At 38.3% G+C, this 144,179-nt stretch overlaps 4 protein-coding genes, 4 long non-coding RNA genes and 3 other non-coding genes across 22 annotated transcripts; 6 read left to right on the forward strand and 5 right to left on the reverse strand.

The window, feature by feature from the left end:
* The first annotated feature begins 37,327 nt into the window (after positions 1–37,327).
* Positions 37,328–43,051, forward strand: LOC111196960 (GTPase IMAP family member 8-like). Its single transcript, XM_049475744.1, has 3 exons — positions 37,328–37,923; positions 39,109–39,665; positions 42,962–43,051. Exons 1-3 carry the CDS (start codon positions 37,488–37,490, stop codon positions 43,049–43,051), a joined length of 1,083 nt encoding a protein of 360 aa, XP_049331701.1. The 5' UTR covers positions 37,328–37,487.
* Positions 43,052–51,047: 7,996 nt separating this feature from the next.
* LOC103030004 (interferon-induced very large GTPase 1-like) lies at positions 51,048–60,864 on the forward strand. 2 transcript variants are annotated; one of them, XM_049475767.1, is made up of 5 exons: positions 51,048–51,158; positions 53,442–53,529; positions 53,627–54,253; positions 54,609–54,679; positions 55,598–60,864. In XM_049475767.1, the coding sequence occupies exons 2-5, from the start codon at positions 53,514–53,516 to the stop codon at positions 60,395–60,397; spliced, it is 5,514 nt and encodes a 1,837-aa protein (XP_049331724.1). In that variant the 5' UTR covers positions 51,048–51,158; positions 53,442–53,513; the 3' UTR covers positions 60,398–60,864. The 2 variants fall into 2 exon arrangements, with proteins under 2 accessions (XP_049331724.1, XP_049331725.1); XM_049475768.1 differs by lacking the exon at positions 51,048–51,158 and adding an exon at positions 53,155–53,244.
* A 7,574-nt stretch (positions 60,865–68,438) lies between these two features.
* On the reverse strand, positions 68,439–71,055 carry LOC111190058 (uncharacterized). The gene is made up of 3 exons (XR_002649003.2): positions 70,707–71,055; positions 68,624–68,683; positions 68,439–68,525 (listed from the first exon to the last, which is right to left on the reverse strand). It is a non-coding gene; the product is annotated as an uncharacterized LOC111190058 (long non-coding RNA).
* Positions 71,056–71,278: 223 nt separating this feature from the next.
* Positions 71,279–75,681, forward strand: LOC125799339 (uncharacterized). 10 transcript variants are annotated; one of them, XR_007438194.1, is made up of 4 exons: positions 71,279–74,395; positions 74,452–74,667; positions 74,752–74,897; positions 74,982–75,681. It is a non-coding gene; the product is annotated as an uncharacterized LOC125799339 (long non-coding RNA). The 10 variants fall into 10 exon arrangements; XR_007438190.1 differs by lacking the exon at positions 74,982–75,681 and having other exon boundaries at positions 71,279–74,242; positions 74,285–74,395; positions 74,752–74,975; XR_007438191.1 differs by lacking the exon at positions 74,982–75,681 and having other exon boundaries at positions 71,279–74,242; positions 74,306–74,382; positions 74,438–74,667; positions 74,752–74,975.
* A 4,493-nt stretch (positions 75,682–80,174) lies between these two features.
* Positions 80,175–85,932, reverse strand: LOC111196849 (uncharacterized). 2 transcript variants are annotated; one of them, XR_007438257.1, is made up of 6 exons: positions 85,734–85,932; positions 83,705–83,764; positions 83,514–83,606; positions 83,045–83,153; positions 81,048–81,120; positions 80,175–80,821 (listed from the first exon to the last, which is right to left on the reverse strand). It is a non-coding gene; the product is annotated as an uncharacterized LOC111196849 (long non-coding RNA). The 2 variants fall into 2 exon arrangements; XR_007438256.1 differs by having other exon boundaries at positions 80,175–81,120; positions 85,734–85,928.
* Positions 85,933–86,299: 367 nt separating this feature from the next.
* LOC125799326 (golgin subfamily A member 6-like protein 22) lies at positions 86,300–87,524 on the forward strand. Its single transcript, XM_049475826.1, has one exon. It carries the CDS (start codon positions 86,334–86,336, stop codon positions 87,522–87,524), a length of 1,191 nt encoding a protein of 396 aa, XP_049331783.1. The 5' UTR covers positions 86,300–86,333.
* A 718-nt stretch (positions 87,525–88,242) lies between these two features.
* On the forward strand, positions 88,243–88,314 carry trnal-uag (transfer RNA leucine (anticodon UAG)). The gene has a single exon. It is a non-coding gene; the product is annotated as a tRNA-Leu (tRNA).
* A 4,999-nt stretch (positions 88,315–93,313) lies between these two features.
* Positions 93,314–93,385, reverse strand: trnap-ugg (transfer RNA proline (anticodon UGG)). The gene has a single exon. It is a non-coding gene; the product is annotated as a tRNA-Pro (tRNA).
* Positions 93,386–94,498: 1,113 nt separating this feature from the next.
* On the forward strand, positions 94,499–94,570 carry trnap-agg (transfer RNA proline (anticodon AGG)). The gene has a single exon. It is a non-coding gene; the product is annotated as a tRNA-Pro (tRNA).
* A 6,808-nt stretch (positions 94,571–101,378) lies between these two features.
* On the reverse strand, positions 101,379–103,490 carry LOC103031890 (uncharacterized). The gene has a single exon (XM_022686242.2). The coding sequence runs from the start codon at positions 103,487–103,489 to the stop codon at positions 101,414–101,416; it is 2,076 nt and encodes a 691-aa protein (XP_022541963.2). The 5' UTR covers position 103,490; the 3' UTR covers positions 101,379–101,413.
* A 34,775-nt stretch (positions 103,491–138,265) lies between these two features.
* On the reverse strand, positions 138,266–139,519 carry LOC125799409 (uncharacterized). Its single transcript, XR_007438305.1, has 2 exons — positions 139,450–139,519; positions 138,266–138,714 (listed from the first exon to the last, which is right to left on the reverse strand). It is a non-coding gene; the product is annotated as an uncharacterized LOC125799409 (long non-coding RNA).
* Between the last annotated feature and the right edge of the window lie 4,660 nt (positions 139,520–144,179).

A 144,179-nucleotide genomic window follows, 5' to 3' on the forward strand; every position in this document is an offset into this window, starting at 1 on the left:
CCAGTGTGTCTGAATTAAACAATTCTGCAAAGAACAGTGGATAAAAATTCCTCCATAGAGATGTAAAAGACTCATTGTAAGTTATCGCCAATGCTTGAGTGCAGTTGTTTCTGTCAAGTGTGAGACAAACATTATTAGGTTTAATACTTTTTCACACAGGGCTGGTTTGGATAGATTTTCTCCCTTAATAAATAAACTATCATTTAAAAAAAAAAAATCTTATTTACTCAGGTTATATGTGTCTGATATTAAAGTTTTTTAGTTAATCTGAAAATTGTAAGTATAATAAAATAAAAGAAGTAGGGGCAAATAGTTTTTCACAGCATTGTATGTATATATATGTTTTCTTTTCCATGTGATTAAATACATTAAATATATATAATATATATATATATATATATATATATATATATATATATATATATATTTAACATGGTCAGATTGAACTAACTACTTCTTTGCATAGAGCCTTCTCAAAGTTATTAGTTGAAATGTATTTGCTTATGAGTGCTAAATAATGATATTAATGATTTGAAATTTTTGATCTTTTTCTGCTTGCAACTCTTGAAAAAAAAACTGTTTTGTCTGGCATATTCGTTGAATAAACTGGCAAAAGCTATTTGGATGATTGATGTATTTTTGAAGCATGTAAGGTACAAAGTCTTAGGCACTTTTTTTTTTTTTTTACAAGTTTACAAAATTATCAGGGGGGTGGGGGGGGGTTAAGTGGGGTGATTTGTGCCAGTGGGGAAGTTGTGCCATCTCCTGTTTTTAGGGAAAGTCAGACATTTTACTCATCCTGAGACTTGTTGCATGAAAGTTAGCACATTTAGGTTCAAAAAACAGTTTTTTGCCTTTCAAAGTAAAATTTCTATGATCAATGAGTTTTGATTGTTGTGTCTGAACAGTTCTAGACAAGTTTGAAAACATTTCACACATGTTTTAGTGCTTTGGTAAGCTACGCTATGAGTATATACAGCTAGCATGATGTTAGCCCAAGACTACTGGATGATGCATTTTTTTCAAAATAGTGGTGTTGAACAGATTTGTGCTAAAGGGCCTGGATTAACTCACTCCCACTTATCAACATATTTTATTTTTTTGTAATTGTACATGGTATTCTTACATTTTATCACTAAAACTATGTGACATTCTTAATTTTAGACCAAACATTTTGAGTATGCTTAAAGAAATTACATCGATATCCCTGCTAGCTGGATCAGAGAGAAAAAAGCAGGTTGGGTTAAATGTGCATTAATTAAGAAAAAGTAATAGGGAGCATTAATAATTATTTCCCCAGGAACTGCTCATTATCAGTTACCACAATGCAAATAGTTCACAGAGAAGCAAAATTGGGTAGTTATTTAAAGCATTCAGCTGCAACTTATGCAAATGTAAATGTAAACTGCAATGGCTCAATAAAGGAAAAAAATAAGAGATATGCTAATTATGCTAATAAACCTTTAATCTTTGCTAGAACGTGATTGGTTTGTTAGGCCTTGTTTAAGAAAATTGATCCTTTGGTGTGCTCGTGTGTGACCTTTTGGTGTGCTCAAATTGACCTTTGATGTTGTAAAGTAACTTTAAATAAACCTTAAATTAGTAATTTTGTATTGAATTTGTCTAGCTTTTATATAGCAATACAGTTCCTTAGATCAAAATCTACTGTTTTACTCCAGTAATCAGAGGTGGAAAAAGAACTGAAAAATTATAATTGAGTACAAAGTGTATTGAGTAAAAATCTACTTGAGTAAAAGTAAAAAAGTACTCAATTTAAAATGTACTTTGAGTAAAAGTTACATAGTTACTTTTAATTCATATAGGTTCCTATAAACCGTATTTTTATAGTTCATAATTATTTTTTTAACTTGCCATTGCTATGCTTTAACTACTATTTACATGTATTTTTTAACATTCAAGCAGATTGTTTAATGTTCCCAATAAAAACTTTTAAAAAATTATCATTAAAAACATGAAATCATACAAAAAAAATGTTGGCGCATGCGCAGTGTCGTAAAGAAGCACATGTTGATGGGTAGCATAACTCGACAGAACACCAGGCTACACAGCTGATTTACACAGCGCCTCTCCCGCTAACCGTAATAAACACTGCTAAGAAAAGTTTAGCTGCGCTGCCATGGAGAACAAAACTCAGCGCAAACTGTGTGTGATAAAATCACCGGAACATAAACACATGGAACATTGTGAGGCATTTCTCTCATCACCAAGACTTTCAGAAAGGTAAACTCATTTTATGGACACAGGTTAAGCATGTAACTTAGCGCAGCTCAGCTAACTTGTTAGCTAACCTAGGCAGTTTGATATGTCTCCAGTTTAGTTCAGTGTTGTTTAATGTCTAAAAGGGATTTTAAAGCTTTTTACACTAATATTAAATTTTTCAGAGAATTTTTATTTTATCAATTAATATTACAAAATTAACTGAAAACACCTAAAATATACAATTGAACATGTAATATTCAAAATATGGTTAAAATACAGGTGCTTTTCAGATTTTGTAATTTTTTATTTTAAAATGAAATATTCATACGTGTGTTTATATAAGTGTTTTAACAGTTCTTTATTTAGCTACAAGGTGTTTACATTCACCATGTAAAAGTATAAACTGCTCTCTTTCACTGGTTAGATATTATAGTGATTTGCTCCTGGGATATTCCTTTCTTTCCCCAAAGGACTGGAAACATTATAAGAACAAAAACTACTAATTTTATAACTTATTTTGCAGTAAAGAATGTGTTTCTGTATTCTTTATATCTGCTCAGTGTCGGGTTACAGACCGCTCCCCTGTGTCTGTCTCCACCTATTTATGATATTTTTCTGGCCCGTGGGTGGGCCAGGGCACATTAAGACGATAAAGTAGAAGCTTTTGTTTTGATGCCAGTGTTGTCTACTCTCAATGCTCTCTTAGCCAGTTTGAAACCTAGAATGGTTCTTAAAGAATGAGCCAAACTCACACGTAGCTAAAGGTGGGTAATCCAGGTCCAGAATTAAAAATCCATCCCAGGGATTAGGTTGAATTTAGTTAGCTCCAGAGCCAGCCAGGCAACGGAAGCGAAATCCTGGGATGGATTTTTACTTTTTGAACCTAGATTACCTCCCTCTACACCTAAACTCATAAAATTAAAAGCTCACACACGCTCTCCAAACGAACTTACAACCCTGAGTCATAACCTAGACCTAGAAAGAAAACCTCGGCATGTCTTGGTGTGTACCAAGCCATAGCAAACATTACAAATACACCATTAGTGCATCACTAGGTTACTACAATACCTTATCAACATATAACTGTAGGAAACAATTAGTTTACCTCAATATGCTTTTTCAAATTAGATGGTGAATGTTTGAACGCCATTAGCTCGTGCTGCTGAGCTGCATTGCATCTGAAAACAGTTGTTTTTGCATCCGACCATTCCGAAGCCCCTCGTTGCAGCCGGAGACGCATAATTGGGGTCTTCCTACCAATTTTCTCACTGGCTCACTTCTGGAGTTTGACGTGACGTGCAGGTCATGCATCAAATACAAACCAATAGAGGGTCTTAATGGTAAATGTTTATACTTGTTATCCAACCACAAACTTTTCGGATGGCGCGATTTATCTGTTTGTTTGTTTTATGTTGCCGGAATCAAATATGAGTAATGAGGCTATTTTATCCGTATTTTTTATTTTTTTTTTAGTTCAGACAGTTTTTTTTTTCCCAGCATTTTATTTTTAACTCAGTAATGGGGAGTTTTCTAGTGTAGCGATGTAAATTACTTGTGTCAAAATGTAGTTGAGTAAAAGTAAAATTACCTATTTTAAAAACTAATTACAAATTACTCATAAAATCTACGTGAGTAAATGTAATTCGTTACTGTACACCTCTGCATTTGTTTAAATGGGTTCTTTTTATCCACTTTTAGGATTTTTTATGCAGAAATATTGAAAATGAAAGGGGTTCACAAACTTTAAAGCACCACTGTATGATTTTTAGATACAAGTCTCAGAAATCACAAACATTTAAATCTTAGGACTTTATTTTACAGGAAGAAAACTGTGGAAAACTGGTGTCAGAAGAACAAGGAACTACATCGACCTCAAGGTTGCAACGTAGAACTAACAATAACTAGACTACGAATTGAAATGGAGGAAATCCGTGAGCAGCAGAAAGCATGTGGCCTCACTGAATTCATGAAGTTATTTATAGAAAAACTGAATAAACAAACTGCTGATGAGATGAGATATTTTCTTAAATGGATCACCATCTTTTTGGACAATCACAACTCAGTCTTCTGTCATCCCTCCAGAGGGATTATGATGACAAGTGGACGAAGATGGAAACTTGACTTTGATCAACATCTTTGGAGAAAACCCATCAGAAATGCAGGACATCCTTCAGATTGTTGTTCAGGCCTTCATGAGGATGAAGAAGGTCAAACTGAATCCCAGCGGTGTGTTTGTTCATCAGAATGTTACTGATGTTGCAGCTGGAGATAAAAACATGGAAGGAAGGAGACGTCTGCAGGAGAAACTGGATGAAATGACAAAACTTGCAGCTAAAGAAGAAGTTTGTAAGGCAGAATGTTTCAGTGATGTCATTGCATTTGAGGTACAGGAAGATGTGAGATATTTTGCACAGCTCTGGGAGGGCAGCCCACCAATGGCTCCACCAAACCCATCGTACAGTGAGTGTTTTGCTAGTATTAACCCACGCCCTGATGGAATATGATGGAAAGGGGGGGGGAGGGCGAACTCAGTGGATATTTTGGGCTAGAGTTCGGGGCAGCTACGCTAGGACGCGAGAAGCTGAAGCCCCCCCGCGATGAGAGGTAAAGAGGAAAAAGAAGGTGGAAGATGGGGAGGAGGTGGGTGCCAAGTTGTGCCACACGCAGGAGAGGAAGTGGGGGTTTAAATAGGGCTAGTGGGTGGAGTAATGGGCGTGGATTATCTCCCAAAATTTAGTTATAAATAACTCCACTTTGCTAGTATTAACCCACGCCCTGATGGAATATGATAGAAAGAGGGGGGGGGCGAACTCAGTGGATATTTTGGGCTAGAGTTCGGGGCAGCTACGCTAGGACGCGAGAAGCTGAAGCCCCAAAATTAGACAGGAAGGGAAGCCAGGCACTCGTGAGCAGCTAAAAGGTCGCTTGCGTGGGTTCTGATGTATCCATGGTAAGCTTGGGAGGTCCAGCGACCGAGGATTTTTACTGTGTGATCAGGTAAACCGCGGTGAGATGCTGTGGATGTGGCGCCGATTCTGAAAGAGTGGGCTGAAAAGAAGGAAGGGTTAAAACTGCTGAGTGAGAGAATCTGCTTAAGATGAAAATGAAACCAGTGGCGAGTGGCAGGTGATCCGGATTCAGTGACGAAAAGAGGGTCGTCTGGAGAAGCTTGGTGAGTGAGATGGTGGCTGAGGTACGCAGTGATGGGCTCATAGGGGCTGAGAGGAGAAGTGAGTTTGAAAAGATAGATAGGGGCAGAAATGCCGAGCTGGTCAGTTTTACTGCGTTTGATTCTGAAGGTCAGTGTTCTTTCGTCCAAAATAGATAAATCAGAAAGACAGGGGTGAAAAGCAGGATTATGGGAGGTAGTGGAAGTTGTGAATTCCGAGCAGCGGAGAAAGCCGAAGAAGGCGAGGAGAAACATAGATTCAAGCGTAGCGCAGATGGAGGGAGCAGTGTAACCGTGGCGGAGCGTAAAAAGACAGTAATGCAGTATATGAGAAGTGATGGGGAGGCGCCGATTGGGCGAACGCGGCTCTCGTCTTCTGATTCCTCTGATAAGTAGGGATATTTGGTGGTGTTTGGAAAAGGGATGAGGAGATCCTAATAGCAGAATAAGAAAGAAGTTGATAGCAGACAGATAGACTTTTAAAGTGGAGGAGCGGATCGAAAGATGAATGCTTGAGAAAGAGAGAAAGGAGGACAGAGTGTGAAGGTCTAAAGAAGGAAAAGGAAGGTTTTGGATGTGGTGGAAACGTTTAAAACACTGCCAACCGGTCCAGTAGGTGGACAAGGTGTTAGGGGATACGGAGTCAATGATGAGATCTTGAGAAGCGGTGGTGAGTTGGTTCATGCTGGATGTGGCTAGAGCGGGAAGATGGTATCGGAATAAGGTGGAGTCGGAGTGGGCTGAGGGTCCATATGTGGTGCCAAGGTCCTGAATTTCTGCAGGTTGGAACAAGAGAGAGCGTCAGCAGTGGGATTTGAAAGGCCAGGTATGTGTAGAGCTTGGAGAGAAAATTGGTGTGTGATGGATAACCAAGTCAGACCACGGAGATAAAGCATGATGGATAGATTATTGGATCTGGATTTATTGATAATGTGTACAACGGTGGAATTGTCGGAATGGATGGAGACGATGCTTCTGTTCCACAGATGACCCCAAAGCACAGCGGCTGCGACGACGGGATATAACTCCCGCAAGGCAGTGGAGTCGCCGTCTGTAGCCGACTGTTCGATGAGCTCCTGAGGCCAGGGAGAGAAAAACCAACGGGTGCCACAATAGCCTCCATATCCAAAGAAGGGGGCAGCGTCAGTGAAGAGAAAAAAGTCGGGGTGATCTGACGCTTCGGGAAGGCGAAAGAGAGAAATGCCATTCCAGTGGGAGAGTAGGAGGAGCCAGAAGTGCAATTCAGACAGGCAGGCTTGGTCCAGAGTGACTGTTTGGTTGAGAGAGGTGGTGGAAGAAGACAGCGTGAGAAGATGAGAAATGAAGGATCTGCCTTGGGGAATAATCCGCATGGCGAAATTTAAATGCCCCAAGAGAGAGAGAAGCTGCTGTTTGGAGCAGTGCTGACGTTCAAGGAATAGAGAGAGGGCATCCTTGATACGGACCAGCTTGTCACGGGGGAGGGAAGCCTGGAGAGAAACGGAATCCAGGGTTATGCCTAGAAATTCCAGAGATGTAGCAGGGCTGACAGTTTTGTCGGGAGAGAGAGGAATACCCAGACGGTCGAAAGCTGCAGACAGTTGGGTGATGCATCGGGCTGGAGGAGAGGTGGGGGCATCGAGGACAAGAAAATCATCCAGCAGATGGACGACGTACGGGATGCGATATACGTTGAGGAGGATCCAGGACAGCGATTCGGCTAGGGAGTCAAATATCTTAGGGCTGCTCTTACAGCCGAAGGTGAGGTGGACCGCGAAGTAATATAGCCCGTGCCAACGGACTCCGAAAAGGTGCCAGAAATCGGGATGCAAGGGGACGATTTTAAAAGCAGATACGATGTCTGCCTTGGCCAGCCAGGTACCCCGCCCGAGGAGGCGGATGAGGGAGATCGCGTTGTCCACGCAAGCATACGACATGGAAAAGTCGGCGCTGGGAATCAGGCTGTTGATGGAAGGTATAACAGAACCGTGAGGTGCGGAGAGGTCGATGACGATGCACTTCTTCCCCGAGTACTTGCGCGTGGCAATGCCTATGGGGCTAATGCGATAGGTGGAAAACGAGAGAGAAGAGAAAGGGCCAATCATAAAACCCTCCGCAACTTCTTTGCGCAGAAGCCGGGAAACAACCTCCGGCTCGGCCACAGCCGAAAGGAGGTTAGCGCAGGAGGAGGAAGGCAGGACAGCTAGACCAGGCGAGAACCCAAAGAGAAATCCATCCAGGAGATGAGAGAGGAAAACGGGGTCGGGATGGCCGGAGAGGCACGAAGCCAGCTCGGGCACGTTGACAGGTGTGGACAGAAAGCGGAGCAGTCAGCTTCCACCGTGCTTGGGTGGGCGGCGGGGACAGCCGGAGCGGGAGTGAGCCAGCCCGCAGTAGCAGCAGGCGTGCAGCAGCTTGCAAGACAAGGCGAAGCAGCCGCCCCCGTTGAAATTGTTGCACAGCATGCGATGGCCCAGGAAACTCAGGCGTCTGCCGCGGGCATCACGGGCAACGACGGAGACAACGCGCTGGGGGGAGGGAGCGCGGCCGGCCGGGGCATCCGCGGAGCATGCAGAAGATCTCGCGGCCGCGCGCGGGCCAGATGAGGGGTCCACGAGGGAACAGGCAGAGGCGGGGTGAGAGGGATGCCCGCACAGCCCACAGGAAATGGAAGCACGGCCCGCGAAGATCCTGCAGTACAATTCCATATCAAGAATGCCCCAGTACGTGGAGACATTCTGCTGCAAGAGGCGGGCTGCAGCCTGAGCAGAAAACAGGCGGTGGTATTCCATAAATCCCGAGCCACCAAAGCGCACGGCCAGGTCCATTATAACAGAAAGATAATCGTCAAGTTCCTGTCTTTGCTCTGGGAAGGATGAGCAGATGATGTCTCTGTACAAGGCGAAAGCCAAGGCGAACTCGGGGACCGTGAGAATCCCCGAGGCGCGAGGCGCCGCTGCGTGGAGTGTGAGGGAAAGATCTCCCACATCAACGGTGCGTGGAGCAGCAAGCTGGGAGGAGGGACGCAACAACAGCGAGAGATCCACATCCGCACCTTGCAGAATTCACTGGCGAAGCGCAGGCTGGACCAAGGGGGGGTTGAAGACCAGAGCGCCCGGAGGGGGCGGGGCTGGAGCGGCGGTGTAGAGTGAGTAGGAGGGGTCAGGAGCCAGAAGGCGGGGCCCAGGCAGCGCGAGGGAGAAGGCACCGACCAGGGAAGCAGCAGACATGAATTCAGAGGCTGGTGGGCGGGCCATCAAGGAGGGGATGGTGTGGGAAGATGAGGGGATGGCGTGGGAAGATGAGGGGATGGTGTGGGAAGACAAGGGGATGGCGTGGGAAGATGGGGGGATGGCGTGGGAAGATGGGGGGATAGCGTGGGAAGATGAGAGCGCGGCAAGGGAAGATATGGGCGCGGCGAGGGAAGATAGGGGCAAGGTGAGAGAAGGCGGGGGCATGGCGAGGGAAGACAGGGGCAAGGTGAGAGAAGGCGGGGGCATGGCGAGGGAAGACTGGGGAACAGCGTGGGAAGATGGTGGGACGGAGTGGGGAGGAGGAAACAGAGAAGAGGAGAAGGGGGGGAGAGGAAGCGAAGACTGGAGGCGGGCAGGAGCTGAAGGGAGGGAAAGGAGAGGACGGGGGGGATCACCCAGAAGCGAGGAAGAGGGAACCCCAGCGGGGAAGGAGGCCGGCGCCGGGCCAGGTGCGGGGACCGCAACGCTGGCAGGGGGCGCTGGAACGGGGACAGAGCGCCGGGAACGGCTGCAAGGAGGAAGCAACGCCGGGGAGGATTCGCCGCGGGCTGCAGCAGACTGGGCAGAGGAGCGCCTGGAGCCAGGGCTGGAAGCCTGAAAGAGGGAAAACAGGCAGCGCTTATAGGCCGACCGGGCGAAGGGAACGCCACGGGACCGGAGCGCTTTCTGCAAACCAGAGACAGTCCAATCGCCAATTGAAGAAGCCGCCTGAGGCCGCGAGGAAGCGGCACAGGCAGCCGGAGGACGGGAACCAATCCTAGGGGTCGAAGGCCGCCATCGAGGGGAAGGAGAAGCCGGCGAAGCCCGGCGGCGGTGCGAGGACCGCGCGGAGCAGCTTCGCGGGAGCGGCCAGACCGGGTCGAGGAGCCGGAGGAAGTGCCATGTTGAGTACAGAAGATAAACTGCTGAACAGAATAGCAAATGGAGATCTTCATGTGGGTGAAAAAGACATTGTAGAAAATATGAAGAAGACAAAAGAGGAAGTGACATTAGCAATTCATTGAGCAGAAGAAAACTAAAGAGACGCTGGAGAAAAGAAAAACAGAATATGAAAATAAACTTTTTAATCTGAGCATCTGGCTATGAGACAAAACAAGGAAAAGGCAGATAAACAAACACTCAAGAGAGAATTTGACAATGTATGGAGGAAATGGATCACTGACCTCGAGAAAGACACACCAAAGATTAAGGACATTGATTTTTGGGAGGATGTTACAAGAATCCTGTCTGAAAGTTATGAAATGTCCCTTGTGCATGATTGTCTTTCACACAAACTCTATAAAAACATCAACAGTCTGGGAAATTTCTGTGATTACATTGTTTTGAACAAGAATGACAATCTTTCTAACAAGAGTGAACAACCTCAGACTCGGACAAAGACAGGATGGCTTTTTAACCCTGTGCAGATTGTGAGTAATATTTTTAGGAAGAAAAAGGATGCTAATGCAGAAGAGCACATCTTAATAAGGGACCTAATCAATGACATTGTTGAGAAAACATCAAAGTTAATTAGGGTAATATGGCGTGCACAGTCTGGCTACAACAGTGGTCAGGTTCAGCAAATAATAGACTTTGTCAAAAACACTGTGAAGGAATATCAAACCAAAAAACAGAGATATGTGTTTACAAAAGAGTTCACAGTGGACCTGTGCTTGAATGTATGTGACCTTACAGAACCCACATTTCTGGAGTGCCATGAACAATTCACCAGAGAAAACGATCCAAAATATTACCTGGAGAATCAGAAAGAGCAGTACTATAATGTCTATAAGAACTTCTGCCAAGGTGCCACAACAACAGCAATATTTGGAGAACTTCTCTGCAGCAAACTTGAACCATCAATCCTGGAAGCAGTTTACAATCAAACTGCTATCAATGTGGAAGCATAAATGAGGGCTTCAATTCCTGCATTAAGGAGTAACAGATCAAACTTGGAGAAGCATATCCTGAAAACCCTTGCAGAGAAGGAGAAGTTTGAGGACTGCAGAGAGTACATTCACAGTCCCAAACAGTACTTCACAAGATTCATCATGAATCAGGCTGACAAGTACCTCAATAATGAGAAAAAAAAGATTCAGACCATTTTCAGAGAAAATTTGGAGAACAAAAAGCTCAAAATTAACAATGCAGTCTATGTTGCAACAGACGAGGTCTTAAAAAAACATGGAAATGCCGACATGTGGATGGGATGCTTCTCCAAACCTCTGAAAGAAGATCTGAAATTCAGTGAAATCTCAAATGTTGATTCCTTGGAAATTACAGATTTTGATTTTCTAAACAAAATTGTAACTGAAGGTCTTACAAAAATGGTGAAAAATCAGAAAGGAGCAGACATAAAACTGGAAATGCTCCAGAAGAGGTCAGAGGAGATTCTAACTGGTTATTTCTGTCAGTGTTGCTGGGCCCAGTGTCCTTTCTGTGAAGCCATCTGCATCGGCACAATGAAAGACCATGATGGAGAACACAGTGTTCCTTTCCATCGGGCATATGGAATTACTGGGGTGTCTTACAGAGGAACAGGGGATCTCGATTGTGATTTCTGTACATCTGCGGTTCAGAGTAATAAAGGATTTTTCCCCAGTGACGAATCGGAGGAATCAGTTCCATTCAAACAGTACAGAACAGCAGGAGGAGAGTACGCTACCTGGAACATCACCCCCGACTGCTCTGAGCTGCCGTACTGGAAGTGGTTTGTGTGCAGATTCCAGAAGGACCTGGAAAACCTTTACAGTAAAAAATTCCAGGGGTCAGGAAAAAATCCTGATGAATGGAAGAAGTACACCAAGGAGGATGCTTTAGAGAGTTTGGACAATTACATATAAAGACAAAGAGAGGTTAAATGAAATCATTCTCATATATAATGGATTATTGGGCTTACCAAATTAACTTCTTAATAAATTCTCAAGCAAATCCTTAATTTTAGAACAAAACATTTTGTCTTAATTTTAGTTTATATGTCTACACAATAAAATGGTCTAAAAATAAGATCTTGTTACATTGCCTTACGCTGAATTATTTGCTTCTTTCGCATCAGTTTCTTTTTTGCATAAATAGTAATAGTCTTTGATAATTCTACAACTCAAAATCCTTTTTAGAATCAGTGTAACAAAAATGTATTTTTCTTTGCCTTTCTAATAATGCTATCCATGTAAACTGATGTGAGCTCAAGTGGAAATCAAGTGTTAATTTTTCAATTTCTAATAGCAAAACTGCATTTTTATAGCATTACAGTTAATAAGGGATAAAGTAAACTGTTAACCCTTATATGATTCACTCTAACCAATATCACTCTTATATTGATCACCTTTTCTTCACTCACAACTGTGTGTGTGTGTGTTTGTGTATCTTACTCAACTTAAAATGTACTTCTTTATAACATGCATCTATATTCAACTCATGCTGTGTAAATGTTGTTCAGTAGAAAAGTAGGTGAAGCAAACTGTCCATTGTAATAAGTAACAGACAGTAATATTCAGGGTTTTTTTTTATTCAAAATGTGATTGTGCACAGCTGCATTTTTTACTTTCAGCTGTATAGGATTTCCTGTTTCACACTGGTGTTTAAAGTTCACGCTCATCCCTTTACCTGCATCTCTAGGCTTCTTTCTGCTTGTATTGCTCTTTTCTTAATAAACATATTTCTTATTGAAATGACTGGTGTCTCAGCTCTCTCAGCTAATCTGTGGTATATTCTTAGCCTTTACAGAAAAGACAATATTTTAATATAGAACACACACAAATAATATAGCTTATTAACTACAAATATACTTCAACTTAAAACACCACTTAAATTATATAATGTAGAGTTTTACTCTGCAAAGAATGCTGGGTTAATGCAAATTAAATCTTAAAGAGCTTAAATCAGGCCCAAAAAATCCAGCCCAACCTGGTCCGAGCCCACCCCATAAACTGTCTTTATGAGCCGGAGCCCAATTTTAACCAGACATTTTTTTAGTAAGTAGAGCATTAAAATTAGAGCTTTTTAAAAACATTTTCAGGCTGTTTAAATCAACAAAACCTTTTCAGAATGATGTTAATTAACATTGAACCACTGAAACAACATAGACCTTTTATTTACGAAACGTTTTTTAAGAACACCTACACACAGCAGTGGAAGTGAAGGAATAGATAACATACAGACACGTGGAGGAGCTCACGTGTGCGCCCCAGAGCTGCGTGATTATAACAATTTAACTTGTGCAACTTTTATTTAAAATACAGTTTGATTTGTTAATTAGCTATATAGTGATTATAACGCCATAGCTTTTATACTAAATAAAAAAAAGCATTAAAAACAGACGCCTATGTCACAGAATATTTTTTGGAGCCCGACCGGCCCGAGGAAAGTGATGGGAAATCTCGCCCCGACCTGGCCAGAGTTTGCGAGGTTTCTGCTGCATTTTAGTTTGGGTTTTGCGACCAAAAGAACATACAGTAAATTCCAGTCATGAATTAAGAAAGTAAATCTTTTACTGATGAAGGATGACTGTGTATTACTGCAGTAAGCATTTAGGGTTGAACCGTAATCCAAAACTAAATCAAGTTTGGCTTTTGGTTCATTTTTTTATTTCCCATTTTTGTTTGCATCATCAAATATAAAAAACTGAAAATCCATTATTTGTTTTTTGTATTATATTCAAAAACAAAATAATGAATTGTTTTTTTTTTCCCGATTTTGATTCTCAATTGAATATCAAATACACGAATGATACACGGATTTCTTTCTGTTTTTTCATTTTACTTTAAACATTCAATTCAAAGTATAAATAAATAATTGAGACAGATTCAAATATTACCACGCAATTCACAGCACTGCCCAGTGTGTTGAAAAATAACTAACATCTCTTCTTCAGAAACAAAAATAAAGCTGCGCTGATACGTATAAGAAATACTGGTTAGTCAGGATTATTAGAGGACCGTACTTCTCTTCATACATAAATAATTTATTATAAACGAATAAATAAAACAAATGTGGTTAATTGGCTAAAATAATGGAATTATAACAAAACATCTCTTTTTCCTTCACCTCAAACAGCCATTAAAACTAAAGATCATTCCACTCAAGGATGAAACCACCATATTTTAAAGGAGCTTATTTGGAAAAACAGATAAAGACATATTTAAATAATAGCACCTGTCTGTTTTAGCAAAGGAAGTCTAAATATTTCCCATTATTTATCATTTTATTCTTAATTTACACATCACCCTTGTGCATTTTTGTTAGTTTTTTTTAAAGCCCTGCATAATCCACTCGAAGAATCTTATCTGTGAATATATAATTAAACAAAGAAATAAATAAAGATATTATTATTATTTTTATTATTATTTTTATTATTAATCATTGTTTTTTTTTTTACCTTTATTAGGATTCACTGTTATCCTTTGCTGTTCAGCTGCAGTTATATCGCTTTAAACCGCCCCATAAGGTAACATGGGGTTGTTTGTTTTCAACTTTTTAACAATAATATTGGTTATCGCAATAATTCTTGATGATAATTGTGTGTCTGTATTTACATTATCGGCCATGCCTAGTGGCTAGTTTATATTAGCTTTATAGTCTCCTAAAAGAAATTCTCCCCGCCTCGTAAAATACTGGAACGTCCTTTATTTGGTAATTAAATGTCACATTTGCTATTGAACCAATATAAGACGTGATTTGTTACCACAGTTCCATAAATGTCCAAAACACGTCTGTCACACACACAGTCTTGTAAAGTAAACATTTTTAAATTAATGATCATTAAAGACTATTAAATAAAAATTACATAAAACAAAGCATAATAAAAAAATTAAACCTAAGCACAAAATAAAACATACCACTGCTGCGGATGCCCCGCCCCACAGAAGACGGGCTCGTGGTGGACGTCCTTTATTTTCATTTCTGAAAGGTGGAAACATTAAACCTGAATGAAATGGGATGCTATAATAAGGGACCCCAGGACACCAGACACAGAGACAGTGTTATTAGAACAATTCTTATTATAACCAATAACATTACTGTCTCTACACTTCTACAGGTTTATTTCTCCACACATCACTTCTATGAACTCAATCAGCAGAATGCATTTTACTGTTTAAACAAGTATCATTATGAACTCTGCTTCCAGTTTTATAGTGCTTTTAACAACCATTTTAATCAGTACTTAATCCCTTTTAAATTCAGTAATGAATTGTCTTTTAAACTAAATATGTAATGTTTTGCAGTCCATGAACTGAAGCAGAAGTAGGATGGTTAAGGATCTTTATTTAAGAGTGCATGGCACTTTCTTCATCCACATATACACACAGAACAAGGGAAGAGAGAACCTCTCAACTTCCTGTCTAGTAACTAAAATAACATTCTCTTGCATACAGTGCCCTCTAGTGGTATTAAGTATAACATCAGTTGTAGTGAACACAACATCATCCCTTTTCTTAACAATAATCCTTTAACTAGCACATTTAAATCTCTGAAGCAGAATCAAAATTAACCTTAGCATAACATCCATAATCTGACTAAGTATGCTTGCATAATCTGAAATCCAAAAAATTGAACAAGCTAGAGAAGCTAGAATGTTTACGACATGCTTTCACCCACTTGTCTCTTAATCTTGATTGGCGTAGAGAACTTCTGATTTCCCTTTGGAACGGAGTGGGTTAAGAGAGCGGGGTTCATCTAGTGAGTTTTTGAAGCTGTGCTTCAGCTCTGGTGTTCATCTAGCTATGAGGAACTGCAGCTTCCTTTGAGCGAGCAGTTTCACCAGTGATCCACAAACTGCACTGCTGAACTGCTTAACCCTAAACTCCTGAATCAGATCGGCTAAATGAGAGGATCTCGCATACCAATAGATAGCCGATTGATCTTCCCATCTCCACTTTATAGCATATATTTCTTCTACCTCCCATCTTAATGAAATGAACAGAAAACATTTTATACTTCCTCCAGTAAACAGAAAATAGATTGTGCAGCTTTAAACCTAAAATTGCTGTATGGACAATACAGACTTTAATACCAGCAGACTGGTACAGGTATAAGACCACGTGTGCTCCATAGCCTAGCATGAAGCTCAGTCTTATTTCACATTTAGCTTTAGCTTCTATTTCCTAACTTACAGACCTGAAACAGCTCTGCAGCCCATTACCTTGACCGCCTCAGACCACATGCCATTTTCACCACACAAGATTAGTCATTAATACTGTTAATTTTTACTTATATATAATTTACTAACCAGCTTACCTGCAAACACACAAAAGAGCAGGTTACAGAAAATTCTCGGCGATGATCTGCTAACTGCTCCACCAAGTACTGCCTGACTTCTTATCCCCATTCGCGTGCACTCGCGTCAAACATGTAAACATGTGGGCGCTAGAGGTTACACTCACGCTGTCGGTTATTTGTGTGTAGCTCTTTATCTTTATATTTCACTCAGAACACAGGAAGATATAAACTCAAAGACTCTTGCAGTGCTAGTTTAGTTGTATAGCAATCGATATTAGTAGAACACTTTAAACACAGCTTTAATCGTCATAGTCAATCGCTCCATAGTCCACAGTGAATGCAGTTTTCTACTTTTTTTTTTTCTTTTGTGATGGAACGCAAAATTTGCGCGGGAATGCAATTGTTTTGTGACGGAATGCAAATCATTTGCAAGGGAACTCAATGTCATTTTCTTTTTTTCTTCAACCCATGGCCCTTTAGTGGCTCTGTACATCTGAATACCTGATATTTGGCAGTGTAATTTTCACATCTGCCAAAATTATACTCCCCCTCTGATCTCAGCACCCAAAGCCAGACGCACTAAACAAAGAGACGTTGAAACAACGTTTTTTTTTAGGTAATTTTTGCACGTCCAATTTTGGTCCCCTGAAGGTGCAGACTGTGATGCCAGATATGTTTTTATGACGTCTTGTTCAATTTTGATTTTCTAGTTTTCTAGTTTGATTTTTGAAATTCTAGTCCAAATGAGGTCGATGTGGACATCCTTTCTATGTAAAATGTATACTTATTTTAGACATTGTTTTTATAGACCTACTACTTCTAGGCTTTGTGCATAACTGTAGTTCCATTACAGAAGGTGGCAACTGTTCTACTGTTCCAGCTTCACTTAATTGTCTGACAGTAAAACATACTTAACACCTTTACTTAGATTCTCAGTCCTTGGAGATGGCTGTGTCCTCCACGTCTTTGTGGTGCATGTTTCAAATGTTGTGAAGCACACATCTGTATAAATCCCTCAGTAGCTGTCCCTTCAAATTACACACTTCATCTTACATTACACCTTCTCTTAACAACTTTATATTACACCCTAATCCGTGTTTTAATCCATCATTTGTTTAATTGTTATTCAATTGAGAATCAAAATTGAAAAAAAAAAAAAAAAACGTTATATCATTTTTTATATAAAACCAAAAAACATATATTTTCTGTTTTTTATTTGATGATCCAAACTAAATCGGAAATAAAAAAAAGTTCCACCTTAAATACTTACTGCAGTAACACAGACAATTGCAGCAAGTTTGTTATAATTATGCGGCTTTGGCGCACCCATGAGCTCTTGCAAGACCTTGTCTCCTCCTAGATAGACTATTTTTTTTTTAAACAAGCTATTGTAATATGGGCTAATTTATATGATATTTAAGTTAAAGCTAAGCTAATGGTGGAGAAACATTGTGCTGTTTCAATCTTGCAAGACATTGTCTCACCCCTGGGCTATTTTAATTACATTTTCAGCAACTAACTATTTTAAAATTAGCTTATTTATATAATATTTACATACACCTAATTCTTCGTGCTAACGCTAAGCTTATGGTGGGAATAACTTACACATTTAACGCTGCGCCAGAAATATCCTGCTCTTTAATCTTGCTAAAACTTGCCTCACCTCTAGGCTATTTAAATACATTTTTTCTAACCACAAACCATTTTAAATTGGCATATTTATGTAATATTTACATATACTTAAAGCTCACCTTCCGTCGTTTTTTCTTTCATTTTAAAATGTCTAGTTGTGGTCTCTAGTATGAATGAATGACATGTGAGCCATTTTTGTAAAAAAAAAGTGCTCAGGTGTCTCTGTATAGCTCTTTTTTAATGGACTGTTTTAGGGGTGTGTACAAAATGACCGGATTCCAGCTTTGCTCATGAATATTCATACATGCAAACACCATGCAAATATCTCTCCTCTGATTGGCTAGGAGCACTGCGACGCCCCTCCACCGCTCTGCCGCTCACTGCCTCCCACCTCCTAAAGGTGCTTACACACTGCACGCGGTAGGTGCGGCGCGGTACGCTGACCCCCATAGGATTCAATAGTGTCTAGAGCGGTAGAGCGGTGCGTCGCTGCCGCGGAGCAGAGCGGAAAGCGGCGCGTTTCCCCGCCCATAACCACGCCTCCACCGCGCTACCGCTTACCGCGGGCAAAGTTCAACATGGTTCAACTTTGACCTCGCGGCAAGCGGTACCTCGGCAGAAAACGCATGACGTAAACTCACGCGACTAGAGAAACTGTAGTCCAAACAACAATAAACGTGCGCGAGAGACTAATAATAGCGATTAGTGAATCCCCTCAGCTGTACATCACTTCCCTACACTCATATAGAGATAACAAGAGGAAGAGAAGAATCAGAGCTTTGTTCTGAGGCTGAGAAACAGATACAGATCCACAGAGGCTGTAGAGACTCAAAACTACAAAACACCGCTCGCAGAGGTGATGGGTTTTAGAAAACTCCGCCTATTATCAGCAGGAGACGCTTGGCGTCAGCAGCAGCGCAACGCACCCGCAACTGACCAGCGTAGAGTAGAGCGGCAGCACAGCGGAATGCCGCGCGGCATACCGCGTTCAGTGTGTAAGCACCTTAACTAATGAGCGGTGATGTTGCGTCGCTTCAGCTCCGCCTCTGGGAGTTTCTCGAGCCAAGGTGGGCTGGTCTGTGAGTTTCTGCCTACATAGGCAGAAAGATAATTCAAAATTCACCCGTTTTTCGGAGGGGGGGAGGGGGGATTTCTTTGCTTAGCTCCTGCAGACAATGGGGGCTGCAAAACAGTTTAATGTGCAGGTGTACACATTCAACTCGGAGAGACCTACTGTATTCCACAAAAAACAAGAAAAATCGGATTTTCGCGGAAGGTGAGCTTTAATTCATCAAACTACTGCTAAGCTAACAGTGGAAATACACATTTAACACCTGACCAGAAATAAGTGTTTTTTAATCTTGCAAGACCTTGTCTCACACTTATGCTATGTTAATAAAATAAATTCAACAACAAACTATTTTAAATTGGCTTTTTTAACTTGTATAAAAGTTACAACTTGCCTTATTCTTCACACTAAGGCTAAGATAATGCTAAGCTAACGACGAGAATAAATGTAACACCTGAGGAGAAATATTGTTCTGTTTTAATTCTCTCACACTTCATCATTAGGATATTTTATCTAGATTTTTCCCACAACAAACAATTTTAAATTGGCTTATTTATAAGACAGATAACTGTTCTGTTTAATTATTATTATTATTATTATTATTTATTATTTTTTTAAGTAATTCCTATTACATTTTAACTATGGCTAATGTTTAGCTATGCTCATGTTGCCTCTCAGATCAGAGTGGAGTTTGGGATGCTGTGATGACCTGCGGTCTCAGCAAATCAGAGTGTAGCTGTCTGGTTAAAATCAACCTAACAATTTTCCACACAAACTGTATTTCTAAAAAAAAAAAACATAAATAAATAAATACTTAAATTTGTTAATTAATTAAGTAGATACAAACATAAAATGTACTCAAATAAATAATTAGTAATAAACAATGCTTCATTATAAATAATCTATATTCATATTGATTAACGATAATGATAACAAAAATGTTTTTTTATTATAATTATAAGGTTAATATATTATAAATTAAAAAATAAATATATATTTAATAAATAATATATATTTAATAATGTACATTTCCTGTCCCCAGCACGGCCAAAAAAGTTCAAATTTTTACCTGCATATTGACGTCCAAGTGGTGTCATAGTTAGACATCCAAAACGCGGACATTGTGCACAGTTTGCACATGGTGTAGAAGTGCAGAATTGGACCGACCGACACAATATAGATCTGCAGGTCCATAAACGTCTGATGTTTTGTGGGGAGATTAAAAGGGGGAAAACAATTTCGGCAGATGTAAAAATTACACTGACAAATATCAGGTATTCAGGCTTTATATCTTACTGTTCTGAGTAAAATATAAAGATAAAGCGTTATTTACACTCAAAAATAACTTACAGTACATATGTAACCTCTAGTGCCCATATGTTTACACATGATGCGCGTGCACGCAAAGGGGAGTCGGATTCTGCAAGGGAGTCAGATTTCAGCACAACACCTGTCAGAACATCAGCCGCTGGTGCATGTGGCACTGAGCGCCCTCTGCCTGCGAAACTTATATTCCACTGTTAAATAATAACAGGGACCTTAACAGCAGTTTATCAAATGAGAGTGACCTTACACCTAAAACTAAAATAGTTATGTCTTTATCTATTTTATAGTGCTACATTACAGTTAGATATTACAGTGTGCAGATTTTGCATCACTACCGGTAGCCTAGTCTACTGTGCACTTCAGCTTTGGCACTCCGGCTGCCAGTAAAAAAAATGTTGTTGAATGTAATTTCTTTAAATCCAGTTACAAAGAAAATAAAAGCTCAACAAGTAAACATGTTCAACACAAACATGCATAATCTGAGAGCCCCCACAGATGTCTTCAGTGTGTAAGACGGTCAAGACAGTAACACATTCAAATTAAACCTTTTAAACATGCTGTTTTCTGATTTATTATTGCAACTCAAAATCATAATGCAGACTAGATCAGAAACATACAAAAACATACAGTTTAATCACAGACACTTTGTTTGTGCATATTTTAGTGACACCGACAGGACCAAGGTCTTTAAGATTCACATTCACACTTCACAGAATAATGGAAACACAAATTGCACCTCATGTATTAACATATGCTGTTTTTATATCTGATAAAATAGACAATCTGTATAGGCTTCTCAAATCACAGTTTCTCATGTCACAAGTCTATTTTCTTCATTATGTGATCAATTTCTTGTTACATACATTCAAACATAGAGGATATCTGTATATCAGTATATATGATATCATGTATTATAAAAGTAATAATTATGTGTGGCCAGTTTGTAAAATTCACAGCCTTTGTGCATGATTTATATTTGTAATTCTTTACTTTCATAAAACTATGTGGTTGTTGTTTCAGTTATGAAACTTTTACTTGGTATGATATGTCCAGGAAATATACCCCTCTTAAATCGTGCTGCATTATTTATTAGAGCATGATATTTGTATAGGTATTATATATTGACCCCGAATGTCTACTATCAAAAGTATTTCATAGTTGGGTGTTTATAAATAAAGTTATAGGGGGGCTTTTTAAGTTTAATATCTGCTGGGAAATTTTGGGAATATTTGTATATCAAATATGTTCATTCAGTTAACACATATTGGCCCTATATTACTAAATAGTTTTGAGAAATTAATGAACACAACTTCACATTGTATAATAATTTGGACGTAATATGGTTTATATGACACACAGACAGTGTGACTTGAATTTTTGTATTTAAGTTCCTTTGGGTTGCAATAACTAAACTAAAGGCAGTAGGAAACTTTCACGAAACAGTGCCCGCACTCCTGCCATGGGAGGCATCTTACAGCGGAGGAGCCAAAGTGCAATGGTGGCTAGGCTACCGGTAACAACACCACCATGAATCTGCCACAAAATCTGCACACTGTATTATCTAACTGTAACAATAGAGCCTTTATAAGCAGCAGTTTAGAAATGTAACTAACTGATTTTAATCACAGCAGCCCTGTAACACATCATAAACGAAAAATGCTCCTTTCCCTCCATGCTTCTTAAACTGGCAGCCCAAGTAGTTAAAACTACATTTCCCTCAGAAAATACTACTTTATTCGCATAATATTGTGACTTTGTTCTCATAGAAAATAGTATTCTTGTAATATAAGAGCTTTATTCCCAAAGTCAATTGTTTTAATTTTTTTTAAAGAGGCCCTAAAATGCTGTTGTAAAAAAAAACAGCAAAAATGGGGCGAAAAAGATAGTCAAAGGATAACGTAAAAAAACGGGTCATACATAAAAATTTAGCCTTACAAATGTTTAAGGAAACTGAGCCTTGGACTATAACTAGTCTAGCTGTGAAAAGGCTATAAAATGAGACTCTGTTCATGAATTCGGTAACTTAGAATTTCTTTCTGCTTTATAGTATTAATTCCTTAACAATGTTCTAATATAATAACAGTAACACATCTACTAAGTTCTAATAGTTTCAGAACAAGTTTAAGTACTGTGTAAGTTAGAAAGATGTTTAGGAAACACTCATTTTAAAAATATAAAAGTACAAAAGTACAATGTAACAAAATACAGGTGCTGGTCAACGAATTAGAATAATTTGAAATAGTGCAATCATGAAATTCTTTGAATGCATTTTTTGTGCAGAAAGCAAATCAGGTGTTCACCGCACCTGTCCTACTCGTTAGACTAATCACAGAACTCGTTACCTGGAAAAAAATTTGCTCAGCTGAGCTTTCCAAAAGGCCCATTTAGGCCATTTAACTGTGACACTGTTGTTTTATTGAATTAGAATAATGGAGAAACCGTTTCATTGAATTAGAATAATTTTTATTATAATTACAATCATCACTTTCTCAGTATTTTGTGGCTGCCCCCTTGGCTTGTATGACTGCCTGAAGTCTCCGCGGCATCGATTTGACCAGCTTGTCGCAAGTTTCCGCACTCACAGCTTCCCAGGCAGTGGCGATGTTCTGCTTCAGTTGGTCCAGCGTAGTAGGCTTTCTGTCGCGAATTTTCCGCTTGACGATGGCCCAAAGGTTTTCAATGACATTGAGGTCAGGCGAGTTGGCCGGCCATGCCAAAACTTCAAGCTGTTTTTTAGTGAACCAATCTTTGGTCGACTTTGCCGCATGAGCCGGTGCAAGATCCTGTTGAAATATGAAGTCTTCTTCGCCGAACTGCTCCTCAACAGTCGGAATCAGGAAAGTTTCCAGAACATCTTGATATACGGCAGCATTGACAGTCTGCTTGAGGAAGCAGAGTTTCCCTACACCTCGAGCGGACATTCATCCCCATACCATAACGCTCTGGGGAAACTTGACTGATCTTTTCACGCACTCGTGGTTGTAGGTTTCGCCACCACGACGCCAGACACGAGGACCTTGGTCACCGAAGGAGATGCAGAAGCGTGATTCGTCACTGAAGACCACTTTCTGCCAGTCTTCAGCAGTCCACTCGCCGTGTTCTTTGGCCCACTTCAGCCGTTTCTCCATTTGTTTCTTGTTCAGCATCGGTTTTACTGCTGGAACGCGAGATTTGAAGCCGAGTTCGCGCAGACGACGGTAAGTGGTTGATCTGGAGACGTCAGCGCCGGTCTGCTTGTTCCACAAGTCGGTGAGCTCGGAAGTGGACTTGAACCGGTTGCTGACTGCGATCTTTCTCATCTGCTTGTTGTTGCGAGCAGAAGTTTTTCGGACGCCGGAACAGCTGGTGCGCTTGCTGCAGTTTTTCTTGAGAGCTTTGCAGACGGAAGACTGGCTGATGCCAAGCTGCTCAGCAATTTTAGTTTGGGTCAAGCCTTGTTGGCGAAGGGCTTGAATTTGAGCCATTATTGAGAGGTCGCGCTGCTTACCCATGATTGATTTTACAAATTAGAAATTCTACTCAACCCTGACTTTATACTGCACAGTGAACACTCTTCACAGAAAACAAAAATTCGAGCATTTATTCTAATTCAATGAAACGGTTTCTCCATTATTCTAATTCAATAAAACAACAGTGTCACAGTTAAATGGCCTAAATGGGCCTTTTGGAAAGCTCAGCTGAGCAAATTTTTTTCCAGGTAACGAGTTCTGTGATTAGTCTAGCGAGTAGGACAGGTGCGGTGAACACCTGATTTGCTTTCTGCACAAAAAATGCATTCAAAGAATTTCATGATTGCACTATTTCAAATTATTCTAATTCGTTGACCAGCACCTGTACATTCATTCAAACACTTTTTTCTGTGACTATTGAATCATCTCCAAAGCTCTCCACATGGAGTCTAACATTATTTATAGTTATCTTCACATCAACAGCTGGTTTGGTAAATCAGTGTGAGCTGCTGATAGGACTTAACAGAGTTTACTCACAATCAGATATATGTGCATCATTTATCTTTACCTGTGCACTAAACACAAACTCACAAGTGTTATTATACACTTTATTACCAAAAGTATCCACTAGCCTGCATTGCGTTTGGTGAACGTTGCTTGGCCATAGAAACCTATTCCACAAAGTTCTTCTTGAGCTAATCTGAAGCCCCATGAAGTTTGGAGGTATGTAGTGATTGATTCTGCAGAAAGTTGGTGATCTCTGTGTACTATGCTCCTCAGCATCTGCTCACCATGCTCAGTTTTGTATGCTACCATGGGGTGGCACAATCAAGTTATCAAGTTTAGGAGCAAACACTTTTTCACACAGGGGCAGGGTGGTTTGTATATTTTTTCCACTTAATAAATTAAATTATAATTTAAAAACTGCAATATATTTACTTAAGTTATATTAGTCTGATATTGAAGTTTGTTTGTTAATCTGTAAAATGTAAGTATGACAAAAAACAAAAACAAAAGAAATATGTAGGAGGGCAAATACTTTTTTGCAGCACTGTAGTATAAGCTATAATTACTTTTTTTAAATTAAGACTAAAGAGACAAAAAAGTGAATTTATTGTGATGGCACAAGCCAGTGGTTTTTTTATCATGTGAAATCATTTTGTTCATAAGATTTTTTGCAGAAGGATTTTTTTGGCCTGAACTAAAACAAAATATTACTTTTTCTTAAACTAAATTATGTTTTAGCATGTATTAATTATTGAATAAAACCTGCTACACAAAAAAGTTATAGTTAACATTTGTTAGTTGAATATATCAATGTCCAGTGTAGAGAAAACAGGAATTCCAGTTTGTGTTAGTATCACATTTATTATACCTGCATGCTTTAAATAATGTATTAAATGACTTATCCTAATGAAATGTTAGTTATTTGAATAACTTATTTTTCAATAGGCTAAATTAGTGAAATAATGAATATACAATATACAAATTCTGTTGTTTTTTTTTTCACATTTGACCTGTGCATTTAAATGACATTTTATAAGTAGACTAAATGAAACACATTAAATATTTCAGATAAAAACATTTCCCTTTTTGGAAGCTAAATATTTTGTATCTTACCAAGAACCATTTTACAGTGCAGGGAAAGTAGTGAAACACAAGTTACAAATATATTTGATATATTTGATATATTATATATATTTTTAGCACACTAGCAGTATTGTTAGTGTTAGCATATGCTTGTAAAAGTGAAAGTGACAGAGCCCTTAAACAGCTTATTTAAAAAAGGAAAGAATAGAGAAGGTGAGAAAGTGCACAAAATACTGGATCTCAGAAAGCTGTGGGAGAAGGGAGGAGGGCTATTCAACAAAGTTAAGTACTTTTTTATCACGTTTCAATACACCCAAAGTCTATTTCACACCGGAGTTCTCCTTTAACTACACCTCTAGCTGCTCTTTGATTTTTAATATTCTGACACAACAGGAATCACTGATTTACTTCTGATTCAGTTTAGATTGCTTTTTAGAACCTTTAAGCTACCATCACTCATGAGTTTTATTAATTTAATCTGAAAACTTTCATTCATCTCTTATTTCATTATTCACATGAAGAAATTAATAATGCTCTTATTGACTATTCTATAATTCTGATTGCTCTGGCTGTGTTTTTATATAGATAAACTAATTTTTGTATTCATTATCAAGATTTCCTCATATTCTCATCTCATAATTACAAAGCAAGAAGGTGCTTGATGAATGTTTCATTGTTAAGCAATAGAACACGAGAGGGAGTGTGTTATCGCGAAATAACATTACGGCTGTTATTTCGCGATAACACACGACCTCGAGTGTTCTATTGCTTTTATACAACAGTTTATTTTTTTACTAAATAAATCAAGAAAATAAATCAAAGAACTTTAAGAAATTCAGTTTGAATATGCTTTAATATGAACTGAGCCTTCCGCCAAAAAGTAGTTCCACCACAACTTAACTACATACAGTGTATGGTTCAGGCAGACTAACACCACGAAGGTTAGCTTGAAAGCAAACTTGGAAATAAGCGAAGATGGTAACGTTAGGAGGGTGAAATAACGCTAATACTCTCCTCTCCTGCTCTGTGGAGTTGTCTTCAGGTGAATGCTGCGCATTTTTTTCTGTTTGTTTTGCTGGGTGGTGTTGGTTAGCTTGCCGGTGTGGCTGGACTGTGGGTAGGTGACGGGAGTCAAGCTATCCGCGCTTCGAAAATTCCCAGTCAGCGTAGCTTGCTTTAGCTCAGCATTAACTTAGTTTAGCCTAGACTGGCTGGTTAAGTTATCGTTTTGGCTGTCAGACGGCATTAGCCAAGCGATTTTCCTTCCCTTTTTTCCACGAGTCAGCGCTGCGGGCAAGTGTGCCGCGGCTGAGCGCTAGCCTGTGCTAAGCTAACGCTGCTGTTGGTGCCGGTGGAGGTGATGATTCAAAACTGTACTGTGTATATACGCCGTTACTCGGCAAAGCGTCGGCAGAGTGATACACGTTTAGTGTGAGAAGGCCGTGATGTTATCACGAAATATCATCACAGCTACAACACTTCTCAACCAATCAGATTGTGAGGTCGGAACTAACTGTTGTATAATACCTGGTAACTACAGAGACAGGTATGACCTTTATAAAGTGAAAGTATGTGTGGAGGAGTTGTTGAGGGGTGTGTATGGTTGGGTGATTGACATTTCAACATCATAATTATGTCTTTTGTAAATACCTAATAACAATTATAACTGAAACTAAAAGCAGCAGAACAAAGAACACCTTGTACTCATTTATAAAAATCATCTTATCAAATAGTTCTTCAGATTATACAACAATGTAAATACGCAAGTAGAAATTAATTATTCACATCTGTTACATATTTAGTAACAGAACTTTTGATTTAACACACGTACTGGACTGATGCAGATGTGCTTCTCCTCCTGCAGAACTAAACTTGGCCTATTTGCAGCCATGCGTCTGACGTTGGTGTGTTGACAATTCAGCGGGTGGTTCATTCCAGGATAAGGATAAAATGAATGAACAGATTCATTTCGTCTCTATAGTAATTAGTGCTGCTATTGTGGTTTTTATACCAGCAGCAGCAACTTCAGGCACAGTACTCTAGGTTAGTTTAAATTCGCCAAACGAACGTGCTTGTCCTAAAGCACCTGTATCCACGGCTAATTTTTCCTGCTTTTCCAGTTATTTTTCTTCTTCTGCTGCCGTTGCTGAGAAACGCCTGCTCAGCTTCCTGTAATTGGTCCGAAAGTTCGAACCATCCAGAAAAGCGCTTTCACACTGCAGGAGAACCGGACCATGGTTCAGAAGATCCGGACCGAGACCACCTCTCTTGGTCGGACCAAAATCTGGTCCTTTGGTCCGGACCGTGGTTCGCGGCCTCTTTCACACCTGCTGCTTTGGTTCGGACCAAACTGAAAAGTCCAAAAGTCCGGACCAAACAAGGCAGGTGTGAAAGCAACCTTACTTACAAACAAGTTTAAAAATGATGTACGTGAAATGCTTGTTTCTGAGTAGTTAGCGTTACAAATGTTTAAGGGAATGACCCCCAGAGAAGTCTATGAAGTCACCAGTGACGTTATAGGATGTTCAACAAGTACCTGAGGTGATGCATATGAGCAGCAATGGATTTTCCTTTTCACTCAAGTCTGTTCTATGCCGAAGTAAAAACGAAGCTCACAGTTAATGATGAACAGACCACCTCTAAAAAAAGATAAAGGTACAAATTTTATTCATGTTTTAAACAATAAAGGTTGCGTGTGAACTCAAGTCTGTGACTCCATCTTTCAATCATCAGACACACCTGCAGCTAATTCCTGTCACTCACTGACTGCCTTATAAACTCTTTTGTTAGACTCTGCATTCATGAAATTTCTGTTGTTAACTGAGTTGTTAATTGAGGTGTCTTCTGGTTTGTCCTGTTTTGACCTTTTTAATCAAGAATTTGACTGGGCTGTTGCTGGCTGCTGGTGTTTTGACATCGGCTTGGAATCACTCACGTATTGGATTAGCTCCCTAACAAAAAAAAAGCAAATCTTTAAAAGAAAATGGTGAAAATATTTTAAACAATCCTTTCATAAGCAGAGGTGGGCTCACAGAGACCCCTATGAATTAAAACTCTTTTTTGCCATCTCTTAGCCTGTAAGAGTCAAGAGTCAAGTCAAGAGGCTTTTATTTCCATTGCATCTGAGTACAGGTACACAGTGTAACGAAATCATGTTCCTCCGGAGCCATGGTGAAACATGGATCAACCATACAATTGACAACATAAAACTGTAACATTACAATAAATACAATATATACAGACATGAGACAATTTAAAAGACAGGACAGTGCAGTACTGATGAGTATTATAAAGTGTGCATAGAGAGGATAAGGTGCAGAGATATGTAACATACTGTAACATATAGAACATATATGATAAGAGCAGTTACTGAGGTAGCGCTCCGTCACTGTGTGTTGAAAAGTGCTCATGGCAGAATAATAATTTATGAATTTATTTAAATTTGGTAGTATTACAAAATAAATATTTTTCTTTGTTTACTTTCTGTCTTTATTTATGATAACAATCTAGTTAATTTCCTCTTATTGTACCTGAAGTCCTGGCTTGTGGGTGTGGTGTGAGGATGCTGGGGCAGACAGCAGAGTTCACCTGATTGGTTCCTTCATGTTATCAGTTGTTTTTAATGTATAATAAAAAGACCTATCCAAATCTACTTTTAGTTTAGTGTGTGTGTGAGAATCCTTTGTCTACCAACCTGCACAACAACCTTTTAAATCATGGAGAAAGAAGGTCAGGAGCCTGGTGAGAAATTTCTTTACTACATATTTACTATACCTCTAAAGACACAACTTATATTGCATGTTAAACAAAGAAATTAAAAAGTTACTTCTAAAAAAAATAATGTGTATCAAGCTCTTTTTCAGGCTAAAACCAAACAAAATTATATTTTTTTCCTTATTATTATTATTATTATTTTTATTTTTTTATAGAATTTAACAGATCATTTATGAAGCTGAACAGTGATGCTGCTGTAATAATTCAATAACAATCATAAACTTGCTTTATTGGTTTAGATCAAACTATATAACTTAAAGGTTTAAATGTCTTAAGTGTTTAATTCATGTCATGTTTTGTTTCACCAGAAATAAAATGTATATTAATTCATCATCTGAAATGATTTAATGATTTTTCTATCCTAATCATGTCTGGGCCATTCTGCCCTACAAAGCAAAAAGGCAGTAACTGCACAGAGCACCAAACTGAGAAAAATGACCTTAAAGTTATCTTGTTGTCCAGCCCAAGTAGTTGTAGGTAGATTATTGGACATGAGGCAGTATTGTTACTCCATATAACCTTATTCTTTGCAGATATCAGTAATTTTAATATTTTTTTTATTTTACCCCTTTTTTACAGTTACTGTATTTTTGCTTTGTATTACTCCTACTTTCGAAAGTTCCATACCAAGTAAGAAGGCAGTAACTTAATATTCTTCAAAAACCTTTTTTGTCATAGCTAGGGCTTTGTTGTATTTGAGTTGTACTGATTGGAACCATTTGTATCCTGCAAGACAGTGTTGCCACAGCTAATGTAATTAAACCATTTAAGGTGTTAATAGTTCACTCAGATTTTTTTCTGGTGTTTATCACATCTAAAAAAATATAATATTTCCAAGCTGCATCAAGGGCCAAATGAGCAGCGTTCATATTTTTATATGGCCCTATTATGGGAGTGTACTTAGTGTGTATTCTTAGTTAATTTATGTTCATTAATCTCAAACACATCTGAATTATCTGCAATACATAATATACACTAGTTTTAACCTGGATGCACTGAAATACAAGTTCATCGTCAAAGTTGTTTTTCAAGTTGATTTAAAATGTCATAGCCTACACAAACATACTTTTTCACGGAACCCCCTGTCACCTCAGACTCCGGACCTTGAGAACCTAATACACAAAAGTGATTAATGAAGTGAATACTCAGGATAATTTGTATTATTATTATATATTAAGTTATTTTATTAAAAAGAACCTTCTGTACATTAATTCGGCCTATGACTAAAATATTGCTTTCATTAGGCCAACACAATAATAAATAAATACCTGTAATAAATAATAAATACATTTGCATCCTTTAAACATGCGTTTTAAATTAGATGAAACCAAACATAATATAAGTAATACACAAATCATTGTGAATATGTAGACTGATATATGTGATCAGGTGTAAATTATATGTCTAAAAAATGTTGTTTTTTATGTCACAAGAGGGCGAAAGAGCACACTAAAGGGCAAACGATGAAATACATACAGTAATCATTTTGATTTGGTCCATTATAACTTAAGGTAAGAGGCTATTTTTTTTCTTTTTTCATGTCTGAAATGGGATGGAAGAAAATGTGCACGACTTGGAGTTGCAGAAGTTAGATTGGGGTTACAGTCAGTGTTACAGAACTGTGTACAGAACCCCCCCCCCCCCCCCCCCCCTTCTTAACCCCTCCCAGCACAGATCTTTCTGGTGAGGGAGAAAACTCAGATATAAATATAAAGTTCAGCCGTGATATGTGAGGAGCCCAGCCGAGCACAGCACAGAGACCCGGCCACTCGGAGGGACAGTGCCGCTGTGCACACCGTGCTGCGGGCGCAGAAGGCTTGTTAGCCAGCTAGCTTCAGCACGGGTCCAGCACGGAGCCTCACTGTCACTAACACCGACTTACCGGATCTCCGCGCTCGCCGTGAACCTGATCCTAGAGTGAATTTGCGTGTATTGTACAGTAAGACGTTTTCTTAGAAACAGAACATATAATATAAAGTTAGGGAGGATAAACTAGTTTGTAGGGGCGGGGTGGAGAGTGGGAGGGGGCACGGAACGTCTCCTGACAGAAAACAGCTGATAGCGCTGACAGGAACTTTTGTGATACGTTTCTAATCAGTCATAATCATTCGCTGTTGTTACTTACCATACTCCGGATATTTTCTTTTTAATGCCAGTTCCACCATCTTTTTCCCTCTGGATTGGGCCATCGTAACAAGAAAGTGCAGTTTCACAGAGTAAAATTGCAGCGTCAAAAGAGTCCCGCGCGGTGTTCTCTATGGCAACAGTAACATCGCTGTGGCAACAGCGTAATTATTACGTGAAGTGATACAACAAAGAATGACAGTAACTGTCACGCTACAAGGCAAGAATACAGTAATGGCGTTTACTGCCTTTTTGCTTTGCTTTACTAGTAGTTTTTGTAGTTACTGTACAAACACCCACCAATTTTCTCCAAAACGACACACATTTGAGATGAGATATTTTGTTACATGACAAATAATGCTTTGAATGTTACAAAAAACACAATAACTCATTTTCGCCAAAAAATGCAGTTACTGCCTTTTTGCTTTGTAGGGCAGCATTGTTCTGATGAAATGTCCACTGCTTCAAGTACTACTTAAGATTACTTGTGGAAATATTAATATTAATGACATTTACACTCAGGGGTGGAATTAGAGATTTTGAGACATTGTCCAAAATGAAAACATAAGAATATTGAATACAATAATCTTTTTAATTATTACTTTAATGAGCCCTGAACACTGAATGCAATGTTTGTAGCAAAGTTGCCAATTTTCTGTAGAATTTAGTACATCTGCTTATTATAATGCATGCAGTTCCATTAACAGTTTACAGACCCGTCCCAAATCACACCCTGCACTTATCTTCAAACAACATGCAGAAACATTAGGCGAGAGACCTACAGGGTACGTGGTCTTAAACAGACACAGTTTTAGGGACACACCCCATTTCTTTAGCTACAGACCCCCGTGTTCTATTCACTGTCATCTTATTTTACTCTGTTATAATATTCTGTCTGCTGCATAAACACCACTGACAAAATAGAACACTGACTAAATAAGATAAAAAACAAAATAAAAGCCAGGGTCAGCTGAAGAACACAGTGCTGTTTCAGTCATGTTGGTAACAAGCTAGCAAATGTGTACATCAGTAAGATTTTCTTTGTTTATATAAAACTGAGGTTCATTGGATGCCTGAAATTTAAATTTACAAAAAAAAATGGAATAACTGAACTAATAATTGGACCTGTGTGGTGTTCCATAAAAATATGTAATAATACTATACAATTCTTTCCTGTGCGGTAAACTTCCCCAACAATAATCTATTTATTATTTAATGATAATCATATTAATGCTCTTGCAATAGCATTTTGCTATTGCAAGCGCCAATCAAAAACAACATTTTAAACTTTTTAGCATTATATTCAGAATCTGAATATTTTTGTTTCATTTTAAAGATTTTAAACAGGTATATTAGTAAAAGGTTTAAACACATATAGCACAAAATATTTTCCATGTTTTTGAGGCGACTAAAGAACATTTAAAGTGGCTATAGGCCCCCTAAAACAGGTCTAATGACCTCCATGGTAAATGTTATGCATTCATGACTGTTCTATGGAAAATTAGAGAATAAAGATTGCGTGTGAACTCAAACCTGTGAGTCCAGTCTATTTTTATGGGTAATAAGCCTGAGGGCAATTCCACACAAATGAGTATCATAGATTAAAGGAACTCAGCTTTGGAATTTTGCTCTCAGTGTTCTCTGGCACACCCACAATTACAATACAAAAAAATTCTCCCCTCACTAGATATCTTTTGTTCATTAGTTCTTTCTTTCTTAGTTTTTTTTTTCAAATAGAATTTGTCTTAGGAAAAAACAATAAAAAAAGGAATTTTCTTCCTTTCAGTGCAATTGAATTTTTTTTAAATAAATAGAGTGTAAAAAAATATCCCCCCCAAAAAAGTACTCAGGTGGTGTCTCTCTACATACCGGTTTGCTGTTTGGCCAGCCTTGATGCAAATTTGCTACCTTCAACAGAGATATGCTACAGAAGTATTTAACATTGTGAGATGATTGATTATGAAAAAAATATATAAAAATTCCAAGGACGCAAGGATTGCTTGATGCATGGACACATTTTCAGTGAAAATGTTTAAAAAGAATTTTACTACAGACTCCATAATGTGCAACAAGACCAAAACTGAGGTAAAAATTGAATAAAGCTATTTTGAAACAATTATCAATGGTGAATAAACAAAACATATTTAACACAGTTGTTTTTTAAAAATGTGTCGGAACCATTGTACTAAATATAGAACAACTTAGTAAATGTCAAAATATTACAGCATGTACGACATACTAGATTTCCTTAACAGTGCCCCCAGTGGCCAAATTGTTTTGAAACTTTGCACCCCACCTGAATGTAACACACAAGTTTCATCTTGATTCTCCAATGACAATGTACTTTTATAGCAAAATTTTAAAAGTTTTAAATTAGAAATCCTTACAGCCAAGCTGAGATGTAATAAAATGTTTCCTCTAGTCCTCTAGAAATTACTGCAAATGAGATTCATTGGTTTACTGCTCACAATTGGATGTAAAGGGGAAGGTCTCTGACAGTGTGACACACTGTCCACAGTTTTCATAGAAGTGTGGTTGACATGGAGTTTGTTTAAGTTGTTGTTTAAGTGTTCCCTTTATTTTTTTGAGCAGTGTATTTTTCATTGTACTATTATGCATTAATTTTCAATGGGCATATATGCAGCTGAAACAGGGAGCCTAGTGTATCCCAAATTGATCAATATTTTAATAGAACATTATAGTCTTTATGGCTTTTAGAAAAATGTGTTTTGGAGAGGGGGAAGTGCAGTATGGGATCCTGTGGTGCAGTCTAAGCTTTTGTCCTTTTATTTTTGAAACCAGTACTTTTATACTTTTACTTGAGTAAAAAGATTAAGTTGATAAAAATATAACGTATACAGAAGTATTATTAAATCCTAGTACTTCTACCTAAATAGTGAATGTGACAGGCACTCCTCTGAGATAAATTTAGGGTAAGTAGCTCAAACTGTTTTGACTAGTTACAGTGCTTGCATCTTAATACTTTCCGTCAGGCTAAACCTTTTCTCTCAGTCCCTTTCCTCAATCATGAGCCCTGTTGGCTCTAGATAGTGCTCTAGTTGTTCCTTCCCTGCAGACATAGGCAACACTCCTGAAAAGAGTTTCCATCTTTGGTAAAGACTAACCTTGTTTTGATGTCTTGTTTATTAATTCCTCGGCATTCATGCAGAGACGACATTCGCGTAGCTTCAGCGAACAATGTGACGCACTGGGGCTTTAGACAGGGCCAGTGGCAGTCATTTGGGTGCCCTATGCACACATTCAGTATGATAACAGTATTCTGACAACATTTTCGTAACCTGAAAAAGACATTCTGGGACTATATAGAAAAGCATGTTAATGTTATGGGAACTATAACTAAAATAAAAATTCTGAGAAGGTTAAGAACGCTGAAAAAGTAACGACGAGGGAACATTCCAGAAAATGTTCCCATAACTAAATATAACAGTAGGGGAACATTCTAAGAGCACATAAGGCTGTTTTAGCTGGAGTTTACTCGACTGGTCAACAGAACCAGCAGTGGCAGATTCTTCATTAGGGCAATTAGGCGATGCCCTACCATAGCGCGAGAACACAGAAAAGGTGTTAACCAGTGTTAAACTTGCTGTGACTGTTTTATATTCAAAATATCTTAGACCAATCAGTTGCGTTCCCCACAGTACAGCCTCTTTTTGGGCAATTTCTGAAGGTCTGGAATTCGCCCCAGATTGCTCTCATTCACTCCCACATAATCATGTTTTTTAGGAGGTTTAGGCCTCAGGATCTCAGTGAGTTGCAGGAGGGCTCACACCATTACACGCAACCTAGGCAAGGGGGTTTTCCACTACCGAGGGATAATTTTAGTTGCTATGGTTATAGGTACAGCGGAAGAGGAATTCTCTTGTAATAACTTTTGCTACTAACAGTTGATGCTGTTAAAAGGGCATACACACGCTGGCTACCAGCTGCTGCAATGATTGACCCACGACTGAATGCACTGGCCATGCTTTACCTGCAGAGGAGACCAATCACCTTTCTGCTGTAAAAGGCAGATGAGCCAAATTATAATAGTAAATAGAAATTAAAAATATGTTTTTAATTTTTTTTATTTTGTGTTTGCATTTATTATATATCCCTGACTGTCTAATTGTACAGATTTTTTTTAGCTCCTGCACCTAAAAAAATGCTGTCTGCTGAAGATTAGTGTTGTTAGTGTGAAGGCTTTATTTATTTCTAATTCATTTTAATTGATAGTAACGCTGGTAAAGTCTCTCTATGTTTAGAGTTATTTGTGAGGGTAAACTGACAGATTACATCATTAATTACCACAGTTGATTGTTTAGTCATTGTACAACCAAAATTACTTTATACAAGAATGCATTTACACTTAACTTTTGAATATAAAGCCAAATACAATACTACAAAAATATTTATATTGCTGTCTACACATGCTACATGAGGTGAACAGATCAGATCTAAATAATGTGCTAAATGCAAAGTGACAATGTCAAGTCAGCCAGCTTTAACTATTGCGTAGTTGAATGGCAGCAGGACCCTGATCCAAAACACACCAGCAATTCCTTCTCTGAATGGCTAAAGAAAAAAAAAGACTTTGGAGTGGCCTAGTCAAAGTCCTAACCTGAATCAGATTGAGATGCTGTGGCATGGCCTTAAAAACGTGGGAAAACCCTCCAATGTAGCAATCTAGCAGAATTATAACTATTCTGTAAAGAAAAGTTAAGCACTGTGAAAGGCTTGCTGCTATGGGTGGCCCAACCAGTAATTATGTTTACACATTATCACACAGGGCCATATATGCTTGGATTTTTTTCTCCCTTACTCATAAAAACCTTTTTTTTTCAGCTTACCAGACTCCATTTCCCAGAACACTTCTCACACTAATAACATGACACCTATCAGTGATAACATATCACTACCCTCAACACAGTAACCTGATTTCTTTTTTCCATCTGTTCTCTGTACTGTATACATCCAGTCATTATCATTTGAGGTTTTCCCAACAGACAAAGAATTTTCACTGTCATCATCAGTGTACTGTTTTTTCTTACCATATTTGTTTTTTGCCTTGTCCTCTGATACTCACCTGTCTGACTATTCCAGGTATGTTGCCTTTGTTGTGGTCTTGCCTTTTTTACCTTGCCTTCTGAAGTGTCCTGCCATTAAATTGCCACCTTTTAACCCTTATTGTTACGCTGCGTGAAGCAAGGAAGGACGAGGAGAACATTGGACTGGGCCATGGACGTAAAAGGAGACAGGGCACTAGACAGAGAGGGAGACTGGACACAAACACAGTAACAAGAAAGGGTACAGAAAAAACACCAAAGACAGGAACAAGAACATAGACAGACACGGGGACCAGGATAGGGAGAGACAAGGGTACAAACAAAGGGGGGTTCCCAGGACTGGCAAAAGTCTTTAAAGTCTGTGAGGCCAGCCTGGGCACAGTTCTGGGGTTGATTTCATGGGGTTTCGGCGCAGGCCTAGGAGGGCGAGACCTGGGGCTGAGGAAAGTCCTGGGTGCAGGAACGGGAGCAGGAGCAGCGGGTGCTGTGTATGCAGTTTCCGGGGCGGCGTCGGCCGCGAATGCAGGTTCCTGGGCAGCGTGAGCCGTGGAGATGGGGACTAAAAAATAAACACTTTTATTTTTTGTTGTTAAAACGTTTGCCCATTTGTACATTTGCCTTGCCCTTTTTTGCTGCTGTGTATGAGTATTACTTGCCCAGTATGTTCCCTTTGTTCTGCCTTTGCCTTCTGTTTCCAAGCTGGACTGTTTGTCACTACAGTGGACAGCTGTTTAAACATCAGTCATTTTCTCCTAAACACTGTCATTTTCTCCTAAATGCAGTGGTTTCTTTGTTGGAATTGCATATCAGTTTTCAGAATGCTCTCTATTGCCCTGCCCATTGAGGTTTATTCAGTGGTAAGTTGTAACTACAAGTGAATATCATTGGCTGGCAGACAGACACACTTGTTGAACACTTTTATTTTTTGTTGTTAAATTCAACATGGAACCTGCAGAGAAATGTTCGCAATTCACTTGCGTGCACTCAACCTAGCACATATGTCTGGAAAGTCCAAGACAATGACTTTGATAGAGACTTGCAACCTTTTCTAGTATAAAAAGACTGTGTGCTCATGGGTTTATGATAATAATAAGAATTGATTCATTTTTCCATTAAAGTTATACTGTATTATATTGGGTGATTAAGCGCACATAGTCCACTATTACTCCAAGAAGAATAAAATCAAAGCAAAAACTTGATTTAAGATTTCATAATTCATGAGGTTTAAAAAAGCCTTTTACAGGAATGCACACTTGTCTTTCCCCATGCCTGGTTGTGACAGCCCCAAACATAAATCTCTTGATCTCTATGCTAACTTAATAAATTCATTAAATAAGATAAATACATCGACAGATGTATTCAAAGAGAAATGCCAACCTAAAAAAATGGATATCTGTGAATGGGGCCTCAATGTGTGAACTGTATATTTCTCTTTCAGGGTCTGAGAGGCTGAACCTGGTTGTGTGTGGGGGTGATGGATCAGAAAAGTCCTTCATATCAGATTTGATACTGGGTCAGAGGGAGTTCAGTGCAGAATCCAGATCAGTGTGTGTGAAGAGTGAAGCAGAAGTATGTGGACGTCTCATCACTCTGGTGGAGCTTCCAGCTCTCTACAGCTCTCAGCTCTCAGAGGAGGAAGTGATGCGGGAGACTCTCCGCTGTGTCTCTCTCTGTGATCCTGGAGTTCATGCTTTTCTCCTCGTCCTGCCTGAGGGACGTCTCACTGATGAAGATAAAGGAGAACTGGAGAAGATCCAGATGATCTTTGGAACAAAATTCAGAAAGCACACTATAGTCCTGATCACTCAGTCCTCTCAGAACAAACCACTAGACCAGGACAGTGAGAGTTTGGTCAAAACCTACGGACAAACATATCATTCAATCAGCTCCAACACAGAAGCAGAAGAGGTGATTCAGAGTGTCAGAAATCTACTGAAAGAAAACAGAGGAAGTCTGTTCACAGCGGTCATGTATGCAGCTGCACAGATAGAAGCACATCTCAAATACAAGAGAAAAAATAAAGATGTGAAACAAGAAATCAGCGAACTCAAACTGAGCAGCAGCAATCAAATACAGGGTAAATTGTATTTGGTAACTGCTACTATTCTTTTATTAGATTTACATATTTTATTATTATTATAATTAGTAGAAGCAGTAATAACATAACTAGTTTTGTTATTATAGATATGATTGTTATTAGTAGTACAAATAATAATAATAGTACTGTTACTATTGTTTTTAGATTTTCAAAAAGTAGTAATCTACTTACTAGAAGTTGTATGTAATAGTGCAGGGTCCAATCATCAAATGCTCCTCACACACAGCTCTTTGTTAATTGGCCTAAGCTGATTCACAAAACTAACCAACCCTTTAGAGGAACAGAACACTGACAATATTCCTGTGCAGAGTGCTGTCAAGATTAGGACATAAGCTGATGTCAACATAATGGTGCTTAGCAATATAAGACTTTCAATAATTTATTTTAATTGTTCTCTTGTTTTGAACAATGACTATAATTACATCATACATATTTGATTAAACAAAAACAAGAATATGGTGCAATAAGGTTTATTTTTAGTTTAGAGTACAGTTGCAAATCAGTTTAATTACATGCATTAAAAATATAATAATCATTCAAATTAAACATACCATTAATAACAACTAGCAATCAGTATCAGTTGTAGTGTACAATACAAATGAATTCAATAACTACTACTAATATGTGAGATTATGGACATGTATATTGAAAAAAAATGAGTAGAACCTCAGCAGTAAATACGACTACTATTATCAGTTTTTCTAAACTTTATAAAAGAACCTAATCTAACCTAAGGAACTGAAGTGAAGAAATTTAGAGGAAGTGTGCAAACCTGCCTTCTGATTGATAGTCATTGCCATGCATTATTGTTCATTTGCATAAAGTTGAGCAGAACTAAACTAAGCACTTAATTTGCCCATTTCGCATTGCACAGACACATCGCTAAACATCGTAGGGTGTTGCTGTCTCTCACAAAAATTTCCTCACTTGTGGTGTGCATGCACAGTTAGGGAAATCAGCTCTCACCTACTGTCACTGTAAATTGCCACTATCTCTCATATTGCCACTGTAAATGGCACACCTAGTTACAGGAATAGTGTGGGGTCTGGTGGACTTTTCAAAGCTCTCCAGCAGCAGTGCTACAAATAAAAAAAAAATCTGAAATAAACATCTTTTCTTTTTTAATTTTTACATTTTTATTATTCTTTGTATACATTTACCAAGGTACAGAAGATCTAAGAATTGTTCTCCTGGGGAAGACTGGAGTGGGAAAGAGTGCTACAGGAAACACCATCCTGCAGAAAGAGTTTTTTAAAGAGTTAATTTACGATGAGTCAGTTACCAGCATCTGTCAGAAAGAATCAGCTGAGGTCCAAAAGAGACTGGTCACTGTGATCGACACTCCAGGACTGTTTGATACGAGTATTTCTAATGAAGAAATCATAAAGGAAATCGCTAAATGTATCACCATGGCTGCACCAGGTCCACACGTCTTTCTGCTGGTGCTGACAGTGGGACGCTTCACACCAGAAGACGAAGAAGTAGTGAAGATGATCCAAGATCTGTTTGGTGAAGAATCCAGAACATACACCATGGTGCTCTTCACCAGAGGAGATGATGTGAGGAGAATGAGCATTGAATATTATATTAAATGTTCCAGCCGCAGGTTACAAAACATCATTAACCAGTGTGGAAACAGATACCACATGTTCAACAACAGAAATCCTGCAGACCAAACCCAGGTCACTGATCTACTGGAGAAGATCGACTCCATGGTGGCAGTGAATGGAGGGAGCTGCTACACTAATGAGAAAACAGAGAAAGCTCTACGAGAAGAACAGGAGAGAATCCTGAAGGAGAAAAAGGAGGAGATAGAGAGAGAGAAAGAAGAACTGAGAGCCAAACATGAAGCTGAACTGGAAAAACTAAAGAAGATGATGAAGGAGAAACAAGAAGAAGAGAGGAAAATAAGAGAGAGGGAGTTTACAGAAAAAGAAGAGCAGATCAAAAGAGAGTCTGCAGAGAGAGAGCAAAAAGAAAGAGAATATTACATCAAAAGAAAAGAAGAGGATGAAAAAATTATGAAGGAGCAAATAGAACACATTAACAGAGAAAGAGAGGAAAACAGAAAACAGTGGGAGAAACAAAGAGAGGAAGATCAGAGACGGCGAGATCAGGAGGAAGAGGACAGAAGAACGAAAGAAGAAGAAGAATGGAGGAAGAAACAGCAAGAAGAGAAAGAGGAATTTGAGAAAGAGAAAGAGGAGATGATACAGAAAGAAAGAGCTAATCAGCAGAAGCTACAGAACGAGTATGAACAGAAGGCAGCAGAGGAGGAAAAGAGAAGAATAGCTCTAGAAGAGAAAATAAAACACTCGGAAGAAAATAGGAAGAAGGAGCTACAGGAGCTGCAGGCAGCGCAGCGAAGAGATTGGGAGAGAATGAAGCAGGAGGAGGATAAGAGGAGAGAAAAACAGGAGAAACAGTGGAGAAAAGAACTAGAGTCTAAAGAAGAACTGTGGGAGCTTCAGCAAAACCACAAACAACAGCTGTATGAACAGGAGAGACGAGTAGAGAGTGTAAGAAGAGCTGTAGAAGAGAAACAGAGGAAACAGAGAGAGGAAGAGGAGAAGAGAAGGATAGAAAATGAAGCAAATGAAAAGATTCGACGTATGCAAGAAGAAATGGCTTTTCAGAGAGAAAATGAAAGGAAAGAAAAAGAGGAAGAATTTAAAATAGAACTGGAAAATAAACTGAAAATACAGAGAGAAATTTTTCATAAATTACAAAAAGAAAGTGAAATAGATCATAGAGAACAAGAAAAGATTAAACTGGCTTACATTACAGAGAAGCATGAGGAAGAGAAGAAGACACTGATTCAGGCAGCAAGAAGCAAAACTCATGAAAAATTCAAAAGGGCAAAAGCAGATGGACACAACAAGGGTTACAGAGAAGGAGAGAAGGAAGGATATGATAAAGGGTTTAGGGACGGAGAGAAGGAGGGGCGTGATAAAGGGTTTAGGAAAGGAGAGAAGGAGGGACATGATAAAGGGTTTAAGGAAGGAAAGAAGGAGGGACATGATAAAGGGTTTAAGGAAGGAAAGAAGGAGGGACGTGATAAAGGGTTCAAAAAAGGAGTGGAGGAGGGAGAAAAGATGGGAGCTAAAGCAATAGAAGCACAGAGGACCATATTTGGTAGAATTACTGATGCAGCTGTTGCCTGGCTATTGAATCGTTTTTTTTCCTAAAGGACACAGAGCTGAGATAAAGGACCTGATTCCCAATTATTAAGAGAGTCCAGCAAAGAGAAGATGTGAATAACTGATGGTGGTGGAAAGAGCAGTAAATGTTTGATGTAAAAATGTAATGTACATTCATGAAGAGAATTGTCTGAGAACCAAATTTGTGGAAAAACATCGACAATCTCAAGGTCCAGGGTTAAGCAGCCCCAATCAAGTTCCAAAGAAATTCTAGCTGCCCTGAAGATTCAGGGAGCATCGCAAACTATCCTCCGACATTTGTGGAGAATTACATAATTGCTTAAAATTGCTGTTAGGAGAAGGCACCCTTTAAATATGAGAGACCTGAAGCAGTTTTCAGAAGACGAGTGGTCCAGAATTCCAGTTGAGAGGTGTAAAAAGCTTTTTGATGGTTATAAGAAGTGATTGATTTCTAGGGGTGGGAATCTCACGATTCGATTCTATTCCGATTTTGGGGGCCACGATTCAATTCAAAATCAATTTTTGATTCAAAACGATTTGATTTATAAAAAATTCTGCTTCTGGCTTATGAATCTTATTGAAAAAAAAGCCTCCATAATATACACTGGTCCTGGAGAAGGTAATGTGTTACAAAAACAATAAAATGTGCAGGAATGTGGGTCCTCAGTGACAGAGGAATCACTGGGATATCACAATGACGTTAATGAACAATAAATAAATAATAAATAACACTGCTTTATTACCAGGCTACTAGCGGTGGTGTGTAGGTGACCCTGCTGGGCTGATGTGATGATAGCATTGGAGCGCTAAAGTTCAGGAGCAGCTGCTGATTAACTAGTTAACTTTAGGCCGTTGTATTTCTTCAGAAAGGGGGCAGGAGGTGGAGAAATTAATTCATATTGTCCATTCCTTAATTCCTCTGTGATGGGGAGCTGAAATTAGCTCTGATTTTTCCGTTCCGCCTTAAATGCTGCAGCCCGCTGCCACCTGTTGCATTATTTAAGGTGGAACTGAAAAGTTAGCTAGTTAGCTAGCTAACAGTTACCGAAACGAACTACTAGCGATCTTTTTTATGCTTGTTATGAAGAATTCTGCCAAGGGAAGAAATGGGATTGGACCTTAGAATCGATTTTGGGACATTTTAAATTGATTCTGAATCGTAGTAAATGAGAATCAAGCTTCTTATGTGAATCGATTTTTTGGCACACCTCTATTGATTTCAGTTATTTTTTAAGGGTGAGCAACAAAAGTTGAGGGTGCAGTTATTCTGTCCACACAAAGGAACAATCCAGACTGTTTTCCTACTTAGTTCCCTGATAGTGAAACAAATGACCTACTGCTACCAGAGCAGCAACATCCCTCGGTACCTTCAAGAACCTCCTAAAGACCAAGCTCTTCAAGTGTTGATGACCAGGGTTATTAGGTGTGTTTAAGCAGAGAGTACACCAAACTGTGCTGATCCCTGACCTCTGTATTTTAACCTGGTGTGTGTGTGTGTATCTGTGGTCTTCCTCTGTGATCAAGAACATAATTAAGTGCACAGAGCATTGTTTTTAAGGTCGTGTGATCTTTCACCAAGAGTATGATTGTTTTGGATGAAAGTTTTTTAATGTAGTGGGACCTTTCCACTGAGTCCAACAATTTTTTTTTTTTACATTGTTTTGTAAACTGGGTTAGAACCCCCACGCTTTAATAAATCTCTAATAAATGTTTGTCTCTTTATTGTTAGCTTTCTACTCCTTTTTTCTGCTCTCTGTCATTACCTTCATTCACATTAGTGAGTAGGGTTGCCACCTTTCAGAAATGAAAATAAAGGCTGTCTTATTTATTTATGTATTTTTTAATCTTGTTTTCAGTGTTTGTGCACAGTCAGCACTGTTGTAGGTGCGGTTGTGTATGACTGTGTGGTAGGCTACACTTGTGTCACCTCAGCTGGTGTAAACTAGAGGGGAGGAGTCAGGTGATAAATTGTTTGTCTGCTGCCTGTCTTATGACTTCAGAGCAAGTCAGGTCATCCAAACACTTAAATAACACTAATAACAGACTTTATGTAATGATCAGTGAACACTGTGTTCCCCAAAAATTTAAACTTTTTGACACAAAAAAGACAGGAAGCTCAAAACACTTTTAATCTAGTGTCATAATTGAGCAGAATTTAGACACGCGCTGATACAAAAACAGTATTTATTGTATAAAGAGGCAAAACAAAGAGTGGTCAGAATAAGCAAGGAGTAGCAAGGGTTAACCATATCAGAGTAGAAGGACAGTGCAGGGTTCATACACAGCAAGGCGATATCAGAGGAGAGGCAAAAATCTGAATCCAAAACAATCCAGGTAATCCACAGAAATACAGTAGCAGAGGGCAGGCAATCAGAGTCGGTGAAAAACAGAGATCAAAACACAATAATCAGAAACATGTCGTAAAGTGGTGGTAAGCCAAACAATACTCAGCAAGGAGTGAGTGGATTGGAGGTGTATTTATACTGTATGAGACAGGTGTATTCAAAAACTGGGTGATTGGTTTCCGGGGAGTGTTGTGAGCAGTGTAATTTGGTTGCGAGAGGGAGCATTGTCAGAGTGTGGTGCGTTCTGGGTAGTGAACTGACATACATATTTTTTTTTCCTTTAACAAATGTATTTACTAACTGTTAATCAATTTATTTGTTCTTTAAATATCAATATATGATATTTATATAGGCAAACAATCAGTCAAACCAAGTCTACAAGAATTTAGATAAAGATTTAGAATGTGTGTGTGTGTGTGTGTGTGTCTGTGTGTATTGGTCCTTTATGGAAATACAGAACAAATTGGTTCAATACAGGATGCAAAATATAGTTGCCAAATAAAGGATGATTCCATATTTTACAGGATGGGTGGCAACCCTATTAGTGAAGGAAGCTATAGGTCACTTATTTGTAGATATGAACAGGCTATAATGCCATCGAGTATTTTGGGTCAGCTCTGTCATACATTTTGCCCTCTGCATTTTTATACTCAGCATGTTGATCAGAATATAAGCTACTCTGAACTTGAAGTTAAGATGTGCTGCTGAACCAAACCCTAATAATAAAATAACAAAATGTAGCTGAGATGTAAAAAAAAATCACTCTGGATTTTGCATTAGACTTTGCAAATCCTCTAATTTTCCCAAACATTATCTACACCATCTACATGGTGATCTTACAAACCAGACCAAAATAGAGTTAGATGGCATAATCCAGCAAAGAGAAGCATGTACAACTGTGGAAAAACAAAAATCACTGTATGAAGCAAAACTCTTTGAGAAGAGCAAAGAACTTGCTTTGTCCCTCAAAAACAATGACGTTGATGAGGGAGAGAAGAAAAGGCAGTTTGATTCAGTGTGGGAAAAATGGGTCTCTGTGTTGACTGCCAACACTCAACCAATGAAAGAAATTGACATTGTGCAAGACATTTTACAAATTCTATCTGAAGTTTATGAAGGGTCACTTGTATGTAGCAGAAGAAACAAAGGAGAGTATGTTGAAATCAACAAGTTGGGTGATTACACCAAGTATGTAAAACTGAAGAAACAGGGCTGGTTTGAGGGAAAACCCACATTAAATGCTGAAGACCAGAACTCAATACGAAATCTGATTCTAACTGTCATCAAGCAAACTAAAGACCTGGTTAAACTGAAATCCATTACACAGAACAGCTACAATCCAGGTTACATTCAAGAGATTGCTATGCTGGTCAAAACAGCTGTGACAGAACACAAGTCACCCAAATATGATTTCACCAAAGAGTTCTCATTGGATCTCTCACTGCATGTGTGTGAAAATGCGAAAAGGTCATTTCTGGAGCTGCACAAAAGATTCAGTAATGCCAATGATCCCATGGTCTACTTGAAGAACATGAAACCAGACTACTACAGTGTTTTTCAAAATTTCTGCAAAAGTACAACATCAGTGGCAGCATTCGGTGCACTACTTTGCAGAAAACTTGGAGAATCCATTAAGCAAAGTGTCTATAGCTGGGCAGCCAATGAGCTGGCAGAACAAATGAGGTCCGACCTCCCGGCATTTAATGGAAACAGGTCAAACCTGGAGAAACACATTCTTAAATCACTGGCAGAAGAGGAAGATTTTGAGAGGTTCAAAACTTACATTTTTAATCCTCGGGATCACTTTGAAGTCTTTATAACAGATGTGGTAAAAAATTACATGAAAAAGGACAATCCTAGAGCTCTTGCTGTGATAAAGAAGATTATTGCACACAAGAAGCAGTGTGTAATTAGTGCAGCAGAAACTGCATCAAAAATGGTAACAAAGAAAAAGGGAGATGCAAATATGTGGTTGGAGAAATTTTCAACCAGTCTCAAAGATGAGCTTGAATGTAATACGGATCACCTAAGTGGTAATAACTGTGAGGACATCACTGACTTTCAGCTGCTCACGGAAGTTGTGAAAAAAGAAATTGACCTTGTCCTTGATCTACCAAACAATGATTCTAAAATTGTATCTGCTTTTAAAATGGAACATTTTAGGAAGAGGCCTGATGAGATTCTGATTGATCATTTCTGTCAGTGTTGCTGGGTTCAATGCCCGTTCTGTAAAGCCATCTGCACCAACACACTGGAGGGTCATCCTGGAGATCACAGCATTCCGTTCCATCGTAGCATTGGAATAAATGGGTGGTTTTACAGAAGAACAGAGAATCTTTCCACTGATTTCTGCACAACCTGTGTGGCAAGTGATCGTTCCTTTGTCCCGTATTCTGACTCTGAACAAAGTGTGCCATGGAAAGAATACAGAACCGCTGGTCCTAAATATGCAAACTGGAGCATCACCCCTGATTTCTCTGAGCTGCCATACTGGAAGTGGTTTGTGTGCAGATTCCAAAAAGACCTAGAGAAACATTACCACAAAAAATATCAAGGAAGTGGTGAAATTCCTGATGAATGGAGGAAGTACACAAAGAAGGATGCCATTAAAAGTTTGTATAAATACATTTAAATATCATTACATATGATATGTACTGGACTGCAAACTCAACGGGTATACAATTAAAAGACAGAAAATCAACCTTTTATTAATTCCTGGAAATAACAATATCACTTGTTTGAATGTTTTAATTCATTTATAATAATCCAGAATTCTAAAACAATCAAAAGTCAGATTAAAAACTGTACTACATATATCTCTGTGTGAAATAAGATGATCTACATTGATCTACAAGTTAATACGCTATTGATATGCATCTCTAATTTGTTTTTTGTATTATTTTTTATCTACATTTTGGGCATTGATTCTGTATTTTCTATTACTGTCATTCTTTTATTCATCTTTTATCCAGCTTGTCCCTTTTCAGTTATCAGATTTGGTTAACATTGTGATTGCTATGCAGACTAAAGGAATACTTTTTGAAATTGTTTTTGCTGTCTGATTTCTAACGTTTGATGTGATATTAAACAATGATCAAAAACATTTGTGCAAAATCTCAACTTTCTTTCAAACATTTAAGCACTCATACCAAGTGAACTGTGTAGAAATCACAGTTTCTAACATTTACTTTGACTGCAGACAGTGTAAACCTAAGATAGTTCATGTTTTCCATGTTTTGTATTTATACAAATCCATTCCTGCATTTCAGGCCTGCAATACATTTTTAAAAAGTTGAGAATTTGCAATGCTGCCATTCCTTCTCACAACATTTAAACAATGTTCAGGCACCAAGGATACCAAACAATTACATGTTTCAGCTGTTATTTTGTCCCATTCTTGCTGCAAACACATCTTAAGATGTTATAATACGAGGTCATTATCACATTTCAAATTCTTCACACATGCTCTTTTGGAGACAAGTCAGGACTGCAGGGAGGCCAGTCAAGCACGACACCCAGTTCTTCCACAGCCATGTCTTTGTAGTGTTTGCAGCATGTGGTTTTGCATTGTCTTTTTGAAAAATTTATGTCCCTGGAAAAAGTTGTCATCCTGACGACAGCATTTATTAAGATAAAATCTGCAATGCCATAGGCTTGTGCCCTTACCCTTTACAAAGTGAAAAATCCTTGAGTAGTTAAATTTTATTTTATTAGCTGTAGAGGGAGAAATATGTAAATGCATTACTGTCATTCTTTGCAGATCATTGGCTTTTAAACATTTCAATTATTTTCTGATACATTACTTACATACAAGAAATCCTCTGCCTGTCTTCGCTGCTCAAAGACTGTGCCTTAAGTTAACATTTTAGTATTAATATTTTTTTTATTCATTACCATCCCTAAATTGCTCCCCGATTTTGGAATGTGATGCAAGGCTAAAATGCAGGAATAGATGTATTAACCAATGAAATGAAGTTGATTATGATGAAGTTACACTTAAATTAAGCCTTTCTAAATGCCTAAACACAATTCACGCTCAATCCTTTACACTCAGCACTCATCCAACACACATCGGCAAGAAGCAGCAGCCAATCACGCACAGCATACTCTTAACCAGAAACAACCATCCACCATCCCAATTCATGTATACAGTTCTGAGTATACAATCATACACAAACCCATCAGGATAATTTACAGTGCCCAATTCGACCTGATCTCTGTGTTTCTGGACTATGGGAGAAACCCCCCCCACACACACACGAGAAAAACATAGAAACTCCACACAGATAAGGACCCAGGAAACCAGCACTGGGAGGCAAACCTTGTAACCATTTACCCAGCAAAGCCACAGACAAAACTAAATATTGGGATTTCATAAGCATTTTCCATACTGTCTCATCTTTTTGGGAGTATAAATTAGTTTTATTTCACAATAATCTGGATATTGTTAGAAATATGCTTTAGAACTTTTACTATAATCAATACTTTCCTTTAATTAATACTAATCAAGCTAAGGAAGTATAATCAATTGCATTACTATAAGCCCAATAGTTATAAAGTTAATGAAGTATAATTAAATGCATTATAAATAAAGGTATGATACTATGGTAAGCAACATGACTTAACATAAAGCTTGCCCCAATCACCAACAGGCCAGCTAAAGGGAAGGTGTTGACATGTTACAAGCAGAACAGAGGACAGCAGCTGAGACAGTAGCAACAAACTGCTTCTCTGTTTTAACTGTCCTTAACTTGCAAAATCTGCCGGTTAGCTCCTGGTCGTTAAGACCAGCCAGTTGTTAGCCAAACTGTATGTGTAAGAGAAATGAATTAAGGGCGTTTTCACACCAGCAGCATTTGGTCCGGTTAAAACGAACTCTGGTCCGTTTGTAACTTTAGTGCGGTTCGATTGAGCAGGTGTGAAAACAGTAATCGCACTCGGGTGCGGATCAAAAGAACCGGACTGAGACCAGCTAGAGGAAGTGGTCTTGGTCCGGTACCAAACAAACTCTGGAGCGGTTCGCTTTGGTGAGAACGTGATCCGGTCTCCATCCGACCCAGCTATTAAATATAGTCCATTTATTTGCGCTAAACGGCTGATAAGACGCAGTGTAAACTGATGTATTAGCCAGATAACGCTAATTACCACAGCTAAGAACAAACGCTGTGTCCGTGCTCGCGCCGTCTGCTCTGCATTCACAGCTCACAGCCGCGTGACTCTGTTTATTATGTTTACATCTGCCCTGCACATATGTTTAAAAGCGCAACGTTTCAGCGCTCATATATGCGCTGGAACACAGAATCTTCTCGCTATATTTACTTTTTTTGTATATGTACAGACCACGCTCTGACCAATCAGAGGACACAGCCTGCTTGCGTGTTTATTTGTGCGCATTTTGGTGCGTTTACATTCATGCCTGTGTGAAACCAGACTAAACAGAGGGAGAAAACGCTCCAAGTAAACGAACTCATCAACTGATTCGGACCAGAGAAACGAACAACAGGTGTGAAAACGCCCTAAGAGACAAGGTCTGATCAAGACCAGCCAGAACCAGTTTTTTGGGGAACTCTCTAAGGTGCCTTCCTCTGTGACCTTGAGGTGTGGTTTGTCTATAAATGCGTGTGTCTGTGAAATACTCTTCGGACTATTTCTTTTTAACTCCTTGTGAGTGGAAGTGGTCTCCAGAGATCTCTGTACAAATAAATTGTGAGGTGCACCTCCTGGTATCCAGTCTAGTCATTACCTTTTCCCATTGCAAACGAACGCGTGAGTGACGCCAAGAGAGAGCATTTGTATATAACTTATATATTTAGAAGTAGCTGATGAAGCACAGTAGTGTCATGCAAAAAATGTTTGATTATATACTGTTAAATAAAATACCAAAAATGACCAACAGGACACAATGTAAAAACAGGTACAAGAAGACAACAGCAACAGAATGAGATGAAACAAAATATGAGAAAGCAACTATGAAATTAAATGTTTTAAAAGTTGAAATGTTTTGCAGGCCTTGCAGATTAGATACAAAAAATAAACTTTATAAGTGAAAATATCACTGCACTGTAAAAGTCAAAAGTCATGCTCATTTTCTTTAGAATTACAATACATGAAGAATTAAAAAGCATGAGTAACATTATAAAACACATAGCTGTGCACAAAACTAGTTCAGTTAAAGGTTTTTTGTCATCTGTTAAATAATGATGTCCTCTTACATAACATAACTTACTTTACAATTCCAGTTTATCTAAGTATAAAATACTTAATCCAGTAAAGTAAAATTAAATCTAGAATCACACTTTACTGTATTAACATTTGTATCACTACACAAAAAAGATGTTTTAAATGGTTTAAATAAAAAAAGTCTAGCCTACAAGTTAAAGAACTACAGTTGCTGCTACAATATAATAACTGTCTCACCTTGGCAGTGCTTATAGCCCATCTAGTCAACAATCTTACGATCTTTAAACTGTAAACTCTCAGAAGCCAATGCAAAATATAGACCCACTCATCACCATGTATGTACTTTAAAAGTAATGTATTTACAGGGTGCCACAGAAAACACATCCTTTATAAACCCGCAATTAAGTAAATCTATTTACCACAACACAAATCTGTAGATATTAATGGCTATTAATATTAACTAAAACTGTCAATCATACACAAGTCCCAACTTTTAAACTGCTGCTAAAAGAGACACAGACTCTGACAAAATCTATGTGTTCTCCTGTGACTGAAATACATGGCAGCAAAATAACCAATGAGGTACAAGAGTTTGGTGCTGCTGTTTTTATCACTGTTTACACTGATGCACAAAAGAAACAGGTAAAGCCAGTCCGGGTGAGGTCAAAAAATCAACAGACGTCACAATACTCACACTGTGCATATTATTCTAGAGTTTGGAGGAACTAGAATACAGCCCTTTATGTGGCATGCTTTTATTATTATTTATCTATTATTGTGGGACTATTTTGGTGAGTGGGTTGCTTAAAATAACAACCATAACTCCACACTTCAGCCACAAAGTGGTTTATTTTCCCTGTGTTACCCAGTACTGGAGATTACAGTATCCCCCCCCCCCCAAAAAATGATATCGTTTCGCTCAGATCAGCTGTACTAATAATGAGGAGACAGACCGGACGAATCACGGAGCCGGTTCAGGTATTAAGCCCCACCTCTCAGTAGAAACAGCCAACCAGCTTTGCTGGTTTTTATGTTATGTATATAATTCAGACATGGCATGCATCATTTTTTGTTAACTAATAATAAACAAAATACAGAGAAAATTTTTGATTATTTGTGATTAAAAGTAATTTCCACAAATGTTGTTCTAGGAATCTATACGCTGGGCTTGGGTTCATATTGGCAAATGTGTCCCCCCCAATATCAAGCCCGCTCCTACGCCCTTGACAGTATGAGACAATCTGTGCTTTTATAAGAGTTACTACTCAACAGTATAACAATATGATCAATACTAATGTTACAGTAATATTACTGATAATACAAACAATATTGTCGTTATTTAAATTCAGTAGTCATGCTGAGACAGGTTAGTGGGTCTGACATTCCTAAACAAGTCATGTGATTTCAAGGAAGTTTGCCTTGCAACCCAGTGTGAACACAGAAACCACTTTCATTTCCTGCAGGAGACAGATCACACCAGTCAGCAGCAAAACACAGCAAGAGGAGACGAAAACCTCCCCGTAACCAGGTAACATTTATTCATTTAATTCCCATTTTTAGCTCAGAAAGATTAAAATTTACTCTGAAATTTCTCGTGAAAAAAACTCCTAAGATTGCCACACAATGCTATTAGATTTCCCCTTTTAATTAAGTCCAGACCAAAATATCTGGTTAAAATGTTTTCTATTTGTTTTAAATGTATGTTTTTTTTAATCATTCAAATCCCCCATTAATTACTACTACTTATTTTTTTATTCATTATTATTACAGACTTAGAGATACTGACTTACAGAAACTAGAATTTATTGGGTGGGGTTTAAAATAGAAGGTTATTTATGAGGTTTTTGAGGCAAACATATTCTTTAAAAAATGCTGTAAAGAATGAGTATTAAAACAGCACTGCTGTGATTTTTAACATGCTGGAATTTATTTTTTACACTAGAAAATGTATAAATAATGGCACAGAATTATCTTTATTTCATAGCATTGCAGATCTTTACATTTGCAATTTGAAACACAAATCACTGTTTTAAATTACTGAGGTCAACTGTTTATCTGTGATTGAACTTTTTTTTATGTTTATGACAAATCAGTCAACCAGCATGTAGCTTGGTTTACAACAGAAACATTGTATGTAGCATAAACAGGGTTTAATGTCTCTGATCAGTGTCACAAGGCCACTCCCATTTACCCACACCGCAGGAACTAATTTCTTTAGTTAAAAGAGATTTAAAATGCACTGTACTGTGCTGGGAGGGGGATTGTGTAATAGTCTTTACAGATACTGAGCAGATTTAGAAATACATACGTATTTTACATACTTCTGCACAATGTCAAATTCATGTAATAAATGTAAAAAACAAAATTTGTAAAACTGTGCCAGTATTGGCTACACTAGGCTTGATCTAACTTTCACAGATCCCGCTGAGTTTTCTTTTGTTAAGGTCACAGAAGTTTTAATGACAGACAAGTTTTAATATTAACAGCCGGCAGCAGTGAGACACGTTTTCAGAAGCTAACAAAACAGTTTGAATGTGTTCAGGGTGAAACTATTTTACATTAGAAAATGAAAATGGCACAAAAGCCACTTCCCAATGTCAGTCTATACAGTGCCCACGGTGCCATAAAAAATCTGGACACACCTCATTCAGTGTTGTTTTTTCTACATTTTAAATGAATACTAAAGTCATCCAGACTATGAAGCAACATAAGAAATCATGTAGTAAAGAGAGAAGTGTTAAACAAACCAAAAGCATTTAGGTGCTCTTATCTGGAGTGATGTTATCTTGTGTTTTCTGAGGCTGGTAACTCTGATTAACTGATCCTGTGCAACACAGATAACTCTTGCTCTTGCTTTCCTGGGGCGGTCCTGATAAGAGCCTGATTTAGACTGATTGAATTAGAACATTACATAAATAGCATACTTACTGTATATCAACTCTTCCCCTTCACAACTGATGCTCTCAAACACATTAAAAGACAAGAAAGTAATTAACTCTTGATGAGTTCAGCACAGCTGTTAACTGAAAGCTATTCCAGGTGACTCTACCTCGTAAAGCTGACTGAGGAAATCCAGTAATTTAGGACCACATATGAAAGTGACTAAAATCTGCCATGTTGCCAAATTGCCATGTTTACACAGCCATGAAGAATTCAGATCTGAGCCATATTGAGCAAAAAATCAGATTTGCTCACTTCAGCCTGATAATGTAAATGTGGCTTACAGTATGTTTCAGATGCAATTTTATTTAAATAAACCAACTTTAGACTATTGCTTGGTTTGTACTCAATAAGCAGTGAAAGCATGTTCAAAACTAATAGTGATTTGAATAATAAAAGATATGCTCAAAGTTAATAGTGCAAAGCAAAATAAATCACAAATTTAAACAGTTGGATAACTGTTTCCTTATCAGACGCTGAAGTGAATATATCACTCTTCATGGGGGCTATACTCACATTCTGAATGAACAGATAATTGTCAGTCATCTTTAGTTTAAAGAAATAATAACTGGAATGATTGACAGCCTCTGTAAAACAAACCCCTTCGTTTAAATACTTTATTAAATTGTTTAATTGTAGACACAGTGGTTACACCTTGCCTCTCCTCAGGTAAGGTAAGGTGATATTTTGAGATTGCTTTTTACTGAAACACCAAAACCCATATGTATTCATGGAACTACTGAATAATAATCCTTAAAATGTAATAGTTTTAAAAAGTTGATTTAAATTATTGCACTGTTTACCTTAAAACATTTACAAGTAAACCAATGTATACTGTTAGATAGTCATTTGTTAAATGTTCATTCTTAAGGACAATGAAGAAACAAAGAGAAAAGCTCCCCCCCCCCAAGCTGACAAGCACTCAGAACTGACCTAAATCACCATGTCCAATAAAATGGGTAAGAATATATAATAATCTATACAAACAGGCATATCATACGTATGGCTCGTTAATTAAGTTCTGGATTTAAAATACTGTATGGGGTTTTATTCCAGATCAGAACACCCGTGATCTCACTGTGGTGCTGTTTGGGAACAGCTCTGCAGTGCACTTTGGAGATGAGAACATCCTGCTTGGGCAAGCCCCGGCAGGCAATGCTGATTTCTCACAGACTGTTCCAGAATCAAGGAAGATATCAGGACACAGAGTGAATGTAATCAACATACTGGACCTGCAGGAAAATGAACTTTACCTGGACTCGGTGGATCAGACCATTGACCGTTTGTTCAGTGAAAATGAAATCCATTCCTTCATCTTCGTACTGCAACTCGGGCAGTTAACAGACAGTGATAAGGGGGGAATAGAATGGCTTCAGAAATTGTTTGGTGAAGCTGTTCTACCATTCACCATGATCCTCTTCACCTACGAGAGAGAGGAGGACAGTGACACCATCGTAGATGAACTGAAGAAAAACCCTCGTCTAGAGCAGCTGGTGGAGAAATGTGGAGACAGATATTACACCTGCAGCAAGAGCATGAACAACCAATCGGAGATAAAAGCGCTGCTGGAGAAGATTGACCTTATGGTCTCTGAGAACAGCCAGCCCTGCTACACTGCTGAAATGTTCAACACAGCTTCAGACTTCAGAAAAAGCCTCCGATATACTCAGAGTCAAGAAAGTGGTAAGTTCCAATACCATAATGCTGAGCACCAATTAATTCCAATCTGACCCTAACATTGTGTTTTCATATAATACACATTTACAATTAATATTAAATTAATACTAACCTTTTATTCTGAACTGATATTATTCTACACATATCTACACATTATAATTTGACATACCTTACAAATCTTAGTTAAATACTTACTATCACTGTTCTTGATATCTGTATAGTGGTACGTGCTCTCAACTGATAGATTTTCTTTTCTGTGGAATATTTATGTAAAATATATTTAAAACACTGCTATTTGCTATATATAACAAATGTATCCACTTTTCAAAACACCTTCTTAATCTGCCTTATTAATTATCAGCCAACAATTCTCAGGAGCAACTGGAGGAGATGAACAATACACCCCACACACAAACAGCAGAAAAAACAAAGGTAAGTAGTTTCTTACTCGTTACTCATCACTCACATTACCATAAACTAAAGTGCTGATGTGTAAGGTCTTTATAACTGCAGTCTATTTTATACATAAATAAAGAAGTAAAAGATAACATAGAAGAATATATCCATAGGAAACTATAAGGTCATGCCCTCCAACAATCTGGCATTTATGGAAGAGTGGCAAAAAGAAAACCACTATAGAAAAAAAGACAGTTTTCAGTTTGCACAAACCACGTAGGGGACACAGCAAACATGTGGATAAAGGTGCTGTGGTCAGAAAAGGCAAAAGTTTAACTTTTGGCCTAAATCCAAAGAAATGTGTGGTGGAAAGTAACGCTACTCATCATCCTGAACACAGAATCCCCACTGTGAAACATGATGGTGGCAGCATTATATTGCGGGGAAAGTCCTGACCTAAATCCCATTGAGCATCTATGGTAAAACATGAAAATGGCTGTTCACAGATGCTTTCTATTCAACCTGAGCTGTTTTGTAAAGAAGAATGGGCAAAAATGATCTAGATACACAAAGCTGGTTGAGACATACCCCAAAAGACTAGCAGCTGTAATTGCAGTTAAAGGTGGCTATACAAAGTATTGATATGGGGAAACAAATACGTTTGCACGTCGAAGATTTTTATTCACCTAACTTTTTAAAAATTATTTTCGCTCCACTTCACAATTATGTGCTACTTTGTGTTGGTCTGTCATTTAAAATGTTAATAAAATACATTAAAATTTGTGGTTTTGGGTGACAAAATGTAAAAAAAGTTTTGCGGAAATACTTTAACAACCCTTTACTTTAACACTGTACATGATCAGCCTTCACCTGTTTGGATTTTTTAGTAACTTGTACATTGTGTTACATACATGGACAATTTTTAACACAGCAAAACAATTAAACTGTTTACAGGGGAAGGACACAGATAAGACAGATGACACTCAACAGTCCAATGAAGAAACAAAGAAACATTTAGACCAACTCTTTACAAAACTTCATCTTAAAGGACACCAGAAAGAAAAGCTGAAATCTGGAGATGTTCTTCAAGTAACTGCACAGCCATTAGTTTGGAAAGAATCCTGTACAGAGAAAGAACTGGTTCAGACTTTCTTACAAAGACTGCTGCTGATGGACTACAGAGCGAGAAAAATTACCAATAAAGAAACAGCCAGTGAGGCGGATCATGTTCAGTCAGGTTCAGGGGACAAATCAAAGAAGAAATCTGTGTCAGGTTTCATTAAAACAAAAAAAACAAAGCTGGAGAGAGCAATACACAATAATACTGTTCACCCCATGGATGTTCAGATGGCAGTGTTCCACTGCTCAGATAGTTTCCTAAAGCAGCTGATAGTGACGAAGCTTTCACAGTGTCAGTACGCTCTGCCTCTACTGGTGCCAGATCCCTTCACAGGAGAGATTGAGTTTCCACTGTGGACATTCAGACAAATTAGAAAGAGCTGGAAAACAAGTGACCCTACTGGAAACACAACCAGCAAAACTGAATCTATTTGTGAAGCAAAAACTCCAATGGTTGCCTTTTTTAGATTTGGTTCTATTTCCAAATCCAAGTCTAAACTGATAAATGATCTGATCAATGAAAGACACAGCACGTTCTTCCACAGGGAATATCAGAGCAGCAGCAGAAATCGTCTACTGATGGATGGTGTCGTGGAGATTGCCTGGTACTGCCCAGCTGGAAAAAGTACTGATCATTTCACTGATTGTGTGGCATTCTGTAATCTACACGGTGATGCAGAAACTCATGAGAAACAGCTGGAGATTCTGACTGAAATGTCCTCAGTGAATGTGGTAGTCTTAGGTGATCAAGATGAGGATATCCTAAATAAAGACATGCTACAGAAACTCTTTGATGGCCAAAAGCCACTAATTTTCATACTTTGTGAGGATGACTCTGATTTTAGTGAAGAAACAAACATGAATTACAAAATTGGTCTTAAAGACAGGAATATATCTAATTATTTAAAAAGAATAATCAAGGAATACACCTCAAAATCATCATCTACCTTTTGCCTTAATGAACTGGGCCAAATTAAAGAGCTGACCAAGGATGAAAATGATGAAGGATGTCAAAAAGGTAAAGACACTGCTAGGCAGATAATGACTCTGCTAGAAAGAACAGAACTCTCTGAATTGAAGGAATCTTCTCTCCCACATCAGGGAAAGCTCTGGAGGGAATGGTGCAAGAAAAAAAAGGAATTGCACCGACTTCAAGGACCTAACTTAGAGATGCAAAGGAGTGAAATACAAGCAGAAATGAAAAACCTTCGTGAAGAGCAGCATAAACTTGGACTCTCAAAACTGATGGACCTGTTTACTCACACACTGAAGACATCAGACAAAAATGAGAAAAGCTATTTTCTGAAATGGCTTGGGATCCTGCTAGATAACTTCACCACAGATGAGCTCTCTGGTTTCCATAGTGCACATGATAAAACATGGTCAAAGGTTTTGGACCTAAAAGGACAGGCTGATAAATCAGAAGACATGAAGAATGCAAACACACAACTATCAAAGAAATTGAGCGCTGCAGCATTCGGCATTGAACACATTTTTAGGGAGATGGGTCAGATATATGAGGCCTGCATGGCTGTACAAGCACGGAAAAATGACTTCTCTCTACCCAAACTTGCAGCTGAGTCCATGTTATCTGGGCATCCACTAGAACTGATGGACGGTGATACAGGCCATGTTCCTCTTGACTGGGTTTCTGCAGTTCTAGATGAACTAATCAATAAACTGGGAGACCAGAGAGTCTTTGTGTTGTCAGTTCTAGGAATTCAGAGCACAGGGAAATCCACCATGCTCAACACCATGTTTGGACTCCAGTTTGCAGTCAGTGCTGGAAGGTGCACCAAAGGAGCCTTCATGCAGCTGGTGAAAGTGTCTGATGAGATGAAGAAAGAACTGAACTTGGACTACATTTTTGTGGTTGATACTGAGGGATTACGCTCTCTGGAGCTTACTGGAATATCAACAAGACAACTAGACAATGGACTTGCAACATTTGTGGTAGGTCTTGGAAACATGACTTTAATTAATATTTTTGGAGAGAACCCTGCTGAGATGCAGGACATCCTTCAGATTGTTGTTCAGGCATTCATGAGGATGAAGAAAGTCAGTCTAAATCCGAGTTGTACGTTTGTTCATCAGAATGTTGATGAACTCACCGCTGCAGATAAAAACATGCAGGGACGTAAATGTTTCCTTGACATGCTGGATAAAATGACAACTTTAGCAGCTGAAGAAGAAGACTTTAACGCAAAATGTTTTAGTGATGTAATTACATTTGATGTGCGGAGTGATGTGTCATACTTTGCCCAACTTTGGGAGGGTAGCCCACCGATGGCACCACCAAACCCTTTGTACTGCGAAAACATTCAAGAGTTAAAGGGAAAAATAATCTCGACAATTTCACCAAACTCTGGTGTGACATTCTCACAATTCAAACAACGTTTAAGCAGTTTATGGAATGCACTTCTAGATGAAAATTTTGTGTTTAGCTTCAGGAACACTCTCGAGATTGCAGTGTACAGGAGACTGGAGCATGAGTACAGTAAATGGACATGGAGCCTCAGGAGTGCCATGCTGGCTACTGAGAACAAACTGCACAACAGAGTCACTAATGAAGATTCCATTAAGATTGATGAAGAGGACATTGCGGAAAGCATAAAAGAGACAAAGACAGATGTAGAGACATCAATTAAAAAGTTCTTTGATGAAGACAGAGACAAAGACATTTTGATTCAATGGAGAGAAAGATTTCAGGTGAAAATTTCAGAACTATGTAGTGAACTTGTACAAGGAACAAAAAGAAAACTAGATGAGGTCATTCAACTGAAAAAGGCAAGAAAGGAGGTAGACTCTAAAAAGAGAATGTATGAAAACAAGCTCTTTAAACTGAGTAAAGAGCTCGCCTTTAACTTAAAAAACAGAGACACTGATGAAGATGCACTCCAGAAAGAATTTGAAGACGTCTGGTCCACGTGGGTCAATGAGCTGACTTCTGACACACCACAATTTGCTGACATTAATATATGGAGTGATGTAACACAGATCCTTTCAGAAAGCTATGAACAAACCTTTGTCACTGAGCGACAGCACCAGGAAATTTACAAAAGAATTGATGCCTTAGGGAATTATTCAGACTATGTTATTCTTAAAAACCAGGAAGACCCTGGCCAGGAAGACCTGCAGTCCAGAAACGAATGTGTTGAGGAGGAGGAAGATAAGAATGCTTGTGCATCTGGCCACTTGAACCAAGGTGAGAAATGTGCTCCAGCTGAAGAGAGTTCCAGCACCACGACTGTTACAGGAGAGGATAACAATTCACTCAGTGTTCTCATTAGAGACACTGCTGAGGATATTAAGGCACAAATTCGGAGTAAATCAATTGCAGAACATGGATACAGTCGTAACTACATTCCAGAAATAATCAGCTTTGTAAAAGACAAAGTAACAAAACATGAATCCAACACCTCTAATTATACACTCAGAAAGGAATTCACAGTGGACCTATGTCTCAGTGTATGTGACTTTGCAGCAGACTACTTTGCAGAGCAGCATAAAGAATTTAAAGAAGCTTATGATGTACGACTTTACCTGGAGAGACAGAAGCCACAGTACTTTAATATCTTCAAGGACTACTGCAGTGGTGCAACTTCTACAGCTGTGTTTGGTCGTGTAATTGTGGAAACACTTAATCCATCAATAGTGCAAGCAGCATATGACCAAACTGCCATTGACCTGAGCGACAAAATGAAGTGTGATGTTCCTGCATTTAGCGGAAACAAATCAAATCAGGAAAAACACATTCTGACAACACTAGCAGAGGAGGAAAACTTTGAGAATTACATTGAGTACATTCAGAAACCCAAAGAATATTGTAGTCGTTTTATTAAGAAGAAAGTCGGTGAGTATCTTTACAAAGAAAATGAAAAAGTTCTGGAAATCATGAAAAGCAACATCAGTTCCAAAGTAAAGCGAGTGATGGATGCTGTGAATGAAGCAACAGAAGAAGTAAAACGCAACAATGGAGATGCTAACATGTGGCTGCAGCATTTATCCAGAAAGCTGCAAGATGAGCTTCAGCTGCAGGAAAAGTCATGTCCTGAGCAGAGCGAAGTTTCAGACTTTGATTTTCTTCGAGAGATTGTGATCGCAGGACTAACTAGCTCTAGGTCAGAGAACAACAACCGCTTTCAAGACATTTCTGACCTCAAGTGGGAAATGTTCAGGAAGAAACCGGAAGACATTCTGATGGAACAGCTCTGCCGATGTTGCTGGGCACAGTGCCCGTTCTGTAACGCCATCTGTACAAACACACTGGAAAACCATAGTGGAGATCACAATGTTCGTTTTCATCGCAACCCTGGAATAAACGGATGGTCTTTCAAGTTTACAGATAACCTCGGAATTGATTTCTGCACAACATTTATTTCAAGTAAAGTGCATTTTTGTGCAAATGGTAAAGTATTATCTTTTAAGGACTACAGAAAAGCAGGTGGAGAATATGCCAAATGGAACATCACCCCTGATAATTCAGAGATGCCATATTGGAAATGGTTTGTGTGCAGATTTCAGAAGGATCTAGAAAATCACTACAAGAAACAGTTCACAAAAAATGGAGAGATTCCCAATGGATGGTGGGATTACACTAAGGAACAAGCTATTGAAAGCTTAAAAGAGTTGTAGTGTATTTCTGAAAGGCTGAAAATCACTGATGCCCTGTTTTATTCTTTTTTTTTTTTTTTTTTTTTTAGTAAAACTTATTTTCAATGGGACTCAATACCCAGTCCCTATTGAGTATGATGAGTATCGTGAATGGATTTAAGTTGACTTAAATAATGAAATGAGCTGAATAAACTCTGATGTTTCATTAACATTTCTTCTCTCAGCCAGATAAATGAAATTATTGCATGCATTTAAAAGATTGTAAAGCTCTTTAAATGTTTGAATAACCATAAAAAGTACTAGCAGGTGATAAGTATAAATATAGGGTGGATGCTGTGTGAGAAGCAACAACGGTGGCCAACAGAAACAGATGTCAATATTTGGCTACATGTTTAAAGTCATCTGCATATTCAATTGCCTTTTCTCTTTTTTTCTATACATCTTTAATCATTAAATTAATTAAAACAATGGTCTTTTGATAGCTGTTTTGTAGAGGTAATTTACTGTCATTTTGAATTGTAATTTGCATGCAACAGGTGGGCATGTTCTGGCTGTATATTTAATACGTAATACAATCTTTAAGGATGTGTAATCAATGTAATATTATTATATATATTTGTGAACCAATATGAAATAACAGTAAAATATATATGTTCAACATCTTAACAGTCCAAAATGTGAACATGCTGGTTATTTTTTATAAATGTTATGCTGACTTAACACTTATGTATGTATATATATATATACATACATACATACATACATACACACCAAAAGTTTGGACAGAAGGTAAATCTATACATACAAAATGTAAATCTTCATACAGAGAAAAAACATTTATATATATATATATATATATATATATATAGAAAGTAAATGGAACTCTGACACCCATATGTTAATATGGTCCTGCAACCAGTAGCTCTATACACTCCAGTGCACTATTTCAACAGGACAATGCATTTACTGCATTCATTACACAATCGTCAAACATTTCAATTAAATAACATTGCAATTTGCATTATTTTTTTGATGATAAATACAAATTATTACAAAACCACACATCAGTTAGCTGGACAGATGTAAACCACACATCTGAAGGAGATTAAATCACAGTGATGATCATCATGTCAGAGAGTAATTAATTAAGTTTACCTGACTTACTGTATTAAATTTAAAGACTTCTTTCTTTGGTATATACTGTAAACCTTAATAAGTTAAGTCTACTCAAATCATTAGAGGTAATTTTTTGCTCCCAATGAATTAAGTTTTTAAAACTCAGCTTTTTGAGCAATTTATAAAAATGTATAGAGTTGAACCAAACGTTCATCTTTAAGTTTAACAGACAAACAAGTTCAAGTAATTATTGCACAATCGCTCAATCTTACTTGTTAAAGTTTACTGCAGTGATTACACAAACTGTTGTCACCGTAGTTTTTATATCCAAAAATCTAAATTAAAGGGGCACCACTAATGACATCAATGTGAAGTTAAGACTCCTAATGGGATGCAGCAAACGAAACAAGCTTGCTTTAGTAATCCTTTCTTTAAATCATTAATTTACATAAATTATCTGAGTATGAGTTACTGCAGCTCAGAAAATAATATATGATCTGCTGTACACGTTTACCTAAAGTAACCCGTGGGGAATCACTACACACTGATGGTGAGTGTCAGTCAGAAACTGGGGGACACACCCAGTACGATTGTGCTAGAAGCCAATGGAAAAGAAGCTGCTAATAGCACCAGACTAAATTTAACTTAAAATTATTATAAGCTGATTCAACTCACAAATCTGTTTGAATGTATTTGTGCCCACAATTGTTCAGAGAACTCTAAATAATTGAATAATGTTTAGAAATATACAATTTTATGTAGTCTGCATTAAAGACAGCATTCGTATATTTTCTTATATTGATATATTTTTTCCATCAGTGGAACATAATTCGGTTCTGAAAGGGTTAAGGCAGACAGAACATGAAAAGAAGTTACATACTGAAAAAATACTTTTTTACTAATTTTCCTAGATCTTCAAATTTTGAAACGGGTAAATTTGACCCAAACAAAACAGAAAGGTGAACCCGTTTTGATCCGTTTTAAAGATTAAAGATCTAAGAAAAATAGTTAACAGTATTCTTTCAGTATGAAACTTCTTCTGCTTTCCTTAAGTAAAATTAACATATAAAATGAAATGTTTCATCTCATATATTTGCAACCACCCTCTGTAAAAACTAAAACTAAAACAAAATTGTAATGTTATGTTTCAGTGTAATTTAAAACTATTGTGTTTTATACATGTTGGTCTTTCAAAAATAATAAAGTAGTGAAACATTAAAATATATATATATATATTAAAAACTATTAAATTATCCTAACTGAACCATTACCTGTTAGAAGTAAGAAACACTATTGCACTAAAAATTGATAGAATAATTAGTAATGGAGTTAGCAATGAAATATTTACACTGCTTTTTTATTTTTTGGGGGGTTTATGCATATTTTGGATAATTAAACAATTAAAAAATAAAGCATTGCTGTTCCTGAAAAATGAACATAACATGAGGGTTAAGCAATGGGCTTCCATATGGAGGGTAGAAACAAGTTCTATATTATTGGTGCCATTGGTGCTATCGCAAATTTTTATCTTTATCAACTTAAAAAAGTTAGTGTCCATGCTGCCTTAAAAATTAAGTAAAATCAGAAAGACCAGTTGTTAAAACGTTGCATAAAGGTTACAAAGATTAAATTAATTAGTTAAGTGAAACATTTTTTTTGTTGCTTGAAGGTAAATTCTTGAGTTTAGGTAACTAGTTGACAATGTAATTCAAACAGAACTGTATTGTTGTATGAACTAGACATCAAATCAGTTCTACTAAAATTACTTAGTTTAACCAGCTTTTTCACCTTTTAATACCAATTAAATTCCTTTATTCACTTAACATGATTTTTGACTTCTTTCAAATATAATTATGAAGTTAATGTAATGTGTCCACTATTCAGTTCTACTAAAATTACCTAGTTTAAGCAGCTTTATCATTTTTAATATCAATTGAATACCTTTGTGTACTTAACTTGAATATTTGACTCCATTTTAATTCAATTCTCTAGCACTAACTTTCCTTCATCTAAAAATAACATTCCTAATAGAAATAGCACATTTGTACAAGAAATACATTTATACAACATGTAAAGTTACTGGTAGGGAAAAAAGCAATTCAACTGTAACCATTTCAGAAGTTTCACAAGGAAAAACAGCCTGCTCAGTCCAATCAAAAATAATTATTACAAAAAGGTTGAACACAAAGTCCATAAAACACAAATTGTAAGCAAGTTACTAGTTAAGCTTAGCTAATATACAAGAAATAAAATATTTTTCTAGCAGTGCTAATGACTAACAGGGTCACATAACTAGTTATACAACAGTACAGAACTGCAGTTACTCAGCTGGGAAAAACAGCCTATAAAAGCTTTAAAAAAAGGATGGATTAAGCTTTTCACAAGCACGTGTAAGCTAACAACTTAGCTTAGCTGAGCAATATGACAATATTTCCTCAGTACTTAAAGAAAACCCTGACCAACTGCACATTTGATTACAGTTATAATTAGTGTTAAGTGCAGCACATTGTTCTGTGCATTGTTTAAGAATCTGCCACTACTATACATTTTTCGGAGGGAAAATAAATACCAGAAAAAAACTTGCATAGTATCCTGAATACAGACAGACACACCTTGCAGAATAAATCCTTACATTTTGGAACTTTTCAGGAAATATACTTTGTTAAAGAAAAGAAGTCAAGAGTGGACAAATGAGACTGAATAATACATCTAACACTTCAGATCTAACTAAATAAAAGATATTATAATAGGTATGGATAGCAAACAAAACTATGACCATTAAAACAATTGTGAGCCTGTAAATTTCTCTAAAATGAATCCCTTCAAACCACACTGAATAACCCATTTACACCTGATTAATTAAATTATACAGAACTTCGCATGTAGTCTTCTTATCCGTTTCTGAAAAAATTATTATGCTCAGTTTAAGCACATGTATGTTTCAGATAAACACAGCACACTCTTAGAATATCCACTGGCTGCTTTACCACCTACAGAGTTTTACACAAGAGTCAGTTTCTGAGTCTGTAAATCCCGGCAGAACACTGTTCACCTCCGATGTTCATAAGAACCTTCTGAATGACTCTGAAGGTGTAGCACAGTTCCTTGGGGTAATCAATATTAAGTGCGAAAAACAGACCAACAAGCATAGCTACCGCATTAGGTTAGTCAGGAATGCTATTCAGGATGATCTGCTCTTCCAGTACCACTGAAAAGTCAATGACATCCTCCTCTTCTCTTATCAGCAAGATATCAATATTTACTCCTCACTCTCTGTAGTCTACAAGTGAGAAAGTTAAGTGAGTTAACTACTAAAATATTAATGATGGACAATCTACCACACAATTTCACATCGCATTGTTTGTTTTTTTGCAATATATAATCGCGATATTACACAATGCAGGACCCGTGACGTCACCAGCCCCGCCCCCACCCGCGCGCCGTCTCACAACAGAGACCCGGACAGACCGAGAGAGGAGTCAAAGCTTTAGAGTCAGCTAAGCCCTCAAAACCCGAGGAAAACAGCAACGATAATTAACCATTTAAATTGCCTGGGATTAAATGCATGAATTCACAAAACTGAGGTGCACAGCTTTGGACGGGCTGTCTGAGGCGGTTACAGGGTTCATACACTTTTCATGTTTTCATTACTGTAAAGTCTTTAAAATATCAGTGCAGACAATAACAATAAAACTAAAAATCCTTGTCAAAACTGATTATAGTAGGCCTATATCTTACTTACAATGTTTTTAAATAATAAAAAAAAAACATTTCTTTCAGCAATGCTGAGAATCTTCAAAAATCAAATGTGTCTCAAATCCTCTAAGCTGATTCCATACACTGCTAAGCATTTCTAATGTTTAACCTGTAAACAGTGGTTCACACTTTCATCAAATAACATGATATAGACTATTTAGTTTGAAACTTTGAATAGATTTTTAATAATCTGGCTGTTGGCTGGGATTTCTAAACCTGCTTCCCAAAGAGAGAAAGAGATGGCCATAACAGCCTAGAAATGCCTTAAAACTTAACACAAATTAGTCACTCGGAAGAGATTCATTTTTTAGCTTTTAATATTGGCTCAAAAATAAAATATTAAAGCAGATTCTTTATTACTGAACTACTTAACATGTAATATGTTTAATGTGTAAATCACTTATCAATTAGTATAGTGAAGCAAAATAAATTAAATGTGTGTAGAAAAGATAGAAAACCTGCTTTTAGAGCCACTCTAAATATTAGTAAACAAAACTACACTGTTGCGTGGAGCTCTCAGGCTATGTTGTTGTTACAGAAACTAAAACAGAGCTAGTCATTTTCTTTCTAATTTTAACATTTATTTTAAATGTACACAATGGAAAATGTGGAAATGTATATAAACCGAACTACACTGAATACGTTTAACCCCCTCCTTCAAACACACATACACATACACAGTTAAATCCGGACAGTCTGTTTCACAGTTAAAAGGAACAGCGAGATTTCGGCACGTTTCTATCATTGAGTGAATTAGAGCTGATGAAGCTCCCTGAACCTCCCCCTCGGGCCCACACTACGACTCCCCCTCGATAAATTGTTCAGCCCTAGCACACACGCACACACACACCTTGTTTCTTATTGTCCATTAGTTCAGTTCCACTTATCTTAGCCATAGTCCACTTTTGACCCTGTTTTTCAGTGGTCAGAACCCCACAGGACCAAGACAGAGCATTTTAATTAATATTATTATTATTATTATTACTACTACTACTACTACTACTGTTACTATTGGGGTGGTGGCTCGTGATTGTCAGCACTGCTGTGATTAGCACTGATTAGCATGGTGATGGTGTATGAGGTGTTAGTTTGTGTTGTGCTGGTATGAGTAAAAATGCCAGCAGCACTGCTGTGTCTGATTCAAACACCTTAGTCACAAACTGTGCAGCAACAGATTTAGAGCTGGAGCAGCTACTATAGGTAGGAGCGGGTAACAGCGTGGAGGTCAGTGATCTGTATCTGATCCACACACTGTACCCGCACAACACACACTAACACCTCATACACCACCACCACGCTAATCACTGCAGTGTTAAGAATAACCATCCACCACCCCAAACACCAGCTGCTCTGTGGTGGTCACTCCCGTGGGGGTCCTGAGTATTGAAGCACAGGGTAAAAGGAGAAGGATTATAAAGTATGCAAACAAACAAACAGATGGACTACAATTGCATACAATTACATAAAACATGTAATAAATACAATGTACTTATATTTAATCAGTAGATCTAATAAGATAGAAACAATCTGACAAGAAGATTATTTTGACCACACTGCATACAAACGTGCCCCATTGGACAGCTGTAGGTGAACTGATCATGCATTGTTCACTAGACAGAATTTTTGGGAGTCGGAACATGGCCCAGGTGCCTGGTAGATTAAACAAGAGTCCAAAATACTCTCTACTGTAACTGTAGCAATGCGGCATTAAACACATGTTTAAAAAATACAGATGGGCCATTATGCATTTGACCACAAGACTTACAAGATGTATAAATGGCCACCAGTTTAGAGTGTATTAGATCAACTTACAAAATCCATAAATCCATATAATTTAAGCATAACTAATAGGGGTGTGACGAGATCTCGTGGCAACGGGCGATATTTCTTGTCAGGCTTAAACCTGTCTTGCAGGGCAAAAAAAAAGTGTGGAGTTTTTAAGAAAGATCTGGCAACCCAGTAGAGATAGTAATAGAGTATGATGGCTGAGCAGTGCGAGCAGCTCTCAGCAGAAGAGGAAAATTCGGGCATTTGCATAGAAGATGCTTCTGCTACTTTTAAGTTGTATATCTGGCTGCATTTTGGCTCCAGTGGAAACAATATACGGTAACAGAATGACCAACAAGACACAAACCATATATAAATACTGTAAGTAAATCCTACACGTGACTGTTTCATAGGCAGGTGTACTAATCCCTTAGCTCTGTACTGTATTTAAAAAATGTTCTGTCTCTGTTTGCACTTCAAACACAGGCTTAATAAGACTGGTCATGGTTATGCATAGTTAAATTACAAGAGATTTAGGAGAAAAAAACACAAACCATAGTCTTAATATGACTGGTTGTGGTTGGCACTTATTGTTTGCACTATATAAGACCTAGAAACATTTTATTTTTATATTTTATTCTTATTTCTATTTCTTATAGAATCAATGTGAGAGAAACCAGTCTGTTAAGTTTGCGTTATATGATTTTGTCAAATATAACTCTAGTTTTCAAGCCATTTTTCATTTTTGACGTTTTCTTTCAAATTTTATTTTTAAATCTTGTTTCGTCTCGTTCTCGTGAACCCAATATCGTGTCTCGTCTCGTGATATTAGTGTCTCATCACACCCCTAATAACTAACATTGTTACTAAGCATGCATTTTTAACTGCATAAAATATACTAAGATCAGAAAATGAAAAATAAAAACAAAACTTTCCAGTCAAGCTTACCTCAGCAATATTTAGAAGTTTGGATGAATCCTCCCTGAGAAAATGTGGAAGGCCTCTCAGAATGACTGCCCTTTTCATTTGAACTGAACTCTTTTGAAGACAGCACATTCTAAAGACAAAGCGACAGTGCACATTAGCTTTCACCACAAATAAAACAATTAACATTGGCTATGTCCGAATACATTCTGATGATAGAACCTTATGTATACAAACTAAATCTGATGAAAATTTCTATGTACATGCTACCAATAATCTAATCCAACAAGACCAAATGTATATCACTTAGTTTAACCTAAGTTCTCAGCTGGCATGGCTGTTCCTTTGTGTCCTGAGTTGTGAACAGACTGGCCCCTCACAGGGCAAAGCACACATAAGTCCACATTAAAAAAAGAGCTAAATAAGAAAGAATGTGTGGCAGGTGAGTGTGCATGGTGTGTTCTGGCCTATATATTTCTATACATGTACTCACATCATCATCAAGCAGAGACAGGAAGCTGCTAAGTGCTTGAATGCAGTGCCCTCTCCTCTTCCTGCACATTCTGCGTCTTGCCTTCAGGAACATCTGGAAGAAAGTTGACTTCAGACTTTTTAGCTTTCTTAAGCTTCTGTTTTGGACCTACATTTTTTGACGATTGTTTGTGAAGTAAGTGCAAAGCTTACATTTCCACTTGATGCACCAACAACTCCATCACCATCAGATCACAACCTAAAGGATAAAATCTTAGAAAGCAATTAGGGTTGCAACAGGAACAGATTTTAAGGTACAATAATCATCTAAGAAAAGTATTGCAATTACCCTAAAATATCAACAAAATAATTATAAAAATGAATACAAACTGCTACAACGATATTATGTTATAAAACTAAATCATGTTTATGTTGAGATGTTTATGTTGAGGAAGCGTTCAAAACTTTTCTATCAGTAAAAGTATTAATACAACACTGTAGATGTAACGCAATTGTAACTGTAAAAGTTACGGATGAAAGCTCTGCATTGTAAATGTTATACAAAATAAAAGTACTGAAAGCATTAAAAGTACTCAATAAACTAAATCACAGAATTATCATAATAATTGTATTCATTAAAGATTGTAGGATTTTAGAGTTGTAGTTCAAATTAGAATTGAACTCAGCAGGCATTACCTACAACTCTTACCATTTAATAAGATCTTAACATTAAAAATGTTTTTTTGAGAAACTGAGCCTAGGTAATTACATTTACTGTCAATCTGTTTTATCTGGGAAATAACTTGCTGTTGCAAATAAAGAGGACTATTTCTGACATGATTGGTATAGCAGAAGAAACTCTTTTATACCAGACATTCCAAGGCGGGCCATAGTTTTTGACGTGCATCGCCTGGCAACTGTAATTGGTTTACCTTAAGTATTATATGCCACCCTCTACTATGGCTTGGTAAAGATACTGCTATCTACGGTAATAAAAATTATTATTATATTTATTAATTAATAAACAATATTAAGAAAGGAAAGGTGCTTGCTTTGGTTAAGAAGAACAGTGCTGCCCATTCATTCAGAACCTTATCAGCCAGTCTATAACCTGGTTTCTTTTTTTTTTTAAGATTTTAAACCAAAGGCAAGATGAGTTAACATTCAGCTGCGGTAAAGCCTTACTTTTTGTATTTACAGTTTCATGCAATGACCCATAATTTGCACTTGATTCATGAAAATATTTTTGTTTTTTAAACAATATCTAGATTATCTATTAATCTAGCCACAATTATATTCTGTAAATTATAAGTTACATATTCTGTACTCGAGGTATAACTGCTGCCGCATTTACGGCGTTGAACTTTGCTAAAGTCGAGTGAGATTATAAATGTACTAATTAGCTAGTGTAGCAGTCTTTAGTAACCTGTAGAAAGGAGGAAAAGTACAGTAAACTAGCTTTTCTTATCGGCAGCATTTGTTGAAACTGCTGGTCTAGGTTAGAGCTGCAGCTAGCCCTCTAGCTCTGCATTTGTAAGGCTAAATTCAAGAACGTTCCTCGATTTATAATCTGACTTTTGAACAAATACACTGTTGAACCCACCGGGACCCTTGATTTCATTAAAGTAGTCGAAAAAGCAACACGAAAAAAATGTCAATGGTCGCCTACCTTAACATGTTTTTCTGAAGCTCTGCATTTTATCTGACTAACCTCAGCAGACCCTGAGTTTAAAAATTTAAAAACGTTCCTATCCCAATTAAAAAGTGTTTATATTAAACTATCCATCATATCTTCAGGGTAAATACTAGCGTGTTGCACTTTTGTGAAGGTGAAATTGACGTATTTTTGCCAGCCTCTCATTTAAGTAAGTTAACGTTACTCTCTGTTCCACCTTAAATAAAGTGCGGCGCCAGAAATGAATCACCATTTAAGGTGGAACGGCTCAGCACAGCTGTACTTACTTAATGCAAGGATAATTATACCCTATCTTCAAACATATCTAGGTTAGCCAACATTTGTCTAGATATTTGATAGTTACTTTTATCTAGAGTTATGCCTCTCAAACAGAAGTACAAACAGCCTAACCGTGTAGCTAACTGGCTAGCTAGCATCTAACCTTGTTATTAGCAGGTAAACTGAGCTAGCTAGCTACCGAAGGCCAGAAAACAATTATTTTAGCTACATCTAGCCAACTAGCTACGTGCCTTACATATTATCAGCCACCTTAGAAGAACTGTAAGAACATTCTACCGGCTCAAAAACATTATAAAAGTCTGAAGAGATTAAAAAACTTACCTCAAAAGATAAAATGCCCGCCAGATTTGAACTCTCACCAGAATGAAATGATGGACTTCAGGGACGCTCTGTATCCTACAGACACGCCCCCTGCGTTGACATACCGCACGTTGAAAAAAGACCTTCAGGCGCTTACGTGGGTTAAATTACTCTGGTGATTTCAGATGACTTGAAAATCTGAATTTATTTTTTAAGAAACAAACATGAAATAATAAGTTATCTTAACAAACTCCACAATTTGTAGTCATATTGACAATACATTTTGCATTTTTACAATACAAGTGCAAGATACATATATTTTTTTAACATATAATAAATTCATAATATTTAAGTTACAATACACGTTTTTGTTGTGTGCCCGCATGCGCTTGTATCCCAGCAGGCAATCCTGACCCGTATTCTAGCAACGCTGACAGCACTCCTGATTGGTCAAGAAAACAGCGTGGCCCGGCAGCTGTGACCGCGCATTAAGGCGCGTGACATCATACCACTAGAACGAATATGACGTCATAGATATGTAAATAAATAAATAGTCCCCGCATTCGCTCGCGTGACACTACTGAGCTCACTGCACAGCGTGTAGCCTCGCAATGGCGTTTAAGTGGTTGAAAAAACTGATCTTAAGAAAACAGTCCCGCAGAAAGCAGGAGATACAGCGAATACGGGAGGAGCTGCAGCGGACAGAGGAGGACTTACAGCAGATACAGGAGGAGATTTTTCAGAACCGGGAGAAACCAGAGGAAATGCAGCGGAAAAAGAAGGAGATGCAGCAAAAAAAGATAGATAGGCTTGTGAAACAGCAGGTGTTGCAGATTCTGGAATATAAAGCGATGGTGCCATGTAAGACGTGCAGCAGAAAGAGAAGTAGATGGAGCTGCAGAAAGTGAAGGAGATGCAGCTGCAGAAAGAGAGGGATATGCAGCAGAAAGAGAAGAAGATGGAGCAGACAGAGAAGGAAATACAGCAGAAAGTGAAGGAGATGCAGCAGAAAATTAAGGAGATGCAGCAGAAAGAGAGGAAGATGCAGAAGAAAGAGAAGGAGATGGAGCTTTAGAAAGAGAAGGAGATGGAGCTTTAGAAAGAGAAGGAGATGGAGCTTTAGAAAGAGAAGGAGATGGAGCTTTAGAAAGAGAAGGAGATGCAGCTGCAGAAAGAGAGAATGGAGCTGTTCCATTTGTTCATAAATTGACAATTGCAGACAGGGAGGGAAGATATGTGATTGTTCAGGGGGAGTTGTACAAATTACCAAATTCCAAATGTGGACTTCTTTTTTAAGCATGTCCTCAATCAGATCCCAGATATTTCACAGTCCAATTTAATTATTGGGGGTGATTTAAATACTGTGTTAACATACATCTGTATCGTTCATCATCCAGTAAAATTACACCATCAAGCTCAAGTTTACTTCTAAAAGAATTTATGAAAAACTCTAATTTGGTTGATGTTTGGAGAGTTTTTAACCCTTCCACTGCAGCGTTCATAATGTATATTCTCAAATTGATTATTCCCACTAAACATTAGACGTCTTATGGACGTGCAGATCATGTCTATATTGCGTTGGTCGGTCCAAGACCAATTCTGTACGTCTACACGACGTACAAACTAGGTCCACTATTTGGACGTCTAACTATGACCCCACTTGGACGTCAATATGCAGTTAAACATTTGAACGTCGGACTAGGTCACTTTTTTGGAGGTCATGGGGACGTCTAATACAGGTGCAGGAAATTAACGTTATTTAAGAATATATTTATTTTTAAATGTATGTCAACATTGTTAATCACTATGAATATAGATTATTTATGATTAAGCATAATTTATTTCTAATTATTTATTTTAGTATTATATTTTTTATCTATTTAATTAATTAACGAATGTAGGTATTTATTTACGTATGTTCTTATTTTTATTTGGAAATGCAATTTATGTGGAAAATTGTTAAGTTGATTTCAACCAGTCAATGCCACTCTGATTTGCTGAGACCGCACGTCATCATAAACTCCACTCTGATATGCCGAGGCAAAACACGCTCAACATTTTTTGGCTGCTGCAGTAGCTCAGCTCAGCTCAGCTCAGTTCAGTTCAGCTCGCTCAGCTCAGCTCCGCTCCGGACCGGACTCAGCTGCCACTAAGCTATAAGGTAAGACGATATGTATAAGTTAATGTATTTGTAGTGTTAGTTGTTTTAGCTCTGTGGTCTTAAATCATCTGAACCTGCTGGTGTTGCCTCTCTTCCCAGGCAGTTAGCTAACTAGCTAGCTAGCTAACGATAGCTAAACAGTGGCCATAGTTAAAATGGAATTGGAATTACTTTTGAGAACGACCGTATTGCCAATAATATTTACTGTAACCGAAGCTAGAAGCATTGTCCGGTCATTAAGTCAATGCACTAACCAGAGCTAGGCTGATAAGCCAATCTAAGCTAAATCAAAGAACCTTCTTTGGCTAAATTCGCTAAGCTAGCGTTAAGTTATATAAGTTTGTGGCGCCCACAATTAACCTAGGCAACTGGGGGCAATATCAAGTGCATTTTGAATAGCGTGAAGAAGTAAGTTTATGTTAATATTACATAAATAAGGCAATTTAAAATAGTTTGTTGTGGGGAAAAAATTATTAAAATAGCTTAATATGATGTGTGAGAATTAAAACTGCGATAATTCTCGTCAGGTGTTAAATGTGTATTCCCGCCTTTAGCTTAACGTTAGCTTAGCGTTAGCTTAGTGTTAGCTAAGCCATAGCATGAAGAAGTAAGTTTATGTTAATATTACATAAATAAGGCAATTTAAAATAGTTTGTTGTGGGACAAAAATAAATTAAATAGCTTAATATGATGTGTGAGAATTAAAACGGCAGGATAATTCTCGTCAGGTGTTAAATGTGTATTCCCGCCGTTAGCTTAGCGTTAGCTAAGCCATAGTGTGAAGAAGTAAGTTTATGTGAATATTACATAAATAAGGCAATTTAAAATATAGTTTGTTGTGGGACAAAAATAAATTAAAATAGCTTAATATGATGTGTGAGAATTAAAACGGCGATAATTCTCGTCAGGTGTTAAATGTGTATTCCCGCCGTTAGCTTAGCGTTAGCTAAGCCATAGTGTGAAGAAGTAAGTTTATGTGAATATTACATAAATAAGGCAATTTAAAATATAGTTTGTTGTGGGACAAAAATAAATTAAAATAGCTTAATATGATGTGTGAGAATTAAAACGGCGATAATTCTCGTCAGGTGTTAAATGTGTATTCCCGCCGTTAGCTTAGCGTTAGCTAGCTTAGCTGAGATTTCTAATTTGCCTGTGATGGGACAGCCACCGAGGACTTCATACAGATGTGTACTTCGGAGCATTTCAAACATGCACCACAAAGACGTGGAGGACACACCGCTGTCTCTCAGGACCTAGAATCTTAATGAAAGTATAATGATGTTAAGGGAAGGTGTAATGGAAAGGTGTAATGTAAAGTTGTAATGGTGTTAAGGGAAGGTGTAGTGGAAAGGTGTGATAGTGTTGAGGGAAGGTGTAATAGTGTTGAGGGAAGGTGTAATAGTGTTGAGGGAATGTGTAATAGTGTTGAGGGAAGGGGTAATAGTGTTGAGGGAAGGTGTAATAGTGTTGAGGGAAGGGGTAATGTTAAAGGTGTAATAGTGTTAAGGGAAGGTATAATATTGTTAAGGGAAGGTGTAATGTAAAGGTGTAATAGTGTTAAGGGAAGGCATAATATTGTTAAGGGAAGGTGTAATCTTAAAGGTGTAATAGTTTTGAGGGAAGGTGTAATAGTGTTGAGGGAAGGTATAATGTAAAGGTGTAATAGTTTAAAGGGAAGGTATAATATTGTTAAGGGAAGGTGTAATGTTAAAGGTGTAATAGTGTTGATGGAAGGTATAATGTAAAGGTGTAATAGTTTAAAGGGAAGGTATAATATTGTTAAGGGAAGGTGTAATGGTGTAATAGTTTTGAGGGAAGGTGTAATGGTGTAATAGTGTTGAGGGAAGGTGTAATGTAAAGGTGTAATAGTGTTAAGGGAAGGTATAATATTGTTGAGGGAAGGTGTAATGTTAAAGGTGTAATAGTTTTGAGGGAAGGTGTAATAGTGTTGATGGAAGGTATAATGTAAAGGTGTAATAGTTTAAAGGGAAGGTATAATATTGTTAAGGGAAGGTGTAATGTTAAAGGTGTAATAGTGTTGATGGAAGGTATAATGTAAAGGTGTAATAGTTTAAAGGGAAGGTATAATATTGTTAAGGGAAGGTGTAATGGTGAAATAGTTTTGAGGGAAGGTGTAATGTTAAAGGTGTAATAGTGTTGAGGGAAGGTATAATATTGTTAAGGGAAGGTGTAATGTAAAGCTGTAATAGTTTTAAGGGAAGGTAAATGTTTAGTGAAATTGTTATGGTGTGAATCTAAGGTGTATGTTATGTTGATGTAAAATAAAGGCATAAACCCCAAATGAGATTTACTCATTATTTTTATTATTATATTAATGTTTCCCCAAACAGAAAGGGTCAATTTAAAATCAACAGTGGTAAGATGGGGGTAATTAATTTATTCCTTGCTTTTACTAGTTCTTTGCAGGTTGGCATGTTTTGGAAAAAGTGAGAGGGTTGAAATGCAATTTATTTGTAAAGCATATTGTGTATAACTAACGTGCATAACTAGTTCCAGAAGGTTGTGAACCTTATTGTTTGGCTTAGCTTTGTATGCGTTTCCAGTTATCTGCTGAAGCTGGAACAATGGAACAGTTGCCACCGTCTGAAATGGCACTACAGTTATGCAGGGAGCCTCAAAGTAGTTGGTCTATAAAACGTATACATGTAAATTTCACGTAGAAAAGACGTCCACAACGACTTAATTTAAACTAGAATTAGCCCTTATCCGGAGGTCTCGGGGACGTCAATACTGGACGTGCAGAAGACGTCAGAAAAAAGACGTCGTCTGGCGTCACAGTCTGCACCTTCAGGAGACCAAAATTGGACGTGCAAAAATGTTTCAACGTCTCTTTGTTTAGTGGGTTTTATAGTGGATTATTGTGAATTATTATTTTTATAGTGAAATCAGGGGCCTCATGTACTAAAGGTGCATACGCACAAAAACATTGCGTACGCCATATTTCAGGCTCACGGTCAGATGTCCTAAATTTGACTTGAACGTGCCCCCACGGCACTTTCGTTTCGGGTGTACGCATGTTTATTTGTACGTCTGTATTGTGTTTTTTTGTCATTTGTCATTTTGGCGACAGTTAGTGGCAATGCATTGAAATTACAACTATTAAGATATTCTTTATGCACACATTGTAGTAAGTAATTATTGGGTAAAATAAAGTAAATTAATCAGACAATTTGATTGGCTTACTGAAATAATCATTTAACGTGTTTCCACTTAGCCTAGATTATATAAACATGCATAAAATGTTGCGCTGGAGTTGTTGGAGATGGCAAAGTTGGCATTATTGGAAAATATTGCTAATGGCCGAATTCATTGAGAGATGTTTTTTTGGCCCATGATGATGACTGGCTTATAAACTGTTTTAGATTTCCAAGAGCATAAGAGGATAGATAAGAAAACAAGCTGAGTGTGTGACGGGTGGCTTCTTGGTAAGCAACTCATTTAAAGCATTTAAATGAAAGCATTTATTATCCATAGAATAAATACATTAAGGCATGGGTAAATATTAGTTATTACGCTACGCGTCTTGTGACACTTTTTCTTCTTGACTTGCATATTGTACTCTAGTATATTATTATTGTTATTATTATTATTACACACATTATATACTCTGCGTAATTGAGGGAGGAGACATGGCAGGTGTGATGTTTTCCTGCACTTGCGCTCTATTTCAAGTTGATTGTGATGTACTAAGAGAAAGTACTTGGGATTCTGCCTACGCACGGTTTGATAAATCCGGATTTTTTTGTGTGTACGGAACTTTTCAGTAGGAAGTCCACGCAAGTCTTAGTACATGAGGCCCCTGGTGATTTGTTAACAGCTCACATCGATATTAATCAAAGATTTACACAATTTTATGAATCTCTTTACTCAGCAAAATTTATTAAAGCGCTAAACAAAAGGTAAAGCCCCAGGCCCAGATGGCTAAATTTAAATTGGGCGATGAATTTGAATCCTGGATAGGAATCCTGTATCATAACACATCGACTAGAATAATCACAAATACAAAATTGTCTTCCCTAATTTATCTACACAGAGGCGCGAGACAGGAGTGTGCTCTCTCATCCATGTTGTTTTCTTTGGCCCTAGAACCTCTAGCCCAGGCCATTCGTTGTAATACTGATATTCAGGGTTATGGTACGGGAGATACAATAAGTAAGATATCACTCTTCGCAGATGATATCCTTCTCTTTGTAAGCAATCCACAGTCTTCAATCCCAGTTGTTCTCGAACTAATTTCAAATTTTGGTCAGTTTTCTGGCTATAGAATAAATTGGTCTAAAAGTGAACTAATGCCAATCAGATTAAACGATATCTCAGATGTTCAACGTTTCCCTTTTAAGATAACATTGAATAGATTTACATATTTGGGAAAAGTCTTCACGAAACACTATAAATCTCTATTTTTAAAGCTAACTTTCTCCCTCTCTTGGTCAAATTGCAAGGCAACATTCAATATTGGAAATCCCTTCCTATCTCCATGGTTGGTAGAGTCAACACTATAAAGATGATCTTCTTGCCACAAATACTCTATTTATTTCAGAATATTCCCATCTTCTCCCAAAGGCCTTTTTTAAGCGTTTGGACTCAATTATCCTTCCATTCATATGGGATTATAAAGTTCATCGTATTAACAAAAAAATCAAAGATTCAGGGTGAGTTGGCCCTCCCCAATTTCATGTTTTGTTACTGGGCTTGCGTTCTTCGAATTATCAGTATATGGTTAGATCACACATTTGTACACCCTAAGTGGATCGCAATGGAGAGACAAGATTGCTTCCCCTATAACATCAGTGCAATAATTCTATCCCAAACTGCCTTGGATAAATCTATTTATAATGGTAATATATTGATCCATACAACAATTGGTATTTGGCGACAGATAAAATCTTAATTTAAGGAAGAAACATTGTCTCATTATGTACCCCATCCATTTTAGATGCTACCTTTACACAGTGGACGTGTTTAGGTCTCCACACAGTTGGGGACCTCTACATGGGGGGACAATTTTGCTTCATTTGAACAACTTCGGAGTCGATATGACCTACCCTCTAGTCACTTTTTTAGATACCTGCAGGTCAGAGACTGTGTGACTGGGCAAATCATGCTATATCAGGGTTTTATGATATGCTATTGAGTCATAAGGTTAATTAGTGTGTTTATTGTTTGTGAGTTACTGTATTAGTTTACTATTTGTGTTATTTAAAATTTGGGAAGATACATTGTACTATTTGTAAATGTTGAATACATATATACTCCTGTTTAATAAACAAATGTTAAAAGAAAAGGATTATTAATAAAAGTTAACTTTGGCATAACAAAAATGTGAATACCATTTTATTTACAACTTGTTTATGTTGGATTTTTGGATTTTGTGCTCTGTATATAAAGAAAACTATGGAGAGGAATTGGTGCAAAATTGAAAAGCAAACACTAAGGTGGAAAAATGTAAAAACAGTCCACAAAATGCATTGCTTTTCCTCACTAACATGCAGAATAAGTGCCAAAATAATATGCAAAACTACTATTACATTACATTACATTGCACATTAATAAAATACACATTGAAATGTAATCAAGGCACAGCTGTATTGCTTTTCACCATAAGGTACTTTAAACATGAACTCCTCTTTTAAATGTAATTCTCACGAGAATGCTTTTAAACACAGATGTGAGGAAAATGTGCCACAATGAAAAGTAATATGTCCAGTGCACTGCTTTAATATCACCCAATCTCTGAACAGAAAATCTGTGTGTGTGGATTTGTATTTAAAGAAAGAAAGGCTGAATTTGTGTCAGAATTGCACTTAAAATGTCAACCTTACCATGATTCTTGACCATGGAACTGGCTTGCATAGTAAGCTAGTGAATGTCTCTGAGCTAGCTGAACCTCTGGGATCTAAATGCTGCAGTACTTTTCTGGGATACTATGCTGCACCAGTGCTCTCAAGGGCAAGGGAAAAGTAGCTCCCTTGAAGAAGCTGCAGCAAAACATACGATTCCAGGTGGCTTTAAGCCAGCTTTGTACATTGTGGCAGGTCAGCAATGAGCTCCAACAGAAGATATCCATGGTCAACTGATCTCCATTAATGCTGTGAGAACCAAGATGCTGCAAAGGATGGTGGGTGTTAACAGAGCCCTGGATGCAAGTTTTAAAGTACACAGCATAAACTACAGGGTAGCCTGCTAAAAAATGACAGATCAGCCAAAATCTGAAAGGCCAAACTCTTACGGTCAGGGCATGGGTTGGAAGAGGGGGTGTTGGAGACGGTCTGGTCAGTTTGCCCCATCTTCCCTCCTTGTTGACATTTTTGCAAGAGCAGAAGAGACAGAATTGATTGGAGAGGGGACAGAAATACTTTGATGATCTCTTCAATGGTGATAATGATGATTAAAATTATAAGTACCCCACTATACTAGTGGTTTATTTTTAGTACATTGTTGAATTTTAACATCAACTAGTTCTGCAGCTAATAACATTTTTCATCCTGGTACCTGTCAGGATCTAAAAGTAGACTTTTCATAATGTGAATATAATGTATAATGTGAAAACATGCAGGCGACCATAACATTTTATGCTAATCTTTTTGTCCCAGAATTAAGTCAAAATGTGTCAAAAACTTAAAAATAACCATTCTATTGCAATTCAATAGAATGGTTATTTTTAAGTTTTTGACACATTTTGACACAATGTCCCATAATTGTATGGAAAAGTGTGCTCATTTGTCTGTATAGGTTTTTAACTGAAGGAGCTATGCCAATTTCTTCATCTTTTTTTAGGTTCGGAATTGGGATAGATGTAGTAAAAAGTTAAAAATAAGCCCCACAGGACATTTTTTGTCCTATTACCTGTCATAATCTTAAAGTAGATTCAGAAACATCTCAAGATGTTTTATCCAGTGCACAGGATTTTAGTATAATGTGGAAACATACAGGCAAACTTAACATTTTCTGCAAATTTTTGATATTTTTGTCCCAGAATTAAGTCAAAATGTGTCAAGAACTTTAAAATAACTATTCTGTTAAATTCCTTAGCCCAGAATTTAATGGAAAAGTGTGCTCGTTTGTCTGTATAGGTTGTTAACTCAAGGAGCTAAGCCATTTTCTTCATAATTTTTTTCGGTGCATTAAAGGGTTAAAAATAAATGTCATGGGACATTATTTCATCCTGTTACCTGTCAGAATCATAAAATAGAAACTTCAAAGTTTAAGAAAAAACAGGCGGGGAAAAAAAATCCACTATGTGCTCGTGGACCCCTGTTTCCATCTAGACTATTAAGAGTTCTACTATTCGACTCCGGAAGAAATGTTGTTAGTTGAATAATTTAATGTTTCAACATTTTTTGCAAAACAAAGATAAATATTATAAAGAGGATATAAAGAACAGTCTCTTCTAGTAGAGTCTTTGGCGTAGGCCCAGTCATCGGCCCAGGACTTGATACATCTGGGCTCTGCAGACCCTGTCGTCCGTTGGAGACAGGGGTGGAGCCAACCCCCGGGCAACCAAACGGGACCAACCTGGTGGCGGTGGGGAAGGAGGAGAGTAAGAACGACCATCAGCGTCTGAAATGCAGCAAAGGTACTGAATGAGTGATCTTATTTAAAGGCAGAAGGGAACAGCTGATTGGATAGGTAATTAGGTGACGTAGCATTGGAGTCTTTAGTAGAACTTACGCTGCACTTTCATTTCTACTATTCGACTCCGGAAGAAATGTTGTTAGTTGAACAATTTAATGTTTTAACATTTTTAGCAAAACAAAGATACATATTATAAAGAGGATATAAAGAACAGTCTCTTCTAGTAGAGTCTTTGGCGTAGGCCCTGTCATCGGCCCAGGACTTGATACATCTGGGCTCTGCAGGTCCTACATTGGAGACAGGGGCGGAGCCAACCCCAAAAGTGAAAGACATAATATATATACCCACCGGCAGATCTTAACTTTATTTCTACATCCTGTAATAAAAGAAATGTTCTGTTAATAATAAGCATAATAATAAACGAAACACATACTTTTAAACATTAGCTCTTAAGCATTGGTGACTGTGGACAGTGAAGTATTTCCGTATTTCAGTAGTTCCTTGGGGTAATCAATATTAAGTGTGAATAGCAGACCAACAAGCATAGCTACCGCATTAGGAAAGTCAGGAATGCCATTTAGGATGATTTGCTCTTCCGGTACCTCTGAAAATCAATGACGTCCTCCTCTTCTCTTATCAGCAAGATACCAATATTTACTCCTCACTCTCTGTAGTCTGAAGTGAGAAAGAGTAATATACTGAGTTAACTAATCTACCACACACACACACACACACACACACACACCTTGTTTCTTATTGTCCATTAGTTCAGTTCCACTTATCTTAGCCATAGTCCACTTTTGACCCTGTTTTTCAGTGGTCAGAACCCCACAGGACCAAGACAGAGCATTTTAATTAATATTATTATTACTACTACTACTACTACTACTACTACTGTTACTATTGGGGTGGTGGCTCGTGATTGTCAGCACTGCTGTGATTAGCACTGATTAGCATGGTGATGGTGTATGAGGTGTTAGTTTGTGTTGTGCTGGTATGAGTAAAAATGCCAGCAGCACTGCTGTGTCTGATTCAAACACCTTAGTCACAAACTGTGCAGCAACAGATTTAGAGCTGGAGCAGCTACAATAGGTAGGAGCGGGTAACAGCGTGGAGGTCAGTGATCTGTATCTGATCCACACACTGTACCCGCACAACACACACTAACACCTCATACACCACCACCACGCTAATCACTGCAGTGCTAAGAATAACCATCCACCACCCCAAACACCAGCTGCTCTGTGGTGGTCACTCCCGTGGGGGTCCTGAGTATTGAAGCACAGGGTAAAAGGAGAAGGATTATAAAGTATGCAAACAAACAAACAGATGGACTACAATTGCATACAATTACATAAAGCATGTAATAAATACAATGTACTTATATTTAATCAGTAGATCTAATACGATAGAAACAATCTGACAAGAAGATTATTTTGACCACACTGCATACAATCGTGCCCCATTGGACAGCTGTAGGTGAACTGATCATGCATTGTTCACTAGACAGAATTTTTGGGAGTCGGAACATGGCCCAGGTGCCTCGTAGATTAAACAAGAGTCCAAAATACTCTCTACTGTAACTGTAGCAATGCGGCATTAAACACGTTTAAAAAATACAGATGGGCCATTATGCATTTGACCACAAGACTTACAATATGTATAAATGGCCACCAGTTTAGAGTGCATTAGAAGAACATACAAAATCCATATAATTTAAGCATAACTAATAGGGGTGTGACGAGATCTCGTGGCACGAGATCTCGCGAGATTAAAACGGACGATATTTCTCGTCAGGCTTAAACCTGTCTTGCAGGGCAAAAAAAGTGTGGAGTTTTTAAGAGAGATCTGGCAACCCAGTAGCGATGGTGATAGTATGATGGCTGAGCAGTGCGAGCAGCTCTCAGCAGAAGAGGAAAATTCGGGCATTTGCATAGAAGATGCTTCTGCTACTTTTAAGTTGTATATCTGGCTGCATTTTGGCTCCAGTGGAAACAATATATGGTAACAGAATGACCAACAAGACACAAACCATATGTAAATATTGTAAGTAAATCCTACACGTGACAGTTTCATAGGCAGGTGTACTAATCCCTTAGCTCTGTACTGTATTTAAAAAATGTTCTGTCTCTGTTTGCACTTCAAACACAGGCTTAATAAGACTGGTCATGGTTATGCATAGTTAAATTACAAGAGATTTAGGAGAAAAAAACACAAACCATAGTCTTAATATGACTGGTTGTGGTTGGCACTTATTGTTTGCACTATATAAGACCTAGAAACATTTTATTTTTATATTTTATTCTTATTTCTATTTCTTATAGAATCAATGTGAGAGAAACCAGTCTGTTAAGTTTGCGTTATATGATTGTCATAACTCAAGCCATTTTTCATTTTTGACGTTTTCTTTCAAATTTTATTTTTAAATCTCGTTTCGTCTCGTTCTCGTGAACCCAATATCATGTCTCATCTCGTGATATTAGTGTTTCATCACACCCTTAATAACTAACATTGTTACTAAGCATGCATTTTTGACTGCATAAAATATACTAAGATCAGAAAATGAAAAATAAAAACAAAACTTTCCAGTCAAGCTTACCTCAGCAATATTTAGAAGTTTGGATGAATCCTCCCTGAGAAAATGTGGAAGGCCTCTCAGAATGACTGCCCTTTTCTTTTGAACTGAACTCTTTTGAAGACAGCACATTCTTAAGACAAAGCGACAGTGCACATTAGCTTTCACCACAAATAAAACAATTAACATTGGCTATGTCCGAATACATTCTGATGATAGAACCGTATGTATACAAACTAAATCTGATGAAAATTTCTATGTACATGCTACCAATAATCTAATCCAACAAGACCAAATGTATATCACTTAGTTTAACCTAAGTTTTCAGCTGGCATGGCTGTTCCTTTGTGTCCTGAGTTGTGAACAGACTGGCCCCTCACAGGGCAAAGCACACATAAGTCCACATTAAAAAAAGAGCTAAATAAGAAAGAATGTGTGGCAGGTGAGTGTGCATGGCGTGTTCTGGCCTATATATTTCTATACATGTACTCACATCATCATCAAGCAGAGACAGGAGGCTGCTAAGTGCTTGAATGCAGTGCCCTCTCCTCTTCCTGCACATTCTGCGTCTTGCCTTCAGGAACATCTGGAAGAAAGTTGACTTAAGACTTTTTAGCTTTCTTAAGCTTCTGTTTTGGACCTACATTTTTTGACGATTGTTTGTGAAGTAAGTGCAAAGCTTACATTTCCACTTGATGCACCAACAACTCCATCACCATCAGATCACAACCTAAAGGATAAAATCTTAGAAAGCAATTAGGGTTGCAACAGGAAGAGATTTTAAGGTACAATAATCATCTAAGAAAAGTATTGCAATTACCCTAAAATATCAACAAAATAATTATAAAAATGAATACAAACTGCTACAACGATATCATGTTATAAAACTAAATCATGTTTATGTTGAGATGTTTATGTTGAGGAAGCATTCAAAACTTTTCTATCAGTAAAAGTATTAATACCACACTGTAGATGTAACGCAATTGTAACTGTAAAAGTTACGGATGAAAGCTCTGCATTGTAAATGTTATACAAAATAAAAGTACTGAAAGCATTAAAAGTACTCAATAAACTAAATCACAGAATTATCATAATCATTGTATTCATTAAAGATTGTAGGATTTTAGAGTTGTAGTTCAAATTAGAATTGAACTCAGCAGGCATTACCTACAACTCTTACCATTTAATAAGATCTTAACATTAAAAATGTTTTTTTGAGAAACTGAGGCTAGGTAATTACATTTACTGTCAATCTGTTTTATCTGGGAAATAACTTGCTGTTGCAAATAAAGAGGACTATTTCTGACATGATTGGTATAGCAGAAGATACTCTTTTATACCAGACATTCCAAGGTGGGCCATAGTGTTTGACGTGCACCGCCTGGCAACTGTAATTGGTTTACCTTAAGTATTATATGCCACCCTCTACTATGGCTTGGTAAAGATACTGCTATCTACGGTAATAAAAATTATTATTATATTTATTAATTAATAAACAATATTAAGAAAGGAAAGGTGCTTGCTTTGGTTAAGAGGAACAGTGCTGCCCATTCATTCAGAACCTTATCAGCCAGTCTATAACCTGGTTTCTTTTTTTTTTTTAAGATTTTAAACCAAAGGCAAGATGAGTTAACATTCAGCTGCGGTAAAGCCTTGCTTTTTGTATTCATGCAAAGACCCATAATTTGCACTTGATTCATGAAAATATTTTTGTTTTTTAGACAATATCTAGATTATCTATTAATCTAGCCACAATAATATTCTGTAAATTATTGAACTTTGCTAAAGTCGAATGAGATTATAAATGTACTAATTAGCTAGTGTAGCAGTCTTTAGTAACCTGTAGAAAGGAGGAAAAGTACAGTAAACTAGCTTTTCTTATCGGCAGCATTTGTTGAAACTGCTGGTCTAGGTTAGAGCTGCAGCTAGCCCTCTAGCTCTGCATTTGTAAGGCTAAATTCAAGAACGTTCCTCGATTTATAATCTGACTTTTGAACAAATACACTGTTGAACCCACCGGGACCCTTGATTTCATTAAAGTAGTCGAAAAAGCAACACGAAAAAAATGTCAATGGTCGCCTACCTTAACATGTTTTTCTGAAGCTCTGCATTTTATCTGACTAACCTCAGCAGACCCTGAGTTTAAAAATTTAAAAACGTTCCTATCCCAATTAAAAAGTGTTTATATTAAACTATCCATCATATCTTCAGGGTAAATACTAGCGTGTTGCACTTTTGTGAAGGTGAAATTGACGTATTTCTGCCAGCCTCTCATTTAAGTAACGTTACTCTCTGTTCCACCTTAAATAAAGTGCGGCGCCAGAAATGAATCACATTTTAAGGTGGAACGGCTAAACAACTCAGCACAGCTGTACTTACTTAACGCAAGGATAATTATACCCTATCTTCAAACATATCTAGGTTAGCCAACATTTGTCCAAATATTTGATAGTTACTTTTATCTAGAGTTATGCCTCTCAAACATAAGTACAAACAGCCTAGCTGTGTAGCTAACTGGCTAGCTAGCATCTAACCTTGCTATTAGCAGATAAACTGAGCTAGCTAGCTACCGAAGGCCAGAAAACAATTATTTTAGCTACATCTAGCCAGCTAGCTACGTGCCTTACATATTATCAGCCACCTTAGAAGAACTGTAAGAACATTCTACCGGCTCAAAAACATTATAAAAGTCTGAAGAGATTAAAAAACTTACCTCAAAAGATAAAATGCCCGCCAGATTTGAACTCTCACCAGAATGAAATGATGGACTTCAGGGACGCTCTGTATCCTACAGACACGCCCCCTGCGCTGACATACCGCACGTTGAAAAAAGACCTTCAGGCGCTTACGTGGGTTAAATTACTCTGGTGATTTCAGATGACTTGAAAATCTGAATTTATTTTTTAAGAAACAAACATGAAATAATAAGTTATCTTAACAAACTCCACAATTTGTAGTCATATTGACAATACATTTTAAGTTCAGATAACTAAAGTGCAATATATATATATATATATTATATTTACATATAATAAATTCATAATATTTAAGTTACAATACACGTTTTTGTTGTGCGCCCGCATGCGCTTATATCCCAGCAGGCAATCCTGACCCGTATTCTAGCAACGCTGACAGCACTCCTGATTGGTCAAGAGAACAGCGTGGCCCGGCAGCTGTGAATAGACCCGCGCATTAAGGCGCGTGACATCATAACACTAGAACGAATATGACGTCATAGCCCCGGGACTATAAATAGTCCCCGCATTCGCTCGCGTTACACTACTGAGCTCACTGCACAGCGTGTACTCTCGAAATGGAGTTTAAGTGGTTGAAAAAACTGATCCCAGGAAAACAGTCCCGCAGGAAGGAGAAGATGCAGCGAAAACGGGAGGAGCTGCAGCGGAAAGAGGAGGACTTAAAGCAGATAGAGGCGGAGTTTAGTCAGAAAGAGGGGGAGTTTCAGGAGAAACAAGAGGAAATGCAGCGGAAAGAGAAGGAGATGCAGCAGAAAGAGAAGGAGATGCAGCTGCAGAAAGAGGAGATTCTGCAGAAAGAAGAGGAGGTTCTGCAAAAAGAGAAGGAGGTTCTGCAAAAAGACAAGGAGGTGCAGCAGAAAGAGAAGGAGATGCAGCAGAAAAAGAAGAAGATGGAGCAGACAGAGAAGGAAATACAGCAGAAAGTGAAGGAAATGCAGCAGAAAATTAAGGAGATGCAGCAGAAAGAGAGGAAGATGCAGAAGAAAGAGAAGGAGATGCAGAAGAAAGAAAAGGAGATGGAGCTGCAGAAAGTGAAGGAGATGCAGCTGCAGAAAGAGAGGGGGATGCAGCAGAAAGAGGAGATGCAGCTGCAGAAAGAGGAGATGCTGCAAAAAGAGAAGGAGGTGCAGGAAAAAGAGAAGGAGATGCAGCAGAAAGAAAAGAAGATAGAGCAGACAGAGAAGGAAATACAGCAGAAAGTGAAGGAGATGCAGCAGAAAATTAAGGAGATGCAGCAGAAAGAGAGGAATATGCAGAAGAAAGAGAAGAAGATGAAGCTCCAGAAAGAGAAGGAGATGGAGCTGCAGAAAGAGAAGGAGATGGAGCTGCAGAAAGAGAAGGAGATGCAGCTGCAGAAAGACAGAAGATTGGAGCTGCAGAAAGAGAAAATTCTGCAGAAAGTGAAGGAGATGATGCTGCAGAAAGAGAAGGAGATGGAGCAGACAGACAAGGAAATACAGCAGAAAGTGAAGGAGATGCATCAGAAAATTAAGGAGATGCGGCAGAAAGAGAGGGAGATGCAGAAGAAAGAGAAGAAGATGAAGCTCCAGAAAGAGAAGGAGATGGAACTGCAGAAAGAGAAGGATATGCAGCTGCAGAAAGAGAGAAGATTGGAGCTGCATAAAGAGAAAATTGTGCAGAAAGTGAAGGAGATGATGCTGCAGAAAGAGGAGATGGAGCAGACAGACAAGGAAATACAGCAGAAAGAGAAGGAGATGCAGCTGCAGAAAGAGAGAAGATTGGAGTGAAGTGAAGGAGATAATGCTGCAGAAAGAGAAGGAGATGGAGCAGACAGACAAGAAAATACAGCAGAAATTGAAGGAGATGCATTAGAAAATTAAAGAGATGCAGCAGAAAGAGAAGGAGATGAAGTTGCAGAAAGAGAAGGAGGTGAAGCTGCAGAAAGAGAAGGAGATGGAGCTGCAGGAAGAGAAGATTCTGCAGAAAGTGAAGGAGATTGTGCAGGAAAGGAAGGAGATGCAGCAGAAAGAGAAGGAGATGAAGCTGCAGAAAGAGAAGGAGGTGAAGCTGCAGAAAGAGAAGGAGATGAAGCTGCAGAAAGAGAAGGAGATGGAGCTGCAGGAAGAGAAGATTCTGCAGAAAGTGAAGGAGATTGTGCAGAAAAAGAAGAGGATGCAGCAGAAAGAGAAGGAGATGCTGCAGACAGCAGAAACAGATGCTGCAGCTATAGAATTGACAGTCCTCTTTGAGAGAATGATGGGAGGGATGCAGAAGCAAATAGTGTGATGAGTGCTGAGAGCACAGCAGCAGGATGATGGATAGCTTGTTGAGCTCCAGCAGAAAAAAAACAAAGAAACCAGCACAAATATATATATATATATATATATATATAAAGTGCCGAGAGAACAGCAGCAGCTTGCTGAGCTCCAGCAAGAACAGCGAAAACTTTACATATGAAGTTTTTTTTATATATAAAGTGGGGGGGGTGTTTGGTGGGGGGGGTCTGGCTCGTTGGTCTAGGGGTATGATTCTCGCTTTAGGAGCGAGAGGTCCCGGGTTCGAATCCCGGATGAGCCCTGCCTTCACACCCAAACCACCCCCCCCCCCACACACACACACCCCAATCATCAATTAGCCCATCAAACAATGTAGATCATCTACCTGTTGAGTCCAGCAGTACTGTGCTCTTCGTTTTGTCCTGTACATGCTCTGATCATATGAGGGGTTTTTTCAGAACATCATCTGAACACCTTACTGGGCTTTAGGGGAGGATGCAGAACTGATCCTGGATCAGTTACAGATATAATCTACAAAAAACATTAAAAAGACTAAATGAAATTCTCAGTAATCAATATTAAAAGTTGTTCAAATGTTAATATTATGTTCAGTAACTGTCACGGCTCAGAAAATACACATACATAAAGGTCTCTACAATCCTTATATTAACCTTGGAAATACTAGATAAAATACACTACTTAGTAAGATGTGAGAATGAGATAATTAGATGATAGTCTTAGCCACAATTTAAAAAGATGTAATTTTCAAAATGTGACCAGATCATGGCAATTACTTAATCAACTCATTCACACACCTTACTAAGTGGTAAAGCATGTCTGTCCTAATAGATAATCTGACATCATACACTGTCTGAAAAAAATGTTACAGCCTGGTAATAAGTAAATAGGTAAAAGCCTCCCATTGGATAATTATTGCATTAATAAGTATGTGTGTGTGGAATGGATGATGACTACTTCTTAAATCTCTGTAATGAAATTATCATCTGATTTTACAAACATTTTAGCACTAATTTCAGAAATATAAATTTAGTTGCAAAACTCTTTGATGTTTTTACTGCAGTAAAGATAACTTATTAAGAAGAAAATGTATTTGAATTAAGATGATGCAGGACGTGGATACTTAAAAAAAAGTGTCCACTAATGCTCATGCTGGAGAGACTGTAGTAGTACATATTTTGGCAATTTTGTTTTAAAAAATAATAGAATGGTGATTTTATGTGACAAAGAACCTCAAAAATCTGTCTGGATACAAGTTAGAAAATTCTGATTTACCCTTATTTAAAACTATTTCTTTTAGGAACATTATACATTATAAATAGTGATAAACTAATGATTAACAGTAATTCCTAAAATAATCGTGTTCAATAATGTGTGTAATAAAGCGTCTGATGCTTTGCACTTTTTAGTACTTACCCATAGATGGCGCATATGTTACAGAAATCCGTGTGGAACATATTTATTCCACATATTGATGTAATAGGCTCCCATATTGAGTGCATTACGGTAGGGGAGCTACTGCGTCTATTACGGTAGCTGATGGCTGTAGAGTAGAGTAGATTTTCTGTTAAAGGTAAATAGACTCTAAAACTAGGCTTCATCCCAATCTGGGAAACTGATCCTACCTAACCCACCGGCTAAATCACCCACCATATCCGTCAAGATCAGAGTGATAGATGAGGAGAAAAAAATACATAGACGCTCAAATATCATCAGGAGAAACATAAACAACTTCACACCGGGAACACCCCACAATACCTGTCTAATATTCTGGAGATATTCTGACCCAGTTATTGTCTGGAACATTACAGATTGATTCTTGTTGAAGTGTCTCATATTCGTTCACTTGTCTATTATTCCTGCTTCAACACTAAACTTAATCTTCAAGATTAACTGACTGTTCATTCGCTGCCTAACACTGTATATACCACCCTGTTACAGGAGACCCTGAAGATGTGGTAATCCTTGAAAACACCTGTGAAAAACTGCACATCTGTTCTGCACATCTGGCTCGTTGCTCTAGGGGTATGATTTTCGCTTCAGGGTCCAAATCCCTTGCGAGCCTACAGCATAAAAGACAATAAAATCAGAAGCAAACCTTTAGAAACAAGTAGATAAAAACAACAAAATTACCACCTCATGCCTTTGTCTGTGGCATGAAATTTACACTGTGGAAATTGGAACAGTTTCAGGTGTGAGCTAAAATCAGTAAAAACTCATGCATATCTAATATCACTTCTTGCAGAATGGAATATGTTAAACATGATCTACAATTGTGCAATATCTAGATCTAGATAAAGATATTTCTAATGCAGTTGATGTAAATAGTCTTCTAATTTTCTATTTGGGATTCTTTAATATTTATTAGGGATTTTAATGTTAATACTTGTAAGTGTGACCACTGTCGTCTTGTTTGAGTATTTTATCTAATCTACAGGGTTAATTGACATATAGATACAAGTATATAAACGCAGGGCTCGTCCGGGATTTGAACCCAGGACCTCTCGCACCCTAAGTGAGAATTATAGCCCTTGAGACAAAACAGATGACATGGTAAGATCAAGGTTTTCCACTCTTTTAATGTTCTTTTCCATGCGGCTGGTGTTGGTTCTTACCTGCTCACTGATATATGTTCGGTGTGTTCCTAGTTTCACACGTTTTTAAAAGCAGGGCTCATGTGGGATTTGAATCCAGGACCTCTTGCACCCAAAGCAAGAATCATACCCCTAGACCAACGAGCCAGATGTGCTTTTTTTCACAGGTGTTTTACATCTTCATCACACTATTCTATCCATGCATTAAATGAATAATACACACCTGTTCTCACCTGTAGAACTCAGACATTTACTAAGATTTATTACAAAGATTGCTTGAAAAACGTCATTACCTAGCAAGACCTAGCATCACATACTGTGTATTATTGAGGCAGATCATCTCTAGTCCTGAATCTGATCCTGAGTCAGCACTATACTTACTAAAGATCAGAACATCCACAGTAAAAGCAGGGGTCGTCCGGCGCCATCTATCTGTGATTTGGTAAACCCAGGAGTTCTTAATATCTAATATCACTTCTTACAGAATTTAATATGTTAAACATTATGTACAATATCTAGATCTAGATCTAATGCAGTTGATGTAAATAGTCTTCTAAGATTTTGGATTCTTTAACATTTATTAGTGATTTTAATGTTAATATTTGTATGTGTGAACACTATCTTCTTGTTTGTGTATTTTATCTAATCTACAGGGTTGATTGTTATATAGATGCAAGTATATAAAAGCAGGGCTCGTCCGGGATTTGAACTCGGGACCTCTCGCATCCTACGCGAGAATCATACGCCTAGACCAACGAGTCAGACGTTAAAAAATTAATTTTGTGGTGCTCTCCAGATGTTTTACAGAGTTGCCACGTCTCAGAGTGAAGATCCTTCAGTCTGATTCCTGTAGTTAGAGCGCCATCTATCGGTTCTAAACATCTGATTTATGAACTGGTAGCTTAAAAAAAGGTATCCCTCTTCTGGTTTTTATGTTATCCTGGGTGGTTGCTATGCTGTTGCTAGGTGATGACCTTTTTCCAGCGTCTTTGTAATAATTCTTAGTAAATGTGTGAGTTATACAGGTAAGAACAGGTGTGAATTCTTCAGGTAGAGCATCTCAATCCGTGTATCATTCGTTCATTTGATATTCAATTGAGAATCAAAATCGGAAAATTAAAAAACCAATTCGTTTTTTCGTTTTTTCGTTTTTGAATATAATACCAAAAAACGAATAACGGCTTGTATTTTAATCCGTGTATCATTCGTTCATTTGATATTCAATTGAGAATCAAAATCGGAAAATTAAAAAACCAATTCGTTTTTTCGTTTTTTCGTTTTTGAATATAATACCAAAAAACGAATAACGGCTTGTATTTTGTATTTTTATTTGGTTATCCAAACAAAAATTGGAAATTTAAAAAACGGACCAGGAGCCGAATTTGATTTTGATTTTGAACTTGACCCATTTGTGTGCCCCGGAAGTTACTGATTTGTTTATTCTTGGTGGGTTTCTGTTGCTTATCTGTTATCTACACAGTCTGTATTGCTGTAGGCAGCATGGCCGGACTGGAACCACATTCTGGCCTAATTAAAGATCTTTTTGAAGGTGGTAAGACGCATGAAGAGATTTCGTGCACGTTGCAGCAAATGGGGATCCAGCGATGTTCTGCAATGAGTGTTAGAAGGTTCTGTGTTCAACACGACCTTAAGCGAAAAAGACATGTATTTTCTGTTGTCATATCGTCTTCTTTCACTGCAACGCGTTTAGTTCCTCTGAACAAGATAAAACTCTCCATCCTCAACTCCATCCAAAGCCTACAGCAATACAGACTGTGTAGATAACACTGCAGTGAACTCCCGCGCAACAGAAACCCACCAAGAATAAACAAATCAGTAACTTCCGGGGCACACAAATGGGTCAAGTTCAAAATCAAAATCAAATTCGGCTCCTGGTCCGTTTTTTAAATTTCCAATTTTTGTTTGGATAACCAAATAAAAATACAAAATACAAGCCGTTATTCGTTTTTTGGTATTATATTCAAAAACGAAAAAACGAAAAAACGAATTGGTTTTTTAATTTTCCGATTTTGATTCTCAATTGAATATCAAATGAACGAATGATACACGGATTCAGGAGCCGAATTTGATTTTGATTTTGAACTTGACCCATTTGTGTGCCCCGGAAGTTACTGATTTGTTTATTCTTGGTGGGTTTCTGTTGCGCGGGAGTTCATTTAGCTACGGAACGTTAGACAAACACCTGAAAGATCCTGCCGATTTTTTCTGTTGTCATATCGTCTTCTTTCACTGCAACTCGTTTAGTTCCTCTGAACAAGATAAAACTCTCCATCCTCAACTCCATCCAAAGCCTACAGCAATACAGACTGTGTAGATAACACTGCAGTGAACTCCCGCGCAACAGAAACCCACCAAGAATAAACAAATCAGTAACTTCCGGGGCACACAAATGGGTCAAGTTCAAAATCAAAATCAAATTCGGCTCCTGGTCCGTTTTTTAAATTTCCAATTTTTGTTTGGATAACCAAATAAAAATACAAAATACAAGCCGTTATTCGTTTTTTGGTATTATATTCAAAAACGAAAAAACGAAAAAACGAATTGGTTTTTTAATTTTCCGATTTTGATTCTCAATTGAATATCAAATGAACGAATGATACACGGATTCATCTCTACTCCTGGATTTGATTCTGTCAAAGCACTACATTTACTTTCAAAGTAAAAGCAGGGCTCGTCCGGGATTTGAACCCGGGACCTCTCGCACCCAAAGCGAGAATCATACCCCTAGACCAACGAGCCACACGGTACACTCCAATACCATCTAAACTGCTCACAACCATCACATCCCATGTTTTGCTGTCGTCACCCCAACAATCATTTAGAGAGAGAGAGAAAGAGAGCTTACATTTTAGCAGAACCAAATGGGGGGAACTGTATTATATGGTATAGGGAAAAATACATTGTTGTCAAATGTACAAAGTAATAAAAAAAAAATCCATAGTTAAACTAATCTATTTGTCTATAAGGTATGACTGAGTAGGATGAAAAACTGCACTTATTTTTGCACACATCCGGCTCGTTGGTCTAGGGGTATGATTCTCGCCCTGGTTTTAAAAATGGGTGAAACTAACACCCCAAAATATGTCAATACTAACCTGGGGGAGTTGTGAGGGTTAAGAACCAACACCAGCAGCATGGAATCTGTTCCATAGTATGGATGTCATGGTATATGAAATGACATCCTACTATGGAAAGAGAAATAGCTTAAGGTGTGAGCTAGATCAGTTAAAATATGCTGAACCTGTCATTCCCATCACCGGGTGTTTAAAACATGCAGAGGTTTGAAATATCTCTGACATCTTGCTGAATTTACTGAACCTATAGCTTAAAATAAAAGCAAGAAAACAAAGGTATTCCTTGGTTAATATGTTCTACCTTCTACCAATACAAATACCAAGAATATTTTAGCTAAGTATATGTATATCCCAAGGAGTACCACTCAATATTAACTTTCAAGGTAAGAATAACAGGTACTGTTTATGGGTAATTAATCACTTTGTCTTCATCACACTTTTCTATATATGCATGAAATAAATAATCCACACTGTGCGGTTTCTCACCTGTAGATTTATGCAAATAATGTTTGAAAATAGTCATCACCTAGCAACACTGTAGCAACCACCCAGGATAACATAATAACCAGAATGATTTCTTGCTTTTATTTTAAGCTACAGGTTGAGTAAAATCAGTAAGAAGTGAGAGATGTTTAGAACCGATAGATGGCGCTCTAACTACAGGAATCAGACTGAAGGATTTTCACTCTGAGACGTGGCAACTCTGTAAAACATCTGGAGAGCACCAGAAACTGTAGTTACACATCTGGGGAGAACTAGACAGTACATCTCTCTATTTGGCTCGTTGGTCTAGGGGTATGATTCTCGCTTAGGGTGCGAGAGGTCCCGGGTTCAAATCCCGGACGAGCCCTGCTTTTATATGCTTGTATCTATATCTCAATCAACACTGTAGATTAGATAAAATACACAAACAAAAAATCTTAGAAACATATTCACATCACCTGCATTAGAAACACCTTTATCTAGATATTGCACAATTGCACAGCATTTTTAACATAGTCAATTCTGTAAGAAGTGATATTAGATTAAGAACTCCTGGATTTATCAGGTCAAGTTTTAGCAGATTGGAGTTTTTACTGATTTTAGTAAAACTGACTTGATCCCTCACTGCTCCCCGGTTTTAGCTGCTCACCCATCATTACTATGGAGAGAGAACCACATTGAAAACCTCTGGAAGATGGATGATCACAAGCCATCAAACCAAGCTGAACTGGTTTGTAAGTGTGTAAGACTGGTGGAGGAGGTTGTTATATTACTTGATTAAATTCGTTATTTTACCAGCTTAAAGTCGTTATATTACCCGATTAAAGTCGTGCTGATTTCGCCGAATTCAGCACCGCCGCCATGAAAAACACTTTATCTTGGGAGCGCGCTGTAGTGATATGCAGTAATTGTATTGTTCGTCCACTAGATGGCAGTAGTAAGTCACAGGTGTTCAGCCTACTTCATGTGGAAGCCTGAAGAAGTAGCCAGAAGAAGAATGTAGCTAGCCCCCACAACAACCTGTTGAGAGTAGAGTTTCAATAATCAGAATATTTTGATCAATAGTGTTTCCTAATTCAAATAAGAAACATAACACGCGTATGCACTGTCTTCTTGATAAAGGTACCTCCTCTTATATCTGCTACATTACGGTTACATAATAATAATAATAATAATAATAATAATAATAATAATAATAATAATAATAATAATAATAATAACTTTACTTATATAACACCATTCATACATAAAAGTGCAGTACAATGCTTCAAAATAAGCCTTAATAAAAAGTTTAAACAATAAGTAAAATAAAGCAAATAAAACCAACTAAAAAGTAAATATTTTATTTTCAAATATTTTTATTTTTAAAAGTAAATAAAATAATATTAAATAGATTAAGTATACATCAACTATTAAAATATAATATATATTAAAATAAACATGATAAAAATAAGATCAAAATAAAAGTAAATTGTAATATAATAATAAAAAAATACATGACACTTGCACGTGTTTTATGATTGTGATTTAAAGAATTCTTATATTACAAGTCCTTTACCTATGATGGCGTTTTTTTGGTCATTCTTAAAAAATGTGTCTGTCCGCCACATACTCATTTCTGCCACATTTCTGCCACCTATTTGGATAGGTCGTTATATCACACATCTGTTTTCATGAAAACTTCCTAATCAAAAAAATATTAGATTTTGTTTCTACTTTTTCCTCCACAAAGAGTGGTACTGCTGTTAAACATGGCAAAGTTCATCTAAAGAATATAGTTGCTAAAGCTTATTCTTTAAATATAAAAATATATATATTTTTAGCTGTTATAGCTGTTTAAAGGAGGAGAACCTTTACCCTGAATCATTAGAACAGAGCTGTTATGTCAGAGAAAATACATATTAGAGATGATTTCAATAAAAAGGATAAAAAATCTTTTGAACTAAACAGAGCACAAAAAAATGGTGGAGTTTATTAAACTATTAAACTATTGCTGGGTGGTATTACCAAAAATGCATATCACTTTTTTTTAAGATTCTCAAGCTTTCACAGTATATCACAGTTCTACATACATCTACGACTGATGCTTCTAACTTGGACACATCATTAGTGTTGTATCCCGACTTCACCGGGTGTTTCAGGTCTTTAAACAGACACCCTCTGCCAGGTGACCCAACCAGAGTTGATCAAGCCCTGGCCTGTGTCCAAGTGGCTCCCTGCGGCCCCCACCTATCCCCTCTTTTTAACCAGAGCCATCTCGATGCCTTCTCTGCTGCTTGGATGTTGATCTTGATAGCTCTTCTCCTGCTTTGGCCTGTGATGCCCAGGGCTCCATAGGCCTTGCTTAGAGAATAACCTACAAAGCCCCTACAACCAACCTCCACTGACAAACATTTGGTCCTCCAACCATTCCTACAACACTCCTCTACCAGCTGATAAGGATATGCCCAAGTGTGCCTGTCCCTGAACAAAGGGGGCAGGCAGGTTTCTAATCTTTACCCCAAACAAACAGGTTGGATGGCCTGGGGAGAACATCATATACCCACTGGATCAGAAACTTTATCCGCTGGGGGTTCCACTTCCAGATGTCTTCCCAGGTAACACTCCGCTCCATCGCCTGCTCCCACTTCATCCAGGCCCCATGCTGCCGCATTGCCACGGCACTGGTTTGCCGTTCTTCCTCTACAGCAGCCCGCACCTCCTCCTGAATCAGTCTTTGCCTCCCCTTTCTGAAAACGTTGTTGATTCGCATTACTGGCACACTCCCAAGCCCCGCTGTGCCCCTTGCCACCCTTCTTAGGAGGGTCTTATGTTAAAGACCTTTCTAAGGCTCTTTACTGGCTGTTCTGTGACAGATGGAATCAGATCTCCTCCTAGCCTGAAACGATATCGGTCTGTGACCTTTCTTCAGAACCAGCGACCGGGATTTGGAAGGTTTAAAGCTCATGCGTGCTCATCACAGTATTTTTATTATTTATTTATATATTTTTGCATGACTGGGCTTTTATATAGGTCTGTGGCTTACTGTCATTACATTTGTAATAGTCAGTATGATGTACTCAGAGTATTTGGGGTGCAGTTCGGGCACCTTCACTGGAAAGAGTGCAGCCGAAGCCCCCCACGCAAAGAGAAACATGAGGAGAAAATAAAGAAGGAGGAAGATAAGAGAGGAGGTGGGTGCAAGTTTGTTCAACGAGCAGGTAGAGAGGAAGTTGTGGTTTAAATAGGGAAGAAAGTGGGAGGAGTGAGGGCGTGGATCAAACTCCCAAAACTATGTTATAATACATAACTCCACTTTACTAGTATTAACCCACGCCCTTAACAGGGCAGAGAAGAAGAATGATCTAAACCATTCCACTGTGGCTCTGGCTGTATATTTAGGGTAATTGTCCTGCTGAAAGGTAATTCTCCTTCCCAGTCTTTTGCTGCCTCCAACAGGTTTACTTTCAGGATCGCCTTGTATTTATGCCATCCATCTTCCCATCAACTCTGCCCAACTTCCCTGTCCCTGCTGTGTTCAGGATGATGAGCTGTAATACACATTGCCACACATAGCACTTTGCTTTTAGGCCAAAAGGTTGAGCTTTGGTCTCATGTGATCACAGCATCTTCTTCCACATGTTTGCTGTGTCCCCTATATGGCTTGTGACAAACTGGTACTTCTTATGTCCTTCTTTAAACAATGGTTTTCTTCTTGCCACTCTTCCAGGACAAATCTCTTGTTATATTATTCTAAATATTAGGTGATAACTGATCAGTTTTTTGTCATATGTGTTTTTGTTATGTATATAATTCAGACATTGCATGCGTCATTTTTCTAAAAACACTTAATGTAAAGTGAAGTAACATGTTTATGTTTGGTTGGATTTAACTAATAACAAACAGAAGTACATAAAAAAACTATTTTGTTTTTTTGTGATTAACTGTAATTCCGCAAATGATGTTCTTGGTCACTAAAGGTGGGCTTTGATTCATTTTAGCATGAATATATAACTATCTTTGCAAGTCAGTGTAAATAAATTTGTCTTTTCTGTTAAATATTTCATTTAAGGCCTATTGTTGACACTATTATATGTAAACCAGTAGGTCATTGTTCAAAAGGCACTGTGTGATAATGGGAAAATGTATTTTGGGATTGTTGATTGTGTTTTCGGTCATTATTCAGATATGATGTGCTGCCATCTTGTGGATCTTTCGAAGGCTACTGTTTGATATTTGTTCAGTAGTACAGTAAAATAAAATAAATGAATTTATTAAGATAATTCACACTTATTTTCTGGTAATGAGCAGATTTTTTGGTTCCATCGATTACAAGTTGTCCAGGTCCTGAAGCAACAAAGCAGCCCCAGACACACTACCACCATCATGTTCTTTTTCTGAAATTGTGAGAGAACCACTTTTGTCTGCTCACAGAATATTTTCTGAAGTCCTGTGGATCATCAAGATGGTCTCATGTAAATATGAGATGGGTCTTTGTGTTCTTTTTCGTCAGCAGTGGTTTTCACCTTCAAACCCTCCCATGGAGACCATTTCAACCACTATCTTTCTTATTTTTAAATAATTAACACTGACCTTAACTGAGGTAGGTGTGGCCTGCAGTTCTTTAGATCATGCTGATCGCATGTGTTTTTTAATTTCTTCTATTAAAAAACATGTTTTTTTATTTAAGTGATTTCTTCATTCTACAGGTCTGGTAGTAATCAGGTCTGGTTGTGGATAGCAGTGAAACTGAAGTAACTTAACAAATTAAATCATCATTTAAATACTGCTCGTGTTTTCTTTGTATGATATTAAAGTTTGTTTGATAATTGGTGAAATGTAAGTATGACAAAAAGCAACAACAAAAAGAAAATCTCTATTATTTTTTTTTACACCTGAATGGTGTAAAGTAATTTACCTCAGCATGCATGTACATGAACCAAATGGACAAAAATAAGCAGAAGGCAAGTTTCAAATTTGGAATTTAAATTTATTGAAGAAAATCCATTTAGCCTTACAAACACGGAATTAATAAAAAAAAAAGAAAATAAAGAAAAATAAGAGAAGCATTACAGGCAAAATGTTAATGGTTGAAAGTGAAGTAATCTAATCTCAAAGGCTGCAAGAACTAGTCTAACTTTACTGTTTTTGCATTAACGATTATACTCAAATGTACATTTCATGTAAATCAACTTCAGTGGAATACACAAGTTATAATTGGCTACATTAAAATCAGTGACATGGCTGTCCCTATGATTATTCATTATTCAAAATGTATCAAATTATACAACAGTTAGTTCCGACCTCACAATCTGATTGGTTGAGAAGTGTTCTAGCCGTGCTGATATTTGTGATAACATCACAGCCTTCTTACACTAAACCTGTATCACTCCGCCGACGTGTTGCAGAGTAACGGCGTATATACACAGCACAGTTTTGAATCATCGCCTCCAGCGGCACCAGCAGCATTAGCTTACCACAGGCTAGCGCTGGCTCGTCTTTCGTGGAAAAAAGGGAAAGAAAATCACTCGTCTAATGCTGTCTGACAGCCAGAGCGTGAATCAACCAGGCTAGGCTAAGCTAAGTTAATGCTGGGCTAAAGCAAGCTACACTAACCTAACCACAGTCCAGCTGGCTAGCTAAAACCAACACGACCCGGCAAAACAATTTTGATTTCAAGCTAACTTTCGTGATGTTTGTATAAAGTCTGTATAAACCATACACCGTTTTGTAGTTAAGTTTCAGTTCTGTGTTGTTGTGGAACTACTTTTTGGCGGAAGGCACAGTCCATATTAAAGCATATTCATTCTGAATTTCTTAAAGTTCTTTGATTTATTTTCTTTATTCATTTTGTAAAAAAAAAAAGTTGTATAAAAGCACGGCATATAGAACGTGACGGCAAAAGCAATAGCAACGGCACGAGCTAAAAATCACAGCCGTGATTAAACATAGCTCTACTGATTAAACATTAAATCACTAAATATATACTATAAAGGACTACATAAAAAGCTACACTCACAGAATTTGAAGGCTCTGGACAGATGCGTAGAACAGGTGTGTGTAGACTATCTAAGGATAGATTACAAGCAAAATCACTCAGATAGTCTCGTTCCTTTATCTTCCATGTACTGATTATTACAAGTGATTTTGATTATTAATTATAAAAAAAGATATAGTCGTCCTAAAAGGGTGGGTAAGGGCCTCCCAAATCACATTTAAGGGATTAAATAGACACCCTTATCCCTTAAACAGTGCTTTGTTGTTACTTCAAAATATCCATAGCTAGTTTATAGACTAGGATCAAGATACACGGAGCTTGATCATGTTTAGAATCCTATGAGAATTATTTTCTTTATTATTATTTTTTTTATGATTAGTTTAGGAACTCTTTTAAAAGATGAGTCTGAAGACAGTTGAAGACTCTGAGTGACTCTGCTGTTCTGACACCCAGTGTCACCACCTTGATTCTAGATAGATAGATAGATAGATAGATAGATAGATAGATAGATAGATAGATAGATAGATAGATAGATAGATAGATAGATACTTTATTGATCCCCGGAGCTGGTCTGTTTTTGGCTTTGTAAGCCAGAGTCAGGGTTTTGAATTTGATGAGGGCAGCAACAGGAAGCCAGAGGAAGGAACGTAGTAAAGGAGTCACATGACTGAACTTCGGAAGATTGAAGATGAGTCATGCTGCTGATTCTAAACTAGTTGCAGGGGTTTGGTGGCTCGCAGAGGAAGACCAGCCAGTAGAGAGTTACAGTAGTCAAGTCTTGAGATGACAAGAGACTGCACAAGCACCTGATGGCTTCCTGAGACAGAAACGGTCGAATTCTTTGGATTTTGTACAGGAGAAATCTGCATGACCGAGTCAGATTTGCAACATGGCTCCTTCAATATGTTTTTACACAGGAATTATTTTCATTGATGACAATATCAGTAATAAACATGCCATTACATTACATTACATTTAGCAGATGCTTTTGTAGAAAGTGATTAACAGATTACGATTTACAGAGTACATGCCCTACACCACATATTTTTAACAATAACAAATCTCAAAAATAATCAATTATGAAAAACGAAAAACAATTATATGAAAACTATGGTAAAAATCAGCAAAGAAATCCTTTAAGCCAAATTAATGTGTGAAACATCAAAGCAACAAAGCTGTTATCAGCTTCAACATGGTATTGGAGTTAAATGGAGAAGCCTTCTGCTGATTAACTCAGATATAAGCTCCTTCTTCTTCCTCTGTGAATCCACTCTCAACAGCTGCTTTAATACTCTTCACAACTTCTGGATCGGCTTCAGGAAGAATAGCCAGCAGCTCTTTATCGATCTTCTCCAGTCTTGCGTTGGTCTTCCTTTCAAACTCATCCTTATTCTTACGGACGAGACGCAAAATGCCTTTTTGGGCTTCATCGCAGGAGTTCTGAAGCTGCAGGCGTTCCTGTTCAAACTCTGGCTTTTCCTTATCCATGGCCATAAGTTTCCCCAGTGAGCTGACCCGATCCATCAGGTACTTCTCAGAGACGTCAGTGTAGGTTGCAGAGATCATGTGGACGAGGCTGGCGATGTTAGTGGCCTGAAAGGCTTGATTGTAGAGCAGATCTTTGGAAAAGAGCTTTGAGTTGTAGGAGAGAGATTGAGTCTTCTCAGCTGTGGAGACAAAATTTTTGAGAGTTCTGGTCAGACTGGTTTTCACGATGTTAGACACCATCTGAAAGAAACGCACCATCTTCTCCCACTGCTCCTTCACCCTCCCCATCGCATCCATCCCTTTAACCAGCATCTGTATGGTGGTGTTGAAGTCTATCTCTTTGACTTCACAGTTTCTCAGGCTGATCAGGATTTCAGTCAGTTCTTTTTGGTTCTTCTCCATGTTCTCTACACTCTTCTCATAGGATCCTCTGGTGTTGTTGAGTTGAGCCCGGCTCTGCTCTATGCGGAACCTGGCGTTCTCGGTTGCCCTTAGTGAAGCACTTTTCTTCTCAGATTGACTTTCTTCTTTAAACATCATTGGTGGTTTTGGAGCCAGAGAAGGGGATTTTGTAACATCTTTGCTCTTGGAGTCAAAGGCTTGAGCTGATTCAGTCAGGTTTCTGATTTTCTGGATCAGCTGCTTTGTTTTAGCTTCTTCACATTTTCCCTCTGGTGCATATGTTGCCATTTCATCACAGATGGCAATGGCCTCTTTACATATCTCTTGGGCACGCTTCTTTGCATTGCAGGTTGGGTTTTTTTGTAAACTGCTGTTGATTCTTATAAACTGTTTTTTCAGAAATGTTGTATTGGCAGTTTTCTTCTTCTGATCATACAGATTTTTCCAGTCAATGTCATTCTGCTGCACAAACTGCTGAATCCTCTCTGCCCATTTCAGGATTTCTGCAGACTTGCTGTAGATGTTTATTTTATCAACTCCATCTGCATCTGAGTCTTTACATTTTTTCACATCTTTGAATGACACTAGATTTGTAAGTTTTAAAGTGTTACGCATTAGGTTCACTGGACAAGCAATTACAGACGTCATTCCTGTAACGATATTTGAGATGCTTTCAGTCATGGCTTCAGCAATATCCATACCAATCATGTCCCATCCACTGGGTAGGGAATCCATTGCTGCTTTGTAGCCTTCTTGTGCTTCATCCAGTGCCTTTTCCATGGCTTTTAATGCCTTTTCAGAGCGTTTAACAGCTTCGTCTGATGTCTGTTTTCTCATTTTGTTCTCCTCTAGTTTTTTCTTGATTTCTTCCAGCTCTTCTCCATAAAAGTGCTGTGCATTTATACACGCTTCCAGCAGCTCCTGGATAATATTGATGACATCAGTGAAACGCTGCTCTGTTGATCCGGCCAGAGCAAGACACTCATCTGCAATGACACGAATGTTCTCCAGCTGGTCAGGAAGATGGGCTTGAACAACTTCATCATTTCCCTGGAACAGAATCTTCACAGCGCTCTTCATGTGGTCTGGGACCGTCATGGTGTGGAGCCGAATCTGATCCATGTTCTTGTGAGCTTCATTAAAAGCCCACCAGCCAGAGTTGCACACTTGCATGAGACAGGCGCGAAATGAATCTGGATACTTGATGTGCTTGTAGCCGCTTTTGGGTGGGTTTTTGTTTATAGAGAAATCGGTTTGGGAGGAGATGAAGACCAGCTCTCCCAGTATGGCTATAGAGAGCGGTGCAGGAGTGAGGTATTCCTCCCAGTTGGCGTAGGGCTGCATTACAAGCTTGGTTTGGTTTCTCATGTCTTCAGCAGTGGTGAGACTTTGAGTAGTCTTAACAATTTGGGAAGCCATTTTCTTCCTGTTGAGACAAACATGCATAAAGAGGAAAATGTTATCTAAGACATTAAAATCATTAATTCAAGATTTTATATCAAATTTTGTTAAGTGTATAAAAGGAAGCATCATGATAGGATTTTGTAAAAAAGCACATTGGAGCCCTGCTATAATTATTAAAATGACTAGTACATGCTTTTGTACAGGACACATAATAACTAGTCCAATACATATTCATGGTCATGACACTTTGGGCCCTGTCATCACCCTGCACAAGATGCATTGCAATGTTCATTCAATGATGCACCGTCAACAGTCTATTTCACACCTTGTGCCCATGCAATTTAAATTGTGTCAGAGTAGCAATAAATTTACAATGATGGGCATGGTGGTCTGGAAGTGAGGTCTGTTCAGGTAATTTTTACGTTTTTTTTGCGGCAGAAAACACAGGTGCGCTATTGATTGAAATGAACCTAGAGTCTATCCTGCTCATTAAACACACACAAGCAAACCTGACTTTTAACTAAAAAATAAACAGAAAAAAAGAAGAAAATTACATAGCTGTTCCTAGAGCTGGGCGATATGGGAAAAAATCTTATCACGATATAGTTTTCCATATCAGTCGATATCGATATGTATCACGATATAAATCAAATCACTTTGTGTCACACTTAAAGGTTTGTTTTTATTAGTGAGAGAATAAGGGAGTGATGGAAGTTTTATCACAATATTTTTTTCTGTATCTCCATAATTATTAGGGCTGGCCCGAATAGCATTTTTTGAGCTCCGGATATTTGGCAGTAATTGGTAGCGAATATTCCAATATTAGTTTTTAAAAAAAACAAATTAATCATGAACGCGAGCCAGAACCCGAGCTTGAACGTCAGCCTGACTCAGGCGCTGCATGAACTCGGGCTTTTTTCCAATTTTTTCCAATTTTCCATGACTGAAAAAAAAACTTGGGCTATAAGCTCAATATTAAATATTTCGTTTGTTTAGAAATTATTTTATATTCTTAAACCATGTTAAATTATATTAGATTAGTAGGGCTGGCCCGAATAGCGTTTTTTGAGCTCAGAATATTGGGCACTGATTGGCAGCCAATATTGGAATATTTGTTTTTAAAAAGACGGATTAAAAACTGATTAAAGTAAAACAAAAATTGCAACTCGGCCCCTTTAATTCACCACAAAGTTTTCCAAGACCCAGCCGGAAAAAAAAAGATTTCCCACCTTTTCCTCAGCTGGGTCGGGCTCAAAAAATGATTTGTGATAGGCTGTTTTTTGGTTTGTTTGTTTAAGCACTTAGGCTTTTGTACTGCTGCAGTGCAATATTTAGATTTTATATTCTGAAATTCGTTAGGTTTTATTTCTTTTAGCATTTTGAACTTTTTTTCCTATTTCAAATTTATTTTTTTCTGTTCGTTATGTTCTATCGGTCCTTGCGTTTTTTGTAGTTGAAGTTGAATTTAATATTGAAGTTCAATATTTCTAATTTATATTTTGAAATTCGTTAGATTATATTTATTATTGTATTTTGAGCTCACTTTAGTTGGTTATTTTCCAAATTCATATCTATTTTTCTGTTATTATTAAATGTTATTAGCTTATTAGCTTAGCTTGTCATTTAGCATACAGAACTTCTCACGGATTTTTAATGAATGTTGATTTATTAATTTAAAAGCTGTACCTTATTAAAAGTATTTTAAGCCAGACAGACACTGTGTGATTTTTTAATGAGTTTATCTGCACTTTTAAATGGTTTGTCCTGTAGGAAACGCACACGATTTGTATGCTGACACTGTTGTCTGACTGAGGAGCTGCTTTCCGTCAAATGCAGCCTGTAGGCAGGAAAAAATCCAGCCAGAACCGACCATATCATGAGCCAGTTTTAAAGCCAGTAATTTAGTAGAGCATTAAACTACAAATCTGAGATGTACCTGCTGTACTTCTTAATCTCTGCCCCCAAAACGGTCCATTAACTTGCTTGACAGACGCGTCAAATCCCCCGCGAGCACGCGCGGCGCACAGCGCACCGATTAATTCATGCGTTGAGCTTTAAACGCGCAGCTGAGCTGTAATTGGGGAAATATCACAAAAATCACAGTGTGATTTGTTACATTAAAAAAAAGACCATTTTCTTCCGCCTAATCTGAGAGGAAAGCGGTGTTCTCGACCGGCCCGAGTTCATGCAGCGCCTGAGTCAGGCTGGCGTTCAAGCTCGGGTTCGGGCTCGCGTTCAGGCAGATAATCTAAATGATAAATGATTTTGTGTTTTTGCACTTGGGCCATAAGCTCAATATTAAAAAGTTCGTTTGTTTAGAAATTATTTTATATCCTTAAACCATGTTAAATTATATTAGATTAGAGGAAAGTCATTTAGACATCATTCTTAAGGTGTTTTTGTCCTGTTACCGCTCCGCAAAAAAACCTCTTCCTTTAATCCGCGCCCCACATACACATTTTTGCAGCACCTGCCCCGAGGTCCTAATATAAATTGAATTAATTACATTTAGTGCTTAAAATTTACTTAAAATTTATTTAAAACGTGCTGAACAGTGCGGCCGTTTATTCCCAAAGTACAAACACTATGGTTGTTTGCGTGTGTCGGGCCATACTCCACTATTCTTTAGGGTTTTTTGTTGCATGCATGAGAATAACTATTACAATTTTCTTAACTATTTATTAATTTGCTCCAGCGTCTTCTGGATTGATTACACGTTGTGTTTTCGTTGTTTGCCGCGCCACTTAGACGGAAATGGAAATGAATGTTTATCGAATTCTATTGCACAGGCTTATCATCGTCATCGAGGGAAAAATTATCGCGAAACAAATCGATATCGTTATATCGCCCAGCACTAGCTGTTCCCTTAAATGAGCAGCTGGTAGGGTTGGGCGGTATTGAAGTTTTTCATACCGTCATCAGATTATATGCCAGTATACGGTATTACGATATTTTATGTATATTATTTAATTTTTTTACCTGTGTGTAAAATAATTCGTTTTGATATTTTAGAATTTGTTAGATTATAGTTCCTTTAGCATTTTGAGCTAAGTTTAGTTATTTTCCTATTTCATATCTATTTTTCTGTTTTTATTAAATGCTGTTATTAGCTTATTAGCTTCTAGCTTGTTGCTGCCTTCTATGTTATTTAGCATACAGAAATACTCACTGGTCTTTTTCAGTGAATGTTGATTTATTCATTTAAAAGCTGTATCTAACTATTTTAAGTCAGACAGGCACTGTGTGATTTTTTTTTTTATCGGGTGCAGAGAGCTCATCCGCATGTTTGAGTAGTTTGTCCTGTAGGAAATGGCATGCGATTTATATGCTGACACTGTAGTCTGACTGGCAAGCTGAGAGACTGCACATCGTGCAGCCCATAAGCAGAAAGTTCTCCTTGACTGAAACTAATTAAAACGGTAATTAAAAGAAAAAAATAAAACAAACTGAAATTACAGATTGAATACCCTAATTTTTGTGTTTGTTAATTTACTACAGCAGTTTAACAGCAGGTGGTGTTGTGCTGTTTCTGGAGGATAAACTGATAAATCTGATCATTTCAGTGGTTGGTTGGTTGTTGGGGTTTTATTGCCACTCCAGCACAAATGTGGCTATTTGTGGCGATAATTTTGGTGAAAATTAGTGAAACCTGTAGAGTTTATTGAGTTTTTGCTGTATGATCTCCTCAGTGAGAATCCCCACCCCATAACCAATCAGTGAGCTCCGACTGCTTGCCCCTCATACTGCTCTTTCATTGTGGATGCACAGAATGTCTTAAACGTCCCGTTTTACAAAGTACAGATTTGGCAAGTCACGTGGTTAATATACCGTCACTATTTTATAATACGTCACCATATTTAAATACCATGGTATACCGAAATACCGTCATACCGCTCGACCCTAGCTGCTGGTGTACCTTCACAGTGTGAACACACAGGTCAGTATCCTCTTCTCAAATTCACAAAGCGCTGTGCTGTTAAGATACCAATAACATTTCATGTTAAGCCCAAAAAACACATATGATTAATTAGGAGAATTAGTACATGTTTTTTGCCTGTTTCATGCCGTACAAGGCGTGTTTTGTGCACCCTCACGATACAAGACATATCGACATGCCCTAAATCAATGTGTGCAATCCACAATGGACCAGTGTGAGAATTATATACATTATATACAATCATATGAAAAGGTTTGGGCACCCCTATTAATCTTAATCATTTTTAGTTCTAAATATTTGGGTGTTTGCAATCCACAGACCACCTCCAAAGAGCTGCAGCATCATCTTGCTGCAGATGGTGTCACTGTGCACCGGTCAACAATACAGCACACTTTGCACAAGGAGAAGCTGTATGGGAGAGAGATGCGACAGAAGCCATTTCTGCAAAAATTATAAATCATAACCTCCCTACCTTGATCATTCAGGTCTTCAGTGGAGGTGTAGAAGAGGTTCTCTAAGCTCTGCTGGTCTGAAAGATGAAGAATGCAGAAAGGAAGGTCTGTCTCTCCATATTTATTGTCTGTAGGAGGAGCAGGTCCAGCCCCCAGCCGAGCTCTGCTGTTATACTTAAACAAGAAACTCAATCAGTCTCATAAGAGCGGATCATCTTAAGAGATCAATAAAAAAAATCAAGCTGAAGAAGGACTAACTGCAGGTAGGGTGTTCTTATGCTATTTCTGATATTCATTCTTAGATTTTCTTAAGTGGTTTAATCTCAAGATGATTTAAAATACAAAATCAGTATCATTATCTAAAATTACATTGTTTATGAATAATTATATCCACTCTCCAGCCTGAAAACAGATATTGTAAATATATTGGAAGGTTAATAACATAAGTATATTTTTCTGTAGGTTATTTCTGTCAGTTATCAGCTTTAACAGTGTTCTCATGAAATCTTTGAGGGTCTTGAATCTTTACTGAAAGAACATAGGATCGTTGCAGAGAGGAAGGTTTAGTGGTCTTTGTATGTAACAGATGAACAATTTTCCTTTTGTAATCAGAAAACAAAAACAAACAAACAAAAAAAAACACACACACAAAACTGTCCATTGTTTGATTTTGCATTTTGGCAATTTCATGAAAAACGTGAAATAAGACCCTTTTTAAAGCCACACTGCTAACTAAAAGCTCTTTAAAAGTAAAGTGAAAACAGTAGCAGGTCTTTTATTAGATGTGTTTTATTATATATTGTATGTTTGGCAAATATGTCATATTTATCTTTGAAAAATAAAATTAATGTTTACACAGCTGATAGTTAGCAGGATTGCTTTTGAATCATACTCTGCAGTAATTTTACACATGGAAATTAGCTGTCTGTCCTGCACTTGCATCTAGAGGTGTCATAGGCCATAGAGGAGGTTACTATGTATGTTCTGAAGTGACTTACAAGCATACAAATCCAAATATTAAATATAAGTACAAAAATACAATATGCAAGTAAAAGGGGATGAACCATGAACCATGACCCTATTTCAGGGGTGGGTTTCCCGAAAGCTTTGTAAGACTAAAAACTTCGTTAACTGGTACTTAAGATTGATCGGTAATTAAAGAGTGTTTCCCAAACCCGTGCGTAACTAAAGTACTACATAAACTCGCTCACAGATTAATGAGTAACCCGAGTAACTTTAAAGTTAAAGTATTACTTAAAGGGCATTTTGCATGCAGTTCACCACCTTAAACACCAGGGACCGCCAATTTTGAGGTAGAAAAAATATTATTCATGTTGTTGAATCTATATTATATTATATTATATCATACAATTATATTTAAAAATTATATTATACAATTATTATAAAGTTACTGTGCCATACACACACCTATACACAGGCTGGGAATCACAGCACAACAAAATATATTTCCATGCTATTGGGAAAATCCCTGGTATTGTAGGCCCAGTGCAGGGGACGCCTGCGGTGTCTTTAATCACACCTACACGTATTGTAAAGTGGACTCTGAGGTGAATGTGCAGGTAATATTTAATAATATTTAATTATCAGGTGCTTCTAACCAAAATTGTTGCCGTTCATCTGGGCAAACTCTGGGGTGTGTCAGCTCATAAATATATAACTACCAGTCAAAACTTCAATGTTCAATGTTTTAATTTTTATGTAATTTATTTTCTACATTGTAGATTAATAGTAAAACCATGAGAACTATTAATTGACGTTAATTTACATATATATATAAAGGAACATACGCAGTAACACATATGACTAAATTAATAATCAAAATTAACTATATTAATGCTACAATCTATTTTAAAACAAACAATTTATTTAAAAAGTTTAATGTTTGAAATAGATTACATTTTTGATTATTTATTTAGTCATATGTGTTTTTAGGAGTATTTTATTAATGCCAAAGTACATCCTTTTGTAATTTAAATATTTAAATATGTATAATATTGTTGATTACAACACAGTTCTACGTTTTTAGGGTGTAATAGTAAATAAATACTGCATATTGGCAGTGTTGAATCGATATTTGTGGATCGATCTAGCGCGCTGTTTCGGGGGAGCAGTCAGCCAACACATTCTTTACCCCCGTTCGTTAATTTTCACTTTGCGAAGCTCTTTGGGAAACACTTGCAGAACTGGCTCGTTCTTTACTTGCTTCAATTCTTTAGTTTCGTTATTCGCTAAGATTGATTGTTTTCGGGAAACCCACCCCAGACCAATTACAGGATGCTGAGACAGCCTTTAACCAAACCAGAGGAAAAAGTTCTTTAATCCAGTCATTAAACTGCAGTGTGAAACAAAAAACTATCTGAACCAAATAAATACAATGTAAGAAAGAAGTACACCTTGGTGCGCTGTCATGTCTGGTGCTGAAAGCACGTCTGTGTCTCCCACATCCAGCTCTATCTGCGATTCTCACAGTAACAACTACAATACCCAGAACGCACCACTCCATGACACAACACACACTCCCGATCACATGACACGTCACATGACGCCACCAGGAAGTCCCGAGTACTGATTACTCAGTGTATTTAAGGGCCATGCTCACACTCACACCTCGCCGAGTATCTGTTTGGTAAATCCTACAATACAAAGCGTTTCTCTTGCCCTTGCTATTCTCCGTGTATGATCTTGTTTTTGTTTTCTATCGACTTTGATTTTTGCCTGCTCCCTTGTGTTGGATTACCGTGTATGACCTGGACTGTTTATTGTACTCTGGATTTTTGCCTACCCTGTGATACTGCCTACCCGTGTATGAACTCTGGACTGTTCCCCGGTTATGGTATGGTTTCTCTACACTGTGCATTTTTGGTACTGACCCTGTTTCTGTTGACTACCCCTGTCTACTCTATAACTTTAATAAAAGTTATTTTATTGTATCTGCACCAGTCTCATTCCTGTCTGGCCCTGACTAGATACTCGGCCGTTATGACAGAGACTGCGGATACAGAGTCTATTAAGTCTGGTTTGGCTAACCAGGGTCGGCTTTTAGGTCAGCACCAGCAAACGCTCGCTGGTGTGACCCAAGCTGTTGACGAGCTAGCACGCCACCAGGTTAACCAACAGCAGCAGCTAGCCGAGATTATGAGTCACCTCCGGGGTTTGTCCACCCAGAACCCTAGCCCAGTGGTTAGTCCTGTAGCCAGCCCTAACAAAACCACTACTCCCTTTTTCGCTGTGTGTAAACCCGAAGTCTATGACGGAAACACTGAGAAATGTAATGGGTTTCTGCTCCAGTGCTCCGTGTTTTTTAGCAACTCACCTCCTGCTTCTGATAAAGCTAAAATCGGGTTTATAATTTCTCGACTGTCTGGCAAGGCTTTGGACTGGGCTACAGCTATTTGGGAGAACATTTCTGAATCCAGCTACGACACTTTTTTGTCTATTTTTCGCAGCGTTTTTGATCATACACGCTATGGGCAATCTAGTGGAGAGCTTCTGATTACCTTGAAGCAAGGTAAACTATCTGTGGCAGCCTTTGCTCTGGAGTTCCGTACGTTAGCTGCTAGCAGCGGTTGGAACGACCCTGCTCTCATCTCCATGTTTCGACACGGACTTAACCCTGAGATTCAAAGAGAACTTGCATGCAAGGACGACTCACTCACCCTGGATCAGCTGATCGCTCTGTCTATCCGTCTGGATCAGCTCCTTTCCCGTAAGCCCAAAGCTGTTGGCCACACTCCTGCGGTTCGCCCTGCACTACTCCAGTCCGGGAATCCAGTTCCGGAATTTGCGCCTGCACCCAGCCCTGAGCCCATGGACATCACACGATCCAGACTATCCGTCGCTGAGAGGCAGCGTCGCATACGCCTTCACCTGTGCCTCTATTGTGGTGGTCCAGATCATCTAAGGGCTAACTGTGAACTCCGGCCCAATTCTGCTCAAGCGTCTGCTCTGGGACAGCGCGTGGAGAGTACTCCACGCGCTAACGTGGTATGTACCCCTGTTTCTAAACTTAAAGAAAAATGTTTCGTGTTGCCTGTTATTATTACCACTCCAACGGATGTTTTTTGTGTCTCAGCGCTTGTAGATTCTGGGTCGGAGGGGAACTTTATCAGCCTGGATTTGGTGGAGGAGCACGCCATACCCACGAAAGTTCTCCCCAAGTCGATCTCCATCCATGCCATCGATGGAGAGACTGTACGCTCCAAACCTGTGACCCTGCAGACTCTTCCTCTCACCCTTCAAGCCAGCGCTCTACATGTGGAACAGCTCTCTCTCTATGTGCTCCCACGCACAGAACATCCACTGGTTTTGGGAGCGCCATGGCTAAAGACACACGACCCCGTCATTTCATGGAGCCTGGGAGACATCACTGCCTGGTCTCCTTTCTGTCGTGAGAACTGTTTATCTTTAATTTCACTCTCTTTGCAATCTACCTCTGTCGAAAGCCCTAATTCTGTAGATACCCCTGCTATTCCCTCCGAGTACTATGATTTTTCTGATGTGTTTAGTAAAGCTAAAGCTACCGAGTTACCTCCGCATCGCCCCTATGATTGCTCTATTGATTTGATAGAGGGTTCTGTACTGCCCAAAGCTCGTGTATACCCATTGTCTCGTGATGAGGAGAAGGCTATGGAAGAGTATGTTAGTGAAGCTCTTGCGCAGGGTTTCATTCGCCCATCCAAATCCCCAGTTGGTTCAGGATTCTTCTTCGTGAAGAAGAAGGATGGGGGTTTGAGACCCTGCATAGATTACAGAGGCTTAAACGACATTACGAAAAAATTCGCTTACCCGCTCCCGTTAATCCCAGCAGCACTCGAACAGTTACGTAATGCTGTGTACTTCACCAAACTCGATCTCCGTAGCGCTTATAATCTCATTCGCATCAGGGAAGGTGACGAATGGAAAACGGCGTTTTCCACCACCAACGGCCACTATGAATACCTGGTCATGAGCTACGGTCTCGCTAACGCCCCAGCCATATTCCAGTCATTTATGAACGACATATTTCGCGATCTTATTAATCACTCTGTTGTCCTTTTTATAGACGACATCCTTGTCTATTCCCCAGATCTCCCCACACACATACAGCATGTTCGCCAAGTTCTCCAACGCCTGAGAGAACATAGCCTGTTTGCCAAAGCCGAGAAATGTGAGTTCCACACGCAAAGGGTCACATTTCTCGGCTACGTTATTAGTTCCTCCGGTGTCCTTATGGACGATGAGAAAGTAACTGCCGTTACTAATTGGCCAGTGCCCCAGACCATTAAAGAACTCCAGCGATTCCTTGGCTTCGCTAATTTTTATAGGCGGTTCATCCGTAACTTTAGCTCCATTGCTGCGCCCCTGACTGCTCTCACTAAGGGGGCTGCTAAAACCCTGAAGTGGTCACCCGAAGCGGATCGCGCTTTCTGTGAGCTGAAAGCTGCGTTCACTTCAGCCCCTGTACTTAGGCACCCTAATCCCGAGTTTCCCTTCGTAGTGGAAGTGGACGCTTCCGAATCGGGTGTTGGCGCGGTTCTCTCTCAGCGTAGTGGGTCGCCACCCAAATTGTTTCCTGTAGCCTTCTTCTCACGCAAGCTTTCCCCTGCGGAGCGTAACTATGGGATAGGGGATAGGGAACTTCTTGCTGTGAAGTTAGCTCTAGAAGAATGGCGTCACTGGCTGGAGGGGTCCGTTCATCCGTTTACTGTGTATACTGATCACAAGAATTTGGAATACCTCCGCACGGCTAAACGACTTAATCCGAGACAAGCACGTTGGTCTCTTTTTTTCTCTAGATTTAACTTCTCGATCTCGTTCCGTCCGGGAAGCCGTAATACTAAAGCTGATGCGCTGTCCAGGGTTTACAGCACTGTGGATAGCGCATCCCAGCCCCAGGAGGCTGAACGCATTCTTCCTCCCTCTGTTCAGATCGCAGCCATTCAATGGGAGTTAGACGATCAGATTCGCCAAAGTAACGCTAATCACCCCAATTCTGAGGACTGTCCTCAGGGTAAAACGTTCGTACCCGTCCAGTTTCGAGACAGGCTCATCACCTGGGCTCATTCCGCTTTAACCTCTGGTCATCCTGGTGTCACACGCACGTTACAATTACTCTCTGCCCGTTACTGGTGGGATTCTATGCGTGCTGATGTTCACTCATTCGTTACCTCCTGCTCTGTCTGTGCGCAATGTAAAACGCCTAAAACCCTTCCAGCCGGTAAGCTACTACCTCTCCCTGTACCTGAGAGACCTTGGTCGCATATTGCTGTTGATTTTATTACTGATCTGCCTGTATCTGAGGGTTATACTACAGTTCTCACTGTTGTTGATCGTTTCTCTAGAGGGGTTAAATTTATTCCATTCCCAGCTCTGCCTACTGCCTTCCAAACTGCTCAAGCTATTTATATGCATGTATTTAGACACTTTGGTATCCCCGAAGATATTTTGTCTGACCGTGGTCCTCAATTTACCTCTCGTGTGTGGAAGGCATTTTTTGAACATCTCGGTGTACATGTCAGTCTCACTTCTGGGTTCCACCCTACATGTAATGGTCAATGTGAGAGGGTTAATCAGGAACTCGGGAAATTCCTCCGCACATACTGCTTCAAACATCCCACTGATTGGTCACAATACCTCGTTTGGGCTGAAATTGCTCAAAACTCCCTTGTTAACACTACCTCTGGCCTCACCCCCTTTCAGTGTGTTCTGGGTTTTCAGCCTCCTCTAGCTCCTTGGACAGCGGTGTCCACTGATGTGCCGGCTGTGGATGAATGGATGAAGCGCAGTGAGCAGGTGTGGGAAGACACGCATCGTAAAGTCTCTGAGGTACTGCGCGTGTACAAGGAGCGTGCGGACAAGCACCGTGGTGACAGCCCAGACTACCAACCAGGAGATCGGGTGTGGCTTTCTACCCGGGACTTTAGGTTTGAGGGTAGTTGTAGAAAACTCCTGCCTAAGTTTATTGGTCCTCTTAAGATTTTGTCACGTATTAATGAAGTTACTTACAAGGTGGAGTTACCCCCTCAGTATCGTATTAATAATTCTTTTCATGTATCTCTCCTCAAGCCTATGGTCCCGGGTCCGCTCGCTGACGCTGCACCGGCTGATGTTCCACCCGCGGCTGTGGAGGGGGAGGGGTCGTCCACGTATGCTGTCCGGGAGGTGCTGGATTCACGCAGACGTGGGGGTGTACTCCAATACCTTATCGATTGGGAGGGGTATGGTCCGGAGGAGCGTTGTTGGGTGGCTGCCAAAGACGTGCTGGACCCTGCCTTGCTCGTGGAGTTTCATGCTCGTTTTCCTGGTAAGCCTGCTCCTAGGCCCCGTGGACGTCCCAAGCGTCCTCCGACCTCCTCTGCTCCAACTCGTCGGGTTTCTCGCTCTGGTGAGCCCCGTCTGTCTGGCACCTCCGCTCCGACACCTGCACCTCCCGCCGGTACTCCCTGTCCGCCGGGTGGTCGTCGCCGGGGTCGGCCCCGTTCTGCCTCCGCTCCGGTCCCTCAGGGGGAGGGTACTGTCATGTCTGGTGCTGAAAGCACGTCTGTGTCTCCCACATCCAGCTCTATCTGCGATTCTCACAGTAACAACTACAATACCCAGAACGCACCACTCCATGACACAACACACACTCCCGATCACATGACACGTCACATGACGCCACCAGGAAGTCCCGAGTACTGATTACTCAGTGTATTTAAGGGCCATGCTCACACTCACACCTCGCCGAGTATCTGTTTGGTAAATCCTACAATACAAAGCGTTTCTCTTGCCCTTGCTATTCTCCGTGTATGATCTTGTTTTTGTTTTCTATCGACTTTGATTTTTGCCTGCTCCCTTGTGTTGGATTACCGTGTATGACCTGGACTGTTTATTGTACTCTGGATTTTTGCCTACCCTGTGATACTGCCTACCCGTGTATGAACTCTGGACTGTTCCCCGGTTATGGTATGGTTTCTCTACACTGTGCATTTTTGGTACTGACCCTGTTTCTGTTGACTACCCCTGTCTACTCTATAACTTTAATAAAAGTTATTTTATTGTATCTGCACCAGTCTCATTCCTGTCTGGCCCTGACATGCGCACTCTGCTCCAGACTTTCCGGTGTGAAAATACTTTTAGATAACTGTTCTCTGCATTTAACTCTATTTGTATTTGATTTTAATAAATTACAACAAACGACAAATGTAACAATTTAAGCAGAAGTGCCAACTTTTGCCCATTAATTACATTTTTTAATGAGTCTTCCAGATACAGCACTTTAAAATTGAAAGCATCAGTGTTTCCGAATGGAGAGAGGGCAATTATTGCAATGAGTGCATTGTTAAACCAGAGAAACACAGAATTAGAACTGAAGAGAGCTGGTGAGCAAAGAAAGAGCACAACAGAATCCAGGCTAAAATCATCCAACTTTTAGAGAATGCACCACAATGCATGTTTTAAAAATTATTCTTTGGCACATTTTCACAATTCTCACCAAAAACCTATGGACTACCACTTTAACATTCCTTTTCTCTTTTTTTTTGTTTGCCAGATTAAGATGGGCCAGATCTGTTCTTCAGAGTAAGTTGCACAATATGCGTAAGAGGCTCTTAAAGGGACAGTGCACACATTACTCAATACTGTCCAATACATATACATATTTATATTACATATTTGACCCAGGGCACTTAAATGGTCATCCCCCATTATGAAACTGTGTGCAATACCAAGCTTTTATATACTCAGCAAATTATATATACTATTTCAAAAATAACCAAATTCAAAATTATCTCTTTGTCCCACATGGCTTTATCTCCCCTAACACATACATATATGTACAGTGGTATGAAAAGTTTTTCATAGGCTTGAGAATTTTGGGCTGGAGTTCTGAATTGCTTAGCCGTTATATATCCCTAAAAGTAATATTGAGTTGAATATTGAATATTGAGTGGGTTAAGTGGAATGTAGTTTCTGAATATGGAGGTACTACAGTCGGGTTGCAGTCAGCATGGGCTGCCAGGAATTACAATTCTGGAAATGGAAACAAGACAGAGAATCAGCAATAGCATTGGATAGACTTGGGATGGGAATTTTTTTATGATAAATTGGTGCTTTATGGAGTGCCAAGTGAGGCAACGGTCAAATGGCATGATAGTTAGGGATTTGGAACGGCTTTTATTGATAATATGGACTGCGGCGAGATTGTCTGAATGAAGTAAAATGGATTTTCCTGACCATTCATTTCGCCAAAGAGAGCAGCGACGACAATTGCAGAGGAACACACAGGCTCGAGGTGGAGTAGACAAACTGCTAGCTGGAGGTGAGAGATAAAAAAACAACTCTCGGGAATGATTTGGGTGGCGTAATTGAAGTGGCCAAGGAGAGAAAGAAGTTGTTGTTTGATACAGGTGGAGAAATTGAGAAAACTGAAGATGATGGAGGTCATGTGGTCGAGCTTGTCTCTGGAAAGTGAGGCTTGAAAGTAAGTGGAGTTCAGGGTGATTACAAGGAACTCTAATGAAGTGACAGGACCATTTTTTTCTCTGATAGTGGGACTTTGATGGGCGACGGAAAATGCTAGTTATTGCTGTAAGACCTTGTGTGGGGGTGACGAAGAAGGGTCTATGACAAGAAAGTCATCCAGGAGATGGAGTATGAAATGGAATAGTAGGGAGGAGCGATCCACATCTGAACCTTGGAAAGTGCGGTTTCATAGAGAAGAGGAGACCAGAGGGGGGGTTGAACATGTATCCATTGGCTGAAGGGGCTCCTAGAGGTGCTGTATACGGGGTGGATGGTGGGCTGGTTTCTGTGGTTTGAGGTGGGGCAAGCAACATGGTTCGAGGAGGACCTGTAAGAGAAAAGGTAGGGAAAGTCTGAATGGTTTCGTAGCAGGAAAAATTGATTGGTTGGTTGGAAGGGATCATTTGAGAAACAGTAATTTTGGAAAGGAAGACAATTGGAGGGGCTGGACGATTGAGCGTCTGCTTGGGAAAATTGGGGGAGGATGGGGGAGTGAGAAAGGTGAGAAAACGCATTTGGAATGGGTAAAGGGCAAGGAGAAATTGTGGCAGTTGAGCTGAGGTTGGTTTCAGGTGTGAGGTTTGGATGAACTTGTTTTGAAGCAACAGCGGGTGGCAGTTTTGAGTGCAGGAGCTTCTGCAGCGTTGCATCGAGCAAGTGACATCATTGTTGTGAACCGATTGTGTTGCTCTTGCACGTTGTTTAGCTCCCAGCAAGGCAAGGTAAAGGGAAAAAGTTCTGGCTGAAATACACCACACTTTACATTTTATTAGAAGAGCAAAAAATATACATAAATATACACTGAAATTCTATGCATTTTAAAGAATCTGAATATAGAGTTCACTTCTTTTACACTGTTGTTTCTTTCTCTTAGATGTTTTGTGAAGAACTCAAATAAGACCTCAAATAAGAAAGTCGTAAATTCTCTGAAGGATGGACTCAGCTCCATCAACAGAGTATATGAGGCTCTTACTGATGGAGATGTAGATCCAGTTAGAGGACAGTGTAGAAACTATGACTGCACCAGAGAGCAGATTGTTCGGGCGGAGCAGAGTCTGGACCAGTCAGACAAAGCAGCAAGTAAAGGGCTGAAGGGTTTGGATAAAGACATCGAGATCCTCACGCGCGATGAGGGAAGACTTGAGCAAAAGTTGAAAGAAACAAAAGACACCTTAAAGGACCTGAAAACAAAGCAGGAGTCAAATGAAGCCTTACTGAGGCAGTCTGAAGAATCTCTGGAGGAGGTAACAAGACATCTTAACTCAGCAAGAGACACAATTCAGGAACTAGAAGAAAGGAAACGGAATGCTGAGATTGTGTGGGGTGTGGGAGCAGGACTGCTTGCTATACCAGTAGTTGGATGGATTGCTGGTGAGATTCACATGATTCATAATGATACAGCATACGTGTACTGCTTCACTTAAACTTGGGATTACCTAACACAACATATTTTCTCCTTACAGGTCCTATCATGATGAGTAGTGGAGCAGCAGAACTGGATCAAGCTTTAGAAGCTCTAAAAGTGGCTGAAGATGAGATGGGTAACTCTGCATATCAAGTGGAGAAGTACAGAAGTAAAGTCTCTAAATACAAGATTTCCCAGACTGAGCGCAAAATTAGCAAGAAACATGATAAGATAGAGCAGATCCATAAAAAGATCCCAGAGTTAAACAGGGAGAGAGTTGCTGTGGCTGATTTACAGAGCAATCTGAGAAAAGCTGTTCACATCCTGAGCACTCTGAGTGGGAAAGCTAACGTTGTCGAGTGTCAGACTCGCAGCTTTGTCCTCCTGGAGCCAGTAATGAAGGTGATGGAGGATGTGATGAAGTCAGCAGGAGATATTGCCGAGAGTCAGTTCCTCTCTGATGAAGGAATACTAAGTCTCCTTGATACGATGAGGGAGAAACATAATGTGGCAGTTAGTATGATAAAGGAAAAGCAAAGCCTGGAGGCCAGTAGTGACTCCTGTGAATTGTATGTTTGAAATTTAGTCACACTGAGATGAGCTTGAATGCAAATAATACTGTAGATAAAAGCATTTGTACATACCAATGGCATATAACATTGCTAACAATATTACTAATAATAATTACTAATAAAGAAATAATTACAAATAATAATTATTATGTCTAAAATAAAAAAATCTATATAAAATATTAAGATCACCAGAATTTATCAGCCATCTGTAAAAGAAATTAAACAATAAACCCCCTTTAAAGCAATTAATTCAATTTAACATTCTTTTGTAAGATATACAGTGCCTTGCGAAAGTATTCACCCCCCTTTACATTTTTCACATTTTGTTACCTCACAACCTGGAATTCAAAGGGAATATTTGAGGGTCTGCATCATTTAATTTACAGACCATGCATACAACTTTCAACATTTAACTTTTTTTTTTATTGTGAAGCAAACAACAAATAGGACAAAATAACTGAAAACATCAGTGTGCATAACTTTTCACCCCCATAAGTCAGTACTTTGTAGAGCCACCTTTTGCAGCAATTATAGCTGCAAGTCGCTTTGGATAAGTCTCTATGAGCTTGCCACATCTTGCCACTGGAATTTTTGCCCATTCCTCATGGCAAAACTGCTCCAGCTCCTTCAAGTTAGATGGTTTCCGTTGGTGAACAGCAATCTTCAAGTCTGACCACAGATTCTCAATTGGATTAAGGTCTGGGCTTTGACTAGGCCATTCCAATATGTTTACACGTTTCCTCTTGAACCACTCAAGTGTTGCTTTAGCAGTATTCTTTGGGTCATTGTCCTGTTGGAAGGTAAATCTCCGCCCTAGTCTCAAATCACTGACAGACGTAAACAGGTTTTGCTCAAGAATATCCCTGTATTTAGCACCATCCATCTTCCCCTCGACTCAGACCAGTTTTCCAGTCCCTGCTGCTGAAAAACATCCCCACAGCATGATGCTTCCACCACCATGTTTCACTGTGGGGATGGTTTTCTTGGGGTGATGAGATGTTTTGGGTTTGCGCCAGACATAGCGAACAAAAAGTTCAATTTTGGTCTCATCTGACCACAGTACCTTCCTCCATACAGTTTGGGAGTCTCCCACATGCCTTTTTGCAAACTCGAAACGAGCCTTCCTATTTTTGCCTGTAAGTAAAGTTTTTTTCTGGCCACTCTTCCATAAAGCCCAACTCTATGGAGTGTACGGCTTATTGTGGTCATGTGAACAGATACTCCAGTCTCTGCTTGGGAACTCTGCAGCTCCTTCAGGGTTACCTTTGGTCTCTGTGCTGCCTCTCTGATTAATGCCCTCCTTGACCGGGCTGAGAGTTTTGGTGGGCGGCCCTCTCTTGGCAGGTTTGTTGTGGTACCATGTTCTTTCCATTTGATGATGATGGATTTGATGGTGCTCCGGGGGATCATCAGAGATTTGGATATTTTTTTATAACCCAACCCTGACTTATACTTCTCTACAACTTTATCCCTGACTTGCTTGGAGAGCTCCTTGGTCTTCATGGTGTTGTTTGGTTAGCTTAATGGTGTTGCAGCCTCTGGGGCCTTTCAGAAAAGGTGTGTATATACTGACAGATCATGTGACACTTAGATTGCACACAGGTGGCCTTCATTTCACTAAGCATGTGACTTCTGAAGGTAATTGGTTGCACCAGAACTTTTTAGGGGCTTCATAACAAAGGGGGTGAATACATATGCACATGCCAATTTTCAGTTTTTTATTTTCATATTTTCTTTATATGCATATTTTTTTTTCTCATTTCACTTCTAAAACGTAGACTATTTTGTGCAGATGCATCACATTCAATTCAGATAAAAATACATACAGGTTGTAATGTAGTAAAATAGGGAAATAATCCAAGGGGATGAATACTTTTGCAAGACTTTTGTAGGGCCCTAACTTACAACCTGCCAACAGTCTATTTCCACAGCTTCTGTCTGAATCATTTAAATAGCACATATTTACATTAGAACATATCTTTTTTGATGGGCATTGTGGGCTTAAAGTGAGGTGTGTTCAGTTAGATTTCTGGGTTTTGTTATTTTGGAACAGTTCTCAACAATCAGATGTTCATTGCTATCTTGGTAACACAGGCATGTCCTACACCCGCGCTTGTTACATACACACAGGGAAAACCCAACTTTTACCTCATCAACAAAAAGAATACTAAATAAAATAACATTACTGTTCCTGTAAATGGCCTGCTCACACACCTTCACAGCATGAACAAGCTGGGCATTTTCCTCAGCTGAGAAGTGCAGAAGCACTGCTCTATTAAAATACCAATCCACCAAAGTCAGAGCACACCTGCAATGTCTAGAGACACACTGATTTATTTCCCGCTGTTATGATAGCAAAGACTCAATCTGCATTGTGTGCGGTTGACAGCTCACCTATAGACCACTAAAATAGGGCCCTAATGTAACTGTGTTCTGACGTGAGGTTCTTAAATGCTTCTTCTAGTTTGCACCATCCTGCGTAATTGCAAATTGCACTGTTCAATTATATATTTTAATCAAACTTTCTTCTAATGCTTGCCTAAAGTTTCACTTCTTCTTTGCAAAGAAAAGATAGGACAAATTCTAAAAACTGCAATTGAAGATCATCTCATCTTTGGCCATTTGTTGTATGAATAAGCAGTCCTCACATTTCATGTATGCCTCTTGTCTTTGTCCTTCCAATAAACTTGTTTCTTATTACAATGATGTGCATGACTTGTGTAATTTCCTCCACACACCTCAAATTTGGAAAAATTTGGGCTTAAATGCCATGCCATGCTTAAGGGCATCTCAGTGTGAAAGGCCAAGAAGGATAAAGTGCTGTTAAATAAAGAATGCTTCCAATAAACCTGTATACATTAAGTGATCATTAAAATGTTTAAATTTTAAAACATGCCATAACCTTGGATTTCCAACTCTAACCCCCATGTGTGCTTCACCTCTGGGATTTTTGGTGGATTCCTGTTCTTACTGTGAATTACCTGCTTGTGCACCTTCACAGCATGAAAGCAAAAGTAAACACTGATTGGTTTATTTCACATCCAAAACACACATTAATTATTTGAATTGATTAATTAGTTGAATTACTACATGCTTTTGTAGATTTTAAGCTATGTTAGGCACATTTCTCCCATTGTTACTATAGCACAGTGTGTGGGGGTGTTGGGGTTTGTCTACATTACCACAAGAGCTTTCAAGTATAGAGAACACACTGTATCTTCCCACTGAGGTTATGTTAGGAGGGAATGAAGAACTGATTCTTGGTACAAAAGAAGGCTACATCAGTGAGCATCAGAAACAAACGGTAACACTTTATAATACTGTTCCATAGTTAATAGGTATCTAAGCAGGAACTAAGCAGTAACTAAGTAATAGTGCTGCATTAACACCTAAATCTCTTCTATTAACTACCAGGAAGTACTGAGTAATTACTCAGTAGATAGTACTGAACTAATGATTATAGTAGTTCACTATTAACATTAATACGGAGACTTACATATCTCCTGGAGAACTACTTACTAAGTATGTCTCCTTTATAGTAACTATTCATTAATTATTGGTCAAATCAACATTAACTACTCAGCTGAAAACCCTTACATGCCACCTGGGAACTATAAACTTGAACACTTTTTTGCATTATTCGATGGTGAAATTAAAGGTATATTTGAATGAAGCAAGTGACACCATTTGTAGTAGTAGTAACCTTAATTACTTTATTAACCTCACTATCTTCCAAATATAAGCAACCTATAGTTAAATACTAGAGTGTGTATTAGTCTGCTTAACCCCCATTTTCAGAAGAAAAAACATTATTATGTAACATTAATACGTAGGAGTCATTAAATAATGTTCTTCAGAAAGGATTTAAGACTCTAGAATGACTGTAAAAATGTAATTTTTTTTTCATTATCACTGCTTTAATATTAAGCATCAACCTTATAAAGTTTGTCTTCAGCCTCACAGAGAGATTTTTTGCGCACTATTAGGGTAATTATGGTAATTTTATATCAGAGGCAGCTCTCCTGGTTCTCAGTGTAAATTCTCTGCTGTGCTGCTGCTGCTGGAGGAGGATTAGGAGAAACTCTGTGTAAGGGCTGGTGGCCGACGGGGGCGTCCTCCGGGGCATCGGAGGGTGCGCCAGGCCAGCGCCGAGGGTTGATTGGCTAATTACCAACACCTGCTTTGAGCTCTTTAAAAGCAACGCCAACCAACCACTCGGCGCTGGATCTTTGAAGCTCGTGAGAGCGAATCTATGCCCGTTTTTCGAGCGAGCCTCGGCTCTTTTTTCTCTTTTCTTCCCTGCTATCCCTTTGGAGAGAGTATTGTTCAGCACACGCTGGCATACTCCTCCCGCATAAGTATCTTCCTCTATCCCTTTCCTCTCCCTCTCGAGTCTGCTGGAGATAGAGCTGTGTGCTCTCTCCTGTGTGTGTGTGTGTAGCAGCCACGAGGCGCGGATTGCTCACCTCTCTTTTCCCCCCCGCTGTTCCTCCCCTCTCTGGTGGAACAGCATATAATCCACAAACTCCTTAGTTAAGTTTCGTTTCCTTTGGAAGCTCTTTTGTTGTTCACCTCGTCTTATAAGAGGTAGCCGTTAGCTTCTGCGGCGAGTCTTGTTTACATTCTCCCCCTCTCTTTCACTCACGCTAGGCGTGACTTTGTTTTGCACCCGTTTTCGACCTCCGGCCCGTTTTCGTTGCTCCGCCCCTTTTGGCGGAGGCTCTTAAGGGCGATTAAAGCGGCCGCGTCCCAATCCACTCGCTGGTGTAGTGGTTAGGGCATTGGGCCGCGACTGCTACAGCCTGGGTTCGATCCCCGCGTGAAGCGGGGTTTAATAATAATTATATATACATAATATAATTATATAATATAATATAATATAATATAATAATTATATAATATTATTATATATCCTATTGATATATATATATGTCAATGTATATATATATATATATATATATATATATATATATATATATATATATATATATATATATATATGTATGTATATATATAGATATTGACAATTATATATTTATTATTATTATTTTCCTTTTTTTCTTGGGTTTACCTGCTTTGAGATCTACTGCTCTGCACTTGGATTCTACAACCTTCTGGGCTGGAGAGCTACTGCTCCCCAACCCATTACACTCTGCTGCTTTCATATTTCATTCTTTCATGAACACAGGGCACACTGATGAGTGTTCAAAGCAGCATAACTTTAGTATGAACTCTTTTCCTTTTTCTCTATATATTTTCTTTTCTTTATATATATTGCCGTCTTGAGTTGGACCTCTAGTGGTAAGTAATCGCATGGTAACAAGAGATTCCGGTGTAGGATTCTGCTTCCGCTTCCTAGCTCCGGAACAACTTCATAGATGGGAATATCTTTATTTACTTGATGTACAACTTTGTGAATTTGTTCCTCCCAATGATTTCGAAGTTTGCCTGTCCCACCTCGGGGTGTCATGTTTCTCACAAGAACACGATCGCCTTCTTACAACACAGAACTCCTGATTTTCTTATTGTAATTCCGGTTTCCTCTTTCGGCAGACTTCTTGGCGTTCTCTCTTGCAATCTCATATGCCTCCTGCATTCCAGATTTCCATTGCTTTACATATTCCTGAAGATCACTTGTTCCACTCTCTGGAGTTAGGCGGAACAAAAGATCAACTGGCAGTCTCGGAGGTCGTCCATAAAGAAGATAAAAGGGAGAAAACCCCAGTGACTTCACTGCGAGTGCAGTTGTAAGCATAAATGAGCTTGTTTAGGGAATCCTTCCAATTGGATTTTTCTCTCTCTGTCAGTGTCTTCAACATCTGGAGGAGAGTTCTATTAAAACGCTCCACCTGACCATTCCCTTGGGGGTGGTACGGTGTACTTCTAGAGCCAATAACACCACAGTTTTTCTTCAGCTGTGCGAAAAGTTGGTTTTCGAATTCACCTCCCTGGTCATGATGTATCCTCATGGGAAATCCGAACTTCAATGCATAGTCACCGAATATCTTGTCAGCTACAGTTTTAGCAGATATTGATGTTGTAGCATATGCCTGAACAAAACGTGTGAAATGGTCAATTACTACCAGGATATACTCGTATCCACCTGAGCTTCTGTCTACATGAAGAAAATCTATTGTGACGTAACAATGTTTGCGAGAGGAGCTCTAGTTTCTCGACTTGGTTTCTTCTGTGTCAAACACACACAAGAATAGGAAACATAGTGCTCAACATCCTTCTGCAGGTTAGGCCAGACCCATTCCATCATGCAATTCTCTCAGGACCATCTCTTTGTATTTCTCTGGTAAGATCAACTGTTTTCTTGTGGCTGTCTTTCGGTATAAAAGGCCATTTTCATCAAAGATCAATCGATCCCATTCACGGAGCAGACGTTTGCTTTTTGTACCCAGCTTTTCCAACTGGTGACCAGTAGGGCTAAAAGCATCATCTCTTTGGGCTTGGCATATTTCTTGGACTGACATTGGTTCTTGCCCCGTTTCATACTCCGTACACTGAGCAGATATAGCCATGGACCAGGCAGCATTTGGGACCTCTATGGACGTGGTTGCTGCTTGAACTGCATGAGGGGAGAGTTCTTCAGTACACTCTCTCATCATAGTCTCCACATCTACTGGCATCCGGGACAAGCTGTCTGCATCAGCGTTCTCTCGACCTGGGCAATACTTAATGACTAAATGAAAATCAGCTAGTTCCGCAACCCACCGGTGACCTGCTCCATTCAACTTGGCTGTTGACAACACGTAGGTAAGTGGATTGTTGTCTGTGTACACTGTGCAGAAGGATCCAATCAGATAATCACGAAATCTCTCACACACTGCCCACTTTTGAGCCAAAAATTCTAGCTTCCCTGAATGAAGATGGTAGTTTTTCTCTGATTCTGTGAGTGTCCGAGAAGCATACGCGATCACACAGAGTTTCCCTTCCTGTTCTTTGTACAATATGGCACCCAGGCCCTGATTGGAGGCATCAATGTGGAGGATAAATCCTAGAACAGGTGGCTGAGTTAGACAATCAATCAGTTTCTCCAGTACCTCTTGGTGTGCAGCTGTCCAGATGATAGACTGATGAGAGTGTGCTGCTTTTCTTTTCCCTTCTTGCCTTTTGGTCTTGCAACAATGTTTCCCTTCTCTCTTGACCTCAGGGGTGACTTTCAGAAGACTGTAGAGAGGCCCAGCAATGCGAGAAAAGTCAAGTCCATGATATACTGTCGGTAATACCCTAACAGGCCCATTATTGCTCGCAGTTCTCCCACTGTTTGAGGCTTTTTCTCCTTTAGAGCTCTTACTGCAATGGTATCAACTGGATCTATTTTGCTGCCCTCGGCTAACACAATACGTCCTAAATAACGGACCTCTTGTTTGAAGAGCTCACATTTGCTTGGCTTCAGCTTGATTCCATATTGTCTGAGTCGCTGCAACACTAACCTCAAATCGTGAACATGATCTGAAAAAGACTTGCTGAATACAAGGGTGTCGTTAAGATATGGGATACATATTTCATCTCTCAGCCCCTCCAGACATTCCTCCATGCACCGCTGAAAGGCAGCAGGTGCATTCATGAGACCAAATAGAATTCTGATCCACTCATATAGCCCCCAAGGGGTGACAAACGCAGTCATTGGCCGGCTTTCTCTGTCCATGAAACCTTGGTGGTAGGCCTTCCCCTGGTCTAATAAGGAGAACCATGAGTTACCTCCAAGGTCATCCATGATGTCTTGCACCCTAGGGATGGGCTGGCAGTCAGCAATGGTCTTCCTGTTCAGTTCTCTGTAGTCAATGCACAAGCGTAGTGTTCCATCTTTCTTTCGGACACAGACTACAGGAGATGCATAAGGGGAATTTGACTTAGTCACCCAGCCTTGTGCAATGAGGTCATGTAAATGGTCTTTCATCTCCTTATATAGTGACTTGGGCACACTCAATAGGCTTTTGCAACAGGTTCTGTGTCTTTTAGCGAAATGCTAAGTTGTAGTTTATCAACGCATCCAATGTCATTGTCTGATTTTGCAAATGAACTGGATTCAATTCTCAGCATCTTGCGCACCACTTCTGTTTCTGGCTCGTCAAGATGACTTAAGTTAACTGGTGGATCCCACTCATCACCAGTTATTTGGCCTTCTTCTACTCCTACATGGCTTACTGTGGTGCGAACTGGTGGACAACAACCTTCTAAAACAGTGGCTGTATAAACTGCTTGAATGGGTTGCACAGTTCCAACAACAATCGCTCCTGTCAGCATGATGTCATGATCGGTGGGGTTATGCACATCAACTGTGATGAATGGCTTTGCATTCTTTTTTAGTTCTACCAGCGTCTCTGAAAATTCAAGTCCATGAGGCCATTCTGGATTGATGCTTGGTTCAAACAGCAATGTAGTATCTTCCTGCAGTGGTTTTGCTTTTACATGACACTCAACCTGAAGAGATGTGCGTTTTGGTACACTGACTACTTCTTTTGTGGTCTTGACATTATACTCTGTCATTCGTTCAGCGCTCACCTGTTCCACCAAGGCTTGTACGTTGTGCATGTGGAGTCCTGGAAAAGCTGTAGAAGAGTGTCTTCTCCATCCAGAATCTGAGAAAGGGGTTTTAATCTGACATCTGGCAAATGTGCAGCTTTCCATTGCTCGTCCATTATTGTTACTTGGGATCCTGAATCCCACAGTGCTCTTACCATTTGATCCTGTATATAGCAGTCTACCAGGTATTTAGTGCCGATTAATGGGGCTGTTTTAACTTGTTTCTTTCTCTTCTGAACATTTGGGTGAGTGGTCATGCAAGAAGGTATTGCACATTGTTGCTTATGGACATCCCAGTGATTAGCTTGGCATGACTTGGAACAGTATAACACACTCTTTCACTGTGCACATTGTCTCAGCTTCACTGTTTGTCCCTTCCTTCCACAACTTACAAACATTTGGGGCATTGCCATGTGGTGGGCCACTCCCCACCCCGTGGAAGGGACCCTTCCTTGTTTAAAGTTGGATGTCTGAGTTGTCTTTGCCCCTTAGCCATGCAGCCAGCCATAAAATGTTCATCACTACCACATCTAAAACAGTGCATCTGCGGTTCTGTCGTGGTCGTGAGACAAAATACTGTGGAGGGTATGAGTGCTGCATGACTGCCCTTGAATGATGCTGACCATGTTCTTCTGGCCGTTCTGAACGAGCCGGTGTATAGTATGCTTGTGGTGAGTTTTGTTGTTTCTGACCTGACCCTCTGACTTGAGTTGGGCACAGCTGAAGAGGGTAATGGGGTTGTTGCATAGACTCCTTGATCTGGGACACCTCTGCCCTTAGCTCTTTCAGCACGGCCATTCCTAACTTTACTTCCTTCAGCTCAGAATGTACTTCTGGATGTACTTTACATGGTTTTGATTGGCTCAACTTCTCTTTGTTTTCCACAGGGGTCACCTCGGTGTGTGTAGAGTGTACAGCAACAGGTCCCTGTGATGCTATCGTCTTTCTTTTGGTTTGCCTTTCTGTTTCGTAGGCACATGCAGTGTTTAACTTCTCTAGCAGTAGCTCATCAGAAATATCCCACTGTTCTAGGTAGGGCGTGAGGTCACGTTAAATATTGCGCAGCTGCATGCCAGGAGCAATGGCTCTGATCACAGCATCTACAATCTCCATTTCAGGAAAACCTTTTTCTTAAACCATGTTCGATTTGGCGAGCTGAACTTGAAAATGTTAGTCGATCCTGTTGTCCTGGCTCTCCAATTTGACCTGATATTTTAAACTCCTTGGGCCAAAGAGAAAGTGCTGTAGTCTGGACAGTGTTTTGAGGTGACATACTAGTATTGGTGTTTCTTTGGAGCCCCTTGTTTTCACCCACCATCTCTGTTTGTTTCTGTATAGATGAGAGCTGAAACTACATTTCTTCAATCTGCTTAATGAGCTTGCTATGCTCTGGAGCCTGCCTATAATTTTGTCTTTCAGACTTAGCAGACTGGATATTCCTCTGTCTTCTAGCTCATCTCTGTGCAAGTGGTTATTAATTAATGTCACAAGGGACATTCTGCTCTTGCCTGCCACATGTTCAAAATTTGGTCCTGCAATGGCCAAAAAGTCACACAATTCCACCAAATTCTGTCTGGACAACTGACATAAGTCTCCTAATATCTCCAGCTGTAGTATCTCTGACTCTGAAGAATCCATTTTACTGGCTGCAGTTCACACAGCAATGAAATGTACTGGTAGCCCCTTGTAATAGAACAGTAGCTATGATCCTCGTGTTACCTAGTGTTAGCTCAGATGACCAGCCTTCTGTCTCCAAACTCTGAACTCCACTATGTCTTTCTTTCCTGTCTGCACACACGCTCCTAGGTAAGTTGAGGGGCAGAATGACGGCTGAGTTCAACAATCCTCCCTGGATTGCTGATCCCTGTCGCACTCATCCCAGCGGTGCCTCCAAAATGTTACGCCCCTGAGAGAGAGGATAGTAGAAAATACCAAATTTAATAAACACAGGACACACTGATGAGTGTTCAAAGCAGCATAACTTTAGTATGATGCAATCTCAGCATGTGCTCTCTGTTTCCCTCACTCAGTCCAAACTAGACACGCCTCTAGCACAGGCTCAACCAACTGGTGTACACATATATATATATATATATATATATATATATATACACATTTTTATTTGTATATACATTTTATTACATATAATAACTTATTTAATTGCAACTTTCTCTCACGGAAGAAAAAATAGTAAGCCTGGACCTTTCATACTGTTTCACAGTGCTTCTCAATTTAAAACACACAAAACGACTGTGTAAAATTAAACAAAACAGACAGTTCTTTAATGTGCTTTTAAAAGGGTATGGCTTTCCTGCATGTTCTCTAACAACACAGAGCAACAACACAACTCCTGCACAACTCCAAACACCACATTAAAGTGCTTTTTTCCAGTAGAATAATATACTGAACCACATATGTACTGGATAAGGCTACGTGTATTACAGAGTGTGGTAAACGCTAGTTAGTTCAGCTGCTGTTACTTTACCTACGTTTGAATCTTGTTTGGGTTTAACAGCAACGTATACATGGACTGGGAAACCTCCTTTTCAGCAACACGCTTTTTGAGAGTCTCGCACTGTCTGTGTCGTTTCACGTCGTTTTCACCTCCGTGTGAAACGGGAAAATGACTCAAGCAAATTTCACACAAAACTTTAGCAGACTCGCCTTGCACTGGTTTCACCCAGGGGTAGATAGTTTCCCAGTCTTTGTTGTAGCTGCATTTTTGCTTTTTAGCTGTGCGCGTCGCGCATACCTCCCTTTGCTCCATATCTCGTGCTGCACGCCGGTGCTGTTCTAACCTGATTTGCATTGGTTTATGTTGGTGGGCGTGCCCTTAACCCGTGTCCGTGTTCCCGTTTGATTGACATGATGAAACAGCCCGCCCCGCCCCCTGCTGACAGCCTTCACTGCTGTCCCCACACAGCCATTTAATAAATGCCAGATTACAAAACACGCATTTTAAAACTGATTGTCACTATTGCGGGACAGCATCTCAATTTGCGGGACGCGTGAAAAGTAATGAAATTGCGTGACTGTCCCGCACAAAGCGGGACATCTGGTCACCCTACACATGCCACATTCTAGCTGTTAAATGTACGCTAAACGTACATTATATAGGTTAATAAACATTTCTACTAACAGCAGCAATACTGCAAGTGTGCGAACCCTGCCCTTGCACAGGTGGACCAATTTTAGTTAAATTCCACAACAATAAGCTATTTGCTTGATTTTGTACACAGAAAAACACAGTATTGTGGTATTGTTTTGGTTGTAATTTAATTGAAAATAATAAAATCCTGCCCAGCTCACCGATCACATCTAAAGTTTTTGTTTTAATATATACAAACTTTACTCTATTTCGGGGTTAATATACTACTATTTCTGTCTTTTGTTATTCATGCATAATGATAAATGAAAAATAACCCTTTTTAACAAAAGTCTTTTTTTCAGGTTTTTGTCATGGAGATAAAACACCATATGTGGTCAGCTTGTGGTGCCAAAATCAAACCTTATGGTGAGAATTGACCTTTATACTGTAGGTCTTTATGTGCCTTCACTGCTGTACTGCAGATAAAGGAAGCTCAGTTCTATTCCATTCCATCCGTTCCAACAATTCACTTGCTTTAAAAAACGAAGTAGTTGAAGTAGTTCTGAGAATTTCTAGACAAAATGTTAAAATGTAAGTTATGAAATTGTTGTTGTGTCAGTTGTGTTACATCGGGATTAACACCCTTAAAATATTTATTCATGTGGTCACAATAAGAAACAAAACATTAATGAGCTGCTCCCTGAATGTATCTGATTTAATTTCGAACTTGTCATCATTATAATTTGATTGTTTTATTCTCATATAAAGAATAACTAATAAAAAAATAAGCAGCTAACTCATTGATGTTTAATACTTAAATTACTTGGTGCATTGGGACTTACTTTTTACATGCAACTTAGTGGCTTGGCTAGGATTTGGTTTTCCATTAACTGCTATGAAATTAAGTATATTACTATTTCTACACTGGTCTAGAGTGATTACCTATGCCTTACCACAAGTTTCTAAATACATGACTGCCATATCATGCAAGTGATAAGGAGAAGGTAAACCTACAAACTTAAAAATACTGAATAATATTTTATAAAACGTATAGTAATGCATCACATTCAGGTTAAGAAGACTACAGTGACTAAACTATATGGCATGCATTATATATCCTATCTCAATGTCACATAACTAGGGAGAGAGAGAAAGAGGAAGTTTCTACGACTGAGACTGAAAAATAGGAACGTAACTATGGAGTTAAATCAGTGTCACCAGAACCTGACACAAAAAACATGATTCTTGAAAATAAAGGGTGTGTAATCTGGTGTTTTTGAAAAAATTACCTTCAAATATTCAGGTATTGAAATTTCAGTTTACAACAGTTTTAAAATTATGGAAAGCCAGCTAAATAAAATAATGCAGGTACAAAAAAAATGTAGCAAAAAAATACTCAAGGATTAAAAATTCAGGTAAAAAAAAATCAGGGAAACATCTGGGGTACACAGAACAAGCTGGCCAATCACAAAACAGCTCTGAAGCCTGTGGGAGCAGCATCTTTTTTTCACCTGTGAATAAGCTCTGTGGAAGCTGACGGTTGAAATGGTGGCTTGTTCATGAATGGAAGTGGCTCAGAGCGCGAAATTACGTTAGGTGAGGTGAGGTGAGGTTAGGTTAAGTTAGGTTAGGCAGTGGCGGACTTAGCAATTTGGGGGCTCAAGGCGAATTTAGCTAGGGGGCCCATCAACATTAATATGCAAGAAATAGGGTTGTGCCGATGGACGATATCATCGTCCATCCTCATTTATGACCCAACATTGCGATGGATGGTAACCATCGCGATGCCACGCCCACTGTTTTGTTTTTCCAGAAACATGCACTGACCTTCTTTAGGTCTCCTTCACCTAAAACTTTAGCAGGGATTGTACGGAAAAAGATCAAATCAGGTATATAACTTAAATGAATTAGAGTCAGGGATGAAAAAATACCCTACTGCTACAAATATGCCTAATTGGCATATGATTCTATTATTTATTATTATTTATTATTATTCTATTATTATTATTCTATTATTATTTATATCTAGGTTACAGCTTGTCTTCGTCTTAGTTTTTCTACATGTCTGTATTAATTTTAAACATTTCATGTCATTCATGCTGGTTGTGCCAGGAAACTTGCTCATTGTCAGCCAGTGTTGGGCACGGTACTTTGAAAATAAATTATGTAAATTCTATTATTAATAGAAAAATAACAAACGAAAATAAACCCAAAATGTTGACAAAAATATAATCTAACGAATTTCAAAACATAGAAACGAAAAACTTTAAAATGGTATTAATATAATATAATATAACAACTGGATCAAACAGTCATAAGGAACGCGCGCGTCAGTCAAAAGGAAAGGCGTGCGGCATTGCGATAAATAAGGTACTATCAAGTGAATTAAAATATATAGTATTAAAAGGTATTAAATTCACATGTTTATTGAAATTTAATCAAGAGAAATCAGGCAAAATGCGCCGCGCTGCTCTCTCTCTCCTCCTCCCTCCCTCCCTCCCTCCCGCAGCACGGAGCTAAATTCAGCCGAGGCTAAAAATAATATATCAAACTAAAATTAAGATGAGTGAGGACCTGTAAAGTAATAAAATGTTGTCAAATATAAAGGATAGGTTGAGGTATTGGTGAGCTGTTTCAATTATTTGAAACTGAAACTAACTGAAACTGATATTATGCTGTGCACTATTATATAGCTTTTGATTGTGTTTTAAATTAGTTTTTATTTTATATTAATTAAATATTTTTAGTATTTTATTGATAAAAAAAGCTTATCAGTTTTGGAAGAGCACCTGTTTTCAGTTTAGCCTCTTCCTTCTTTTTTTCTTTTTGTAGCAAGTGGCGCTTCATGGCTTGGCTCACAACCCACTTGTGCACTTAATTTCACCTTAATTCCTGCGTTGCGGTTCAGGGCATGGCCACATGGCATGAATGGAATATTCCATTTTGAAAGAGAGGGGGTGTGGACTGAACTGTATTTCTTTGTAATTTATTGTGTTGTCTTTGTTTCCATTTTAAACATACAAGAATCACCATTTCTGAATGCACTATCTGTGAATTACTGTCCAAAGGGCCCCAATTACCAGCTGTAGGCCTATGGGAAGTTTGCAGCTAGTCAGGGGGCCCCTACAGTGGGCTGCAGTGGGAGGGGCCCAAAGCAGTTGCCTAGCAATCACCAAAACTAGGGGAAATGTGCTGTTTGAAAATGTGTTAGATGTGTTGGATTGTCACTTCAGAACCTTATGACTGTTTTTTACATGTGTTTAAAAGTGTATGTATATATGTGTATGTAGCCACTCTATTTACATGCACTTCAATGTGTGATCCTCTTTCTAAGCACTATTTTTGTATGAGATACCACATGTAGAATGTTTCTTCTCTTTTCTATAAGGTGAATGTTTAATTTTATGACCTTATTTTTCCACCAGCGCATTTTCTGTGATGTTTTTGTAAACTTCTAGAAACGTCCTACACTTCATAGAATAAACATGTTTTCTAAAAAGTGTTACAGGTTTTATACTTTCACATGTTCACATAAATATTTCCTCATGTAGTAACTCGTTCCATTTAAACTAGTTATCTTAAGTCAAGAAAACTGAGTTTTACCCCGTATGTCACAGCTGTAGGGAATGTAACACAATTATCAAGATCTTCTGCATAACAACAGGCTTTACTTATATTAACAAGTAAAAAAAAGCTTATTTTAGAGCATGTCAAAACACTCAAGTAGCCAAAGACTAATTGTTTGCAAAATGTATTACATTCTAAAACAAAGTAATCAAAATACAAAAAGAATTAAAGTAAATATACTCATTCTTTTCAGGACAGTTTCTATCTGTTTTTATGTGCTGTGATTGATAATGACAAAGATAGAAATAATAATGTGGTCTAAACATAGAACATTGCAGTTTGAAAAGAGGACCATTAAACAAGGTTGGTTGAAGGGTTCACACATTTATTTACATAAAATAGAAGTATAATGTATCACATTTGGCTTAAACGTCCTAATACCCAAAATGTCAGTGTATAAATATATAAAAAAGTAAGTAATTGTATAAATGTATTAATTATCTAATTTCAGGTAGTTGGTTGTACTAGTCTCTCAGTTAGTGAAATGGGGATCTCATCACGGATCTCAGTTTAATTAATTGTGAGATTCCTGGAACCAACTACCTGGACATGAATTAGTTCAGTCACTTTATAGGAGGTCTATATTTATGCAATTTATTCTTTACATAATGGAACTCCTCTTCTTTTCGGAATGATCAAGTAATATTTGAAATAACGAATGAAATAAAAAATGAAATACAGTGGTATGAAAACTTTTGAGCACCCCTGATATTTTTCAAGATTTTCCTTTATAAATCATTGGTTGTTGGGATCAGACGAACACCGTTTCAGAAGTGAAATTAAGTTCATAATGTGTAATTATTCTTTAAACAAAATTAGGCAGGTGCATAAATTTGGGCACCCAAATAGTGGAACCGTTTGTCTGGATTGACTGACAAAAGCCTGAGCCGGGTACAGCCCTAATATGTTTAAAATACTATTCTAAATGCTCAAACTGAAAAAAAAAGAAAACACACATTTGAAGAACATATTGTTTAACACGAAAATAGAAACGGAAATTGAGTCAGAATATTGGTTTTCTCCTTTGGGTCTACAAAACGAACATACGGCTCATTACTTTGATTGTGAAATATGGGCGGGCTTTAATCACGCCTCCTACCACATTGGTTAGTCTGAGAGATCACGTTTTCGCTGCAGCTACTTTCAGATATAATAAAAGTCCCAAATTGTCAGATGTCAGTAATTATGACCGCAGGAATATTATCAGTGTCTAGATTTGCGTGCAAAGACTTTCTCCAGTCTGACTGAATTAATTCCGATTACAGAATCTGACTAAAGTGTTTGTACACGCTACTCTGAGGAAAAACTACATTTATATGTAACAGGAATGTACGCTGTAAAAGTAATAGAGCCCAAAATGATACAGGTGTAAAGTACTATTGACTTTTCTCTGTACCTGGATATTTTGTTTGAATTTATTATACTATTACATTCATACATTTTTAAATGTAATATGGTAAAACGATTGTTCATCTTCTGTATGTCATGGTGTGCACACACTCTAAAAAACAGAGGTATGATATGAGTACTTTTTTGTACACTCTTCATAATTGTACCCTCAATGGTATAATATTGTTCTTTACAGGGTCAGATTTGTTCCCTCTGAAGTACAAAGTAATTTCTAACAGCAATAAGTACAGATTTGTACCATTTAAGCAGACAAAAGGTACATTCAGTATTCTGTATCACTGTACTAACAAACAATATATATTTTAATTGCACATTTTTTATTTGAAAGCCAGACTATTTTGGATCATCAAGTTTTTGATCCATATTTAGTTGATGTTTATAATGTTTATAATCTTTACTGGCACAAAAACCATGGGTACAAAAAAGGACTTTCACTGACAGGTACAGAACATGGACCAACTAGATTAAACCAACCGAACAATTACCAACTAGATTAAAGATCTACAGGAATGTCTGCACTTGTTTTTTTTTTTTTTTTATGAAATAAGTACTGCTCATCATCGTTTCTTCCATTATCTATTATTATTTTCACACAGGGGGCCAAGAACCTTAATCCAGTGCCTTACACTGCAGAGTTAATGCCAGTTAAGAATAACCTGTATGGAAGTAAAACAGTGTCAACAGATTTTGAATTTTAAAAGCACTTGAATATTTAGCACTGAATTATTTTACATTGAATTATTGCATGTGATTTTTTTTGCCTCTGAATTAAACACTTTAATGTTTCAGTATATCATTTTCACTTATTTTACTTGAATGTAAAAAAATTCAAAAGCAAAAATTCAAGTTTTAAAAATTCAATTAAAATAAATTCAGGTTGCTCAAATTCGACCTGTCAAATTCGACTGCTAAAATACAACGCTCAAAATTCGCTGTAAAAATCCGGGACACACAGGATGAGCAATCGATTCAGTCTTCAATCGAGCCAACAACCAGCCAATCACATCACGCTCCGAAGATCACGTGACAGGTAGCGCCTCAGTACAGCAGAGCCGCTCAACGCAGCTCCCTCCGCTGCTGCTCTCGAGAGGGTGAGTGTAAAACAGCTGAAAACAGGGCATTTACCTCACCACTGTGGCCATGTAATATCACTTAAACGGTGTAGAAATCATCACTTTAACCAGGGTTTGCTCTGTGGTTTGTAAACATATTAAATTAAGATAGATATCCAGATATACCTTGTTAAACTAACTAACTAAATAAATAAAGCTCCTCTGTTCATTTCAGAAAGCGCTTCAAACACGAACACTAGATCACTTATTTATAAATACAGCCAGACTGTGTGGAAGATAATTACTACTGTAGAATCTGAGATAGTAACTTAGTTAGCTACCTATCTAGCTAGTTAGCTGTGGGACTGTGCGATTATAGATAAGATACTACCTAGTTAGCGGTTTGTTTAGCAATACCTTATTTACACTTTGCTGCAAAGTATGTTGCTTAGTGTAATGGCCACTGTCTAAATAAATATATTGAGCTATATTACACTTACTGTACCCCTCTCAGGCCGGTCCTCTCATTAAATAAAGGTTCATTAGATTAAATTAAGATTTATTAGAATTGCTTTTTGTCTCTTTACTAACTAATTTAACAGAGATAAATTAAGATATGACCAGTATTTATTTTATGATATTGATTTTAATGTTTATATTTAATATATATTTTATAAATTTGTTAACAATTCAACTCAGGCTTTAACTGAGGATATCAACAGTAAATAATAGTCCTAAAATGCTTGTGTAATTAAGATACAGCATGATTAGTCCTGTTTACTAGTGCATCTCAATAGTGAAAAATATATATTTGTGTTTAATATCGTTCAGTAAACGGTCACATTTAACTTTTTTTATTTTAAGTTTAAACTACATATTCTAGTAAATTGGGTTAAGGTTAGGACAGTAATTCTGGTTTAATGAACTTTTAGCCAGGTAAAAATGATTTGGAATATGTCACTTTACATGTAGTGTAATGTATACTTTCTGTTAAATTATGATACTCATGATCTTCAGATTTTCTGAGATGCATTAGTAATTGGTTTGTGCCAAAACCAATGCAATAATAATTGCAAAAATGTTTTATATAAATATAAATGAAGTAAATACTGAATCCAAACAACACCAAGTTTAACACAGTCATACTTCTTGTCTTCATTTTCTTAAACAGGATATTTTCTCGCAGAAAAAGAAAGGATAATAAAAGGTAGGTAATGTTCTTAAAATGTTTAATTATATTCATGTATCAAATGCAGTAATTGTTCAAGTTTCTTTTGTATTCCACAGGTTTCCTTTCTCCAAACTTTTAAAGAACAAATAAAGAAATCCAATTTCATGCAGACTGTGCTGTGTTTATTTGATTTATTTACATGTGCCATGTTATGTTTTTCTTTAGTTGTTTACATGTGTTCTGTATTTTTTTGTATGTTTTAGGCAGCCTCCCTATATTCTGGCACATCATATTATGTTCATCTTGTTTGTATAAATAATAAAAGCTGTTGCAAATAATGTGGTTCCTATTCATAATCCAAATAATTCTGCATAAAATCTTCAAGTGGTGACTTCAGAATATGGACAGATCTTTGTATTCTTTGACTTCGTTCTTTTCGTGGTGAACTCTTCATAGCTGCAAGCTGAAACTTCTCCATCTTCTTTTCAACCTTAAATAAAAACATCAGATTCACTTTTAGCGACAGCATTTACAAAATGTGATAATTATTATTAACATAAAACATTTAATAAATATTACTAATAATACTCTCTCATGGGTTGCAATATTTGATTCTCATTTATTAACATGACCTAAATATAAATAAAAATGTATAAAAGACATCACTAATAAATATTGCACTGATTACTAATTAGATAATGCCCACACATACATCTAGACCTAGTTACCAGCCTGAGAGGTATATAGTAACTGTAATAAATCTCCTTTATTTAATGAGAGGACCGGCCTGAGAGGGGTACAGTAAGTAAACATACTTTGCAGCAAAGTGTAAATAAGGTATTGCTAAACAAACCGCTAACTAGGTAGTATCGTGTCTATAATCGCACAGTCCCACAGCTAACTAGCAAGATAGGTAGCTATAATTTACTTTATAAGTTACTATCTCGGATTCTACAGTAGTAATTATCTTCCACACAGTCTGGCTGTATTTATAAATAAGTGATCTAGTGTTTGTGTTTGAAGCTCTTTCTGAAATGAACAGAGGAGCTTTATTTATTTAGTTAGTTAGTTTAACAAGGTATATCTGGATATCTATCTTAATTTAATATGTTTACAAACCACAGAGCAAACCCTGGTTAAAGTGATGATTTCTACACCGTTTAAGTGATATTACATGGCCACAGTGGTGAGGTAAATGCCCTGTTTTCAGCTGTTTTACACTCACCTACTCGAGAGGAGCAGCGGAGGGGGCTGCGAGCTGCGTTGAGGCTCTGAGCCATGAGGCACTACCTGTCACGTGATCTTCGGAGCGTGATGTGATTGGCTGGTTGTTGGCTCGATTGAAGACTGAATCGATTGCTCATCCTGTGTGTCCCGGATGTTTACAGCGAATTTTGGGCGTTGTATTTTAGCAGTCGAATTTGACAGGTCGAATTTGAGCAACCTGAATTTATTTTAATTGAATTTTTAAAACTTGAATTTTTGCTTTTGAATTTTTTTTACATTAAAATAAAATAAGTGAAAATGATATACTGAAAAATTAAAGTGTTTAATTCAGAAGCAAAAAAAATCACATGCAATAATTCAATGTAAAATAATTCAGTGCTAAATATTCAAGTGCTTTTAAAATTCAAAATCTGTTGACACTGTTTTACTTCCATATCCATACCTGCTCATAAATCAGGATGTGTACAGGTAATTGACAGTGTTCTGTTCAGTTTAAAGACCCTGCCTGAAAAGGCTCCCTGTTCTACTGAAAGTGTCTGCTCTCAAGTACCTTTTTTAAATTAGGGATGCCATTTCATTCCTTATAATATTTTACCCTGGACAGTATAGTTTTGAAACACTAACATCCATACATTTTGTATAATAGCCTTAAGATATAATTTTAGAGAATTAACTAATTATTTACTTTGTATGTGTTTTTATTGTGTTTATTGTAATGCTTTCTTTTGAAACATTTTTTGCTGTCTTGCAGAAATTCTGTTTGACCACATGGCATTTGGACAAAATCAGGGTGGACCATGGTAGAGAGTTTTTCTTGACTCTCTTTTTGCTGGAGAAATTGGCAGGCCTTCAGGTTAATACATAAAGACAGGCCTACAATCAATCACAATCGACACAGGTAAGTTTGTCATGATTTTTGTTTCATTAACATAGTTCCAAATAGGCTGTTTATATATAAAAAATAGTTTTTGAATTGAATTTAAACCTGGCTCAAATTTTTAATACATTTAAGAAGTTTGAAATTATATGCACTCAATCTCGTGCCAATAACGCTGGAATTTATGCTGTTCTTAGGTAAACTGCCAAACATATATATATATATATATATATATATATATATATATATATATATATATATATATATATATATATGTTTATATATGTTTATTCAAGCCCTGTGAAATTCTACATGTTGTAGAATAAACTGCAGTGTTTCCCTATAACATAGGAGCATTGATGCCAACTAGGATAGCCACCGTCCTGTGGTATATGTCCTTCTTATGACCCAACTACTATGTCTGTATACACCATAGACTGTGCATAGCTGGACAGAGCATCTTCTCTCAAAAGTGAAACCACCACAGGTCGGCCGCCCCCTGCTGTTCGGTTGCAGAAAGCTGTGTAACTACACCCATCCTCATAGATTTCAACGGCAAAGCAGACAACTTTTAATCACGTTTTTTTCTAATATACTGTAATTCTACCTCCTTTATTTAAATGCAACAGCTAGTGTAATCTCTGCTTATATTGTTAATTGTAATATCCCCACAGAGTTCGTTTTTTTAAAACGTTATTCAGCTCTATTCAAAAAGGTGTGGTTATTGTAAAAGGGCTGAGTTTCGCCTATCCAGGGTGGGACTAATGACTGTATGGGTGGGACCATAGACTGTGTGAGCTCTGTGGAGGCAGCCCTCAGGGGCGGGGTTATTCAAATGAGTAGGCTGTCTCTCCACAGTCTTTCTCCCTCCTCTGGTCTCTACTGCGCAGACTCAGGTTTCAGGATCGCCAACATGGCGGAAGATTTTGGCTTCATTTTCATTGAATGAATGGGAACGGCGACTCTGCGGCCATCTTTTTTTACAGTCTCTGGTATACACTAACTACAAAGACCCACAGTTAACCACCTTACACAAGAACATTGAACATTCAATATAACATACGGTAAATAAACCTAATATACATAAATAAATGTATACAATGGCTTAGTGTGGAATAGTAAAATGCTTATTTTTTTATTTTAAACTCTCCCCTTTTTTTTGTAAAATGCTCTAAAATATTTTAATTGAAAATCATTTTCATATGCTAATTCCCATTTTAGGCAAAGGCATTCCTAATCTGTTGCCTCAAGGGGGATGCCCTGAAAAGATTTCTCCAGATCTTCTACCAGGTGCAACAGAAGCTGCAAACCAGTATGACCAAGAAGTGGGAATCTCTTTGACAAGACTTTCAACCTCTGGAAGAAATCCATTTCATTGTCCAGAGAATCAGGAAGCAGCGGAAAGAGAGTTTTCACTGCAGTGCCATGACATTGCCTTGTTGTTTGAAAATGCCGTAAATTACCAGCCTGTACAGTTTCAAAATGGTATAAAGCTTCTTGCTGACATAGTCAGAAAATATGTCTAGAAGTAATCTCTCCTACAAAAAAATCATTCCCATCTTTGTTGTCCCTTGCCGTCTTAATCTCAGCCCCTTTTTTGGTACAGCATTGGCAAAAATGAATTAATGTTAATCATGTGATGATTTCATGTAAGCCTCATTCTGCACAGCACAGCATTCTGAATGAAGTTACCAATGTAAGAAAACAAATATAGTCCCATATTTATGGCAAAATATGTTTTCCTAAAATGACACTAACGATACAAATAACAGTAATACAGTACTAGAAATGATATCAGATATACAGATCTATGAATCCATTATGACTAATATACTCTAAATGTAATTATTACTAGTCATATAAACATTGATTAACATGGATTTACATCTTCTTTGTAATCATATTTTACTTGTAAAAACGACATTAGAAATATATGTCAAAATTAATTGACAAATGTGGACCTGCATTTTTCATTAATAAGAATTGTACTGTAGACAACTTTTTATTATGATTCCCACAATGGGAAGGAACCATTTCTGGCAATGCTACATTTATTTATTGATTTATTATGCTATTCATTTATTATTACTACCTAAACATTACAGACCGAGTTCACCCCTCCGCGGCAGCAGTATTCTGTGATGGCTGTGGTATTTGTTTCGTTTTTTTTTTCAGCAAAATGCACTGATTCCCATTTCATAATGGCTTTAAATTGCTCTCCTAATTCAGAGGATGCTGAGTTCAAATTACATCACCCCCCAATGCTGTGTAAATAATGTAAACAAAAATATAAAATAATGATTTCCAGATCTCATAAACCCATATTTTAGTTACTATAGAACACACATTAAATGCTGAAAGAGAGACATTTCACTATTTCATGGAAAACATTTCATGAACTACTTTAGAACTTGATGGTAGTAACTCTTTTCATAAATTGGGACTGGGCAACAAAAAGTCTGAAAACTTTGCCTCTCTGATAAGCGGTTTTCTTAAGGCCACACAGCTGTTTAGTTGCAATCCCTTGTGTTCCCTTCACTGCATTGTGCGAGTGAAAAAGCTCATACTTTCACTATTAAACATGTCCCTGAGTTCTAGTGTTGTTTTTCTACAATTTGATTTCACCAAATGTTGATCGCTGATCACCATCATTGAAGTGACCACATTTCTTCCTCGAAGATGATGTTCACCACTGTCTTTCTGGCCTGGCCTTGTCTCATGTCTCTGTGTTTTTTCCCCACGTGACCTGTGCTCCTCTGTGTCTCTTGTCAGTAGTTTTCCACCATGTGTCTCATTTGTAGCCCCGCCCCTTCCCCAGGTGTTTCCAATTATAGTGTGTTTCCTGTTTCCTTATATAGATCCCCTGTGCCACTTGTCCCTTGTAGGTCTTTGCACCTTCCCCTGTTGTTTCGTCTCTCTCTGTACTTCAAGTCAAGAGGCTTTTATTGTCATTACATCTGAGTACAGGTACACAGTGTAATGAAATTACGTTCCTCCGGAACCATGGTGCAACATGGGACAGCAAGCAATAGACAACATAAAGTGCAGGAGTGATGACAGTGCAACGTAAAATTATAAAATTATAAAATTATAACACTAAATAACAATAAATACAATAAATACAAAAGACGAGACAATTTAAAGACAGGACAGTGCAGTACCGATACGGTATAATAAAGTGTTTAGTGAGGATAAGGTGCAGAGATGTGTAACATACTGTAACATATAGAACATATATAATCACAGCAGTTACTATCCGCTGTAGGGTCTTGCGGTCTGAGGTGTTGCAGTTCCCAAACCAGACGGTAATGCAGGTGCTCAGGATGCTTTCTACAGTCCCTCTGTAGAACATGGTGAGGATGGGAGGTGGGACATGTGCTTTCCTCAGTCTCCGCAGGAAGTAGAGGCGCTGCTGGGCTTTCTTGGTTATGGAGCTGGTGTTGAGGGACCAGATGAGGTTCTCTGCAATGTGAACACCGAGAAACTTGGTGTTTTCCACAATTTCCACAGCAGAGCCATAGATGTTCAGCGGGTGGTGGACACCTGGAGCTCTCCTGAAGTCAACAACCATCTCCTTGGTTTTATCCACGTTTAGAGATAGGTTGTTGGTTCTGCACCGGTCCGTCAGCCACTGCACCTCCTCTCTGTATGCTCACTCGTCGTTCTTGCTGATGAGGCCAACTACAGTTGTGTTATCAGTGAACTTGATGATGTGGTTTGAGCTGTACTTTGTAGTACAGTCATGGGTCAGCAGAGTGAACAGCAGTGGGCTGAGCACACAGCCCTGGGGGGTGCCGGTGCTCAGTATGGTGGTGCTGGAGGTGTTTTTTCCAATCCTGACTGATTGTTGT

Source organism: Astyanax mexicanus, chromosome 3 (genome assembly GCF_023375975.1).
Source record: "Astyanax mexicanus isolate ESR-SI-001 chromosome 3, AstMex3_surface, whole genome shotgun sequence".
NCBI classification, from domain to species: Eukaryota; Metazoa; Chordata; class Actinopteri; order Characiformes; family Acestrorhamphidae; genus Astyanax; species Astyanax mexicanus.

What these genes read in the sequence shown, in the direction of transcription:
- LOC111196960 (XM_049475744.1), top strand. Translation starts at nt 37,488, where the DNA reads ATGCGGGAGACTCTCCGCTGTGTCTCTCTCTGTGATCCTGGAGTTCAT. An exon ending in CAGCAGCAATCAAATACAGG is followed by an intron (nt 37,924 to 39,108) that starts GTAAATTGTATT and finishes ACATTTACCAAG; the next exon opens with GTACAGAAGATCTAAGAATT. An exon ending in AGATCGACTCCATGGTGGCA is followed by an intron (nt 39,666 to 42,961) that starts GTGAATGGAGGG and finishes TCTTGTTTTCAG; the next exon opens with TGTTTGTGCACAGTCAGCAC.
- LOC103030004 (XM_049475767.1), top strand. An exon ending in TACTCAGAGTCAAGAAAGTG is followed by an intron (nt 54,254 to 54,608) that starts GTAAGTTCCAAT and finishes ATTAATTATCAG; the next exon opens with CCAACAATTCTCAGGAGCAA. An exon ending in AAACAGCAGAAAAAACAAAG is followed by an intron (nt 54,680 to 55,597) that starts GTAAGTAGTTTC and finishes AACTGTTTACAG; the next exon opens with GGGAAGGACACAGATAAGAC.
- LOC125799326 (XM_049475826.1), top strand. Translation starts at nt 86,334, where the DNA reads ATGGAGTTTAAGTGGTTGAAAAAACTGATCCCAGGAAAACAGTCCCGC.
- LOC103031890 (XM_022686242.2), bottom strand. Translation starts at nt 103,489, where the DNA reads ATGGCTTCCCAAATTGTTAAGACTACTCAAAGTCTCACCACTGCTGAA.